The sequence below is a fragment of the Chaetodon trifascialis genome, chromosome 15, assembly GCF_039877785.1.
Source record: "Chaetodon trifascialis isolate fChaTrf1 chromosome 15, fChaTrf1.hap1, whole genome shotgun sequence".
Taxonomy (NCBI): Eukaryota; Metazoa; Chordata; class Actinopteri; order Chaetodontiformes; family Chaetodontidae; genus Chaetodon; species Chaetodon trifascialis.
In genome coordinates, this window is record NC_092070.1 from 20,238,019 (window position 1) to 20,348,435 (window position 110,417).

The 110,417-nt window shown below is 42.9% G+C and overlaps 6 protein-coding genes across 21 annotated transcripts in view; 3 read left to right on the top strand and 3 right to left on the bottom strand.

Moving 5' to 3' along the window:
* The first annotated feature begins 9,978 nt into the window (after window positions 1-9,978).
* Window positions 9,979-28,692, top strand: cntnap1 (contactin associated protein 1). The gene is made up of 24 exons (XM_070980854.1): window positions 9,979-10,216; window positions 14,454-14,555; window positions 14,648-14,841; window positions 15,130-15,283; window positions 15,530-15,733; window positions 15,940-16,124; window positions 16,368-16,517; window positions 16,664-16,925; window positions 17,493-17,642; window positions 17,722-17,896; window positions 18,360-18,466; window positions 18,586-18,708; window positions 19,027-19,230; window positions 19,315-19,471; window positions 19,551-19,678; window positions 19,778-19,951; window positions 20,063-20,281; window positions 20,405-20,644; window positions 20,748-20,987; window positions 21,149-21,276; window positions 21,529-21,622; window positions 21,729-21,959; window positions 22,048-22,092; window positions 25,217-28,692. Exons 1-24 carry the CDS (start codon window positions 10,156-10,158, stop codon window positions 25,414-25,416), a joined length of 3,927 nt encoding a protein of 1,308 aa, XP_070836955.1. The 5' UTR covers window positions 9,979-10,155; the 3' UTR covers window positions 25,417-28,692.
* A 61-nt stretch (window positions 28,693-28,753) lies between these two features.
* Window positions 28,754-42,309, bottom strand: ezh1 (enhancer of zeste 1 polycomb repressive complex 2 subunit). Of its 15 annotated transcripts, none has more exons than XM_070980866.1 (20): window positions 41,361-42,309; window positions 39,554-39,732; window positions 39,317-39,442; window positions 38,615-38,737; window positions 38,167-38,284; window positions 37,824-38,060; window positions 37,109-37,211; window positions 36,665-36,828; window positions 36,348-36,439; window positions 36,078-36,240; window positions 34,666-34,850; window positions 32,890-32,981; window positions 32,595-32,623; window positions 32,355-32,480; window positions 31,070-31,248; window positions 30,866-30,961; window positions 30,675-30,756; window positions 30,509-30,589; window positions 30,319-30,403; window positions 28,754-30,182 (listed from the first exon to the last, which is right to left on the bottom strand). In XM_070980866.1, exons 1-20 carry the CDS (start codon window positions 41,503-41,505, stop codon window positions 30,122-30,124), a joined length of 2,466 nt encoding a protein of 821 aa, XP_070836967.1. In that variant the 5' UTR covers window positions 41,506-42,309; the 3' UTR covers window positions 28,754-30,121. The 15 variants fall into 15 exon arrangements, with proteins under 15 accessions (XP_070836967.1, XP_070836962.1, XP_070836958.1 ...); XM_070980861.1 differs by having other exon boundaries at window positions 30,278-30,403; window positions 41,361-41,594; XM_070980857.1 differs by having other exon boundaries at window positions 30,509-30,592; window positions 41,361-41,594.
* Window positions 42,310-44,720: 2,411 nt separating this feature from the next.
* Window positions 44,721-49,609, top strand: ramp2 (receptor (G protein-coupled) activity modifying protein 2). Its single transcript, XM_070980871.1, has 6 exons — window positions 44,721-45,003; window positions 45,610-45,672; window positions 45,754-45,783; window positions 47,611-47,643; window positions 47,803-47,971; window positions 48,090-49,609. Exons 1-6 carry the CDS (start codon window positions 44,844-44,846, stop codon window positions 48,337-48,339), a joined length of 705 nt encoding a protein of 234 aa, XP_070836972.1. The 5' UTR covers window positions 44,721-44,843; the 3' UTR covers window positions 48,340-49,609.
* Window positions 49,610-57,031: 7,422 nt separating this feature from the next.
* apnl (actinoporin-like protein) lies at window positions 57,032-58,587 on the bottom strand. Of its 2 annotated transcripts, none has more exons than XM_070981731.1 (3): window positions 58,527-58,587; window positions 57,887-58,009; window positions 57,032-57,792 (listed from the first exon to the last, which is right to left on the bottom strand). In XM_070981731.1, the coding sequence occupies exons 2-3, from the start codon at window positions 57,988-57,990 to the stop codon at window positions 57,336-57,338; spliced, it is 561 nt and encodes a 186-aa protein (XP_070837832.1). In that variant the 5' UTR covers window positions 57,991-58,009; window positions 58,527-58,587; the 3' UTR covers window positions 57,032-57,335. The 2 variants fall into 2 exon arrangements, with proteins under 2 accessions (XP_070837832.1, XP_070837831.1); XM_070981730.1 differs by having other exon boundaries at window positions 57,887-58,012.
* Window positions 58,588-59,213: 626 nt separating this feature from the next.
* On the bottom strand, window positions 59,214-61,406 carry LOC139343960 (uncharacterized). The gene is made up of 3 exons (XM_070981822.1): window positions 61,359-61,406; window positions 60,944-61,052; window positions 59,214-59,916 (listed from the first exon to the last, which is right to left on the bottom strand). The coding sequence occupies exons 2-3, from the start codon at window positions 61,045-61,047 to the stop codon at window positions 59,487-59,489; spliced, it is 534 nt and encodes a 177-aa protein (XP_070837923.1). The 5' UTR covers window positions 61,048-61,052; window positions 61,359-61,406; the 3' UTR covers window positions 59,214-59,486.
* Window positions 61,407-97,640: 36,234 nt separating this feature from the next.
* The window catches only part of c1ql1l2 (complement component 1, q subcomponent-like 1-like 2), a 15,035-nt gene continuing 2,258 nt past the window's right edge, over window positions 97,641-110,417 (top strand). Inside the window, exon 1 of the mRNA XM_070981867.1 lies at window positions 97,641-98,831. Within this exon, the coding sequence (XP_070837968.1) occupies window positions 98,223-98,831 (609 nt within the window). The 5' untranslated portion in view covers window positions 97,641-98,222. The remainder of the gene's footprint in view (window positions 98,832-110,417) is intronic.

Sequence of the window (110,417 nt, forward strand, 5' to 3'; positions counted from 1 at the left end):
GAGCAGTGCCCTGTTCCCTGCGTTCTCTCTCTTTCTGTCCTTCCCTCTCCCCCTTTGAGTTTCTGCCTGCAGGATCCTGTTTCACTGTAGCCCGCATCACAGCCAGACTCTTATGTTGGTGAACCAGATTGACTGTCAACAGAAAGGGATGTGAAACCTTGTCTGCCATGGAGCTTCTTCCATGGTTCACAGTTGGGTGGCTGCATGTTATGATTTTCTTTTGAGTGTTCCCTGGGCGATGATTGATCAAATCTTTTGATATGTTTGAGGAGTACTGTGGGATTCCTCCATTTGAGGTTTTATTGAAACTGAGCTCCCAATGTGGTTTGCAGGCGCTTATAGAAATGATTCAATAAGAAGCTCCGCGTCTGCTCAACACAGCTGCTCTGTCTTCTGTGATCTCCATGAGTTTCTCTTCAAAAGGCCGGTCCAAGGTCAGAGTTTATCTGACAACCCCAAACTAAGGATTTAGGATAGGAACTGACCCCCAGTGACCCCTCACCTATGACTCAGACAGGATTTCCTCCCTACTGTGTCCAGCATTGAACTTAACCCTCATCCTGCCATGCCACCACCCCCTCTGCCACCAGCCAAGTGTATTTAGGTCCAGCAGAGATTTAGGCTATGGACTAGTGAACAGAGGGCCGCTGTTTGACGGCTCTTGGCCCATGTAATGGGATAGGGCTGCTGTGGAGCCCTTTGACGACTGCACCACTTGACCCAAAGTTCCCACTGTGAAATATCCAGTTGTGCATGAGGATCGCTTGTGACAGATAGGATTTATGTGCGGAAAATGGGACAAAATGATGGAAGACAGCTAATTAAATGAATGATAAAGAAATTGGAAAGATCTGCATTCAACTGCACACACACACTGCCACAGACAGTCGTGTTGCAGGCGTCACAAAAAAAAGAAAAAGCAGGATTTTAGGCACGCAGCTGAGGTCCCGTTCATGCCATGTCCAGTACCTTATGTCTTCCTGTCCTCTCCTTGCGTGCTTCACAAACAGTGTTTACCAGTATCAGGGGCACCACAGGGAGGGAGGTACTTCTAACCCTGGCTGTGGGTACATCTGTTCGTGGGGACTGTATGGCACACAGGCTTGTGTCAAGGGAAGGCCAGGCTGGGAAAAACATTCCCAGCTTCAACTTCTGACCCTCTCGCCCCATTTAACCCCTCGCATTCTCTCTTTCCCCTCCTTGCCTGGCTTCATTACAGTAACCCTTAGCGCTCCAGAACTCTTGCACACTGGCTCAGCCTGTCAACACATAAACTGCGTGCAAAACTTGTGCAATGGATGAATAACTGTGCTGCAAGGAGGCTTCTCAGGTTTTTAGAGGCTGAGTGATATTTAATACCTGAAGCATCTGTCTTGGGTACCATTAGACTATGGATCCATTATTGAACCTGTATCACAGCAGCTAGTTATTTTTATACAGCAGTCTGAAAAATACACAAGCAGTGAAATAGTCCTTGCTACTGATTTTTTTTAGAATGGTCCCTGTGCTGTGTTTAATACAGCTGTTTCATCTCGTCAACTTGCAACTATTTTCCATCAAAGAAACACATCATGTCATCACTCTTTAGAAAGCATTAGCTATGCCACAGTCATTATTCACACTAGGCATTAAATTCACGTGGTCACCTATTTCAGTTTTTCATTTGCACCACAATCCACCTATAACTGGAATTTGAAGAGCAGACATTCCTCAGTGTGAGGAAAAATGAAAATAAGAGGATTCATAATACCAGAAGCCTTGTTATCTGTAGCCGTCATCAAAAGCCAAGTGAGGAGGAGTTGTACTGCAATCAGAGGGGCAGAGAGAAAGATCGGCGCTTGATAGAGATGGATAGTCACCCAGAGCAGATAAAAAGACGGGAGAGCTGAGACTAAAACCTGGAGAGGAGACACAACAACTGACAACACACACACACGCAGCAGAGATATGCCCTCCTCATTTTCTCTGGTATTTTCACATCAAAGAGGAAAAAAAAAAAAGATTCCCGTAGACACTCAATACATCCTCTTATATAAAAGGCACAGACCAATAAAGTTAGCTCTTGATGTGTTATCACATACTTGAAGACATCCAAATCCAAATAATTTACAATTAACTTGTGGTGTTTGGGACACACTTAATGCAGTTAATAGTCGAGGTACTGTGGGTTTTAAAGTTGAGTGTTATTGCGAGGGAGGAGATAACTTATTGACAGTTAGGGAGGCTGGGCAGAGGGCCAAAGTCCTTCAGCTATTTTTAGGATGCTGACTGTGTGAAAGTACGCTGAATACAGAATTGATGACACATTGCCAAAATCTGAACCTGTTGACCATTAGTTACGACGCACTTGCATTTGTACATGTGCACATGCATAAGTGTGCTTTTGCAGAGACGCACATGTATACATACAATATGCATCCAGTGCAAAGCAAGCAGAAGTGAGTGCGTGCATCTTTGTGTGCAAATTATAGGCAGAGCTTGTTTATTGGTGGTCACTATGGAGAACAAGTGAAAGATGGACATGTCAAAAGGATTTGTAGGAAATGGTCTGCTGTTTGTGAAGGAGTCTAGCCCTGTGCGTCTGTGCTCGGTCTCGCTCTTGTTTCCTGTGTTTAGATATCAGCCTTGAGAGTGGCTCTTAGCAGTACAAGCAGTATAATTACTGAATATGGAAAAAGTGCCCACTGCTTCACCTCAGTCTGGGCTGCAGCCCTTCACAGCGTGACTAAGTAAACTTCTGTTCCTTTTGGTCCATTTTGAGAGTGTGTATCTGGGTGTCTTTGCAGGGAAACCCACCCTAAAACACAACTGCGCACTCCTGTGATCTTCCACACTTATAACATTATTGTAAACAGGAACAACTCTCTAAGCAAGAATTAAAAAAACAAGACTCCACTGACTGAGATAATGAATGGGAAGCTAATCTTGTGGATAATTACTTATGTTGTTGAATTGCTGCATTTTTACACGTTAATTAGTTTGGTTCAAAAGTTCAACAAAGATCCGGCGTTTATATCAGCAGGAAATCATTAAACATAATGCAACACTGCGCACAATGGAAGTCTGCTATTCATAGTTGATAGGTTGGCTTGAGAGACTATAAAGGAGATGGAATCCTTGAGGCATTTTCATCTTTATCAGACAGTGCAAAGCAGAGACAGACAGTATAGATAACAAGAGAGGAGGGTAACATGCAGCAACGATTTTATGCTGGTTTTAACCAGGAGGTTAAGTGAATATTGTGCACTTAACTCTTTTGCATTAGTTGATTTACCAGTGCGATCCCTTTATAAATTAACGTTGCAGTGTTTTTTTTGCATTAACGTGATGAACATTCCTCTATACGGTCCACTAACTGTATGCTGTACAGAGGAATATTACTGTCAAAAAAGACAGAAAAATGTGGTCTGCCCTGTAGATAAGTCAGTGATTTGATCTCAGATAACCACTTCAGTCATGCAGACACATGCACTCCATGAAGTGAAAATGTGTTTCTACACTACTCTGCACGCCATGTCAACATCATATCACGAGGAAAAGTATGCCGACAAAGTTAGCTTAATGTGGGTGTTGTTTAGGAAAATGTATGTTACTATATGAACTGTGTGTGTATGTGGCTGCCTGCCTGTGTGTTGTCTCATGTTTCTTTCAGGACTTGATCCAGGCAGTTGCTAGGTGCTGTGACCTCCAACAGCAATATGCATGGATGCAGAGGGTGAACCCTGCAAGGAGTAAGGCTGTATTTTATTTCTGCACCCTCCCCCAACCCCAAACACACACCCTCACTAACACACTGTATACTACAAACTCCCCATGGGCCAGGCCTGTGGCTAGGCTTGATCATCAATGGTTCATCATTAGGCACAACATCCACTCCCATTACAGCTAATGATCTCTCCCTCTTTTTGACCAGAGGAAGCAGAGGAATTTCTGATTTTCAGAGATAGGATATATCCATAATTTTCCCCTATTAACAAAGGGTTTAGAATGACATCACTGCAAACTGGTCTTAAATATTTGAGAAATAGGTCTCCTTTCCATTGGCTTCACTGATGACTGCCCTCCAGATGCCCCATCCCCCACCCCACCTGCAGGCTGGGAGTGAAATGGGGCCCAGCATTGAGAGGACACGCCGTTCTGTAGCCTGGCTGCCAAAGGTACTTTACTGGAGCTCAACTCCAAGGAACTGAGCTGGGGAAGGGAAGGACACAGTTTGCATGTCTGGCCAGATAACTGTGTGTGTGTGTGTGTGTGTGTGTGTGTGTGTGTGTGTGTGTGTGTGTGTGTGTGTGTGTGTGTGTGTGTGCGTGCATAGCACAGTGCAAAGCAAAAATGGGCCAGCAGAACTACTGACCTTAAAATTGCTTTCGACCTGCTTCCAAATGTGAGAAAACCAAGTTAGTTTGGGCTGCTTCCCAGTGTCCTCTTGTGAGTGTGAAAAGAGCTATTCTGTTGTCACTTTTTGAACACAGAAACATTTCTGTCTATCCAACCTGACCACCTTCATAATTTGTCATTTGGCCTGACCCTTTTCTTCCTCACTCATCATCCTCCCAGCTGCAACTGTCATTTGCTATAGTCAGCAGTTCACTTCAAACAAAGCCCAAGGCAGAGCAACAAAAGAGAGAAGACAGTGGGCAAACAAACTGGGAGGCAGACTAAATAACTGTGGCTTGTCTGCTGCGTGAGGGATACACAGCCCAGTGGTGTGTGTGTGTCACTGGCTGTGGCTCTGCATCTGTGTGTGCTCATGTTGGCAGCAAACATGAGAAACAAAAGTGTCTCAGCTCTATGCATCTCCACTCGGCCGCAGCTGTTGTTGGTATTTAAACTTTATGCAGGTGTCAGTGCTGCTGTTTGTGGAGCTGTCGTTATCTTCTATACCTCCTGCGTCTCCTCTGTGAATACATCAACTTGGAAAATGTATGTAAGCCTGTGTGTGTGTTCATTAGCAAGAGTCTGTATGTGTGTAAAGATGGGTCAGTGACAAGCAGTGTCATGGCTTGTACTTAAACAGACAAGCACTCTGTTGTTTTAACAGAGCAAAGTGGATTCTGATGAGAGCTTAGATGACTTAGGTGTTTTATTGGCCAGACAGACACAAAGGAATCACCTTTCAAACTGGAAGGAGCGCACCGACTGGAATGGAAACATACACCAAATATACACTGACCTTTTATTGCTAGATATTTTATACTTTTTGCCATTAACAAGGCTTTAAATTGGAAATGAAAACAAAGTTGCAACACGCTTGGCAAAGGGAACTGATTCGGCTTGAGACGCTCAGGCAAGAAGATCCAGTGTTGAGACCTCTTGACTGTATGCCTGAGTACATATGCCTGTATTTATGTATTTGAAATACTTAAAGTACATTATTTAATGCATCATCATTTGATGCATCATCAAATGTACAACAAGTAGCGAAAACACAGTCTTTGGCGAAAAACAAGTGCATCACATGACGTGTCCTGTCTGGTCGAGCAACGTGCTCTTCGTCAACTAGAAGTAGCTTTCAGACAGAAGCTGCTAAGATAGAATCAAAACATGATCAGATATGGCATGCTAAGGCAAGTCTCCTGAATGACACTGAAATACAACAGAAGAAGAACAATTACATGCTTGAGAAATGGCAAATGAGCTTTTAGCTGGTACAACATTAGTGTATAACCTTTGGGCTCTGACCTGCCTCTTTAAGAGTCTCTTCACTCCAATGGGACAAGTTTATTAAGCTAGCAGGTAAAACAGGCAGCAAAATAAGGCTCAAACATTTATTATGTACTGTATCTAGTGTTGTAATGTATGGGCATGAATCCAAGCAGTGGTCCATCAGAATGCATTAGTGTAAGAAATGCCTGCTGGGGATGGGGGGAGAGACACCACGCCCTCTCATATGAGAGGAAGTGTATACTAATTCATAGCACTGGTGCAGCTTGCAATGGATGGTTGTTGTTATAGAGCATCTTTCACAGAAATCACCCAGCATGAACTCCTGAACTCATAGCATCCCACCTCCAAGAAATCCTGATTGGCCCCTTCAAATCTGCACTGTGGGAAATTAGGAGAGCTCATCTTTTCAGTGCGAAGGATTAATGTCAGACTCATACTGAGGCTACTAAATGCATAAAATATGATATGAACAAAATGCATTTTCTCATTAGATGAACAAGTATTTTCAATTTGTAACAGGACACTTTTTGATGCTCCTCTGCTTATAAATATGAATCCACCATCAGCAGCTGGTTAGCTTAGCTTAACACAAACACTAGAAACTGAGGAAATAGCCAGGAAATCCAATTACCAGCACTAATTAGCACGTTAGAAATTGTTTTATTTAATCCATACAAAAACAACAGTTTTTAAGAGTTTCTACTGCAGGGACCAGTTGCCAGGAAACTGGAGACCCCAGGTAGTCACATATCCCCAGTAAATCAATTATCTTTATTTTTGGATCAAACAAACCAGATTGTGTTAATTAGTGAGCTTTAGAGGTGCCGGTAGGCAGATTTTGTTTTGTTTGTACTGAGTTATATGAAGCTAAACGTTTCCCTCCATTTCCAGTCCTTGTGCTAAGCTAACCGACTGGTGGGATCAATTTTCCCATCCAATTCTAGGTAAGAAGAAATGTTAACCTATTCCTTTAAGATAAGGTCCTCAGCAGAAGCTAACGTTAGCTGGTTTTGGAACATTCCCTTCACTCCCAGTCTGTGTCCGAGACTGACTTGATTGGTGCGTCCACTCTTAAGTGTGAAAGGTCGAATAAGTTGCAGCAGCTGTCTTGGATACACCAGTTGAGCTAACACTTGGGGGAGATCTTCAGAGGTGGGATCCCAGTCTGTGCATCCCCTGCTGGGCTCACTTTTAGCTGGGATTGGCCCTCACCAGCAGGAGGTCACTGCGGTGTATGGACACCTGAGAGCAGACTGTGTGAATAGCCCTGTTTACAGCAGCTCACCCACCAGTATACAGGGACATTGGGTTCAAGTAGGTGGTGGTCAAAATAAACACCTGTGCTAGAGTCATATACAATCTTGCTGAATTTCCCAGTTTCTGACACACATTTGTCAAACCAGCCATCGTCAGCATTAGTGTTTTGTGTGTGACATATCAGATCCACATAAATAAAGCCAGCGCTCCTCACTCAAAACTTTACAGATTCCTTCATCCATCTTCATGACAAGTGGCACTCAGCCATGATAACAGATCAGCAACACTGTCTCTTGGAAACTGGGCGTGAGTCATGACATGACCTCTGCTTGTGTGTAGGAGCGAGCCTGTGTGCCCATGGCTGTGGCTTTGATGGTGTATGTCTACGTGTGAGAATGTCCGCGCTTCTATGTGTGGTTTCATGCTCATACCCTCACAACGTGTCCCGTGCAGTGTACAGTGGCACCCCTATGGAAAACACACTCAGTACTGATGGGGGCAGACCGAAGTACAATCTGATCCTAAAAAAAGTCCCTGTGAGAAACAAGGCCATCATGGGTCTCCACCTGCAAGTTTGTTTGTTCGTGTGTGTTTTTGAAAGAAGTTAGAGGAAGACAGAGTGTGACCTTTTACCATGTGTGTGATTTTGTGTTTCAATTACTTTTACTTTCTACCTTTCTATGAATAACTGCTCGCAAATGAGGTGGCATATTGTCCTGTCAGACCCATTTTATCAACCCAAATATCATTTGCCCATTCGTTTATAATTCACATACAATTTTAATACATTTTGGCAGCATGAAAGATCATTTAAGACCTGCAGAATAAAGTTAAGTGATGAATAGACTGTAGGACAGAGTTGGACAGCAGCATATCAGTCAAATGGTGCAAGCTGATGTGTGAGAAATCCAAGTCTGAGCTTTATCTGACATCTAGTGGTCAGTTTTGGTTTGACAGAGAAACTGCTGCTGTGCCTGCAAAAATTTAGTTCAAATGCACATGAATGAAAATATTGTGTCATAATGTGCAAAAAAAAAAAAGTTTATTTGTCTTATGATTCATTATGACTTCCTCTTAATTACTACACATTGACTGAGTGTATGTTTATTTTAAAAACTTGGTAATTTAAACAAGCTATTTAAACCTGTATTGACTTGTATGTTACAGATCATTTATACATTTTCCAGAAACAAGTCATTTTTATAGCCTGTATTGATGGTTGAATATAAAGTGATGATTCAGTGTTCTACCTCATTTTAAGACCTTTTTAGATACTTAACTTTTGTCTTATCCTTTGTGCATAAACATGGTGTGAATGAGGTTGAGTGTTGGAAATCCTGAATTATATTTGCTGGGCACGCTGCTTCTGATTGCTCTTGTTAATCGCTTCATCACTTGAGCCTTCGTGTTGTTTTTCCAGATGAGAAGTTTAACCCCAACCAGACCCTATTACGCCTGCTCTGATCTGGTCTCTATGGTTACCGTGAGGTCAAATGTAAAAGGTCAATAAGGAAACAGATGGCAATCCAGCCTAACCACAACCCTCAATCTAAGATAGGTGCAGATGTATGAGGGTGTGCATGTGTTATCTGAAGACAGCTGAATAGCAGGTATCAGAAGATAACATTTGGTTTTGACTCCATTCACTGATGCTGTCAGTCTAACAGAGCTGTCTTACTTTTAATATGATTAAAATAATATATGAAAAACTTTATACAAGCTGTGTTGTGTAGAGGCCTATTGTTATGGCCGTCGAAGTGGATAATGACACATTAAAAAAGCCATTGCATCTTGTTTGAGTAAGTATATCTGTGAAATAATACGCATCACTGCACACTATCAATGAGAAACCTCTCTCAAGTATCCAGAACACTTGAGGAGTATATTGATTTCCACTCTGATTGAGATAAATCACCTCACCAAATTATTTTTGTACCCGTCTCTTCTCAGTTAAATAGATACCTCTGCAGTGCCTGGGCCGCATCTGTGGCCAGTTTCCCCTGCTGATTTGATGTCCTACTTTCCTCTCCCATGTCATTTGCCATTGTCTTCTCCGCAGATATAATTCTATACTCTTATGGTATTTCAGGGGAAAAACCAGCGGCAGGGAGCTTACAAACTGTCAATCTGATTTGATTGAAAACACGGTAAATCCCACGCTGGCCCAGGCATTCACTGACACACGGCCGTCCCATAAACCCACTTCTTAATCCTAAAGCCTTTTTATTTTGTGGTCAATGTGCCATCCATTGCCACAAATCCCCCTCTGCCTCAGTCTCGTCCCTCCCCCACCCCCCTATGTGTGTGTGTGTGTGTGCGTGTGCGCGCGCAGAGATGCGTCTGAGTTCAGGCACAGCTGGCATCATCATCCTGTAACCTGTTCTGCTCTGGGCGTATTTGTGAATGCACTCGGATGGAGTACCTGGACAAGGTCAGACAAACACCAGGCAGAACAGTGCAGCCTGCTGGTCTGCTGTGTTGTCATCACCTTTCTCTGTGGATGTGCCGCTGGTACAGGATATAAAGGACTTCCATCCTATTTTGGGATTCAAGTGCACGTCTGCGTTCCTGGAGAGAAAGACTTCTTAACCATCTACTCACTAGCGCAGTGTACTCTTGGCCAGTTGGCAGCTATGAGAAGTGTGCCAAAGGACGATATGGGATGCCAGGGCAGAAGAGAAGAGGAATAAGCCGTTAGCAAATTGGTGATATGAACCACAGCCAAGATGGAAAGTTGTTGTTTTTGACCAGTTCTGGAAGATTTATTTGGAGGTTTGATTTTTAACTGTTATGGAAAAATACTATCAATCTGCAGCGGACTGAAAAAGTTTTTCCCCCTCCTCCCTTCCAGTCTCCTCTGCATCCAGACTCCTGCGGAAGGGACCAACAGAATCCCTCTCCCATCTGGCCGACAAGCACTCAGCTATGTAAAGCACATTCGCAAATATGTTGAACGATATCACGCAGGAGCCACACCATTACATGACTGTCATGTGAATAAGACATTTTTAAAGGGTATAAAAGAAGAAGTGCGCGCTCTCGGCGAAGCGCAGCATCAGCACCAGCATCCGATGCGCGTCCCCGCTCCGGTAGAGGCTGCCCGAGATCCCGGGAAGAGGAGTTGGAGCTGCGCGAGTTAAAGTTGGGCTAAAAGGGGGTGGAAGGATGCTGCAGATCAATCTACGATCAAATTAACATAGCCTATGCGGAGAAACGTGTCCTAAGTGAAGGATGACTTGCAAAATACTGAGCATATGCCTCTTATTTTTGGGTTTTCAACATTGCTCATCACGTAAGTCTTGTGAAACAGCAATTGTTCATCTATTATTGGCTGCTACAATATATCATTTTTCAAAGTGTATTTACATGCCTTATCTGCATACTGTTTAGCGTCTGATTTGCTTAAGAAAAAGTTGTTACATTCGGTAATAAGAGGAAAATACCACTGGAGGGCCAAATGTAGCCTGGGGTTTTGGAATCTTTGAAGGGCAACACACGTTGCGATAAAACCAGACAGCCTTAAAACACGGACCATTAATTCTCACTGCTTGTCTCGCCTGGTGTAATTTCAGTAAAGCATTGTTTTGTGGCATCACACAAAAAAAAGTGTAGAAGCAAACCGCGTCGGTCCTGCGGAAGGTGCGCGCGGCGATCCCCATCGCGCTGAACTGTCTGCATTGCAGTGCTTTTCAGCACGCAAGTTTCTGCACCGTGTGGGTTCAACTCTCGACTTCTTTGCAAAGCACGATGCTGCGCGAGTGTCTATTGTTGTTTCTGATAAAATCGCCTCCAAATCGCATTGACGGTGTGTGCCGTTCTCGCTGAAAATCCGCTTTTCAAAGTGGCGGTTGAGGGAGCAGGGCTCAGCGTCCTGACCGGGACCAGCCCACTGCAGTACTTTTTTTTTTTTAGGAAGAATGTGTTCCCATCACCTGTCCGTGAAGCCCTGCACACGACGGCCGCGAATTCACCTGGCAGGGAAATCATTACTGCAAGATCACAATGAATCATGTGGTGCGTTTAGCTGGGCAGAGGTGGGGCTGTGTTCGGGGCTAATTTGGTTTGGGGAAAAGGTGCCATCACCCCATCTACGGCAGAGCTTGTATGCATACTAATAAGCTTTATGCGTGATGTCAGTGTCAGGATGACCTCAGAGGGTTTTGACTATTTATTAACCCCATACAGTTGCATTGCATGACTCATTAGTTTTGATGGCAGTGGGCGATCATGGAAGAGTCACGCATTGTCATCTGACTTCTGGATAGATGTGAAATTTGGGAATAGAAGTGACAGCCATCACTGTGGATAATTTGTCTAAACAACATACAGGGGATTGTTTCAGATCACAATTGTATATACTTTCTCTGAATTTTGGTAAAACAAATGCATAATCATGTTTAAAGTATTAGTACCACTTTGGATCCACATAGATATTGCGCACCTTTCTGAGCTCTTTCTGTTCAGTTATTGAAGGGAGACAATATTTCTATCAGGCATTGTGTACTTATTGAAGATATATTAAGTTTTTGGATGAAAAAGGGTTAGTTTATGATGGCATGCTGCTGTTTGATAACTACAAGCTCCACCACATCTATGCTGGTAAGCAAATGGAGCTGTCTTGCTGTAGGGTAATGGAATTAAAAAGTGAATGAGCAGCAAAGCTTGTAAACATCATTGGATCACAGAATGCAAACCAGTAAGCGGGGGCCTGTGGGTTTGCCTTCTGGTAGATCCTGCTGGTACTTTATTGCAGGTCAGGCCAACTTTATATCTGCTGTGTGGAAGCGCACAGTGGAACTATGCCAGATTAAAATGGAACCTCAGATCCCAGAGCACAGTGACACAGCCTCAAGAGGAGCTGAGGCTCACTCTGAAAAGTGTGTTTGTTTGCTTCAGAAGAGCGTGATGCATATGCATAAGGAGCAAGTTTATGCTTTGTGCATTCTGTCATGGTTAGCAGCCCAAGCAGCAGGAGACCGACTGTTTGGTCCATGTGAGGGGAATTGATATCTAGAAAGAGGGGTGTGCTGCTCTGTGCGGAAGCTCAGCTGTTCTGTTCTTTAAGAACAGAAAAATGAAGCTGTTTGAGATCTGAGTTTAAGTCATAATGTGATTCTGATGTGCTGCAGTATTTGTGTTTTTATCCCTGGCACTAGTCAGACACCACCCGCTGTGATGCCTGCCAAGGTATGAATGATTTATTGAAACGCCTTGAACAGAACATGCTATATTTCTCTCCTTCTATGTGCTGTTCCCTTGCAGTGTGTTTTGATATAATATTGATGGACATCTGCATTCAGCTGCACACATACAAGGCTGGTGTCTGAATCCTCAGCCGCCACGCATCACAGGCCAGTGACAGCCAGAGGAGGTGCCTCTCTGCATACTGTATGTAAGCAGCAGTCATGATGTGTCAGCCCGGATAGAGCGGCCTACACTTATAGCAGACTGATGATTCAGCAAGTGTGGTGCAAGAGCCCTACAGAGACACACTGTTTATCACATCCCCTTAATGATAAATGGAGAAAAAGACAACTCTGCGTGGTGCAGAGAAGAGAGGGTGGGGGCGGGAATGCAGGATCATAAGGAGAGGGGTGAAAACCTGGTGACTGGATGCTCTGCGCAGCTTTCAGGTACAGTACACTTTAGCTGCTGCAACATGACAACGCCCACTTGGGGAGGGAGAGAGAGGCAGAGAAGGAAAAAATAGCAAGATGATGATTAGGGAGAGTATGAGGTAATGGGACGCGGTAAGAGCAAGCAAAAGCTTTTCGGAGTTGGAATGCAGACAAAGAGCGAAGAGTGAGAGCGAGGGAAAGGAAGGGAGACGTTGAATAGGTGGGGGGGTAGAGTGCGTGACAGTCTCTCTACCAGGAGGAGCTGAGGAGCTGAGTGGCCTGGGTTAACCTGCTGTAGTCTGAGATGGAGCTGCTCTCCAAATTTAAAGTAAAATTCCTTTCCTTTGACTACTAATTGAGGAATGAAAACAAATCAATAAACACTAAGCCATCAGCAGCAAATGAACTTTGCCCGTGTAACTGCAGCACAAAGCTTCTAAATATTTCTTTTCTTTAAAAGCCATTTGAGCAGTGGATCACTTGCAATGGCTCTCCAGTGTAGTAATGGAGTGATGCACCACAGATCTGTTATTGATCTTCTGTAGCATTGCAAGGATTTCTGTATAATACAGATGACGAGAGAGCCTCTTTGGGAGGCAGACAGAGGCACAAAGTCAAGGTCATGTTTCCCTTGCTCAGCACGTGTCCTCCACCTGAATGTGCAGCGTGTCCTTGTGTGAAAGGTGACAGAACTCATGCTCATGGGACCAGATTAGGCAGAACATGGTGTGAAAGTGCTGTATAATGACTCGTGCATCTTTTATGTCATTTTAAGTAGTGTAAGGCAGTGAAAGCTGTCTACTTCCTAATTTCTGGAGTTTTTGCTTTGATCACTCAGCCCTCTGCTCTCTAACAAAGTTATGTAAAACGAAGATGTGCAGTACCATTCCTCATCTTTCTCCATCTGCTGCCTGCATACTTATTCTGGTAAAGTCTCCTGTTTCCAGCCTACTGCCTTTTCTCCTGTGCTCTATGACCCCTGTGACTGTAAGAACAGGAATTACAATGCCAGAACTCGTGTGTACCAGTAAACATCTCCAAACGTGTGGAGATGATTATACTGATATGGGAGAGGGAAGAGGAAGGTCAGATTGGAGCTGCTTTCATTTACTTACTTCTATGTTAGTTGGTCCTGCTCGTATTCAAATAAAACCCAATTCATCTCTGTTTTGTAGTCTATCTATATTAAATCTATTTGTGGTATTGAAAAGCATACCTTGGCACTTAAAATGAGACAGCTCTTGCAGCTCGAGGTGAGAGCATCGTGCCTTTACCCTCAGCAACGACACAAGCAAGATTAGGTAGAATTATGGTCAGTGTTAAAAGCTGTGGGTTGGGGAGTGAGGCTGAGCAGATGGGTGATGGTCCTATCAGTCGCATAACCACATGCAGAATAGCAACTCAATAAGACAAAGTGACAGTCTCAGCTTGATTTCAACTTTGCTGCCCATGAAACTACATTCATTTTTTCAAGAAATTACAGAAATAAACAGACAGACAGTCACACACACACTAACCCACAAAGACATGCGTGTGATTCTGCATCATTCACTCTGCAACGCTGAACAACACCAGATCAATGCTCTTTTGGGGATTGTGCTTTACTGTGGAGTACTGTATGAATCTGGGACCTCATTATCTTGTATACCTTCAGCAGTAGAAAGACTAAACATGTTTGTCTATGCTTTGAATTTAATTGGATTGATCCAGTTCAAATGGCATTTTATGTCTCATGGAGCATGCACTAGCCTCTAATTAAACTCCAAATGGTCTTTCCTTATCACGCTGTGCAGCTGTGCCAGTCTTTGTTGCCCAGAACTGTATAATTTTGAAGCGATGTGTGAGTGCTGCATTATGAGAAGTCCCTCTTAATAACTCCTGACCTTGGTGTCTTCCTTATTATCACTGCAGGAGAATGTGTTGATCCGCTGGTCTCTGGGCTCTATGCCTCCAACTTCCTGGCCTCCTCCAGATATAACTTTCTTTATTCTGCCAATTTTGCCAAACTGTATGGTGAGTTACTAATTGTAGTGCTTGATTCATCCATGATTTCATCCCTGTATGAATCACCCTAAAGATCTAATGCTCCTCTTTCTTCGCCTCAGGCAGCAGTGGTTGGTCCCCATCTCCCAGGGACAGACAGCCGTGGCTGCAGATAGACCTGGGCAGGAAGTATCGTCTGGTGGCCATAGCCACCCAGGGGACCTTTAACTCATATGACTGGGTCTCCAAGTACACCCTGCTCTACGGAGACCGACCGGACTCCTGGACGCCGTACATCATGAAAGGAGGCAACTCTGTAGGTGTCACTGATGCAGGACGGTTGGGCTGGGATGAGGGCCATAACAGGGATGAGGCGAGGATTAACTAGTCAGACGTAATCTTTACAGCCGATTCTCCAGTCAGTGGGTGTTCTATTAAATTCATTGTCACTGGCACAGAAGCAAAGACGGCACAGCATATTATCTCTCTCAGCACTGACAAAGCTAATCTCATCATCAGTTCATCTCCAGTCTCTTAATAAGGCGTTAACACCATTGCAGTGACTCAATAACTCTCTCCCCGTCTTTCCCGGTGTAATCTGCAGACTTTGCCTGGGAACTGGAATTATTATCAGGTGAAGAGGAATGTCTTCCATTACGCCTTTACTGCTAAACACATTCGTCTGCTTCCTCTGGCGTGGAACACAGAGAATGGAGGGAAGATCGGTGTGAGGCTGGAGCTGTTCGGCTGCTCTTACGGTAAAAATGACCGAAGGACGTTACACAGGGATTTACTCCCTCTGATTCACATCCAGGGGCCTTCTACAATCCCAGTGCTCAATCATACTTGATAATATGTCACCAAATATAAGTGCCAGCTATGCTACAATATGTTCCTTGTTAACAAGCTCAGTATCACCTGATTCATAAATGGCAAATCATCTGAAATGTGTATAACCTTTAAAACCTGTATAAATGCTATAAATGCTGAAATGCCGTCTGCAGATTCCTACGTGCTACAGTACAACGGGGATGACTCGGTGGTCTACATGTACCCAGAAAAGAGGTCCCGCACACTACATGACCATATTGCCATAAACTTCAAGACTCTGGAGCAGGATGGTCTGCTGTTACACAGTGAGGGGATTCAAGGAGACCTTTTCACCGTGGAGCTCAAGAGAGGCCGCCTTTACCTGCACATCAGCCTAGGTACAGACTAAGTTGTTTGTTGGACAGCTGGAGTTGAAAATATTTTGGGCATAGCTTTATTATACAGACAGGGCCACAGGTGTGCCTTGAAGTTGGCATTTATGGATCTTGTTGCAGAATTTTGTGTAAATATATTATTGATTGATGAGATGATTCAAATGTGTTTTCATTGGTACTTCCTCCTGTCCTTACCCTTTGTTTTCTAGGAAGCAGTGTAATACACAAAGTTGATGGTCGTATCGCACTGACCGCTGGCAGCCTTCTTGATAATCTACACTGGCACTATGTCACCATCAAGCGCTATGGTCGCCAGGTGAACTTGACAGTGGACAGTCACACAGTGACAGGCATCTGTAATGGAGAGTTTACACACCTGGATCTGGATTCGCAGGTAGTTAAAGGATAATATGGCTCAGAGAAGTGAAGGAAATCATCAATGAGCTGTATGCTTAACACATTTCCTCAAAGCTTCTTTGGAGGATACTAAAATGGATTTTAATTACTTTTAATTAAGGCAACTTTATTCGTAACAAGCCAGTTAATGAACTAATCTGAATGCTCAAGTCTTACTTTTTGAATTTATTTAAAATGTGACTTTGGTTTGTGACTGAGTGCCTTAATACCTTTCTCCTAGTTATATGTAGGGGGTGTCATAGAGAAAAATTTGCCTCACTTGCCCACCATACCAAATTTCCGGGGATGCCTGGAGAACGTCTTCATCAATGGCATCAACATCATTGACAAAGCTCAGAGACAAGATCCTGACATCCGCATCCCGCAAAAGGTAGAGCTTTATGCAAACCTTTATACAACATCCCAGTAATAATATCACTGCTTCTGATCATCACCATCATAACCATGCTTACAATACAATAACAATCAGTGGAATCACCGTGACTGATGAGGTCTGATTTGTCTTTCTTCCCTCAGAAAGCGATGCACTTTGCCTGCAGAGATATTCTGCTCAAACCAATGACGTTTGCTGGGCCCAACAATTACCTGCAGGTGCCAGGCTTCTTCAGGAGGCCTCGTATGTTTGTCAAGTTTAAGTTCCGCTCATGGGACTACACAGGGCTGCTAATGTTCACGCGATTTGCTGATGACCTGGGTGCCCTTGAGCTGGGCCTAAGCGAGGGACAGATCAATGTCACTATATTCCAGCCTGGCAAGAAGAAACTTCAGTTTGGTGCAGGTGAGCTCATGCAATTTTCAGCCTTGTCAGATGATAAAGGTTTTGGAAATGCAATTGACAATAAGCTTAGCTTCGCCCACTTAGTTGTGGCGAGGCCTGTCAAGCTTCTTTGTTCTGAACAAAAGCTACGCAGGTACATTAGTGATGAAGGTTGGAGATTTACTTTTCGAAATATGCAATCTTTTTTTTTAACAATTGATCCTTGATTACAGACAGTGGCAGACAAAAGCTAACTTCTCACTTCTAGCTGGATGCTGCAGATTTTGTTGGCTGCAGTGAAAACTGCGGCTGATTTTAGCAGGTGTAGCTAGCTTGCTAAGCTAATATTATTGCTATTATTGAAACTCTCTCTCCAGCTGACTGTTTAATCTGTCCAAGCGATTCAATATTGGGTCTTAAACTTGTACTTTATGGCTACATATATGATATCATATATCATTGGACGGTCACTGATTGTGGGTGGGGTTTATTTAACAGTCTTTTCTGGATAAATGCTGTGAATTGTACATCTCTGTACTGAGTCGGCTTGTAGAAACATTGCATGACATTCATTTTCCCAATCTCTAGGATACAGACTAAATGATGGCTACTGGCATACAGTAGATCTGGCAGCCAGAGACAACCTGCTGACCCTCACAATTGATGAGGAGGAAGGGTCTCCACTAAAGATCACCAATCCTTTCACAATTCGGACAGGGGACCGCTACTTCTTTGGAGGTGAGGCGATTACTTTAAACAGTTGTTCACATCTCCTGACATCAACTTCAATTCTATACTTTTGTTTTCCTGCTCCCAGGGTGTCCAAAAACCAATAACACAGTAAGGAAGTGTGAGACCAAGCTGAACCGTTTCCATGGCTGCATGCAACACATCTTCATAGACAATGAACAGCTTGATATCGACATTATTCTGCAGCGACAGTGGGGCCGCTATGCTGAACTGTTGTTGGGCACATGTGGCATCACTGACAGGTAAGAAATATAACCCAGCGTGCATAAAGCATGCACATCTGATAAAACACAGGAAAATTGCATAAGGAAACAGACACATATGGTACTGCAAAAAAATCTTCTCAAGTCATTTGAGTCCATAAAGTTACATAGTCCTATAAAGATACACACATTCGGTTAAGGATTCATTATTTCTATATCGTCTTGGCTCTTTTATGGTGTTGTAAAAGAGCTGCGATCTCATTCAAGATATTTGTGAAGCGTTTGTCTCTGAATTGTGAGTCTTTAGAGTGAGACATATCTGTAGAGCTGATGGCATTTATCACCTTGTGGTAAGTTTTGCCTCATAAAACCTTATCTAACAGCTCTCAAGGAGAAGCAAATGGCACAGAGAAAGTAGGGAATGCCAAAATGAACCAAAAAAATGATGCTTTTCACTTTTGTAAGATCAAATGCTCAGTATAAGCTCATCTTTTGTTCACAGATGCTCCCCAAATCCATGTGAGCATGAAGGCCGATGCATCCAGTCCTGGGATGACTTTATCTGTCTGTGTGAGAACACAGGCTATAAAGGAGAAGTGTGTCACATGTGTAAGTCCTGGCTGCTAGTCTTATCACTATAATAAGTGTTTCTTTACAGTTAATTACACTTGGCCCACGTCGTATTTCTTCTTTATAATAACAAATTGATCATCTCGCCTGTCAAACAGCGGTTTATAAAGAGTCATGCGAGGCATACAGACTCAGTGGCAAATATTGGTCTGGAAACTACACCATCGATCCTGATCTCAGTGGACCGCTGAAACCATTTGAAGTGTACTGCAAAATGAAGTGTAAGTAATCACTGTCACTGATAAAATACAGCTTCATCAGCAGCATGCTCAGTATTAGCTGGATCCTCTGTGGGTTGTTAATGAAAAGTTGGAAAATGAAAAGTCACATTGTCATGTTCCTGTAATGAGAAACGTGTAGTGAAATTTCATGGGAAATAAAAGGTGTTATAAAACAAGAGAGCTACGCCCAGCTGTTTCTGTGTGTGAAAGTGTGCATCTGCTTAACCAGAAGTCTGTGTCATTTTTCTTACATTACTTTTACCTCCCTCCCTCTTTTAATATTTAATCACTATGACCATCCGTCATGCCTCTTCACAGCATACAAAGCTTGGACAGTGATTCTGCATGACAGAGTGGATGGCACCAAGGTGTCCGGGAGTTCAATACATCAGCCGTATATCGGAGATGTCAACTACTGGAACGCTTCCTGGGACGAAGTCACTGCTCTGGCCAACACTTCCATGTACTGTGAGCAGTGGATCGACTACTCCTGCTACAAGTCCCGTCTCCTCAACACCCCCGGTGAGTTGAATCAGTCAGTTTGTTAAGCTGGTAGTGTGCTCATGGAAAACAGGGAAGAATGACAGCATTTTGTTTTTGAAACAGATGGAAGACCTTTTGGTTACTGGGTTGGTCGCAACAATGTGAGTCACTATTACTGGGGCGGAACGTTCAGAGAGGTCCAAAAGTGCGGCTGCTCCGTCAACCAAACCTGCATCGATCCCAAGTTTCAATGCAACTGTGATGCCGACTATAGACAATGGTGAGTGTGGGATGTGTGGAGCAGGTTCAGCTTGTGTCTGTGACACTAAAATCTTAACATCCCCACTGTGGCTCTTCAGGTACTCAGATAAGGGCTACTTGGACTTTAGAGACCATCTGCCTGTGAGGAGGGTGGTAGTAGGGGATACTAACAGGACCGGCTCAGAGGCACACTTCACCGTCGGGCCCCTGCGCTGCCATGGAGACAGTGAGTTTAATATTATGGAGTGCGTGTGCGTAGTGATTCAGTGTTGTTGAAGGGTTCATAGTTGTTAATATACATACATATATTTTATTCTTCCCACAGGAAACATCTGGAACACCATAGCCTTTGTCAAGCCAACCTACATAACCTTTCCCACCTTCACACCCGGCTCTAGTGCTGACATCTCCTTCCACTTCAAAACCTATCGTGACAACTGCGTCTTCCTCGAGAACTCTGATGACCATCTTCGAAACTTCATACGGATAGAGCTGAATAGTGAGTTAACTCATCTGCTTGTGTGGAGCTCTTCTCATATCACTGAGAGGTTTAAGTATTACTATAACTTTTTTATTTTTTCTTTCTATGTCTTCTTCTTTCTTCTTCCAGCCACCCAAGACCTTGCGTTTGTATTCATGGTTGGTGATGGCATCATTAATGTGACGCTACACTCCCCTGTGCCGCTCAATGACAATGAGTGGCACTTTGTTCAAGCTGAGATCAATGTGAAACTGGCCCGGATCAAGGTTGATTATCAGCCTTGGGCTGTTAAACGCTTCCCAGGTCAGACCTTCGTCACCATGAAATTTTCACATCCTCTCCTAGTAGGTAGGTTGCTCGAGGTAACATGGAAATTTGGAATTTAAAACTGCGATGACATGCAGTACATTCAATCAGGCCGAAAGTTTGAATGAACGTGAATAAGCACTGATAAATCCTTCTTTGTATTAGGTGCAGCCAACCGCACCCTGAGACCTTTCTTGGGCTGTCTTCGAGGGTTACGGATGAACGGTGTTCCCCTTGATTTAGAGGGGAAAGTCAATGAAGAACAGGGTATAAGGAGGAACTGTACTGGAGAGTGTCTCAATGCTACTATACCATGTCGAAACAGCGGCCAGTGTATTGAGGGTTATGCTTCCTATACTTGTGACTGTAACAATACAGCTTTTGATGGCTTCTACTGTCATAAAGGTGAGTTTTTGACTTTAGGCTTCTCCTTCACATAGTAACTGACATCGTCTGCAGCAGTACTTTGCAACAGATCTAGATAGCTAATTCCACGATCTTTTCAAAGACATCGGAGCTCACTTTGAGATTGGCTCGTGGCTGAGATACAACATACGAAAGAAGCCTATATCAGACGAAGCAGCCTGGGCCAACTGGATCGACCCGCACTACGACAACTTCAGCCTCGGCTACAATGACACGGCGGATGACATAGAGTTCAGTTTCAGCACCGTTCACACGCCAGCTGTGTTGCTGTACATCAGCTCCTTTGTCCAAGACTACATCGCTGTCATCCTCAAGACTGATGGTAAAAGAAGCCTGTCAGAATAACTTTTATAGGGCAGAAGATTCATTTTATTCACACAGTTAGAGACTCAGACTCTCAAAAAAAGTAGTAGTTGATGTGATGCAGTTATTCAGCAAAATAGTATATGCTGCTGATGTCTTTTTTGTCCTCTCCCCCGACAGGTAGTGTAGATCTGAGGTATAAATTGGGGCTCATAACACACAAGTACCAGCTGACTCACCGAAACCTGGCAGACGGATACCCCCACTATGTTAACATAACCAGACACAACAGAACCATCAAAACCCAGGTTCATGCTCCGACTGCTGTCACTGTGCAAACTCTGATCTGTGGTTTGTCATGTGTTAATTCTGTGGCATAGACTGTATACATAGGAGGATTCTAATTACAAGAAAACTGTGATCCATGATTGATACCAATCTCATATGTGTAGCTGGAGCCAGCAGCCAGTTAGTTTAGCTTAGTACAAAGCCTGGAAACAGGGGAATCAGTTCTCTTCCTGTAAAGATGAGGTGTATAACTGATGTTGCCTTCCCCACAGGTGGATTACATGGAGCCCATTGTGGAAAAAATAACTTTGGTGGAGGACGCTAGGTTTGATTCTCCAAAGTCCATGTTCCTGGGCAGAGTGATGGGTAAATATCTAATTTACTATTGCTGAGAACAAGTGGCCTAATATATTCATCTTACCACCAGTGTTATTAATACACTTTTTGATGTTATTTCTGTCTGCTCTTTCAGAGGTTGGTGACATTGACTATGAAATCCAGAGGCATAATGCTCCAGGCTTCATAGGCTGCATATCTGGGGTGAGATACAACGTTTATGCCCCTTTAAAGGCCTTCTTCCGTCCAAATGAGACAGACCCCCCGGTAACGACACAAGGCTACGTCTCCGAGTCCAACTGTGGTGCTTTCCCTCCTGTTCTGGGTTACGTACCATGGGAGGCAGACCCGTGGTTCACTGGCATAGGTCAGTCTACATGTCCCATAATGCATCAGTACAAAAAGTGAAGACCATTTTGTGTTCATCCACTTATGTGTGTACCTCTCCTTTTCAGAGTATTTTTATATCCATGATGACCTAGGCTTATTTTGGATAACAGGTAAAGGTTTTTCTCTTCTTTAATATTTTAGTAGACAGATACTGCATATCTGCCTTGTTTCTGAATTGCTGCATTCAAAAACAAGACCAGTAATGTGACATTTAGCAGTTCATTTGGTTCATTTTGCAGCACTGCTCCTCTCCCTCATTTCTGTTTTACTCAGTCTTTCACTCCTGTCCCAGATGACACAAATCAGCCGTTTGAAATTCTCTTTCCTTTTTTCCTAAAATCCTCTAATCCTAAATTAGAGCAGGGTTGTCAGATTCCAGTGTGGGCTTTTGAGTGTTTATTCAAGCGTCTGACCGCAGGCTCAAATTTATTACATGTGGGACAAATCTGAAAAAGAAAACGCAACAACTTATAGAAAAATAAACAGTCAGACATTTCTAATGCATAATTATAATATTAAAGATTGTGTTTGATCCCATGCAGTGGGGTCAGATATGAAATGAAAGCAAGTGAAATTACAGTCGTGCATTAAGGCCATCACTATGAAAACAGTTCCCCAAATCATATTGCAATGACAATAGACAAATCATGTAAAAGCAACAAGCAATGGAAAAGAAGGAGATTAAGATCGAAGGACAGATAAAAACAATAGAACAATCATAACAAAACTGACACGAATGAGTAGTTATGTCTCCCAACACAGAAATGATGTGCTGCAAAAGCTTGAAGCCGAGGCTGAAATATGACAAATGTGTTTTTCTCTGTCCATCTATGAATTCCTGGAAAGCATCAATATTTAATATATTTCTTCAGCTATTTAATCCCCCTGATAACTCGCACTTTATTACAAGAGGACGTGCAGGGTGTTGAGTCCAGACCACCGATTTGCAGCACAGCATTATGGATGACGGAATGAATTAGAGCTGGTCTCCCTGATGAGCAGGAGAGGCTGGAGTCTCTGGATTAAACTGCAGCACAGAGGCTCTCTGCTCTATCCCTGTCTGAGACCTTTACCGGATCAGATATATTTAGTATGCACGGGCCCAGCGTACAGTTCATCGTTGATAGATGCTTCAGCTTAATAGATCATTCAGATTCAGATGTATTATGCTAATGCAGGATATTAGTGTGTCATTTAAGATTGGTGCACCATTCAGGCATTCCAACAATTGTGCCCCCAGGTTATCAGACATCATCCTTGTCTGATGTACTGCTCAGGATAAAATGGTTATGACTGAGAAATTACAGCACTTATTTCAAATGTAGCTGATAAAACATAATGGTCAATTCTACTGGTGAGCAAATTCTGGCCAGCGTTATTGAAGACATATGTTTTCTTCACTTTAAATAACATTTTTTGCCTCCTTGCTGCTCCAAGCTCTGTGTTAGGTGCAGTATATCTTTGCAACAGCATCAGCGGCACTGACCCATTCTCTGTGCCTATTTATTGAAAGTGTGAACCTGAGGGGGCTGAGGCCCTTCCCAGCATGCACTGGCAGAGGGAAACACCAACATTTCACCAGTCTATTACACACACTGACTGACAAACAAACACCCACAGGCAATTTAGTGTCTCCAGTTCACCTGACCTGCATTCGTTGGACTGTGACAGGAAATCTAAGCAAAAGCTAAGAGTTGCTTTAGTTGTGGAGCAACAGCTTGAACGACTGAGCAGTAATTCTGCTTGTAGCAGCCAAGGATCACAGGCAGCTGGTCTGTGAATACTCACAGTCATGGTCTTATAAAACCTGTGACCACGTGACAAATCTGACTTAACCTTTAAAAATCACATTACGTTTCACCAGCCGAGAAGTTTTCCAGTCTCATGCTAAAAGCTCATGCCCTTCATGAGTCCGGATTACTGTAATTCCCTCTTCATAGAACTTGATCTGAAACCTCTTGTAGAGTGAAGCTAATTAAAGCTAATTTAAAAACTAAGCAGGACAAAAACATCAGAACACATCACCCTCATCTTCAGAACATCCATTGCCTTTCTAAGTTCCTGCTCCTGGTGTATAAAGCCTGGCCCCACAGTATATATCAGATTATGCTTTCAATTTACAAACCCAGCAGACCTCTCCGGCCGCCAGGCACTCATTTCCATCATGTCCTGGGAGCCTACTGTAAGTCTGGCCAGGCTGCATTCAGTATTTATAAACCAAAAATATGGAATAGCTAATCTGGCATTCTGGCACCAGCACTCACGCTGAGTTCATTTATAATCAACCTCAGAACATTTTTATTCAGTTTAGCATGCTCATAGTTTCTTTTCCAGCATGTTATCATACTTATGATGATGCTGTGTGTATATTTTTCTTGTGCTCTTCTTCTTTTCTCTCTGTCCCACTGATATTTGCCCCCCACCAAAAGCACTTTGAACTGCATTTGTATGAAAAGGTGCTGTACGAATCAACTTGAACAAAAAGAATAAACAGAAAAGGAACTTTGACTGACTTGGATGTTGGAGGAACATGGGTCTGGCATTTGTCTTATCTAATATCAGACTTAGATTTGCCAGTTTGGCTGAAATAATGGTATAAAAGTTCAATTTAAACAAGGCCTGTTCCTCATCGGTCTCTGTAAGAGCACCTAATTGTGTTTTGCTGCATGTATGCTCTTCTGTCTCCTTTTATTTACGTCCCATTGATATATACCTCACTTTGTTTGACCCAAAAAGCATTTTGAAACTTGCATGAAAATGTGCTGTACAAAAAAACTTGACCAAAAATATTTAAAAAAGAAAAGGAAGTGTTCATACTTTGATGGATCAGACAGATGAAAATAACCTTTACCAGAATTCGGCCTTCGTAAACAGAAAAACAAAAGAAAAATAGTGCATAGTGCTGGCCAGCATGCGTCAACGACATAAAGCACGTAGCACCAAAGGTGTTACAGAAATATAAATTGCAGTATTCACTCATGATAGACATTGCTAATGTGGCTATACTGTGCGCAGTTTTTGAGAAAACAGACTGCATGTTAGAGGAGCATGGGTCTGGCATTTGACTTATCTAATTGTCAAAGATAACATCAGACCTAAACTCACCGGTTTGGCTGATATAATGGAATAAAAATTCAATTTAAGCAGTGTCTGTTCCCTGTCAGTATCTGTAAGAGCACCTCTTTCCTCATTTTGCTGCAGATTAACTCTAGCTGTGCTATTTTTATCCTTCAGTCATTGTCATCCTGGCACTGCTGCTGCTCTTTGGAGGCCTGTACAGCATCTATGTATATGCGTATCAGCAGAAGGGCAGCTACCGCACCAATGAACCCAAAAACCTGGAGTCCCCCAGCAGCTCCAGGCCGCTGACCGAGACCCTGAGGAGGGAAAAAAAGAACCTCCCAGAAATTGAGGAGGAGTTCAGGAGCGACTAGCATCACAGGACCTTTGGGACAGTGTGGGAGTGGGACAGGGTTTGACTGAGGGTTGGGCAGCGGGAAATAGCACTTACAACAACCACAGATACCTGAATTAAGTTTTCTAATTCTTTTGTTCTCTTTTTTTTCATATTTTGGTTTGCGTTTCTTTCTCCAGTCGAGTGGGATCTGATGCCTGGTGCTCTACATAGTACGTATTTTAGTAAGGGATAAAAGTTCACATCGAGCCCCATGTTGCGTGAGTAGCCAACAAGTCTCACACTGTATTGCAGGGTGAATTACTGAAGTGCCTCATCTGAGCAAGCTTGATCTGAATTAACCATAACAGCTTATTCAGATAGGGTTTAGATTAGACACTGTGGGAAGAGGATTTTAAAGGGATGTTTAATTATAGTCGGAACATCAGTTTAGAGTATTCAGGCTTTTCTTTCCAGCCATCTTTGAGACCAATTAAAGCTACTAATATCTTACTGTATAGATTTATCGACATCTAAAATATACCTTTTGGTGACAATCTCTCACGGAGCCATTTTTGACATCATAGCTCATAATCCGTCTTGGGTTTGAGCAGCGAGTGCATCCGAGAGCCGGTGAACGAAAACCAGTATAACCAAAATCCACATCACTGAAACAGAACTGGTGTTCACTGATAAAAACAACCAACCGAAGACAGAACGTACCGACAAGCATGGAGCTGCGAGATCTTAAGCTTTGAGATGATACATATAAAGATTGTTAAAGGTATATACGCTTATATTTGTTGTATTGCAGCCTGTAACAGTGCATTACCTATACAGAATGGCACATGTAAGTGGTTGAGATTTGCCATAGTGTCAGTAGATAGCAGCTTTGCCGATCACAGTATGCTCAGATTCCTACCACATCCTCAGCCATGGAGGAAATGACAGTGTGATGATACATATGTACCTCTAAGTGTGAGAGCGAACAGGCTGTCGGTGTGCTGCAGAATCCAAACAAAAGTTGAGGTGATGAAACCCGCCGGGGACAGAGTGACCTAAATATCCAAGTTCTCATTCATTCTGTCTTACTTCTGGTTGCTTATATTATGGTCAAGCTGCCAATAGCGCGGTGCTACAGAGTGTTTGACCTGGCAGACATCTCTAACGACGTCAATACAAAAGAATCGGTCTTCTCACAATCCTTTCACCCCCAATAATAAGCATCTTTCAGGAAACAGCTGCTTCCAATGGCCATGTGGAGAAGAGTACATGTAAACACACATGCACACACACAATAACATATGTACAGAGGACCACAAGAGTGTAAATGCTAATCTTTTACTTCTAACTCATACTGCTTGAATATTTTTGCATAATGCTGTAGGACAGTAGCCAAACACGCTGTCATCACTGCTGCTGCTTCTTTAGCCGCTTTTCAGTGGAAAATATGAAAACTCATAGTCCAATGAAATTTCCTCCTCTGGTAAGATGAAATTTTGTTTGATGTGTGGTGCAACCAAAGCTTAGGGCTACCATCACTCACTGCAGCTCTCCTTGATACTAAAGCACTATCGTGTATGTGGAAAAAAATGGGGAAAAAAGAAAAACAATTGTAACATATTAGCTATGCATTTGTAGAGCATGACGGCACTTTGCAGTAAGATGCAATAATATGAGCTTCTATCAGCCACCAATGATGTTAATGTCTCAGTTTAATTTGCAGATGCACAATAGCAAGTAGGATGTAATGAGTGTATACGTGAATATATGAATAATGTGTTAAGCGACTTTTTTATTCCTATGGTTTATATGAAACAACTTCAAAACAGTTCAATGGAGTACTTTGAATGTAAATCCTCTGACTCTGTAATGTATGAGCACACCCTACAGTGAAGACTGATATTTTCACTGTAGGCTGCTTAGCATTGAAAGTAAAATTACTCATGGTAGCTTTTAAGACTGCTCAGGATTAAGAAAGTACAGTCCTTGTTCTCTGTAGCACTAATACGCCTCCAAAACTCAACATAGTTGGTTTCTTCCATTACAGATGGGCAAAACTGTGCGAAATTGTACAGTGAAAGGGTGTACAGTAGATGTAAAAACTGCAAATACTAAGAAGAACTGGCATTTAAAGGCTATATTTTTAAGAATACTGTCGTGACATGAGTGATAATGAAAGCAAGCAAACTGAGTGAAGCTGTTAGTTTGTGATCGACGCATAGAATGGTTTGTGTTTTTGTGAAATGGACAATCACCACTCAAAGTTCATATTAGGCGCAAGCCAACAAACTTGGGTCGAATATGCTTTGATGCCTATTAGGAAAGAGTCGACTTATGTATTATATAAATGTATACACCTCACTGTACTCATTGGTAAACAGACTATAACTATTCAGCCTAGCGGTGTCACTTCATTGCCACTCACTAGTTAATCATGCGTGGTCCCTGGAGCGTGTGTGTGTGACTGACCGGTTGTTCAGATGTTTGTGTGTTCATAGTTTGTCCACCAATATACAACCTACAGATGTTCAATAATGACTCTTATTAAAAAACCAAACATGTGCACTGATGCCAACTATCCAACTCACTTATTGTAGTGCACCAACAGTAGTACAGTGAGACAGAAACAAGGCCTGGATGTAGCTCAGAGTAGCTCCTCCATGTTCAAGTATCAGGTGTCTGTGAGGTACATTACCAGCACAGTGAATCTGTGCTGAACTATTCCTCAAGTCTCCATCCTGCATCTCAATGATGAAAGCAGGGGTGTGAATAAAAGGGACTAAGACAAAACGGCCAGTAGAGGGAGTAGGTCAGCAGGATGTTGTTGGCTCAGACAGGGTATCTGCTGATTTCACAAAATGTGAGAAAGTGCTGCATAATGCTTCCTGGAGTTAAACCGAAGAAGAACATATTCAAAGGAGCATAAAGTTGAATTGGGGTTCGTTAAGTCATGTGCATGCAATGCTGCTCTGAGTTTATGAGCAGCTATTATAGAGATTTTAATACTTTTGAAGACTTTTTCATACTTTATATGAGACCACAGATACCCTGTCAACGATGGTATCATACATGAAATCAGATCATAAAGCACCAGAGTGAGAAGCAGGCAGGTTAGACTTCTCTGCACCGTCAAACTGAATCCTTCTGCAACAGGTACCAGAAATGATCATTACAGTTGTGTTTGTGATCACACTGAAATCTCTCTGTTCTTCAGTACATGCGATTTTCTTTTGTAATACGTTCACTGTAAATGACCATTACTGTGTAAATCAAGGCCAAACTGTCACAATAAAAGAAGCTTGAGGAAAACGTAAGCTGTGTGTTGGTGTCATTGCACGGTGATGGTTAACACACTCAAGGACCACAACTGCATGTTCTAATGTATAAAGTTAAACTTTTATTTTTATAGGCATACACTGTACATAGCAGTAAACTCCATTTTGTTCATCTCTATTGAGAAAGATCTCATTTCAAAGTGGGCTTCAATGTTTTATAAATGAAAAACAGAGTGAATAACAAATCTGGACATATAAAAAAATTAAGAAAAGATGATAAATGATATTTTACATTCACATATGGGGGACTTGAATATTTGGTCAAACACTGATCATTTTGCTTTTTCCATGGTCACAACCCTGCAAAGGTTACCTTTAACACACTTCTGTTAATTATGCAGCACATCCACACTGTTTCAGCCTTTTTCTGTGTGGAGTCTTTTGGCACTTATATGATTTGAAAGGAAGACATTTACTGTGTGACTAGTGAAATTATTTATCATTTCCCTCACAAAGCGTGAAGGCCTCACGATCATGTAAACATGATGAAACGTCTGATGTGCATGTACGTTGCCCAGAGTACCAAAAGAATGGGTGAATGTGTAAAATGAAAAGAGGGATGAGATCTCTTCACCATCATCTACAGGTTACATTCAGTCAGTCGGTTTCTCGTCTGGTTGCCTATTTTTGCAGAACAATGATATCAATGCACAATAACTTGTTTCACCATAAAGATGTGGCGGTGATGCTAGCGGCTGTCAAGGTTCATCAAAGAACATACCAAGCTGTCAAACCGGCCCGCTCTTCAAAAGCTCTTCTGAAGAGCAGGCATTGGGTAACATCACACTACAACACTGAGTGACTGCACAGAGCAGCATCTGACTGAAGCTAATGCTGTGGCTAACATGTTTAATGGTTTGTTTATCCAAGAGACAGCACATGCATTTCACTGATCATCATTAAGTACGAGGAAAAAGTCTGCATTATGTACTGAGGGGTCAAACAAAAGCCGGTCTATAAGTACAGTAACATAACTGCTGAGAGAGTAACACACTGCATGATGGGTAATCCTGGCCTCCTCGCTTTGACAAGATGGAACAAAAAGAAAAAAAACACGTGATCCTCTTGGTGCAGTAAGCGATAGGGATTAATAGTATTTCCACTTTAAATAGTTTAGTTTCATAAGCTTGGCGGATACAGTCTTGCAGGTAGGTGGTTGGGTTTGGGCAGATGAGAGGGGGAGCCGACGGCTGTCACTGAAGGAGGTGGTGTGCTGTCTGCAGAGCAGGAGCACCTGCAAACAGCAAGGGGGGGGCTTTCTATTTTTGGAAGTGCAGCAGAGAGGGTAGAGACAGCAACTGTTTGTAGAAATTCGCCAGCTAGATATGACGCTGCAGAGAGGGACAGAAGCATTAGTGGGGGGCTGAGGAGTTCGGGGCAGGTTATGGAGGTAGGCTGCAGGTGTAGCTAAGTCATGTCTACCTCCCTCTCAATCCCCACATATTTGAGGGCATCGGCTTGGCTGTATCTGCGGAAGGAAGCAAAGAGTTTTAGTTGGTATACAGTATCTGTAGAAACCAGTAAATCCATCACAATGTACAGTGGCATTGTTTTTTATTTTACTTTGAAGCGATGGAGAGTCACAAAAAGGCCTGTGACTCTACCTGTAGTCAAAGAATAGTTCCTCTCCTTGCAGAATTGCTCTTTTGGCAAAGATTCCAATGCGGTGGTCTCCGTTCACCATTACCACTGAAAAGGCACACAACATCAGCTAACAAAAGCCTGCTTTCATCCCACAACAACGCCCTGAATTCACATTTCACTTCACAGCAAAACAAACTGACTCAGTCTTACCTTTTGCGTAACAGTTGGGATTAACTGAATGATTTGCGAAGCGGATTTTGTTCCCCTTTCGTGTGGCATCCACAACAAAGTCTACTGAGAGACAGAGAGTGTATTAAAGATTACTTAACACGCTGTAACAGCGGTATGGCTGTGACCAGGAGTGGGGAATACTTGCCATTGTTCAAGTTGAAAAGGAAGCTAGACATGTATTTGTCATAGATCCTTCCACGTCGGTCTGCCTCATCCTGGGAGATCAACTGCTCAGGCACACACAGGAATAATAAACACTCTTGGTACAACAACTTCAATCAAGCTGAGAGCTTATAAATAAAAATGTTCAGATCTGACTAAACTGCAAGGACTTGCCTCTCCGCAGTATTCAGAGATGAACTCATTCTTCTGAACTGGTTCTTTGATGAAGGTGCCCCATCCGGCAACATCTGATGGAGCCAAAAGTAGGTGCTGAGAGAAATCAGACGCAAGTTAGGACACCACGAGACATATGAGTGATCGAAGCAAAATGTCTCCAGAATGACAGAATATCAGATTTTGACATTTGTCATTATGTACCTTCTTCAGGCCCCTCTGGATGCTGCAGTTCTTGCAGGAGACCCCTTTGCTGTCCCAGTGATCTGCAGCGCCGCAGGTCATGCACAGATCTGGGTCGCACTCCCTCACGGCCAGGTAGCAGGGACACTGTTTAGTGTTGCACTGTGTCTTACACCTGCAGCCCGGGAAGCGGTTCTGGCCTGCAAAACATTTAGACACAAAGCTGCTCTGAAAGGGGACGTGCTGAGAACATTTATGAGCTAACTGCATGCAGCCAAGAAAGATAATACTTTATATGACTTGGCAGAACACAATATGATTATGATAAATAATTCCATTTGAAAATGCAGTTGTGGCACAGAGGCTCAGCGAATGCCGAGGAGCTCATCTGTCAGGGACCTCTGCTGGCAGATATGCTGAAATACAATTTTGCAGGGTGTAACATAACACCCTCCGGGCAGATGAACGAAAGGATCAGGCAAGAATAACCGAAATGTCTTTCCAGCAGCCGCTGCTTGGGGAAAACTGTCCATAACAAGAGCTCCAGGCAGCATTTGTCTCCTCTGTCGTGCCATTTTAACCTCCCATTCCCAGCCTGTGTGGGTTTTATGCGTCTGTATCATCAAGCATTGTTTAGCTGGAGCTGCCTGACTCATACTGATGTTGGAGATGATGTTGTATATCAGGCACAGAGCCTGTCACATCCCTTTGATTCCTCTCCAAGTCTTTAGAGCACACACATGTGTAACCGGGGGCTGCTTCCTGTTTGGCCCCGCTCTCCTCTGCTACGGGAAAAGGCGAGGTAACAGTCGGGTGAGGAGGAGGAGGGGAGAGAAGGTGACTGAACCACAACAGATGAACAAATGAGGCAAAACCATCTTGTCCAAACCATAACAAAATGTTTACTTCGTCTTTTCTCTTTCTCTGTTGTAAACTCTCCAGAGGGAAAATACAAAAGGCATTCCTCCACCATGTGGCCATTTCAGAAAACACAGCTCTGGGTCATTGCTGCTGCAGCAAATGCTTCACTGTGAATGCAGCTCTGTATTAAACAGACACCCACCTATTCTCGCCAGAGGACAGTCTCTCCTCTGACCGCCGCCAGAATACTGCAGAATCGTTTTACATTCTGCTGCCCTGCTCTATTGTGGCCTGGCAAAATGGCTTTGAAGCTACAGAGAGCTTTCAGTGGAATGAAAAACAATTTTATTTAACATCACAAGGCAAAGCTTGCTTCTCCTTGTGTGTTTATGTAAGAATGGGGCGTACAGCACACAGGAGCGCAGGTGAATAAGGTGACACTCACACTCGTGCTCGCACTGGCAGAACTTCTCACAGAAATTCTGGGTCATCACACACGGGCAGGAGCTGTCGCATGGATGGTCGGGGTGATCACATGGCTGGTAGTTGTACACCTGATTGGACGAGTTATCTGGAGCAACAGAGGACAAAGCACTCAGACTGGCACAGTGAGCTGCGTTGTATTTCAGAGGGCACAGCGTAGTAATAGTCATGCTGTGACCTTTAAATTTTGAGACGAACATACCTTTCTTTAGCTGAATCTTTGCCCATAACCTGCCACATTGAACAAACACAACAAGTTTTACTCTAACGCCTCTCACTTGTTCCACACAAGTTCAGTTAATACACTTTTCATGTCCTGTAAGTATAAACACATGTGCAGTTTTAATACTAACGCAACTCTGCAGAGCACAGTTAACTTCTGCAGGACTCCTTTATGTATTCAAGTTTCACTAAGTGTCAAGATCCCTTTTGTAAGAGCTCATATTATGATCATGTTTCCATCGCTCAGCAAAGGAAAATAGCTGGCGGTATCATGCCTGTGTTTCCTTTTCTTCTTTTGAGGCGAGATGCCGCCATCTACCAAAGGGACACGATGGATCAGGACCTCCTTCACTGCAAACTCGTACACCTGCGGGAAATGAAAATGACATGAGCAACAGCAACACAAGCTGCTAATTTAGAACAAATGTACACTACTGTGAAGAAATTCTGTTCCCTTCATCGTAATTATGTTGTGTAATGTAGTGCCACTCAAGCTGAAAAGCACATCACCGCAATTACGAAACAGAACATCCTGCCCCCTCCATCCTATCAAAACTCCACTGCAGGGTCCAAACACACACATGCATGTGTGCACGCACACACTCACACACAACCACTTCTGGCTGCCAAAACCCAGATTTGGCTTCTTCCCTAGGACACAGACATACATAATGATGCAGCTGGTTTCAGCATTTCCACTCAGTTAAGCAGTGGGCGTGGCCCTCTGAACGCCAGCAGAGCCGTGACAGACAGTCCAATGCAGACTGGACCGGTCTGGCTGTGAGACAAGAGGCGATACAAGGGCTGGATGTGACCACGCAAGGCTGCTTCAACGTGTCTTAAATTTTCTATCAAGATTTGTTTATTGAGTTCAAAAGTAAAAAACTGTGAAATCTAATTTAGATGAAGTCATTTCTTCTCCACAAGCCTCCTTATGTAAAGCCCACATGACACTCAGCTGACATAAGTCTGGGAATGTCTGAAGGCTGAACGACTGCATCATGAGAGGGCGTGAGCGACGTCACATCTGGTAAGCATCCCCGTTTATGGTGCCACATGCCATTCTCTCTGTAGTCAGCTCAATTACCCACACCATAAAACCACAGGCACAGGATGCATGTGTTATTACCCTTGTACTGATGCAAATGCAACAGAAATCAGCAACGCAAGTATGTCGTCTACATTGTTTCAAAACGACCATAAATCAGTTTTAGAAAGCATTAGTCAGAGTTCATTGTTTAGTACATTTCATAGCTAATATAGCAACACATGAGACAGGGGACGACTCACAATCGCTGTAGTTTTAGTGCTGTTTCTCTAAAATTAAGACCTCATTTCTCATAAACTGTCTTGCTTCCATTTCCTATTTGTCACCATTCCCTTGTTTTATGTGTGTTCCTTCTCTTTTATGGCCTGCTGAAGCATCCTGAATTATTACATCTTTTCATTTCCATCTTTTTCCTCATCCCACCATCTGGCTTTTTAAAGGGGAACTCAACTGATTTTACACATCAAAATCTGTTTACAGGTCTTGGGGATTATTGCTGCATACGTGAAAAAGGTTCTGTGAAGCCCTTTGCGGCTCCAGAGGCAACATTGTTTGAAGATGAAGACTACAAGTTTGAAAATTAAAAAACATAAAACCTGGGAGAAAGAAATGAGCTTATCAGACCTCTGCAGCCTGCTTGAGCTAGTAGCTAGCAGCTCGTACCTACAGTACAATGGAATAAATAGCATAACCCACTGAGACTGAACTGATGGCGACCCATTTGCATTGTGGGTAATGTAGGCACCAGACTTTGACAAAAAAAAAACATATCTATGGTTATAACAATGTTATAGGAGTGCAATGCTAATTCAGTGGAGGACTCTTCATCTTATTTGCAGCAACGTGTTTAGATCAAATCCAATTTCTTATGAATTAGTCACTGAGAGAACATTCAATTTTTAATGGTGAATGAATACAGCCAAGTTTGCGCAGCATTTCTGCGTACGGTGCCAAAGGAAACATGCTGAGTTAGGAAAACTGTTAACGTGTGCGAACACTTCACCTCCTTGCAGTTCTTTGTACCGATGAGGCGAGCGATGGAGCAGAAGTTGTTGAAGTATGTGCCGTGCAGCACCCTGAACAGTGACTCCTCTGCCCCGCTCCACTGGACCACACAGCACGCCTGCTGCGCCCCGTCATCATCCCCTGGACGTAGCTTGGTGGGAGTCTGGCACCGTGAATTCCCCTCTGTTACACACACACACACACACACACACACACACACACACACACACACAGACGAACACTTAAAGCACTAACTACTCTTGGCAGAAAGTTCTGTTCATATTTTTTGAATCTGCACACATGCAGCTGCACACACAAACATTTTTTTAATTACTTGGTCTTGGCAAAAAGGTTTTTGACAGCTTTTGAGCTGCGCGCACACAGATAAGCCGTTCTGATTCGACCCTGCGTCGACGCACGTCTTGCTATTTCTGGGTGCCATTTTTGTGCATCTGCATGTACACACACGCTCAAACACACACATACACAGGGGACCACGGGCTTTGATTTCGCTTTTTGGATATTCAAGACCGAGGCTCGTACACCCACAGCTCGAGGCAGAGAGCCGAATGTTGCTTGGCAACAGGCTGAATGCAGCATTGCTGTAGCCACATGCTCCAGCACTGAGTATCTTTATTAATGTGCTTAACAATCTGCTTTTTCCACATTATCCCAACACGTGCGAGAGAGTCTGCTGAGTCACTGGCTGAGCATGGGCGGTTTCCAAAACTAACAGAGACTTCCAGCGAGGCACTGATGGAGACGAACAACAACCTGAGAGCTCGAGGGGAGGAGAGGACCACAAAGAGCTGGTGGAGAAAGGTCTTATTTCTCTTCCGCTGCTCTCCACATGAAGATGTCAACAGAAAGGGAAGAAAAAAACAAGAAGAAAAAAAAACATTGTAGGAGGAGGGGGAGAGGGAACAAAGTGTTTATGTTGGGGCTGAAGCATGCAAAACTAATGGCTGGTTTATTTTGCTTGGCAAGAGAGAGCTGATATTGAGAGGAGATGGAAGAAGGGAAACAGAGAATAGAGCAGGATATGACTTGAAAGCTATCATCTTCAGCCAAATTTCACTTTTCTAAGGGGCCTTCCAGAAAGGGAGGGATTTGGAGGAGGTTATGGTAAATGATGCATCCACTCAGTCATACAGTGACTCAGAAACACATTAAAACAACTATGTGTATACACTGTGAAGCCTCAAAGCAGCCAGTCATTACCAGGTTACATTAGAGTGGCTGAGAAAATGGAAATCTCAAAAGAAGAGGGTGCATATATCAACAAAAAATAAAAACTACATCATTGTAAACTTCAAGATCTCGCCTAGTCATCCTGTCTTGAGTAGAAGAAAGCACCTGGTGGTTGTAAAAGCAGCTCCAAATCCAGTTCCTGTGAAATCAGACTCCCACCTGAGGAGGAGGTGGTTTCATGGTCACTGTCGCCCTGTTTATCTTCCTCAGCAGACCCAGACGGCCCAGGGCAGCTGGAGGTGGTGGGACGCTGCTGCCTTCGGCGCCTCCGAGACCTCTGTGAGCGTAACATATACTGATCCACAAACTCTTTCGCCCCTTTCTTCAGAAGAGCACAACAGCACAACAGAACAGAGAGTAAACAACAAGAGCACATGCTACAAAATGCATGAATACGTTAATTAAATAACAATAATGAGCCTGGCATACCTGTAACAGGAAGCAGTCTACGCCACATGGTTCAGTCTCCATGTGGATCTCCTTACTCTTCCTCTTGTAAACATTGGGTGTAGCATGGAAAGCTTTAAGAACACAAACAAACATATTCTCATTCTCCATTGTACATCAGGTTATTAGTAGTTAGCAAATGTATGCGAATAAGTAAATAAAACACATAGACACACAAAGAAAGCTGGGGAGTCATAATCATAATGCACTCATCACAACCGCACTGGAAATCCAAAAAAAAAAAAACAACTAAAAATGGACACAGGAAGACTAATAATAAACATAAATCAAGGCATTACGGTGGAGGAAGCAGTCGTATTTGAAGCAACGTCTGCAGAAGAGCGTGTGGAAGGAGTGTAACGACTGCTCCCGCTGCACAGACTTAGCAAAAGGTCCGTCCAGGTTGGGGGTGCAGAGGGGGGGCAGCTTCACCGGGCTGGGAGGCTCCAGGAGGTCCTTGTACCTGTGGAGGCGACGGGGCGAGTTTTAGTACCAATACATCTCCTGGTCTCTTTTGCCACAGTAGTTTTTATTTTAGCTTGAAGTGGGTGATTGTGGATGTATCTGTCGAAGTAAAACTCTTTCAGATGCTGATGCGACTGCTCCTTTGAGTCAGAGAGCCTGAGAGGGAGCCACCATTATTACTTCCCTCCCTGACAGCTTGCGTCTCCATGGTGAACACTAAGCAACGGCCTGTTCGGCATTGTGCACGTAGATCCCCCGTTTCACTGCACTTTTCTTACTTTTCCTTCAGCTCCTCCATGGTGCCCTTGTAAGGGAACATTGAGGCGATGGCTGTAAATATCTTATCGTTGGGGACCTTCTTGCTGCTGGACAAGTCCCTCGCTTTGGGAGAAAACAGAGAAACAGAGGTGGTTATACAAATAACCCAGTTTAGTCCACACATCGGGCTTTGATAGAGATTCACAAATAAAGCTTATGTAATATGTTCTGTTAAACATTTTGCAATGGTACAGAAGTTTTCCCAGCGCTCAAGGCCAGTTAGCAATAACATGTTCTGAAAACAATTCTCAGGGAAAATAATTGCAGTCACAGTGAAGTTTTCTTTTTTCAGTATCTTTCTTTTCATCCGTGGATGTGTTTGTGTACCAGTAGCTGAATGACTACGTAGCCAGGTGTGTTTCCATTGCAAAGTGCGCATACAGCCTAGTTTCCCATAAAGCCGAGCACAAGGGGTCATTAAGTTCTGTAATTAGAGCCAGGCCATATCAGTGTCATGGACAAACAGGTTCCCTCACACACAGAGCCCATGCAGGGACACAGAGACAGCTTCAAAGTAAACAATGCCTGTGCAAGAGCTGCTGTGGCAGGGCGACCTTGTGGCAGCTGTACAGTGTAATGAGAGGAACACTACCATTCTTGTTCGTGCTGAAGCCCTCTTGTTCTCTCGCACAACAAAGTCTGAACGCACAAACGCACAGCTGAAGACTTGCTCACCCTCAGTAGTGCTCCTCCTCTTCCTCCTGATGAATGCAACAGTACCAGATTTGGTCTCCTCTGAACCCTCCACTGAGCTCCTCCTCATCACTCTCTCGTCCTCCTTCTTCCCCGACACCTCTGCCGCTGCCACCGCTCCTGCTGGGGTTTCCTCCTCTTCCTCCTCCTCGTGGTCAGAGTACTGGCTCAAAGCCTCCACCAGCTCCTTAAAGATCTCATCGCTGATAAACCCCCCGTCTGGGACACAATTTAACATGTCAGAGCCCAACAAGTTTCCAGAAATGCTAAAGAGCTGCATCATCAGCGTATAATAATTATGGGATTTGCGCATCTCAACACACACCTCTGTCACCATGGACACCATCGTAGTTGTCAATAAGTTCCTCCAGGAAGGCCTCGTCCTGCTCCAGCACCTCGTCACCCATGTATGGGATGTTGTGAAGGAACGTCTCATCCTCCACCTAACAAACAAAAACTCCCATTAAGACCAGTATGGAACCAGATCGTACCTCATGTCACAACACCACCTGTGATGCTTCTGCTAACTTGTTAATAGCAAATAGCTTGTCAAATGTTCCCATGGTCCTTCCTCTGGACATTTCACAGTCCAACAAATGTACAAATATAAGAAATGTAAACCAAAAGAGCAGTTAGCTTGATGTTCCATAATTCCACAGCTGGACTGGTCCATTTCCACTGAACATATGGAAATCTTTTTCAAAAAGAGTTCTCTGCGCCTGTAATAACACTGTAGCTGCATCACCCACGACACAGCATGCTTTATTTCATACCATGAAGTTGTGCTGCAGCGGCGACCAGGAGTACATGAAGGGGATTCCTGCCACTGTCGACAGTGGTCTCATGGCAATGGCTTGAGCTTTGAATGCTGGGAAGCCAAACTCCACCGTACACATCTGTAAGAGAACAAGGGGTGGATTAGGCTTGACGAAACAATAGAACAGTCCTCAGCATTATTGGACAATTTTATAACCGTATAATCGGATACACATGCTGCTCGACCCCCAACAGGGAAAACAAACCCAGGAAACACAATGAGGAGGACCCTGACAGCATGTGGGAAGAGAAAGCTGCTGTTATGCTAGCTCCCACAGGGCCAGAGACCACCTTTAAGCTGCCATATGATCCATTTCTAGCATACATGGTTGTCCTGAGATATTTCAGTAAAACCTGACAGCCAGGTGGGAATCAGAGCAGAACACTGATGCTGGTAAGGAGGACTCAACATGATGACATGACGTTTCTCAGACCACATTCACACAATAATAACACTTTACTAGTTAGTTAAGCACTAGTTAAGCAGGAATATGATGGCAGAGCTGGACATTATAGGCAGGATGTATGTACACACACACACACACACACACACACAGACACACAGACACACACGCACGCACGCACGCATGCACACACACACACACACACACACACACACACACACACACACACACACACACACACACACACACACACACCTTCTTGCTGGGCAGAGCTCCACTAGAAGTTGACAGAGGGATGGACTGAATCCTGAGCCTGGACCACTCTGCATTCAGGAGGTTCGTCTGCTGCTCAATCTTTTGCCTGTTGGACATGAACAGGGTCTAGAAACAAACAGAACAAAGAGCAGGTCACGCATACTATAAGTGCTGCACGACATGCATGCATGCAGCACAAAACTCTTTCAGAAGCAGAGCTGTCGATAATTGACCCACCTTGACCTCCTCTGCTTTTTTAAGGCGTTTTAACTGGCGAAGCCGCATATACTCAGACTTGACCCTCCGTCTCCACTCCAGCAGGCTGCGGGAGGGTGCAAAGGAAGGCTGAGGTCTTGGGGTTTGTGGGGCAGCACCTGTGCCAGGGGCCGGAGCTGGAGCAGCTGTTTCCTCCATGACTATTTAAAAAGACAGAGACAGTACGTGGTCAAAAAGTCCACAGCAATGGGATGCATTGTGGACACTAAATGGGCAAGACTCTGTCAATTTAAGCCTTAAAATCCCAGAAAGGTGAACCGTGCATGAGAAGAATGACTGTATTTGGGGCAAAAACTTAGTAATTTCCTGTAATATTCCTACAAGACTACAAGTGTGCAACTCACTAGTCAGTGTATAGTGAATTTATTGCTCAAACACATTAATTCTGAATAATATAACTAAATATTTTGTTAATTGCTTGCAGTCTTTATCTATGATGTGTTGCCAAATTACTATATAAGTCTTACTATCCACACTAAGTACTTCAAACTCTCCCTCTGCCTCTCACAGACATGAAACTTCCCCATTCACCATCACAGGACGTCTATTTGAAAGAGAGCCCCCTGCTGGTGGCAAAACAAAACTGCCATTAAATGTCAAAAATGCCTTCCACACGGGTGCTTTAAACTGCTTAGGGTAAGACTGCCCTTGGCTCTTGTTCAGTGGCGGATGGCGGCGACTGGGCAAACAATGAACAAACAGAGCCACGATGTGCACACAAACAAGTGCCTTAAAGTCTCCGTTCATGTGAAAAACACGGGGCATCCACGGTGCTCAGGAGTGGGCGTGCCTCTTCAGAAAAGCAATATGAAGCGGAGCAGAAAAGTGCGTAGTTCAGTTTTTCCGTGTTTCATAATCACATTAGTGAACATCAACTTCCATGTCTGCGCTAAAACAGAATCAAAAATCGGTACAAAGCCAAATCTGAGCTCGGGAAACTGCAACAGTGCATTTTTTTTTCTGGACTACGAGTCGTGCACACGTTTCAGCCACAGCTATGAAGTGCGCTACGTCCTGTAGCTGCAGCCCCAGTTCAGACGGCGCTACACAGTATCCATTTAAATGTGGTATACTTTAAAGACGTGCGCAGCGAGCACCACAATGACAGCACGCTATGCAAGCGCACGCGTGTGCACGTCTACCTCTACAGCCAGTGTCGCAGTTATTAAATACCTTCAAATCCACGGCTTGCGTCCTATTTGTTGCGACAGGAGCCCGCAACGCGATCGAGTCCCTGACTGTTTTTTATAGCCTAGTAGAGATATCCGGAGCAATTAAAGGCTGTCTCTGCTATGGATCTGACGCAGATATCGTCTCCTCACGGCGAGGGGATCTCGGAGAAATCCCTACGTTATCCACGAGCATGGTGCTGGAGGTTGTTGTTGTTGTAGCTTACAAATAGCTGCGCACTTGGCTTGGTTGAGCCAACCCGAGCAGGAGGGTGACGTCTTTATTATGATCACAGCCTTTCCTAGCAGAGGAGGATTTATGACTATTCTGCGTCCTGGGAATAAAAAGTAGCGTGGAGCAGCCACAGCTCAGCCATTTACACGCACGCACAGGAACTGATGCAACTGTCCGGAGGGCTCGATCGCCGTCTTAATGCGTGAGGGCACAGCACTCATATGGGTTTTAATCGGCGTGTTGGTGTTTGCAGTGAATAAATGAAGCAATCTCACAAGAATGTCTTGGTGATATTTGAAAGAGCAAAAACAAATGGACGGCAGGTAAAACCAGAAAAACACATTCACGTAATCGGGCTACTTACGCGCAGATTGTGTAGATAAACTGAAATGTTTAAGAATTGAAAATGAGCAATAGTTGGAAACTCCTGCAGTGGAGTTCTGTCGGATGGAAAACAGTTCAGCTGTTGTTCTGCACTCCTCCTCCAGGGAGAGCTCAACGCGTTTCATCCTCCGTTTAAAGGGGGAGAAGCAGGGTGGGATGAAGGTCCTCGGGTCACTGATGCCGTCAAGTGCTCCACGTTCAACCCGCACCTGGACCACTTGAAGCTAAAAACGTCACGAAAGCAGCACAGTCACCCCTTTGGTTTATGGAAAACTGATGAGCAGTCACGTCAGTTTTAATCATGGCAAAGGTTACCTCAGGGCACTTCTCAGGGCTGATCTTTATAATATTAGTAAAAGTTGAGTTGAAGGGGCTGCGTTGTTTAAAGCCATAATTTATGACGCAATCCTCAAAGTATATAAAACAGGTTTTCTTTAAATGTTTTCATAGATGCTGGAGAAAAATGTGAAAGTTAACGTCACATCCTTTAACAAACCGCATGTAAACTGGCGGTACAGTTATCAGATCCATCGCTTCTTATCTACTTACTCATCTGATCTTCAAGCCTGATTGGACATCATTAACAAGAAACGATGGTAACTGCGATGTGCATTCATTATTAATTAAGTCAAAATATGCATACACAAGATCACCACTTTTGCATTTTGTGATTATTAATGATTTAACGCACGAGTTATTTCCTTTATCCACTTTTTGCGTGGCTCAGCTACTTAAACTGACTGTGATGCAAAGATGTTTGAGCAGAAAATCCTTTACTCTGTATAATTAACAGCAGATGTAATTTTGTCTGCGGTGAGTGAAACACAGCACCTGCTGCATGCTGCCTCCCATTCAGATGAGGTCCATTTTCTTACCTTGACTTGTTAGTTCAGCGGAGCTTTGTAAACCTTACCTTGGCTTTAAGAAATGAACAGATCAGCAGTTTCATTTGCAGTCTTTGGATCAGCTTCATATTTAAAGTGACAGTGTGAAAAACAACAGGAAGTGCCAATGTTTGAAGCGTAAGGTGCAACAAGCACTCAACCAAAGCGACTTCCAGAAAATAAATGTCCATGAGAACTTTGAAGTGGTGTGGCTGACGAACATGCATGTTTTCACTCTTCAAAGCAGATATTCAAACACAAAGTTCACTGATACTGAAACTCAGGAGATTAGAGAAAGCTGATATCTGATATTTAGATTTATACCCCAAACAGAAAAACGACATATTTTAAGTGTGTTTGAGATATCACTCCACATTATTTTTCACCCTATTAGACTAAAAAGAATCTGAATGCATATATCTGCTTCAAAGGGTACGCACCAAGCTCCTCGTCTTTAATGGGTTTCCGCTCAGAAACAGGGACTTAATTCAAAATGAAGCCCCTGAGGACACAGAACCACGGAACCATGTCTCTCTTTCAGTAAGAATAATTTTGATGTTGTGTCAAATATCAGTTAAATGATAAATGAAAGCTATACTGTAAAATGTCACATCTCACAAGCTATACAGTTATGGATTCTTATTATTCTGCTAATATTTACAACAGTTTATTTTCAAGTACATTTCTTCAAAATAAACCCTGAATCGATGAGAGGAAGCTGCAGGAAAATTACTTATCTGGCACACAAGATGGCACTGTTCAGCCAATTTTCACCTCATGACACAACATGTGCTCATGCAGTACATATGTGTATATCCAGTTTGGGTAAAGAAACCTGGCTCGGCATGGTTTGGTCTGATAAGCTGTACCAACATGTTTCTTTCAGAACACCGTGCTGCTGTTGATCCTTTCTGCTGTCTTGGTCCGCTGTTTATGCTGTGCATTCCTGCTTAATTATGCATTCAGTGAATATCTCAGATGATACAGCATGTTTGGCACGTCTACAATGGTTTTTGAAGCAGCCCGTGCCATATTGGTACTGAACTCTCGAACAAAAGCAAATACACGGGGGAAGAAAAGCTTGGGGAGCGGGGCTGTTATCAGCAGGAAGTTTTTGATTCTTTATCGAGTAAACTGTGTGTTGGTCTTGGCGCTTGTGATTGCAGGGCTCGTATCTTCAAATATGGTGTACTGTACCTTTTATGATCTGTGACAAAGGCCTGGAGATGAGCAGCTTTTGTAGTTGCTTTTAAAGTTGTTCAAAATATTAACTGTAACTGATGAAGGCAGCAGTTATTCATGGAAGAGAGCTGTGCCAAGTTAAAAAAAAAGTGGCCCCTTTATTTGAAATGTGGAAGCAATTTTGGCCCTGAGCTACCTGGCTGTCGCTGACGTCCAGCAGCCGAGAAAGAGCACTCATCCTTCAGTGACTGGAGATCCCTGCTGCCTCCTCTTGCCACAGAAGCTCAGAGTGACGTCAGATCCAGAGTTGATGGGAAGGGGGTGCTTGTCATCAGCACCGATGATGTAACACAGCACAGATACAAAAACATACATCAGTGATGCAGAGTTTAGTAAATCTCATGCTTTTGACACCCAAAATCTGGAAAAAGTAGTCTCCAGTGACCGCAAATTAAAGTGGAACTGCACCAGTTTTACTCATTAAAGTCTGTTAAGTAATACTGCATATGCGAATAAAGTTGTGTAAAGCCTTTTGTGGTTTCAAGGGGAGCTGCACGTAATCTAATAAACTGCCTCAAGTGATGTCACTTGAGTCAGTGCTGGTTTGGGCTGAAGACTACAAGCTGAAAAAATCTGGAGGTGACGAGGTACAAAGAAGTTCGCTAACCAGACTTCTGTAGCTCCTCATCCATGCTCAAAGCTACGTTAACCACCTCTAGCTTAACTCACCAGACTCTCATACTGGGTGCAGTAGTTGAATTGTGGGTAATGTAGGAGCCAAGTTTTAACAAGGAAGGTAAATGCAACAACATAGGAGTGCAATGCTAACTCAGTCGAGCACTATTTTAAGATGTTGTACAACATTTTTTGTGCTTTAATTAACTGCTACTTTTGGATAAAAACCAAATATCTCAAATTAATAGTACGAAGCCTTTGGATTGTGATTAACAACCTGCTGTGAGTTGGCTTTATGTCTGCTAGTGATAAAATGTATTCGCACAATATTAACGTTCCAAGTTTCCACTCAAGCGAATCATGCAAAACATTAAAAAAAGCATTTGTCAGATATTCTGATAGCAGCATGAATTATTTAGTAGTCCAAGAGCGCCCACAGGCAATTAGTCCACTTGCTGTGTGCGGTCATTATTAACAACTAAATATTGCTTGTACTGATAAAAGTATTAATCACATGCAAAGGTAGAGACGGAGGGAGGGAGGGAGGGAGAGAGAAAAGGAGAGGGTGGGGCTCTCCCCAGCTTCTCTCTGTCTGTCTCAAAACAGGGTGGGATGAGAGACAATAAAGAGAGAGAGTGATGGTGGTGCACCGGTGGACCACAGTAGTTCTAACCTTATCAGAGGCTCTCTGTCCCTTTTTGTGAATACGCCCATCCAAGGAAATGAGTGCTTCCTGTTGTTTTATAGAGCCTTCCTGCGAAAAGGTTGAGATATGTAATCTCTACCCACCAGGGAAGACGGACATAGCATTGTCAGGCAAAATGACAGCCGCTAGTTGCTCACTTATGTTTTCTGGGTGTTTTGTGACTCTTCTCATCTGGGGTAAGTAGAGGATTTACACTGTCCATTTCTTATGATATAACTTCTTTACTTGCCCTCTGTCTCACCTCTCAAGAGGAATGCTTGGGGGCTTTCTGTGACTGAGTGGCTTTTGGAAAGGAGCTTAGCGAGTCTCATGATTGAGTTTTATACTTAAACTGTTTGCTTTAAGGGTCAGAGAGTGATTTTGATCAAAGTGAGACAACAAATTTGTTTTAAAGGAAGAATTTTATGGTACAGGTGTTGTTGAGAATGAAACCACAAGATTTAACAGTTGATTTATGATTGATGCTGTAGTTATTGTTTGCTCCGATTTATTATTAAATTAGATCTTTTATTCTTGTGGGAGAGGAATGTGTTAAAGTTTAAATGCTCTTCGGTTGAATATATTAAGATTTCCATGAGTCAGTGGCAGACAAAGGGAGGATGCATTGACCTGTTCACTCCCCACAGCTTGCTCCTTGTTTTTTCCTCTGCCTCTTCTGCTTTCACAAGATCTGAACTCTGTACACACAGGATTATCTATCATAATTTAGCTTAAAATTTGAGGGTTTTTACTTTTCTATTCCAATACTCAGCCCTCCCATTATTTTATTTCTCTTGTAACAGGATGCACAACAGTGGTTTGTCTGGTTGATGAAAAGTTGGAGGTGCAACCCGCCACAACAATCGGTATGTGTGTTATAAGAAAAAAAAGTACATGTCATGCACGATCAAAAATACTTTGACTAACCAGCCCTCCTCTGTCTGCAGGGTATCACTCAACAGAGATGACGATCGCGAGTAAGTTCTTTTTCTGACACATTATCGTAGGGAGACACGAATGTTCATGTTCTGATTCAGTCTTACTTTGATAATCTAGCAGAATTACATGAATACATTTTACAGTTACAAATAGTGATTATGCATTTGTGTCCACTGGAGGATTGTTCTGGATCAGTTCCTTGAACTCATTTGGCGGGCTGGAACTGACAAACACAGAAAGCAGAGCTCAGAGATCCTGGTTTCTGCCAAGATCTCCTTGTGTGTATTATCATGAGAATCCAAGACAAACTCCTGGGGAGGTCTCTACTAGTGAGGGGTCAACAGCAGTAGACACACGGCCCATAATGGTTTAGGGTTAAAGGTTAACTTGAACCTCATTATGAGCAGCCCCCACCTGGCTCAACTTCCTGAATTTGTTCGTCATTCACCCCATGCAACGTCTGTGATCAACGCATGAACTCCGAGTTGTGAAACAACTGGAACTTTGGAGCAGCGCCCCTTTCACTGTTCCTCATCCTGTGCCTTCCTTTTTTTTTTTCTTTCCCCTGACTGTCCCCCTCCTTCCCCTGCCAACTCCCCCCAACTCTGAGCTCCTCCTTTGCTGAAAAGACACATTTCCTGATGTCATTACTAAATCAAAATGCTGCTCTGCAAACAGATGTTGTGAGAGGCCCAACATGTGGATTCGGTGACATAAATTAACAAGTTGGTCGTGAGAAAACATGAACCATACATTTCATTTTTCACTCAATCAATGAAACCACCTCTCTCACTCTGCTCTTTAAAGTGGTGAGTGGTGACAGTGAGAAACTACCTTACAGATGCAGCACACATATGAGCTCCTCATGACATGAAAAACATAAGTTTCCCACGCTTGCGGTGGAAAATTGTTCTTTACAAGTACATGTGCGTAGAGATACTTTGCCTTTTAAACAGCTGGTCAGCTCTGACTAATAACTTCTTCCAGGTTTGGCCACATTAACCTAAATATGAAATCATGACTGTCTGCACAGCACACCCTGCAGAGTCACGATTACATCTACCCCAAAACGCTAAGCCCTAAATGTTTACTTATGTTTCCTATTTGGCAGAGGCAGCCCAAAAGGCAAATAAATCACATGCTGTGAGCTGGCCAGGCCTTCGACTGTGAGAAACTGAGACTAAAAAGCAGAACAAGAGTTAAAGAGTAAAGGGTTTTCAGATGTGAGTCCAGCCCAGCTTGGGTGTGCTCCCTTTTATTTGGGAGAATGGAGAGGACAATCTCTGTTGCCTCCACCCCTTTAAAAAGGGAAGAAAATCTAAAAGAAACGTGTGTTGGAGAGGGGAAGAGCTGCTGCCAAGGCGCTGGGCCGTCAGACAGATCTTCGAAGAACATCTGCTAACCGCGGGTAACACTGTTTGGACATCTGGTAACCGAAGGTTACACTGCGTCTCTTCCATCCTGTCGGGTTTCCTGTTATGCCTCGCTGTACACAGTCTGAGAAGTTTAGGTTTATTACACATGGTCATCAGCTGGGGAAAACGCACCTTTATTCATTTTTTCTGACATGAAGGGAGCGCTTGGTTTCATTGGGGTATTCCTCTCCTTTCTCTCCGGTGAGTGTGTGGTCTCCCTTCTACAGCTGCAAATGCCTGCCTCAGTGTTAGACATGTGAAGGAACTCATGAGCTACAGCAGACGAAAACGCTCTTTTCATTGATTTTTGCAAGGATGCATGTGTTTGAACTTATTTCATGATCTGATTTAGAAGAGCTTGACATGGCAGATTTGAAGCGGGTTAGTGTTAAATGCCAACAGTCTGCTTTACTGGTGGAAGGTTTTAAATCTTGCTTTTCTTTGTTTTAGATGCCACTTATGGAGACTCTATCATGCCAATTGGTAGGTGACACAACTTTATAGTCATAGAAACTTATATCATTCTGTGAGCAAATAATTCATATGAGATCATTTGAAGATGTCCTACGTATCTTTTCAACCTTTTCTAAGCTGCCTCAATGTCTCCCTCTTTCTTTTTGACTCTTTCTGCATTTCACGCAGTTTGTGGGAATAATTCTCACAATTGTATGGACTTTTGCACTTTCTGTTTTGGTGCACCAACAATGGAGTGCCTTTCCCAGCTGCTTCACCATCTATGTCTCTCCAATTATGAGATTGAAATGGCATCAGTAAACAGCTCTGACTGGTGCGTTTGGGGCAACGTGAGCGGGTAAGTTGTGCGTGTTTGCATGTATTTGCAGTCCATTATTTTTAACATTAAAAAATAGTGTCAAATATTTGCCAGTGTCTGAATAATCTTCCACACACTTCCTGTTTCCACACTGCAGTTTTTATAGCAACCTAAGCCTTTGCACAGAGATGATATCTGACTGCCTTCTGATCCCATGGCCCAACCCTCTGGTGGAACAGACCTTTGTGGACATTCACTCCAGGTTTTTCAAAGACTGTCCCACAGAGGAGCTCAGCGACCCACCGCCAGTCATTGTCTTTGCCCTGGTGATCACTCCCATCTGCCTGATCCCTGTCATGGTTAGCCTAGTGGTGCTCAAGACCAAGAATGGGGATGGCAGCTCTTGAAAATCCTGAATCTCTGCTCACCGTCATCAAGAGTATCATATTTTTGACCTACACTCCCCCAACCTGAGGACTTTAGCTTGTTTCTACATACACCACTGCTGTGCTTTCCTCTCACCAGTGACTTTGCGCAGGACTTCTGTACCTGTGCTTCACAACTCATCTTTGAGATATCAGCCACGGAGGAAACCTATTGAGAAAATGACACTGATGTAGAGTGAATGTCATGATCTGTGGCATCACAATTATTGCGGCTGCTCAATAACAACCTTCCCGTCGGAGACTCGCTGCAACAAAATCTATCTTATTAGAAATTCCTGCAATGTGGTGTGCCAATTTTAAACCAGATATGAACATATCGGTCACGTCCAATTTGTGCACACTATTCAGGAAACAGAGTTTGATTTCTACAGGGGAGCCGAGTATTCGGGGTTACGATAACAAAAGCTCTGGAGCTTGCGAACATAAAGGCAAAGCATATTTGTGTTGACGCTCATTATGTTGATCAGACAAAGTAATTTTTATTGTTGAATTCTTCTTATGCCATGTTCTTTGCTGCCGTTCACACTTAACTCTGCTTTGATCCACTAATTAGACAATACGCAGTATGCATGCTGAGGACATATGTGACCCAAACTGCTTTTAAGTCTGAATTGGATACAGGTACGTGTCCATGTATGATCTATGAAAAGGGTCCTCTATATGTGTAAAGGGAGGACAGGAAAAAGACTATAATCTGATGTATGGATCTGGTTATGTGAGTCATGATGTTTGTAAGGTTTGGGGTCAGAGGTTACAGATGGGACACAATGAGTGGGTACGCCCAGCAAAGGAGCTCTCTTTCCTGGTATTGTCTATTTTTGAACAGCAAATCCTTCAGCACTTTCCTCCGTCCAACAGCGACAATACTCATGATCATATGATGAGCTAATTGAAACTCACCTCCACCCAGTTCAGACAAGAAGACATTTGAAGTGTCTGTGCAGTTTAACGATAAACACTGAGCGACGACAGGAAGATTAAAGCTATCTTTTGCCTGAATCATGATAATGTCATTATGTCTTGTTCAGTCTTGACGATAAAGCCGTTGCAAGTGCTTTAAGATTTGGATCAAAGTGTGTATTTATATACTGTGTAATATTTCTGCCATTGTCAGGAATTACTGGACTTACTGTACAGTCTGAGAGAACACTGCCTGCTCTCACACCATGTACTGTATGTATTTTTATATACTTTTTTTATAGTTTATACAATTAAATCTACTAGTTGTATTACTGGCTGTTGTTCATTTTAACTCATCTGGACTGTCAGGTAAATGAAAACCATCAGTTTTTTTTTAGCCGACCATAATGAGGCTGTGTTCAGTTCAGCTCATGTTCACAAGGATACATTAACAGAGTTGCGGCATCATTCTGGCAGAAGTACCCTATAACCTTTGTCAGTATTTGATTAAACACCCCTTTCCCTTGAGTGCAGCGCAGATGGCACTGCTTTGTGCCTCAGGTAGTATTTCACTGTATCTTCAGTGAGCAGCACAATATATTGTGGTGCAGTTGCTATGCTGTGCAAGTGCTGATGTAGTGAAGGAAGCAGTGACAGCAGTCATGTATCACACCCTCATCTGGCAAACACAACACTGCAGGGTGGGCCTGTGTTTGTGTGTGTGTGTGTGTGTGTGTGTGTGTGTGTCTGGCAGGGCTGAGTGGGAAAGTGTGTTTGGTGACCTTCTTCCTCTCTAGATGTCGGGTCATCCTCCTCCCCACTCCCCACTGATCTCATCCAATTCTGTGTTACTCCTTATTCTAAGACTAAGCCAAAAACCATTTCTGATGCCATTATGCAAGATCTGATTGTGAAAACAGTATTAATCGTCTGTTTTACCTCACATTACATCAATTATTTCACAAAACAATATGTGCATGCATTCAGTGCACAAGTCAAATAGTCAAGGTCAATATACAGTTTGTTTTCAGTCAGGAAACCTTGCCCTCTAGTGGTTTCATGTGATAAAACCTGCTTCATGATTCAGTGGCAAGTTTTCAGATAAGGCAGAATGGAAAACAAGTGAAGAGACTTAAGAATTAATTTTCCTGTATTTCCATAACGTTATTTTTAACATTCGGTTCAGGAAGTGTAATGTTGTCATGCAGAGAGCAACTTAGCTGTGGGCTACAACTTCCGGCCCCCCTTTTTAGTCTATAATTGTTTATAATTTGGCACAGGCACCATTAAAAGTATGCCGAATTTGCTATTAGCAGTTCATGTTTGCAGTGTATCTGTGGACGTACAGGCAGCTTTTACTGGATTTCTTTGATACAGAAGGAAACTTAAAAACGTGATAATTCTCAGGCAAGTTCTGCAGTTGCAGAGCATTTTTTTGTATGATCTGTAAGAAGATGTGTGGATGTTTATTTGCAATAGAATATTTCTAAAATGCCAAAAAATCCATGTAGTTTTGAGGTAAGTGAGAGCACAATAATATCAGTTAATGTCAGAGCATCTCTTTGCAACAGTACTGCAAAGTATGGTATCATCAGAAATCCTTCAAAGCATATATGAAGTCAACAGGTTGTTTTTCAACCCCTCAGCAATGCCACAACACAATTACATAACATAACATTTTGAGATGCCTCAACTTGTATATGCTTCAGCTAAAAAGATCTGTGCTGACACAGACGTGGGCTGACATGATGCTGTGGGGCTGGAATTACTCTCTGTGATGGACCCGTCCTCCAGATACATTCTGTTATGATAAATCTGTCAGAGATAGTTTTGACTGACAAATTAGGAAAATTAGGGAAAAAGGAATCAGGCATACCTTTGAACTTTTGATTTTGTTGACATCAAACTCATTGAGTAGATTTAAAGTATTAGATACTGAACCTGTGATTGGTAAAGATAATGATTATGAAACATATTTAAACTGAGCTAAATAAAGTATGCATTTAAACACTGACACAACAACATAAGCAATGCTAATTAAAGTCAAAATATGTTTTGTCCTATTGTAAAAAATTTGTTGTACATTGCAAAAGCATTGCAGTCACACACCTATTTTATGATAACTTGAAAAATCATTGTTGTAAATAGTTTTATTACTTCATTCATTCATTTGGGGGTCTCTGTTGCGGCGGCGCTCCCTGTGGCCACGGCCGGTGATCCTTCGCAGTGCAGATGAGCTCCCCGTAGGTGGTTTTCTTTTCCTTTTTCCTCTCATGATGCCTCAGTGCCCTGCCATTTTCGTTGGGGTGGGTGTGTGTGGGTATGTGTATGTGTGTGGTTGTGTGCGGGTGGGTGTGTGCATGATGTATGTCTGCAGGTGTGTTGGGAGGGGTAGTTGCTTTTATATTGCTATGTTATGTTTTTAACTTTTGTTAAGCACCTTGTGCTGCATTTTTATGTATGAAAGGTGCTATAGAAATAAAGTTTGATTGATTGATTGATTGTCTTTTCTCCACTGGAAGCACGGAAATTAGACATTTTCTAATCTTAAACATAGTTACTTTAATTAAGCTCAGATACAAGAAAATACATTATATATTACACCCTGGAATATGTGAGTATACTGCATATTTGTAGAACTGAGACTGCATTTTCATAAGATTTGCAGACCTTCCTCTCTGCAGCAGTGATCACACTTGCGAGTTGCAGCTGCGTCTCCAGTTGCAGGGTGGTGGGTTTTGGCTCTGGATACTTTGTTGGACCTCTGGGTCTTCCACCTTGGGAGCTGGTGACTGTTATGTCCCAGAGATCTGGCAGCGTTGTTGGAAGGACGGTGTGTAAGGGCATCTGTACATCAACTGCTGGTTCCTTTGGCAGACTTCGTAGTGTGTCTGGGGACTTTGGCTGTGGAAATAATTGAAGTAGCTGACAGTGTCAGCTTCACTGCTTCATATGAAGGAGCATTCAGCAGCATCAATGACATCTGGTCAACCTCCACAGCTGGCCAGATAAGGTCAGCTTCTTGGAATCTATGCTAAGTTATTGATGACTTATTGATATCTCATTGCATTTACAGATGTCTTTATTTATAAAAATCAGTTTGCATTGCATGTTTTTCTCACCGACTAGTTTATTGGTGGCTGCAGACTGGAGTTTTGCCAGACTTGATGAAAATTAAAAGATTGCACCCATTGATGCGAGTCATTGAGTGTGACATGAGTAATTACTTTGTTGTGCGAGATCCAGGCAGCTGGCACTGTGCTATGTCAGAGCTGACCCTTCAGCTGGATGATACGGAGCTGGCAGCAGACTGACTGTACGTTCAAGTAGGTTTGACATCAAAACTGCTGCTCAATCAGTCAGAATAAACTCAACAAATACATAGAATGAAGAACCATGTTGCACTGCCAGCTGAAAATCTGAGAGACAAGAGGCAGAAATACGAAGGAGCAGGGCCTGCACCAACCCATGAAAGTTAATATTACTGGTTTGATGATGATCCTTAGAGATTTGTGCCTGGAAAAAACAAGATTTGGAGCTGCAGCTGCACAACTTGAAGGTAGAGTTGGTCTAAGTGCATTGACATGCATTGCCGACTGAATTGTCACATGCAAGTGGATACCACTGGCTGCCAGAGAACAAGATAAGCAGCAAAATAAACATGTACTGTGAATATGCAGAATTGGCAATGCAAGTGAAACATTAAATTACACTTTAGTAGTTTACCTCCGTATCTGGAATAGTTTGCAAATGACAAAACAGGAGCAGATGTGGGTCTGTAGGTTCATCTTAGGCAAAGAGGATGCAACAGATGATGAGTAAATAAGGATGTGCAGTCCTGATGTAAGGGCTCAACGAGGTTCACAACACATCACCAGTGCAGACTCTCTCGAAGCATTATGGTAAACCTTTAGAAAGTTTTCAATTGTAGGTAATATAAATGTGCAATAACAAACTTTGTTGCCTCTTGGGAGCAGTGAAAACAAACTGTGAATGAATGTAAATCCAATATTGACTATCTTTTAGCTCTGTTTTTGTTATCTGCAAACTCCTTGGCCGCTAAATTCTAGTTGCTAACTTTGTCCTCCTGCTGTTTGGTGCTGGGGGTACAGCAGTCAGGCGATATATCTCTGCGGGTTCATCACTGTGGATCACACTGTGATCCAATATTAGAGTAAAAATATTGATATTGAGATTGTGTGGGTGTCTGCATGGTCTGCTGCATTATCATCGTGTGTCTTCAAGACAAAAACAAAACAAGGCAAAACAAATGATAATCACCACTCATGTACTGCAGTTTACATACAGTAAGACAGTGTGAGCCCAAATTCTGCCAACATTTATCACAAGATTGACCATCTCAAGAAAGAAGCAACATGGCAGGTCAGTTTCCTGTAATAATGTGAGTACTGTTGAGAACATCTTCCCTCAAGTTATCGTATTGTAAGACGATACACATCTGTGTCATTCTAAATGATAAGAAGTTCCAAAATAACAAGATAACACGACAAGACAATTTCCAAGGGGTAACGTAACCTTTAACCCTCATGTCTCCTCTAAAGAAATTATGAACAGTCTGTGAAATATGACCCAGAGAAATGTGAAACAAAACAAAACAAAGCTGCAGAACAATGCAGCTCCAGTTAACTTAAAAGCATCTGACTTTATTGTTGTACCCTTACAGACTCTCTGGAGGGGAACCTGGCTGAGATTGAGGCCTGTAATTGAGCTCTGGTGACGGGGCTGCAGGCGCCTGTTGCCACTCTGACACACAGCTGAACTGTTCAAGAGTGCCAGGCCCTGCTGGATGTCAGGACCTGTTTGGAGCCAGAAATAGCTGGAGAAGACAGGGAGAGCCACAATAATACCACTGTCTGCTAACAGTGATGAGGTCTCTGTAGCACCACCACAGCTTAAAATTGTGTAATTATGTATACATTACTGTTCATGTAGTATCCATGTAGAGCCTAGAAGATATCTGAACAGGAAAATTCCCTTTTTTAAAGACTTACCTGGATTGCTTTGAGCATTTGAGCTGTAAATTGTGACTATGCTTGATACCAGAAGTGACCTCTAGATGGCAGTCTTTGAGAGCATATTTAGTAGTTGAAAAATTGCACCTTTTAGGTATACTTCTGTTCACATTGAGGGGATGAATATGTATTATATTACTGGTTGCGTCTTTGGTCATGGGTTCACACTCAAACCTCAGGTCGTTGAAATCAAAATATTTTATGCTTCTGTTTGAGTCAATATACAGTTAATTTCTCATGTCCTGTAGGCTCAGTTTCAAAGCAAATAGAATGACTGATACGCAAACAAAGTTGGAAGCTGAAGCTTTAATGAAAACACATTTAATGATCTGACTCTCCCAGCTAATGCTCTGCGCGCCTTGTGTTGATTGTTCGGCTTCATTGAGAGTGAGAAAAATTAAAATGTGTCAATAATTTTCATGCCCTGAAGAGACTCAGCCACTGTACGGTCTTGATAACAGCTGGTGATGATAACATATGCACACTGCTGTGTTTACTACACTATCTGAATTTTTTTGAATTCATAGGATGAAAACTACAGTACCAGTTCAACTAAGTAAATTAACTAACAATTAAATATTCCTTTGTGTTGTCAAAATACAGAAATACTGACTGGAAGTTCTTGCATATTTAAAAAGTCTGTAACAGGCAGTAAGAATTGGTAAAATCATTGCTCCAGGTTTTCAGTTTTTTTCTCAGTCATCTTTTTATCATGTGAAAAGCCACAGCGATGTGTTAACTTTGGTGGCGCACCTGCAATCATGCACCTCCCTTTCCTCTTACCATCCTGGAATTATTTTGACAGGAGCTTTTACCATGACAAACAGCTAGATTCACTCCTGTTTAGTGGTGAATAGCATCGCTTTCAATCCACAAAGGCTGAGCTTCTTAAGTTTATCTGCACAGGAAAATAAATGTTTCACATATCTTTTTGTTTCCTGTTTAAGACGTCTAATCCCGCACAATTCTTGAGAGATTTTTTTCAGACTTGCTTAATACAAATCACACAATGCACAAATGAATGCATTTGATATGAAATATCCATCTCTGCATGTGCAGGTGCATGTGCACCTACGCTCAGAGATGCTCGTCACAAAAGCGTCCCAGCACATTTACTGTACGTAAAAACGCAGACACAAACACAAAGGCACTCACTCACAAACAGACACAGTGGACAATGTAATACAAAACATAAAAGAAGCCTTATATGCAGGTGTAGTAAACACAGAGCAGCGACTGAAAGGAAAAATATGAAAGGAATGTGCGGGAACTTATCCCCATTTTAAAGCCATGACAAACAAAAGTTTGTGCTTAGTGTTCCCATCTGTTTATAGGGACTGTGTCATTTCTCTAATACAGTACTTTACAATGCTTCAGGGATTGAGCATAAACAGGCCTAGTTTATGCCTCTATATTATGAATTGCATTTATGCAAATGCGATGGTGACAGTGAGCAAAAACCTTTGATCCGGGCTTCTTTGTGGCTGGAACAGTTAGTGCAGTGAAAGCATCATGAATCTAGAGGGGAAATGCTGTGTTGAGATTGAATTGGGGGAACCTGATACCTGAAACTTCGCCTGCCATGTAAATTAAGAGCTGATACACTGTTTCTTGCCTTAGAACCTCCTATTCTCCTAAGGTTAATGACTGTGGCTACACAAAATTGGCTGTGGCGTTACTACAAGACAAGTTGTTTGAGGACGAGATTAAGATTGTCATTTCCCCAATTAAAGAATTATGAAGCTTTTAGTCAGTGTAATGAGCTGCTCAGCAGTCATAATAATAAGGTTTTCATGTTAATCTATTCCTGTTTCTTTCACCACTACTGTACCTCATAGTCCCTGCCAAGATCATTATTGCAAAATGCAAATGTACCTGTTCGTTTTTTCCTTGAGTTTACTAGTCCATAAAAATGAACCGGTGAATGTGTTTTCAGCATAACTGAAAATGTTTTAGTGTTCCCTCTGGTACTCCTCACAAAGCAGGCATTTAAAACCGTCTTTATTGCAAAAATCATGCCACAAATACTGTTCTACTGAGTCTCTTAAAAACAGATTTTTATTTAGCCAAGAATTGACTATTAATTTTCAGTTAGGTGTTCATGGAGACATTATTTTGAATATTTTTGCAGCTAAAATTGCTTTGTGGTCAGTTTCTGGGCAGTTTCTCCCATGCTAATTAGTTGCTCTGATTTTTCACAATATTGTGTAATTTAGCAGACAATAATGGGATATCTTAGAAATCCATCACATTTACAGACCACAGAAAAGATGCATTTTACTAACTTTAAAGAATAACTATGATGCATGTCAACCAAACGTCTGTAAAAGGTGGTTAGAGTCTTACAGTACATGTTCACATGATGTTTGGTGTGCTTTAAATACTCTGTGATTCATGCATTGACGCTACCTGAGACTGGGTGTGTCCCTGTGTTGCTCTCATACAGCCCCTATGGAAAAAAACCACACCCTTTGATTCTGTACAAATCTAAATTTCACTTCAAAACGATCCTCCTGAATCCACTGCAAACACGCTTTGGATGGCATGCGTGCATAAGAAACCCAATTTTGTATTCAAAAATTTCAATCTCATTTCTTCTTGAGCACTTTTGCGCCTTTCTGAACTCAATCAACAGACATACGCAAATAGCTTCAGCAAAAAGGTTTATTTTATTCCTCAGACTACAGTGTCAAGGTAAACACAGACAAGCTCTCGGTGTGTTTTATTAAGCTATGTGCCCTCGTACTCCGGTGAGTCATCCTTTGATTTTCATTTCTAAAGATGCCATTTTAAAACCGGATGCTTTTCAAACAGACAGAGGCTTCGGCTATAAAGAGGGGTTATTGCTGCCTGGATTTATAAACAAACTAAACGCTGATCTTAAGAAGATTTACTGAAGGGTAATACCCAGGTATACAGACACATGTCAGCAACAATACATCTGTTAAATCATGCGTGTTGACTGTAGAAACAGTGCACCAGGTAGAAGCTTGAGATTGAGGGATGACTTCTGCTTTGGAGTTTTTAGTACGCCTGCTGGCATATGGGTGTGAAAACCTTATCCCACACCTCCACCTTCATGATGGATTTGCCCACTGGACACATAGTGGCCCTGATATCTAGAGCGTTGCCCACGTAATTGATTCCTGACCCAGTGGCTTCCTCCCTTACAAACCCATGCTCTTGCTGTTTCTTCTCATAGTACATTTCTTTGAACAGATCCTTATCGCAGTTACGGCCCTTTTTATAGATGCCCACTGCAAACCAGTTCTTGTACAGGTTGTAGTCCCAGGGAACTGAAAACATGATGGCCAGCGTCTCAGCGTAGTCATTATGTTCCCTCGCGAAAAGGTCGTATGTCAGGACGCCGATGCAGCCGGTGGCTTTGCCGCTTGACTTGGTGAAAGTGCAGACCTCTGTCTTTAGAGGGCGCACTGTGGGTTGAGGTGGGTTGTACATCTCCCCATTGTCAAGATACACCCTAACCAGCACACAAAAAGAAACATATATTACACATGGATCTTTATAATAAGTTTCAGACAAGCCTGAAAATATCCAACGCAGTCAGAGCTTACTTGGGGTTGATGAGGCAGTAGTTGTTAGTGATATTTGAGATTTCAATGGTAGCACTTCTCCGGCTGGTCACATCGGCTGCGACAGCTTCAGCTGACTCTGTCATGTTGGAATGGCTGTGAGATCTGCTTGAAAGACAAATGTAATTTAGATGCTGAACTGAACAACGTAACAGCTGTGACTAGCACTTCCATCCACTGCAAAACACACCGGGAATCATGAAATATCTTACAACACTAAACATCCTCCTGACTGCTGCTCCGCTGACATGCCGTGTTGACACTACGCTGACCTTCAAAATTGCACAAAGACTGGAACTTGGCACGAATGATGCATTTCGGAGGCTAATGAGATTTCAAACCAGTTGCGAACAATCAGAGAATAGCTGCAGACTCTCTTTGCCTCATTAGAGAGTGTACCTCTTCAATTACAGCACTAAGTAGCACTAGAGAAAATGATCACCACTCTTATCAACAGATACAAGATACAAATCAAACAAATGCCCCATCAGGCTTCTGTATGCCTCTACAAATTGCTTTTTTCTTTTGGAGCCATGAGGTAATGAGCCATTCTATGTACTGCCTCTTACTAAATTATTTCATTATTAAAAGTCTTTTTCACCAAATGTTCCAAGCGACTTACCTGCTGAGAAACTATGTTGGTGCTCCGAAGTCCCAAAAAGTTACCTGAAAGGGAGGTGCTGGTAGTTTTTTGCCATCACCCGGGAAACCCTCCCTCTTACAACACAACCCCAGTTGGACAGTTCCACACACACCCTCTTTCAACACACATTTACCCCCCCCCCACAAAAAACAATTTGACGAAACAGACTTTTGACTATGACTATATGTTTTTCCCTGTGGTATGAAACTGCCACACCCTTGTCTTGTGCAGACTTGAACGGTTTCCAGCATTTTCCTGTTGGATCCCAACCTATAGGTTCATTCTGCACATTCCTGCAGGACTGTGAGACGTCTGACTGACGCGGTTTAGGAATCTCGCCGATGTAGTCTTGCGCCACAGAGGAAAAAAGCAAACTGAGCAAGTTGAGACAGACATGTCTGCAGGAACCTTGACCTCTTGCATTCACAAAACTAGCCAAAAACCAAACACTTCAGACCAAGATGGAGTGTCTCACAGCCAGCGAAGACCAATTGTTTCCATGCAGATTAAAAAAACATCTATGCAGATATTCCATCTGTTGCTACTCATTAGAATTGGATGGATCCAGCTAAGAGATTAAAAAATGATTACTGTTCATCAGTAATAATGAAAGCATACTGAGTGAAAACATATCCCACACAAAGCCACAAGCTTTGGGTCTGAATATTTTATTGCCTTAATCAAAGAAAAAAAGGGGTGTAGAATATACACGAGACCAAGAAATAAGCTAATGGAGAATCAATGAGCTGGCTGTCAGATATTGATATCTTTCAGCGGACACAAAATACAGATGACAGCAGAATCAGTCTTCCTCTCCTCTGGATGTTTCTGGATGACAACATGCATCAGTAGTCAAATCAAATGATTTTGAATGGTTTATTTATTCAGTTCAGTACAAAAGCAACAAAGTACAGAGAGGCAGAGCAACACTTTTCAACACTAGCGACCCATTTTATCATAAAGCTCCACTTTAACAATGGCCTTGCCTGTACTAGACATTGTAGCCCTCACATCAACATATGTAGCTTTATATAACAGCCCAGTGCCGCTTTCCTCAGAGCGGACGATGTTACTGAGGTCTTCCCCATCATACATCTGGCTGTACAGATGTTTGTCGCAGGCCCGGGAATGCTCAACCACACCCACGGTCAGCCGGTTCTTGTAGAGGTTGCGATCAAAGGGCACAGAAAACATGACAGCCATGCGCTCGGAGCAGACCCTGCTCTGCATATGGAACAGGTCGTAGGTCAGCAGGCCGACACTGCCCGTGGCAGTGTGGTCGTCCTTGATGAAGGAGCACACTTCGGTCTTGGTGGTACGAATCGTAGGCTGAGGAGGGTGTAGACAGAAGCCACTTTTCATGTAAACCCTGTACAGGAGAGAAGGAGACAAATCCTTACCATCACTACCAATCAGTCGGTAACTTCTACGTGACACATCCCAGACTTGTGATGAAAAAATAGTTTTGTAAGTTTGGTCGAGATTGTCAGTGTACTTTTTGAGTGTTGGGCTTTCCAAGGTACCTGAAATACCTTATGCTGATGGATGGAGTGTGACTGTACAAGTACTGCTGTGGACTTCTAAGCAACAGTGAGTGTACCTGCATACGATGTGCAATGAGGCAGTGTGTGTCACTGCATGATGGATAGGTGGATGTTCTCAGCAAAGTGATGTCACACATGAAAACCACCCATCCAAGATACGGTCTGTCCTGCCACAGCTAGATAAATGTTGAAGCATGGTAGAAATTCCAATAGACGTGGGTTATTTTTATTTATTTATAGCATTTTGCTTTATTCATTTTCCCTTTTTAAGCAAAAGTGGAAGAAACAGAGTGCTCGTTGAGAAGTAGGCACAACCAAGTCTAATCACTTAAATACGTTACGTTACGTCACGTTAAATAGGTGGTACACTCACATTTCATTTGCAATATAATTAAGCGTTACTTAGAATTAAATACGGTGTAATCACATTGAATTAACATAGACTTTTCATGCTGGAAAACTCAATGGACAAGTTGTAGAATATTAATTTTTCTGAAGGGATTGCATGCCAGTGGTATCAAGATGCTGCAGAAAGGCAGCGCAGTCTCAAAGCACAGCAATGCATTAAGCCTTTGTCAAACATGAGCTCACACACATGCCACGCATAATGTTGATACAGGTAGACTTATCTAACTTCCACTGACCTCCAATTAGAGATGTGTTTACACTTTCATGACAGTTTTTCCATAAATAACCATTTCCATCACATTATCTCTATGAGGCCATTAATTAATTTGTATTTCTTTCAGTTAACATTTTTGTTTTTTCCTCCGTTCCTGTGTGAGCTCAATTTTTATGTTCATTCAATCACTTTAATATGTATTAAATTGGTAAACACATTTACAGACTTACTTGGGGTTGATGAGGCAGAAGCTCCCGCTGACGTTGGTTATTTCTATGGTGCAGTTTCTGTTGGTGGTGAGAGTGGCTGACACAGCTTCTGCTGTTTCTGGCATCTTGGCTGCAAGAGGAACAGGAACGAAGAACAGTGCATGTTGTGCAGTAAACAGATAATTTTCTTTTATATAATAGACATAAAGAAAAGACCCGAGTACTTAAAGTGTTGCTAAACAAAATTACCCTTTTAGTCAAACCAAGCTGACTTTAAAACTCTTGAAGAGCGTACACATCTACAGTATGTGCATATAAAATGTGAATACAGCTTAAATATATGAGAACTGCTCTTATCTGAGAGTGCTGAGGAAGAAAAACACATAGATCACAGCTAAGTTATAATCTTGCCATAAGTAGGAGTATTTATATTCACCTTTTGGAGTTAGACACCCGAGATGTGCTAGACAGCAGCTTCAAGGTGGAGACAGTCTCTCTTGTGTGATTGCACCTCGACAGTCCATGTTCCAGCACAAGCACGGGCGTGTCTACTGAGAGTTCACCGTTCCTTGTGGAACAACCTACAACACCTGGAAAATAAGCACTCAGGCCACCTAATATCCCAGGATCACGATATATAGTGAACATTCTCAATAATTAAAACAATGAAGTAATTCATGTATTAATTAGACAACAGGTCTGTGTCAGCATTTTTGCCTTCACATCAGACGTGGATGGTATTGATCTCACTTCTGCATCCTGAAGTTTTAAGGACTTTCGGTGATTTTAAGACAATTATCTGACTTCATGAAGTTTATGCAGCACATTGTTGTGACATCTAATCACACTGCCTGTGCTGTCGTTGAAACTTTATTTAACCTGTTTTGTTTTCCCGCAGTTATTTTATTAGTTTAATTGATTTCATTTCATCATGCCTTTCATTTCATGTACCGGCTCGCTCAGAATACTCTCGCAGGCATTGCTTAACTGATTGTTTGTTGTTACAGGTGATGGCTGGTGACAGATTCCTGTGGGAACCTCCCTACATCAGTCACAAATTTCAACACACCGTCTGACTCTTATTTCACAAATTCTCCTCCTGCCGACTCTGCTCCCGCTGGAGTGTGGAGCAGAAGAGGAGACACTCCCTTTTTCCACATAACTCACAGAAAACAGTACATTATGTAACACAGCATGGTACACTGCAGTGTTATATTCACACAGGGCCTTCCCAATTAAGTATATTTTGCAAACTTTGTGCATTTTGAGATGTGTTCATTATTCCACCAACCAATTCAAGTTATATTATGGCAGCTGTTCCATACATCAGGCGCCTGGAACTTGATTTAAATCCTTTAACTCTGATGTGCTTGAAGTCACCAGATGGCACCAAACATGCATTTGTAAAAATACATTTGCACTACACAGACTTTGTGAGTTAATGTTTGCTATCTGATGGTTGGCCAGTGACCATGGCAGAATATCTCTGACTACTCAGCATTCCCTTCATTATGTCCTGTGAAAAGGGCACGCTGCAGCCCATAACTTTCCTATTCCACAAGAAATGGGCAACCTCTGTCCTGCAACACATAATCAGCCGTTTAGTAGCATCATCAGCTGATTTACGTATACCAGAGGTAGATTCAAATTTCCTCCTTATTTTATTAAGCAGCAGGTCTGTTAAATTTAATCACGCTGTGGAGTTAGCGTCGCAGTTTCTGAGAGCAGTAAGAGGCAATTAAGAAGGTGACAGGATAAGGAAAAGGACAGAATGTCAGTAATCTCTATTCATAGGTAGCTAAGGCTTTTAAAGTGGTATGATGACAAAGATAAATGTACACTAAAGATGAAGCCGTATTTAATTACAGTGGCTGTGGTATCAGTATCTTTGCCTTTTTAGCCTGTTAGACACCTTTACTTTACCTCAGGCCTACATCCCTGTTTAGAAGAATGAGAGTCAGGCTAATGGTTTGTTGAATCTAAAATGATTAATTACTCTTTGTCAGTATCATATCTCAGATTTTAGCTGCCATCATTAACACCAAATCTGAGTTAAAGCCAAACAAACATGATCTTCAATGAATAAACACTCGGTTTCCAGATCGCTTGTTTACTTGTTGATTTGGCCCTGATTAAACGGTAAAGTGAAATGTTATGTCAGCGCGTTGTCACTAGTGAAAGCTTTACTGCACTGAAAATAGCTGAGCCGTGGACTGCAGGTTGTTTTTGTTTGCTTTATAGCCTCAATGTGTGATAAATACAGTACACCTCTGCAACAAGCAGCTGGCAAACAGTTAACCCGCTAGCTGGCCGGGCCGAGCGACTGCCAGAGTCAGTCACAATTGTTTCCGGGCTAGAATGCCATAATCAGTGTAAAATAAGATGGAGAATAAAATAGTAAAATAAAAGAATAAAAATAAGAACAAAAGTACAAAAATGAGAAAACATAATACATCATTTAGTTAGCAAAATTCGTTAGCTTATCTCAAGCTATTGGGACAATGCATTTGTCATTATATTCAGGAGGTATATTTGTACAGTGCCATTGACTTTTGTCTTATAACTGTCTGAAAACCATTTCTCTATTTCATTCTGAGAGACAAGCTAACAGAGGAATGAATAAGCTGAGGTCGCTTCCAACACTTTGGACTCTCCTGCTCTCTGTCGCCCCCAAAGGTCAGTGCTGGCATGACAGCTTGCTTGCGAATTTGTGTTTCAAGTTTCCTCAAAGTTGAGCTCTGCAGACTTTGATTTGAAGGATGAAGACATTGATGGGACAATGTAATGGAAAACACCCTCTGCGGTCCTGCCACAGAGTTTAGGAGGCAGGGATTCATGTGTACGCAAAACATTTGTGCATTTTCTGCATCATTTGCAAATAAATAAATATTTACGTGAAAATAAAGTTTCAGTGATTCTTGGTGTGAAGGCTTTTAAGAGGAAACTGATGCATATCTAACAGGCAGTGAGAAGCAGGTGTGCAGGCAGGTCACGTGTCAGGTGACAGACTGGGGACACCTGGTGGGCAGGTGTGGAATTTCATATCTGAAACACCAGGAGAGGATAGCAAAAACCAAAATGAATCACTCTGTAAAATGTGATAAAGTGGAGCAGGGATGGGGAAGATGGAGCAGCTGTTGCCATGACAACACCGGTAAATCATTCACGAATAATTCTGATAGGATGTAATAATACGTGCCGAAACATGCTCCTGCCACAGGCTTTCTAATCTGGTTAAAGATATTTGTCCTAAGATCAGGTGCAGTTGTCAGAAATTTTAACGATTGATTTCCAGCACAAAGAAGAAGCCTCAACAAAAACATGGCGGCAGATTCCTGTGCTCGTTTACATCACAGACGTTGATATTGTGATGCGCCGATGCCACTGAAGAAGCAGCATCAGTATTTTAATACCCAAAGGTGATAATTTGCACTCACAGATTCTTAGTAGGAGATCATTATTATTATTTTATCATCCTCAATTTTCACTTTACATGCTTACAATTTGATGCTGTGGCTGCTATCAGAGCATTCAGAAATTATTATAATGACATTATAAAAACTGACAGGTTTCCATGTATGTTACCTCCAATATGTACATTTGTTTTTCATGCCGATGCCACCCGGCTCTTGTGGCCATTATCAGACACACAATCAAACCCTGTCATCAAATGCTTGATGTCTGATTTTGTTCTGACCTTTTCCCAGAATCACTCTTTCACTCCCAAATATGACATTGACATTATGGAGCTCTGGGGTGCCGCATTCGCCACTTAGGATGTGTGAACCCTCCATGATCGTAAATTGCTCCTCCTGTGCGAACTGAAGCAGATGTGCCAAACTGATTTTGGATTGAAATGACTTTGTACTCAGCAAAATACAGCAAGCACCGGTCCTAACATTTTTACTGCTCTTTGATTGTGTGGAGACACAGTGACCATTCGTTAGATTCAATATTTAAATATATTGCTATTAAAGAGTGATAACAGACAGTTTTTCTGTAGTTAAACACTAATGTCTTATGATTTGATCCTATTCAAACCTTTTTCAGCACTACACAGCAAGTCAAACACTGTGCAGCTCTAATGATGTGTAACGTTAGTGACATCTCTCTCAGTCTCGAGGGCACGCTGTTGTAATCTCCTTATTTCTGCTGTTATAATACCTGAGGATAATAGCTTTGCTGATGCAGTGCTTCTTAATTGTCACTTTTTATCATTTCATAAAACACTGTCCATCCCGAGCTGCCATCTTATATCTTTTATTCATTATTTTTTAATGTTTATGTAACATTTTAAGTTATGCCCAATATAGAATCATGGAAAACACATCATGACGTACGTACAAACTTCCACTCTGCTCTTGTTCAGAATAATGTTTACTGATTTGGAAATATTTTCATACAATTTGCATAAAGAGTACATTTTGGAGACAGGATGCATGTTTTTTTTTTGTTTTTTTTTTCTTTTGGCTTGCTCTAAATTCTAATGCTACAAGTGCACGGAAATGCAAATCCATGTACCTGATGGAAGCAAATGAAAAGGGCAAATCACTGTTTTGTTTCAAGAATGCCCTATTATTATTTTATACCTGTGTTTCGAAGCTCTGTCTGACATAATGCACTCAGTCACTATTAGAATATGTCATATTGTGTGATGTTTTTTTTAATAATAGCACTACCTTGTAAAGGTTAATCAGTATGAAATTGAGGTTAACCCATTAGCTTATCTTGGCTGACAACTGTAATAGCAAGAAGATAATATGGTAAGACTTCATGTTTAGTTCACCTGTTTAACATCAGAACATATCTAAACATTTAATAAAGACTTTATAGAACATATAATGTACATAATGTTGTATGTAGGTTTAAGTAGGTTAATTGTCAACAATTATAACTTCTATGAAGACACATTTCCTATTATTAGAACTGAGTTTTACTTTATTGTGAATTGTTACAATGATGTGTGTGTTTTTTCTTTGTGTTTTTGTTCAAAGGTTTTTCACCTATTCATGACCTACTATAACCCAAACTAACTACTGCCAAACTAAACTGCCAACTGCAAAATAAAAGAAGGAAAAACTCAGCAACTGTTTGGTCACTGAGTGGAACCCTGTTCAACCTCGCCTAGACGAATCAATCCCCTTCAAGTGGGGAAGCTGCAAACTTCAGACTCCAAGAAGTTAAAGATAACTTGACATTGGGACCTAGATACAACAATTTTTTTTTTAATCAAATTTCATTTTGATACTCAATGCCTCGTATGTGTGAATGTGTGTCCTGTGTTGCACTTCAAGACTAGAAATGTCATTTATAGTTTTATCTATGCACAATAAACAGAGCTTCACATCTGATTCTTTGGAAGTATTGTTGATGTTGTTGTCATCACATCATTTCTGTTTGCTGCTATCGACTGTGTTTGTGTTTGGGGGAGACAAATCTGTTCTGGTTAAACAGACGAAAGCTGTGGAATTAAAATGTGTTAGAATTCACAGGATCTGTGTTTTATTTCAATAAGCCCATTATATTTTATTAGCCAGGCTTTTATTTGTGTGATTTATCTGGAAAGAATACTTTGTTTCAGTAGCCTGGTGTAAAACAAGGCAATGCCTCTGTCTGTCTCTGTCCATTAGACGTTATAAGCTCATATATGTGGTTTAGCGGAGCCTTGCATTGATTTACAGAAGATTCATGAGGAAATCGTGTAAAGGTTTTAATGTAAACTATTAAGTTTCATCAGGGAACTGAGTATTTTGGTGGAGGGTGGTGGAATAGCCTTCAACTGGAAATTAAAAAAGTTTAACCAATGCGCAAGCAGCAATTATCTCATTTGTAATAGTCATGCAATCAAATTTGTGTAAAGCAAAGAAGCAGACGAAAAGACCAAATAATTTGTGCAGAGCAGCTGCACATTTTCCCATGTCACCCTTTCATTTCTGCAGGTTCTTTTGAGTTTGAACAGGTATTAATCAGAAGAAGAGACATTCACGGTCACCAGAGTTGGATTCTTCATTTATTTCCTATAAACACAAGATAACCACTTCAGATCGTCTGATGAAACCCTGTGTGCTTAGGCAGACTCTCTCACTGCAATGGTTCAAGGCAGCGTTGTTCCGGATCTTATAATGTAGAGCCACGCGCAGTTTCTCAAAAGTAGAAATGTAAAATTGCAGACAATCAGTTAAGCTAGAGATCCAATCACTGAATATAAATACCCCCTCCCTTTAATACATCATATTACCACTGCATAAAGTCTTACAATTTCATCAGTGTTGAGAATGGGAGATTCTGATTAATCCCTTCAGTCATCAAAATGGTCTTCAAAGGTAAAGGTTCTCAAACGTGGGGTAATGGGTGGGGGGAAGCGGTGGGGGATTATGCAAACTTCACAGTGATTAATTTTGGCCTGAGACGTATCTCCACTGATGGTAGCCGAGAGAGGAGCATATTGATTGATTGCAGCAGGGGGCGCGAGGTTCTGCACATTTACTTTTTGATGAATAGGCTGTCAGGGCCACGAACAACCAAATATGGCTCCGTAAATGAATGTTTAAGCGATTATGGTATAAGTGTAAATATTACACATCCATTAAGGAGGATTACATTTGGTGCCACTTTGAAGAGGGGAGGAAATAAAAGGGACAAGCCCGCAGAATATCCCACAGCAGAGTAGGTGCATGAAGAAATGTGGTTTTAATCTGCATGTATAATGTTTTAGAATTCTAAATAGGAAAGTCCTTGACATTAATCTGTGTGCGCCTGAGTGTCCGCGCCTGCCTGCCTGCATGCATGCATGCGCTCAAGTGTGTATGTTTATGTAGGTTTGCTGTGTGTTTTCAAGAGGGCAGGGACTGAAGATGGGGGCTTTAAGTTGACAGAGCATGCCAGTGCATCCACCCGCTTAAATTACCACACGATAAAACGCATCCGTGGTGTTGCTCTGGAGGTGAGAGTGGGAATAAACGCCTGCTTCAAAGATGATTTGTGCTCAGTGCGGATTAATTCTCCCACCTAAGAAAAATCAATAGCGCTGCGTGCAATAGGAATACATTTGTGTCACCTCATGGGGACAAGGAAGTGAAAACACAGCTCTGAAGCAGGTTTAGACAATACACATCAAAATGACTAAAACTCAGCCAATAACCGAACTGGTTAGAAGGCTCATTTTGGAGAGCTGCCAGTAATTAAGGACTCTGTTGCTTTGTCTCTCTGTATCTGTCTCCATCTCACAACTCAGTGTGAATTAAATGCATTTTTCCAAAATAGCGCTTGTATAATCTTTAACTTTTGAAGCCGCGGCATTTGATCAGTGAAAATATGCAAATATATTCACCGTATTCATCAGTCATTGTTCAAGAAAGCACTTTCCGTCACATTTTTTGTCATGCGATGCCTTACATTCGCCCCTTGTATCATCTACTTAGATGGGAGAAGGACTATTCAGCTTGATTTATAATTATTGGAGAGCATACTTTATGTACATGAACTCACACACTGATGCATGTAAACACAAGCCGCTGTTGAGGAGCTATCCACACATACTCAGAGAAAACATACACACCATGAGCAGCACAAAGAGATTCAGATTTCAAACACAAACAGAAATTCTACTGGGAGAAACCAAATGTGCTTTTTTTTTTTTTTTTTTTCTTAGCAGCATGTCAAACAGCTTAAGTGAAAACAAATCTGTTATCCTCATTTTGGGCTCATTCTGCCACAGTTCTGCTAATTAACAATTGTGAATACGTTCTGCTTTTTCCGTCCTTTAGCAGCTTGCTGTGTTTTCTGAAAAACATCTTGACTTGCCCTCTGTGGCCACGTTATTTTTCAAAGACATTTTGGTACAGTATCTTCATCATGCAAACATGCTGTTTTGCAGAATTTGCTGTGCATTTCCATATCCCCAGACAGAACGTCCTCATCCTCACATTGACTGCACGATAAACACCAGGGCCTCTGTTTGCCACTGATCTTCTGAAGAGAAGACGGACAGGAGATCAATAAGCTCCGCACCCTCCATCCCATCTGTAGGCATTGGCTTTTCTTCTGTTCAAACCCCCCAACCCCTCTCTTTCCCCAAATTGTCACTCTGTCATTACATCCTCCAGCGGCCCTCGTGCAGCCTCTGCGACGGCTCGATCCCCTGTCTTTCACTCACACACCCACAGCCCTGTGCCGCCCTTCCCGCTGCCCCCACCTTCCTCTGCTCTGTCCTGCTTTATAAGAAATATAATCCCATTGATCCAAAACCCGATGGGAAGCGTTGATCTGTAAACAGACGAGTGCTCAATAAGAGCTGTCCAGTCCTCTAGAGAGGTGATGGAGGGATGGTAGGTGTTGTGGAGGGTGGGGGTATGTTCTAGGTGCAGCTGGTACTGGAGAGGTGTGCAATGAGAGGAGAGAAGGTGGTGGTGGGGTCTTAGTATCTGTGTGTCTTGGCATCATTTATCAGATTTATTGCTTTCTTGTCTTATTGCTGGGTGCCTTCGCCCCTCACCTGGCCCTCCTGCTGCCAGTAAACCTCGCTGCCGTCCCTGCTGCAGCCTCACTTTGATAAAACTATGTTCTACCAATGCAATTAAAAGTCCACAGCTCGGGGTGAACAGATGAAAGGTGTGACATTTTGCCTTTGACTGACGATGAATTCGGAGTGACGGGCCGGACAGACGCATCCAGGCACAGATATGGATTTATTTATTTTTCCCCTTATGTTCCCACAGTCTCCACACAACCCCTCCTGCGCGCCCTCCTCCTGCCTTCCCTGCTGTCTTATTTTACCTCTTTCCGATGCGAAGGTGCCTAGCTGTAAGGGAGTGTGCCCCAGACCCCACCTCATCCTAAATCATTACTTGACAGTTTAAAAGGGCACAAAGCAATGGATGTTTTTTTTTCTCCGTGTTTCCATGGTTATTTTCTTTCTCTTAACCCTTTCCCTTTTGTGTCTTTGATGAAGTGAGTGGGACTATCTGTACTCACGCCTTTTCTGTGTCAAGGTCATTTGTCACTGAGACAGTGAGGCACAGGCTCTCGAGCCAGATGGAGGGTCCGATGGCTGATGTGCGAGAGTTACGAAATTAAGATTTTTGGCTGTTAAATTCTTAGTTACAACTGTAACTGTGTCATTTCTGTCCCACCGCACTCCAATACAGGATTTACCTCTTCCGCCTTAACTGAACTAGCCATCTTCAGCCACAGGTGGAGCATGCCTATGCTGTAATGGCTTTTTGTGGTCAGTGGATTGATCTAGAACATCCCTAGCTTTGGAGGAAGCTGCAAAGTATTACTTGCATGTTCAGAGTAAAAAAACTGAAGAGAATGACAGACATCCAAATGAATCACACCTTAAAAAAATGCACAGAACGCACACAATGAACTGCAAACTAACTACACATTAACACAAAATGTATTTATAGTCACAATCTGCTGTCATGACACGGTGGCCATTGTCAGATTGCAAACATAAATTCAACGCATGTTCTTTTTTTTTTCGCTAGTCATCAGACATATAGCACCTTGTTTACCTTGATAACACTTTTCTAATGAAGACTGAGATGATGTTACAGCCAAGGCTGAAATGCATACTGTGCATTTAGGGCAGAGGGGCAACAACGGTACTGTGAACACACTACTTTGATAAACAATCTAGAACATTTATTTTTGATTAATTTGACTCTGTAAAAGCAGCAGTGGGAAAAGTGCTGGCCGACAACATTGATCTATACTCAAACATTCATGAACACGCCCACAGTATTGATTGGAACAGTCCAGAGACCCAACAGGGGCCTTAAGGTTAAAGGCGCCTTCTTGCTAATGACCTGTGAAGTAAACGGTACAGTTAAAAGGTGACATCGATACTGACACCTTGACCTCTCCTAACACAGGTCCCTAACAGAGCTTGTCAATGAGAAAACTCTACAACTCTTCATACAGGTTGAAAACACCCTCATCGTAATGATAGGAGGAGACAAGCTACGCGGGAGAAGCTCTGTTCTTCGGTATGTCTGCACCCTCTACATCAGCTGGACTCGAGTGTGATCAGCTGGACTTTGACGAGCGACACTGAGGCAAGCATGTACATGCATTTTTGCTCTAAGCACACCTTGCACCACCAGCCAATCCACAAATTCCTCCTCCTACTAGTCAAACCTACCTCCTAAAAACATCACTAACACTCCAAACACGTGAGATCAGCAGGTCTCATTCTGCTCTGCCAGCGGTGGTCCAAGGTGTGTGCAGCACACACGGAGATGCTATTTCTAGTTTGACCTTTGACCCAACACGCAGTGGGCAAGAAGAAGTGATTCTCAATTAAGCAGAGATGAAAACAGGGTCCCTTGGCATACACGTGACATACACAAAATGTAAGCTGCATGCACGAGACAAGAATAGTTTTCTGACTATTGAGTTAATGGACAAATCACAAGTGACGAACCATCCATCAAACACCAACGGGATCAGTCAGGACTATTGATCCAGCAATTTTCCCAGTCAGCAATAATCAGGTGGCTCTCAAGCATCTCGAGCTCCAGATCCAAACACAGCGTCCCACTTTCTGAGGGTAACAGAAATTAATTTCCATATGGGCAGAGAATAGCGGAAAAATATTCTTTAGCACAGGCAAAGGTTGAAGATACAGTAGATCATTCCAAGAAGCTTCTGGCAAAAAACAAACGTGAATCATCGCACAAATGTGCAGTACTATTATTGCATAATTAGAACAAGAACAAATGATCATTTAATGTGAGAGGTTTATCAAACATGTGTTTTGTTTGCTTTGAAAATTACGAGAGTTTTGCTAAACTTGTAAGTTGTCCAGAAAAGATTACCTCACATAAGAGGAGAAGAAGAAAAAAAAAATAATCGACAGATTTTCTCCCAAATCTGAGCTCAGATTGGATAATTCATTATTATGGGTGTTGAGCCAGCTGTAACCTGCCTTTATTGCTATTCTATTGTGCTGTCTTAGATTATATTGTTTCTCTGCTATTCTAAAATATGAAATATTGCTGTCTCTTGCATTTTTTTTGATAATTTCTCACTGGCTGTAACACATTTGATGTGTTGAAATCAGTCCATATATCTTTTATCTTGTGGTTTATTTGGTGAGCATCAGCCCTTTTCCCTTTCTTTCTCTCAAATATACACAATGGGAAAGCAACCTAGTAGTGCCATCCTCATTTGAGTCTGGCTGTATTGCTGACAGGATTCGGTTGTGCAGACTTTGAGCTGAAAATGTTTACGTCATTATCCCCCACAGCATGTATTATCTGTGGGTGTTAAGGTCTGAGATTAATGGCTGAACTCCAAGTGCAGAACACAGACAAAGGAGTATGTGAATGGTAAAAGGAATTTATTATAACAAAGTTTGGATAATGATCACAGGTAGATGATCTAGGTTGATCCAGGTGAGGTGCGGGCAGGTGGGTGAAGTGACTCAGTGGTTTCTTCAGGTGGTGGACTGGAGCCGGGCAGAGGCAGCAGATTCGAGAGGAAATGATCCTGCAGCACAGAGAAAACTGTCTTAGTCATACAGACAAGACAAACTTAGAAGCAGCAAAAAGCACAAGGGCTAGCAAAAGCGGCCGAGACTCATTACCAGGCTAGTGACTACAACAATGTGACCGGTGAGGAGATGTGGGTTTTTATCCAGTGGTAGACGATTGTGGATTGGCTGCAGCTGTGGTGGCTGATTGTCGCTGAGAGCAGGTGTAGGTGAACCCACCTACTTTCTGCCATGTTGTAACTTGAAATATTATGCTTTATGTTATTTTCTTGTTCCTGCACCAAAAACACAATATTAATTAATGCCAAACCATGTGTATCAGAACTGAAACAAATAAAAAATAACAATTCACCCTTAAAAATTGAGGGAGAACTCCTTCATTCTTGATCTCTTTGGTTGTGTAATCACCTCATTAGTTATCAGCAAATAGCTGCAATGGCCAGACAGACCCCAGAGTCAGCTGAAGTATACAGATGGCTGAGACAGAAAAATCATAGTTGTCATATTAAATGATGGATGTGTGGTTTGAACTGGATATGTGTGTTAATATTTTCAATCAACAATGTAATGGCACTGCCACTGGGATGTGTCTCAGCTCATTTCTGTATTTGTGCATTTCTCTCCAAGACCTGCAGGATAAAGCTGTTGCAGGCATGGCAAGATACCCAATTTGAATCTGGACCAGTCTAGTACACTGGCTGTGTTCCCACAGAAAAAAATCTTATTTTGGAACTTGTGCATCAGATTCTCTACTTTCCTGTAACTTCAGACATTTTTCACTTGGGTATTACTGCAAGAGATTCCAGCTAGGTGAAGGAAAAAGGACCAAATGCAGTAACAGGGAGACAAAAAGGAAGAGGAAACCATTGCTGTTATTCGTGATCAATTGGCTATAGATGACAGTAGATATTTACACAGCCCTTTTCCAGCAAACTGTTTATGAACCAAAAATGATCCTGAAACTTAAGTCTGAAAAACTTCTGCCATGGGAAGAATAAAGTCTGTGCAACAATGCTTTTACTGACGATTGATTGTGAGAAGTTTCACTGGTCTTTAGCCTCTATTAACAGCTTGTGATTCTGCTGGAGAACAAAGGTGCTCAACAAAGAACATGAGGGGATCCCTCAGAGGTAACCTCAACACAAACGCCCGAGGCTAGAGAATAAATATGCGCTGCCTTTTTACTCGCTTACCTTCTGATTTCTTTGATTGTCCTCAGTCTCCACTACACCTCCCTACAGGCGCCTGAGCTTTAACTGAAAGACTTTGATGCTGCAGGCTTTACTTAATTGTTTTGTTCACTTCAGAAAAATCATTAAGTGTTTGCGTGTGTGTCTATGTGCGTGTGCGTGTGTGTGTGTGCATGAAGGGCCATCTTTTCAGTCAAAGGAACCTGGGGAATAATCCCAGATTGATCTATAGACATCCAGTAGAACTCCCAGGCTGTTTTGGCACCTGTGCAGATGGCAGACCTTAAAATATCAGTTTCCTCTCAGAGGTGAGAGCTTGAGAAAGTGAAGCTCCAGGCTCCATAATAAAACTCACACCAACACGTTGTCATTGGAGGGCGAGAACAATGTGCAATGTGGTGCCCTTGTACTGTAAGGCATGACATTGTTGGAGATGTTTTATTGTGCAGACTAAGTATACAGAAAATGATGCAGAATTCTTGGAAAATAAAAAAATAGATATATGAATAAGGACAATCCTCATTGAAAATACTCATTTTATCAAAGGCACTTCACTCTGTATCGTCTGTTGTTTTTATGTTAGAAACAACTGACTGTGTGTCCTTCGCTGAGAAAAACCCCCCATCAAGCTACTGTATGTACATGTTTTACTATGTTCAAGCTACCATATGAAAAGAAATGTTCAAAGCAGTTCTGTTGCAATATTTATACAAAGAGAGAAGTGTGACAAGACAAGTGTTCCAGAGCAGAAACATAACAGAAAGAGTGGGTTTGAAGGAAACTCACATGTAACAGAAATGTGAAGCAGCAGATGTAATATGTAACTATGTTCTACAGCATGTAATATTATTCTGTGTTCCCAAGCACAGATCAGTCCTTTACCACCCACATTAGTCATCTACTGTTGCTATGGTTGTTTACAATGATAATGGTGGTAAAATTTGTGCTAACTTTTGAACAATGGGCTTGATTCTTCATCTTCACACAGAAGCAGGCCTGAACAAAAATACAACTCTTTTGTGTATTTTGTCTGCTCCAAAGACGACGGTCACCGGCTCATTTTAGCAGCTTCATAAGGTGGTTGAAAACTCAGTCTCTGCTTGACTTTTTAACATTTCCAGTTGATTTGTTTTATGATGAGAGCCCTATAAAATGTTTAATGTTGAGTTAGATATGCACTTGATGGCAACATGCTGCACAAGATGAAATGCGAAAAGATGGAGGCTAACAAAGCTACGCATAGGGATTGGGAATCATGGAGCATTCTGGGGCTAAAAAAAAGTCTCATTTTAACCACATAGCTATCTCCCTACTTATGTAAAAGTGTCAAGTGACATTTGCATTACCTATTACAGGCAAACCAGTAAGCTTCCTCACCAGCTTACAGCAGAACTGTTTGTGTCTTGCTGAGTACAGCTAGTTAGCCTGGATAGGCTATTATAAAACAGTGTTATGCATGAAGTAACATATGGTATGCAAAAATGTCAGTAGTTACTGAGGAATGAATGAGGGAGGAATGAGGAATCTAAAAATTAATGAATAATTAATGAGTGGCCTAGTTCCTGAATAACTCTGATCCAAAGACCAGCCTGCTTAGTAGATAATGATGAGTTACATTCCCTTCATGATAATTAAAAAGGCTAAGTGATGGTAACATAATCACAAGGTAATGAGGGACCACTTAGTAACTACTTGTTATGATGTATCACTTCACTTGAGGGGGGACAAAGAGAGTAACTAATGATTAAGTATGGCTAATTAGTAGTGAATGTGTCGTTCACTGGCTGATGCACAGGTTAATTAGGAACAGCTGCTGAAGAAAGTAGTTCTTTTGATTCACAGGTGCTTATGAACTAATGATTAAGTAATGATCCATTCATCACTATTCATTAATAGGCAAGGTATTTCTTACCTTACCTTTAGGGGGAGCTGTATTACGGACTATTGCCTCTTGAGGTACAAAGTGGTATTACAAGACAGAATGGGCTGCAGCTAGCTGGTTAGCATGCTAACTTCGTGTCGATGATGTTCTGAACATTTTAAAGTGAAATTCTGCTCATATCTTACGCATTGCACCTTTAAACTGTAGTTACTAGTGTTTAAATTTCCCCAAACCAAATAAAGTTTGGGTCATAATCTGAATGTCTTGCATGTACAGTAAGTTGTCATCACATTTAGGCAGTATTTTAATTTTAAGAATAAATGTACATGTCAGCGAGGTCCATTCCCTGACTGTCCTCAGCTGTGGTGTAGTTGGAGGAGAGGACGGTGCTGCAGACTCTGGCCTGTACTTGACAACAGAGATACATTGGTGTGAACTGTCCTCTGCCATCAGCCTCAGACACCTTACTTGGCTCCAACTCTGTCTTTCCTATTCAGGTATAATAGGCAATCTGTCTGCCCCTACCATCCTCACCCTTGTGATGGGCAACTAATTAATCACAATTGTGCAGGGCTGTTTTTTTTTTTTTTTTTAACTCCTTCCACCTTCCATCCCTTTGTCCATGTGTTGTCTTTTTAGCAGTGGAAGCAATGTCGTTCCATCAGTCTGTTGGTCCAACACTTTGGTGCAGAGTGAAATATCTCGATAACCATTTGATAGATTGCCATGAAATGTGGTGCAGTCATTCATGGTTCCAAGAGAAGAATCCCACCAACAGATCGAAATTTATACTGATTTACCTCATATCTCACACCTAATTTTGGTCTCTCTTTTAAAACATAGTACTTCCTATTTTCCATCCATCAAGCTGTTTTGTGTTTGGTGTGTCATGAGCATTGGCCTCTATCCTTCTGTACTATAATTACACTGCAGTCTTGAGACAAGGGCATGACAAATTATTATGAAGTAGCGCAGATTTACACATTCTTGTGTGTATGTGAGTGTGAATATGTCAGCAAATGATTATTACCTTGCACTCTTCATGAGTGCAAGATGCATGTGTGATTTAGGTCTGCAGAGATAATGGTGTTTTGAGTGTTGAGGTAATTTCTGTCTGACAGGATTTTCTTAAAAAGTCTGAACTGAGAATCGACAGCATGATGTTTGCGATTTAAATTAAAGTGACACAGGACAGACAGTCTGGCAGCCTGTGCGAAGGAGAAAGGAGAGGCAGAGGATGCCAAAAACAGAAAGTGAGAGAGAAAGTGGGAGGCAGGTGGAGGCAGGGAAGAAAAAGATGGGCAGATGAAATTACACCTGCAGGTCTGTTAGCTTTAGCAGCCGGAGTCTAGCAGTGTGATGTCCCATAACATACCCCATGGGTCCGTAAGGAATAAAGAGTGAGTAAACCTCACATATCAAAGTTTCTTTTCTCTCACACTCCTGTTATTGCTCCTGTGCCTCTCCTTGACAGCCCCGTGATTCATTTCCTCCTGCCTGAAAGACGGGAAATGAATAGAAAGCTTGGATATTGTCAGGCGCTAAATGGGAAAGCAGTTGCTCTGGAGACACAATGCAGGTGCAGGTAAGAATGGTGAGTTCAGTTTAAAATGCCACTCAGTCCCACTACACAGCACACAGCAGCACCTGTCTCACAAGGCTGAGGGAGAAAGGAGGGGCAGTTGATTGGGTGTATAACATTCACACATCAGCGTGGTTTATGTTTGAGTGGGATATTCATCTCTTTGCTGTCAGACTGCAGGATCCTGACACTTTGTTACGCACCTGCACCTCGGAATGACAGGGGCTTTTTCACATTTGCATTTAACAATAAGAATGCAGCTGACCTCACAGTTTAGCCTCTTTTGGTAAAAAAAACCCAACCTGGCAGCTGGTCAAGTCTGCGCATTCAGAGGCGAATCTGTTGAGATTTTCACAAGTGCATGTGGGTTGAGCATACCCACGACACCTTTGATGTTTCCTTAGCACCTGCTTCGATGAGCTCAGCGCTGAATCAAAAACACGTATTTGCCTACATGCTGACACTCTCATGTAGCCATTTCTTACAGCTTGGGGAATGAATGCCACATGAATGAGGTTCAAAACTGAAATGTGCATAAGAGGGTTGAAAAGTCAGGTGAGTTATTTCAGGGGGCCCAGAACCTGGTCCGGGTTCTGAACTGTTCATTTTCTGCATGACTGCTGTTAGATGACTGAAACCTCAAAGGCATGGACAGGCTTGAAACCCAGTTGTACAAGTTCAAGTGATGAAGCCCTCTAGTGTTCACACGAATTAACACAAGAGCAAAGTAGGAAGTAAGGCCACGTTATTATAGAGATTGAACAAGAAAACAATTCCGTTTTACTTATTTGTTTCATTTAAAATTGGAGGACTTATTGTTGAAATTAATTCACTTTTGGCTTGTGGGATCCTGTTTTGTTCCCAGATTTCTGAATTTGCCACAGCCTCTGACTGGATTCTGCTCCATATAAATGGCAGCTGAGGCTGATAGCCATCATAATGCTCTGAGCCATCTGCCATACCTTTTTATGTTGAGAGATACCGAGGCAATCATGTAAATAAAATTCTGAAATGATAACTTACTGTGAGGAAAAGGTGTTTATTGTATGAGAAGAATGAAAGGTCAACATCTCGGTGAGGCTTAAAGCTGCAATGACTCAGTGTCAACATCTCAAGGCTGCCTCTACACTTCAGTATACTGAGCCATACTTGAAGTCATTGAGCCTTGAGATGAGCCTGAGTAGAGCTTTAATCCAAGCAGCTTCCCTGAAGTACATCTAAAATAATCAGGATTAACATATCAAATTCAGGGAAAACACTGCTTATGAGTACGGAAGAGATATGGATGCATGCTTTCAAGCCTTGTAAGAATAATACATTTCATGTGACTTAAAATGTCTCCATACATTTTCATTAGGGTGAGCGAAAGGCCACACTGTGCGAGGATGACAGTAATATACCCCGACAGGCACGGAGCGACCAGAGGACGTCCAGAATCTGAACCAGGGGCAGCTCTACACGATGTGGTCCCTGACAGGGTGGATGATGCTGTTTGTGTTGGCTGGTTCAGCACGGTCTGTGACCTTCTCTCCACATGTGTGCTCCATGGGGCCTCATTCTTTGTTTGTGATGGTATTGGTCTTGGAGGGGCATGCTGCTCAGCATGTCTGTGCCTGAGGTGACTCCCTGCTGGGATTTGGACTCTTCCAGATGTGAGGGGTGAAATGAATGTTTGTTAAGCTAAAAAGAACTTGCATTGTGTCTTCTCCTTCATAGTCTGGTTCAGCACTGAAATATGAGATTATCTATGAATATTGCACTATTTTGTTCCTTTGCATGTCTATCCATACATATGTTTGTGCAGAGTGGTCATAAATAGAGTTTGGCTCTTGACTATATTTTGAAATCAGTGTGAAGGTGGGGAATGTGATTAGATCAGAGATACAAGGCATATTTCCTGTATTAAAAACAATCCACTTGAAAATTCTGATTAAAAACTCTAATAATGTGCATGTAGAAAGTACAATGCTCATGCAGCAATTAATTAACAAAAATCTATTTTAATGAAACTGACTATTAGCCCAGCTTAGAAAGGTTTGAGGTTAAAAATGGTCATGCCTAATTCCTGGCATCATCGTGGCTGGATGGATGTTTTCCACTGATTTGGAGCAGTACAAGTTTTGGCATCTCCCATCTCATTCGATATTCCTTCATTTTTCTCTCTGCTGTCCTTAATTGGCTCAAGGTTGCAAAAAACAAAGTTATTTTGTTGTGACAGCTACTGTTCAAATCTGGCTCTGCTCCGAGTAAAGCTGCCACATTTTAGGGTGTTGAAATACATGGACCGTACAGTGTCAATTAAGGCTTTCATGGTCACCACAACCAGTTTTCCAAGACTGAAATGAATTATTAAATCAGAAACCAGTACACCATAAACTTGCAGGGGTTTTGTTTGCGATTGTTGTGTCTCCAAATTTACTTTATTTGCAAAGGCTTTCAAAAGCAAAAACTGGTCTGATGTTAGCCTTTTTCATCTTGAGTCAGTGTTCGATTTGTCCATTCTGGGCAATTGTAGAAACATGGCGGTGCGATATGGCGGACTTCGTGGAAGACACTCTCCCATTTCTGCTGTATTCTGCCAAAAGATCCACTTAAATCTCACATACTGGATCTTTCTTGACATAAATCAATGAAACGCTGGTAATCATTTCAACTGTAACATCAATGATACCTGGATGGGTTGTTAAATGACTCTTGGCTTTGATGAAGACAGAGAAATTGGTAAAAGAGGATTTGAGTTGGCTGATTCATTGAAATGGTTGCTTCGCTGAGAGTGAGCAGCAGTAGTAATTCAGAGGGAAAAGAACATCCCGCGTCCAATCTCTGTTCAAGACAATAGACCGAGAGATGGAAACCAGAGGAAGAGCACGCAGGGAATGGATGCTGCAAGCATGACAAAAGGCTTGTGTAATGATGTCATTCTCAATTACTAACCTCTGTCCCCCTTGGGTGTCGTGGATGAATTTTCACCCCGAACAAAAAGTGTAGCATGGGCGAGATCAGTCAGGGAGATGCGTTTCAATGCTGCTGTGCTGCTGTGTTATTTGCTTGTTGAATTTTTAATTACATGAAATGTGTAATAACTACAGTATAATGGAGTGAGCATTGCTACATCTACGATACTTTCAAAGTACTGTACCGCACTGGGGGAGAGAGCATGCATTACTGTTTGCAACACTAGGGATTACAAGTAAGTTTTGTCAGTGCCAGAGCCTGCTGCTGCAGATCCGTGCCGACACTAGATTTAAAAGTCTTCATGCCGGGATGTTGAATTAAACATTGCATGCATGCCATCCTCAATCTGTGTCCCTTCAAACATTCCAAGAGTGTGTAATTAGTCACACGGTGCTGTCTTCTCCTTTGGAGACGTGACACACTGAACACACACGAGGCTAAAGTCGGGATTACTGCATATGGACAAAGTGTCCCACAAAGAGGAAGGACAATTATGACAGCTTAAATCCCACAGCATGTCCCCATGGCCGCCATCACTTGTCCAGGGTGCTTTCTCTCCGAATTCTTTGCTGCTGCTGCTGCTTTTTGACAGTCGAGCCACCTGTCAATTACTGTAAAACACTCACAGGGAGATGACAGAGTACCCGTGGAGACACTGCAAAAAAAAAAAGTTATTCTCTTTTAACCAGGATGCATGTGTTGTGGATTCACAACAACTCTCTGAAGAAGAGAGATCAAGATCTGTGCTTCTGGTGCCACAGAGTCAGAAGAGTCAAGTAGCCCCCTGTAGACAAGCCATATGGCCTAAGAAGAGTTTCATGGGTGAATATGTGTGGCAGCAAGCACCATGCCAGTCCCTCTGCTGATTTCTCATTATCGAGGAATAAATAGAACAAGACAACAAAACAGTGGCCCTGTTGTGTCATACTCATTCTGACTTCGGTGTGAGACAGATGGTACAAACTAAATGGCAAGATTTGAATAGTTGGGAAACTGGGCAGAAGTGCTAAGCACAACAAACAGCAAACTGTGATGAAGAGAGCACTCTGTCCTGCCCCTTTTCTCCTCTTTTTGTGAATAACACCGTAATATTCTTTCTTTGTCGTCTGTTTTGTGCTGCATAACCAAGTGTCACTTTTAACAGCAATCGCAATGACCGCGTCTGCACCAGTCTCCTTGCTTTATTGCCTGTGCTAGCAGAGTGTGTGTTTGTGGCAGTGGCAGTGGCGTGGGAGGCTGTAGGGGAGTCACAGGGAACAGCAGATGCCAGGTCTTCGCCAAGGTGGCTGATGGGCGGGCAGGCAAGGCAGACAAGCACAGGATGCAAAAAGCTGAGGCAGAAAGGCAACCTGTAAATATAGCACAGCAGCTCAGAAGCTTCGGTTTCCATTAAATAGCCATGTATTTCCCAGCTCCTGGCTTTATTGCACCGCTGCTCCGGGAGTGGGAGCCCAGGAGGCTCTTCAACATTATTAGCAGCTCACAGTACATAATCCCACAGCAGATTCTCGTCTATCTTCAGACCAGACTGAGATATATAGAGAGAGATGAGGAGCGAGGATGAGGGGGGGTTGGAGAGCGGGAGAGGAGGGAGGGCTGGTGGCAGTTGCCAGTCTTTGTGAGTCCAAGTCATTGATGCAAAGAGACAGAAAAAGAGGCAGACATACATTGTAAAGCCTCTGTGTTTCTCATCATGGTGTCAAGCTAATTCAACGACAGACACCAGATGGTGGCCTGTCTCCAGAGGTCCCACGTGTCTCACTAAGTCATGAGGCCAGACACAGCGCCAGTGCCCTCCTCTGCCATTCCTTTAGAACGGGTTGAAGCCACCACACCACCTCCCCGATGTCTCGGCCTGGTTCCACTTCTGATGCCTAGTGGACCTTCAGGTGCTGTTTGGTAGCAAAGAATGCGAGAGGGGGTGAGAGGGGGCATATATCCAACTTTTATAGACAAAATGTCACTGCCTGTTCAGAAGGGAAAAAAAAACATAGCTTGAACACCGCTGAAATCTCCATGTCGGAAAAACAGAAGGTTTTAAGCCCTCACGTTCAAGGGTTGCACAGTGAATCTGGCCTCGCAGACCAAACACTGACTCATCATCATTTATGCACTATAGGAGAAACACACTTACCTGTTTCACCGCTGGAAAGATAAAACCGGGCTATGGACCAAAAAGACGCAAATATTTTTTTTAAATTGGTACCACATGATCAGAGGAAACAGAGAAAAAGGGTGCTGTTATTCCCTTTCGCGAGCTGAGCGGTGTTCGGTTTTGGCTCGTCTGGTTTCAAACAATGGCAGCCTGCCCACAAACCTTGTGTGTTACAGCTAAACAGTTCACTAAAACATGTTTCTGAAAACATTCACAGTGACAAATAGGCAAAACAGTGACAGAAATCTGAGTCGCACTTGATCAAAATTGGAAAATTTTCCTTTAATGCAAAAACATGAATGGCTATCCCTGTTCAGTTTGTCATCTGCAGACATTCAGTTATTTTCTGTTGATTACTAGAGGACAAATAGCCTACGCTGTATGTAAGTTCATTAACAAGTTGATGAGTAATTCATCGACCAACCTCAGAGATGCAAACTGCAAACAAACTGTCCCCTTAACAGTAACTGTTATATGTAAAGATGCTGCAGTCACAAAGAAGAGTTACAGCTATTTTAGTCCATATGTGTTGTGACCACACAGCTCAAACTGTGTGCGGTATATTGTTTTCTAAATCTTTGTTGTCATCTGATGCGGGCCTCGCACAGCTGTATGCATGTCTTTCACAGGAGCTACAAAGCCTTTTATATACAGGTGTTGTATTATCTGAGTGTAAAGAAACTAGATGAAAAAGAAGGAGAGGAAAACAACATGACAGTCACATGAGTACGTGATATGTTCTTCAAATAGATGAGCCATCAGGATGCTGGCATGCCACAATTAGACACTGAACACACCAGCCCATCACACACTGTGTCGCTGACATCCTGTGTCACAAGGTGAGGATACTATCTTAATATCCTACAGCAAAAAGTCTCATTAACATCGTTAACGTAAGTGGTAGTCACGATGCGTGGCACCAGCCTGTCATGAGACAATCACTAGATTAGAAGTGGTGAGGGGTAAGACATCTGAGAGCAAACATGGCCTCACCACATCCCTCGCAGCAGAGGCCTTTCTGCTGCGTCGCGTGAAGAGAAATGTGTTGCTATGGCACAAAGAAACACCTCCTCAGCCTGTCTGTGCACTCTGTGATTAAAGGCCATTGATGGCACTAATAAACTGTGTCAAACCATCAAATGCCCCACTTGCCTGACCGTTTGTTCTCCTTTTAGCGTGTCATGTAGAACCTGTAATCTTGCTCACATGGGCCTGTGCTATTAAAGTGATCTGGATTTAAGCAGCCAGACATTTGTGGTAGTAAGAGGAAGGAAATAACTTTGATCTATTTTACGTCGTCACCACTTTTGAAAGCAGTGTTTCAAATGGGTACGCAGGTCAGAAAGGATCGTGCACAACAGCAAACATTTATTTGTGATGTAATCTGTGCGAGAGGGAAGAAGCAGCAGAAAACAACATCATTTTAAAGAGTCTGCACTGACTTTTATCCAATCATATGATTATATCTGTAAATAAAAAAACAAAAAACAAGCAGAAACTGCACATCTTACCCCTGAAAATAATCACTTTATCCTACTGTTATTATAGAGAGGCATTATTTTTGAAAGTCTAAGTGTTTACGTACACATTGGATAAATGACACCGGTGGTCCTCCTCAGGGGAGGCGCATTAAGCCTTCTGTATGTGCATGTCAGTGCTTCACATGTGCTTCACCTCCTATCTCCCCCGTGGCAAAAGCCCTGACTGCCTCGGCCTGGCTGCTCTGCGCTTCTGCTTGGCACGATCATTATCACCACTCACCACTTAGCATCTGTCCAGCAGCATCTCAGCAACATTTCACGTCTTCCCCACTTATCCAGTTTCTCCCCCCCTCCCCGCCCTCCCCTTGCTCTCCCTTCTCATTTTACCCGCCCCTCCGCTCACCCCTCTCCTGCACTCTGCAGCGGCCTCTCTGCTGGCTGGTGTGACATTTGCCATTTAGACGAGGGAGGAGGGACGAACCCTTATCCAATCTCTGACCTTTCCCCCTCCTCTCCCTCTCTGGTATCACTGACGCTTTCACTGCCAATTTCACTGACAATGAAATTCAGAGACTAAAAATAGAATTCGAGATAACTGTTGTATAAATTGCATGTAATTTGCTTGTGTTTCGGGTTTGTTTGAGCTGGGTTTCTCTATCCAATGATCTGATAACCTGTCGGAGCACAGTACCTAACTGCTTCACCATTCAGGTAACTGCAGCAGCAACAGTAAAGGTTAATGAATGCTCATCGAATGCCACATGCCATGGGCCGCTTTGGGGCATTATGTATTCAGCTTATTCAATGGTTGGCTTATTGTACAGTTTTGTACACAGTACAGCTACTGGAAATATCCTCTTGAGACGGTATAAATATCTCATTATGTCCGGACTGCATGAGAAGGACAAGTGCTTAAAGTTTAAACCCCCATCTAGTCTCTGCTGTGTTCTAACAACAAGTTTACCACCAGAGCAGTTAAAGCGGCGTTATAATCAGGCAGACTGTCGCTACACAACAGCTTACTACTAATTTAAGAGGTAGAGGAGCTCAAGAGTTCAGATGTTTTTGCCAAGATAAGGCTTACCTGACATGTCAAAGCAAGTGCCATCCAACAATCACCTTGTCAAAGCTGTGATCTCCCCTTCCTCCCCTCCAGCAGCAGCAGCAGCGGCGGCAGCAGCAGGGCGCTGGTGACACATATGGCCAATTATAGGTGGAAGTGGAGAAGATGATGTGAGCTGAAAGCTTGTTCACACGTGGCGGGTGTCCAGACGGCCAGCGGCTGCACGGTGGACGGCCGTAGGAGAGAGAAACTCATCAATAGCTGAGCTCTCCTTTCCTCTTTTCTCCTCTCCTCTCCTCCATTCATCCGCAGGTCTGTGGCAAATCAAAGACTACTTTTAGGCCGATCAATACTGCCCCTTAACTTCCCTTTATTACTCCACAGCCAGAATAAGGGTTAGAGAGGGAGATGCAATATTCAGTTCATAAATCATGCAGTAAAAAAATGTCAGGGGGGTAATTGTGGTTTTCTAACACCCTTTAAAGGGAGGCAGATTTTATTAGTGGGTTAACGTCGCCGGGCGACCCTCATTCCTTCTCATTATGGGCTCAAGGAGGCATCATCAAACCTTAAGCGTTACTACGTTCCTCAGCGGACCCCGGCCTCATTTCTCAAATACATCTCTCTACTGAGCATGCAGATACACGAACAAAGTGAGTGACACTAAACATGATGTACTCACACAAGAAAGCCTTTGTTTGTTTGGATACATGACAGGGCTGTCTCGGTCAAACTCATTGTCTGGGCTTTTTTATTCTTAATCATTGATTTGTTTCGTGCATTACTTTCTACACTGCTAGCTTCCTGAACAAATAAAAAACCTCCTTTCTATGAACACATAGCTCAAATAACTGGAATGATGGCCTCATTAAGGTGCAACAGAGTATGGTTTTCTATAAGTCTCACTCCCATCTCTCTGTTTCTCTTCCCTCCCTATCCAATGAATTTCAATTGGCCAATAATTTTCCACCATATCCCTGAGTTACGGCGTATTTGTCACATCTTTTAGTGATTAAATGGATCGATTTCTGTTCTCTGTGGGTGATTAATCCCACGGGGTTAGAGAGATTACAGAGAGGGAGCCACAGGGAAGCCTTCTTAATGGATTCACACAGAGAGACTTCCATTCATAGAGCTAATAAGATTGGATTACAGGACCGGCGCTTCAGAGAGGAGAGGGAAAACTCACAAGAGGAAACTCGTGCCCAGTGAGATAAAATTCAGGAAAAAAGAAAAGGGGTTTGATGTTAAGAACCACACGCGAAGAATGACCTCGCCGGTGTCTGTCCGACTCACCCCTGTTGCCGTTTTTCTGCAGGATCAGAAAAAACCAACACCTGCTTGGCTGGTGGGGGTTCGTACCTCAGCGCTTATCTCGTGTGATATTCTTGCAGTGAAGTCTCACATATGATTGATCATAGTCATTATTAGTCAGTGGGATGGGTGAGCAGTGCAAGGGATCATTTCAGCGAGCCACTGCGGCCGCTACAGTAATTTGGGTGTCCCACATAGCCCAGCTGCAGCGAGGGCGTCTGGATGCTGGTGACAGTGGGTGGGGCCTTAAAGTCAGACGCTCATATCTGCCCTCCACAGCTGGACACAGAAGCAAGACAAGAAGCTGTGACTCTTGTGGACCAGAGGACTGGAACCCTCCCTCAGCCTGGCGATCTGTGTCACGGCCCAGAGCTTCAAACCTCCTCTAAAGCTCTGTCAGATCCCAACAGGAGAATGCGTCCCTCTAAGCAATGCAGTGCAGGAGGGAGGGGGTGGAGAGACCAGAGGGGAAGGTGGAGGGAGGAAAGCATGTCGTGTTTTAATACACATGTGTGACCCACAGGGGGGATCAAAAGCCCCAATCACAACCGGAGGTCATCCGTGTTACTGGGAGGGAACAAGCTGGCTGGAGCTGGTTCCTCCAGGTCAGCGCACAGGCGATAGCCCCATTTCATCTGGAGTGAATAGACCAAATGCCTACAGAGAGTGACAGATTACAGAGCGGAAAAGCACTCTTTAATCTTTCTCTGGTCTCTCAATGGATCCGTGGGTCTGACAAAATGGCGTGTGAGTATCTGTATATGGCATTTACTGGGTTTTTCATAATGACTGGATTTTTGCTTTTCACCACGCTTTGCTCCTGAACGACTGTGTGTTAGCAGAAGGAAGGTATCGCTCCACAGTGAACAATAAGCGGAAGGAAGCTGTTTATCACATAGAAATGAGGAATTAATATTTGGTAGCAAAAGGCCATAAATAAATCAAATCCCAAAGTTTGTATGTGCGGTTAATATTTAATACTGTTGGAAAAGTGAAAGAAATACATTTCAGACACACACACAGACACACAGACACACACATGCACACACACACAGTACAAGCACTGCATTTCCACAAGGAGAGATAATTTTCTATTTGTGTACATGAGCTCTGTCTGGACAGATCATTGGGCAAATTTATTCGGTAACACTTCGTTGAATGTTTTATATCGGTCATAACGCTGTGCTCAAATAACTAGTGACTGGTCATGAGGGGGCAATGAAGAAGCAAACGGGACCCTGAGGTAACATGTCTCATCGCAGAGCAAAGGGCGTTGCTGACAGGAAACTGTGAACCAACTAAAAGCAGACAAGCGACCGGGTGCCCTCAGCAAGGAGTCACAAACTGTCCCCGGCCCACCCTGTCGGCTGCAGCCTGGTCAGGATACCCCTGACATCGATGGTGGGGGACATCACTGTATGCTCAGTGCGCTTCAGAGGCAAACTGCGACACGCACATCCCCTGTGGGGTGGGGGGGCAATTTGCATCAAAATCCATTCTTCTACTAGGAGTCAAAACCTGTTAAATGGGAACACACATACGTGATGCACTCGTTTTCAGATTCAGAGTTTCACATTCAGAGCTCAGCTGATCTGCTTTCTCCGGACGGCGTGGGTGTGGTTTGATCATGTTTGACTGACAGTGACCAAATAACCCACCAACTGTCATCAGCTTCAACTGTTGGCGTAGAAGTAGCTGACATCATTGTTCTCCATCTGGCCCCGCCCACTTTAAACCAGCAAGAAGAGTACAGTGAAAGACAGATATCTCTCCCGAAACTGTTTCAGCTTTGGCACAAAAGAGTCGAAACAAAAATTACGTTTTCAGCGCCTTTAAACACACTCATCAGGTCATCGTGTTCTTGCTGTTCATAGTTTATTTATTGACATGAACAGGCAGGGGCTTCAACAATATGGGTCATGGTGGCATTAAATGAGAGGAAAATGAGACTGTGACTCTATCTGCAGCGTTTTACAGAGTGCTAGACTAAATAACCCACAGTTTAGCTTTCCTTGAAAAAGTCATTTTTGAATATTGCTGCAAAAACACACACACACACACACACACACACACACACACACACACACACACACACACACACACACAGAAAACATTTGCTGTGAAATAACCAGAAACAAACTTTGAAAAATCCCAGAGGTAACGCAGTACCACTCAGACATTTACAGAAGCTTTTATGACTCACATGAGTCACAAATCTGGGTGAGCTGTACTTGTGCGCTAACCCAGGGTGATTTTTTTTGGAATCCAGTCCAAGGTTAGTTTTGTGTCACACACCTCTGACGTCAGACGGTTGCAGTTATGAGGGCTAATTATGGAGCAGCGCAGGGGGATATTTCTGCCTCCAGTGAAAGTTGCGCACGTGGAGGGGTTAGTCGTGCTGCTGACTCTTTCAAAAACTGTCTGTCTGGATGAAGCATACGCATATATATACACACACACACACACACACACACACACACACACACACACACACACACACACACACACACAAGCCAAGTGTAGCCTATATTTTTTGCAGTGCAGAATGTCTCCAGGTAGAGAGGTGAGAGTTTTCCCTCAGTTGCAGAAGCCATTAGTCAGAATGGAGGTGATTTATGGGTTGTCTCCTTGCAGAATTTAAATTAACTGCCATGCTGTATGGAGGGAGGAGGGAGGGCACCACTGCTTTTTGGGCCGCTCCCCTTTGCACTCCACCTCTCATTCTCTCTCTCTTTCTCTCTCTCTCTCTCTCTCTCTCTCTCTCTCTCTCTCTCGGGAGAAATTTGGACCGTTTTTTGGATCCAGGTGTGTTGTCAGGTGGTCAGCTCACTCATGGAAAGATTTCACTGGAAAATATGCTCAGCCAAGCCAAATGATTTTTCTTTTTTCTTCGAGGAAAAAAAGATTAAGCAGAAATCTGAATCATAAAAAGACACATACAAGGTCAAGGTCAGCATTCACTGTGCAGAAGGTGCTGTCTTTTACAAACCAGCATATAGCAGTGATACAGCTCTCCAGAGACGTCTAATATTTTAACGTAAATATACATAATGTGTCCTACACTTATTTTGAAATGATTAATAATAAATGTGTGCTCAAATGTGGGGATGCAGCTTTACTAATCATGGGTTTCTCATTATTTCAGGATGTGCTCTCCCTGCTCCCAGATCCATATTAATGATTTTCATATTAATGATGTTTTGTACTCTACTATCTCCTCCCTGATGGCTATATGATATATAACTGAGCTGGGAGTCAGGCCTGCAGTGTGACACGGGAGCTTCAGGGACAGGAACTTCATCAGAGTTCAGAAATTCCCCCCACGTTGCAGACGACTCATCGAGAAGACTTCATATACATAAATACATACTTATTGCATAATAATTAATGCTGTGCGGATGGTTCCTGCCGCGAGGTGGAAGCTGCAGGGTGGGGTGTGAAGCTGGCTGGGGTTGGAGGTTGGGGGCCCACAGGTGAGTAGCAGAAAGAGTTTTACATGACATATTGTTGTGAATGTGGATTCATACCCTTTTTGTTGTCAGTTTATTTTATTGGTAGACTACCTTACATTAGTCCCTCTTTGCTGATGGGAAGATGCTTCACCAGCAGCTTTATTGTTTCTATTCCCAAAGCGCACATGCACTCGCGCACACTGAACCTACACACACACACACACACACACACACACACACACACACACACACACACACACACACACACACACCTTTCCTTTTCGATGGGCTCACAGTGAAATATGTGGTGATTTCATTATGCATCTGCTTCCTCTGGATAGAGCTTTGACCTTTAGTGCACTTGTGCAATTTTGTTGCTGCTGAGCTAAAAGAGGGATGCAATTATTATCTTATAAGTTATTGGTTTTGATATTAAGATTAAGTACAAGGAAATACATTAATCATTTTGCATAATTACAGTAAATTCAGGTTGACTGTGTTCTACTTAAGGATGATATTTAAGGATGGGGGCAACACAGCACCACAAAACAAACGGAATGAAAACTATTAGAGCATAAGAGCCTGAACTTGTGGGAAAGTTAAATATATAAATACATTTTATGATCAAATTTGTCAATAAGGTCAGAATAAATCATAAAACCAAAGTATTGTTTCCATCATAATAAGTGATGTTTTGGTCATACAAGGGAAAATGCATCAATCAATGTGTATATACTGGTAATTACAGGAGGAAAAGCATTGGGAAATAGGCTAAAATAAGCTTTTTTGTGGAGATTTGAGAGGACTGATCCACTCTAATGTCAGTATGCCATCATATGAAGCTATCACCAGCTAATTTAAGTCAGCATGATGGGTGGAAACAAAAGGAAACTAGCCGGTATCCTCCCTGAAAGCTCAACAATTAACGTGTTTATTTCATTTTAATCTGTACAAAAACCAATGGAAAGTTTAAAAATGATCATTCCCTGCTGTTTACAAGGCAACTGGTGCTGGCCAGGAAATTGCTTGGTGCATAACCTCAAGTAAAATGGAGAACTGGCATTTTTTTATACAGATTAAATAAAAAGAGATAATGTGTTAATTAATGAGATTTAGAGGTGTTGGTAGGCAGATTTTGTTTCCTTCCTGCAGAGCCAGGCTAACTGTTTCCCCCTTCCTCCAGTCTTTGTGCTAAGCTAAGCTAAGATAAGATAAGATAAGATAAGATAAGATAAGATAAGATAAGATAAGATAAGCAGCTGCTGGCTGTAGCTTCATATTTACTATATAAATCTTACTATATATAAGATTAAGAGTTGTATTAATCTTTTCATGTAACTTGTGTATTTTGCAGAAATGTCCAAGTATTCCTTTAAAGATCCCCTGCAGACGTATAAAGCACTTGTGTCTGGCATGTTTTCTCTACACAAAAAGTTCAATTATTTTGTTAAAGCCCTTAAAATGACATTTCTCCCTCATTTAAAAATCAACGATCTATAAATATGTCATTATTTTTCATTTCCAGAGTTTAACTTTTGGGCACAAGCTGTCTCCGACTTCACTGAACAGTCGATTCTCAGTGTACATACACTGGAGGCTTCAAGTTTCCACATCACACTGCTGTAATATTGGACTCGGACTCGCTTCCACACTGCTTGTGAAGTCACAAATCATGCTCGTACGCTTGCCCCTTGAAATCGGATTTTCATGGGCACAGAGAAACTTTCCACTTCCAGCAGATGAAAGTGGAAACAGCCTTCTAGTGTCAGACTCTGCATCATTCTGCACAGTGAAGCTCAAACAGTCACCTGCAGGAACAAGAAGAAAAATGCATTTCTGGGCAGAGGGGGACTTTGAGCTTATGATGATCAGATTGTTGATATCATCATTTCAGTTACCGCAGTGCTCCTGATGCACTTCACCGAACCTTTTCCTGCACGTACCTTCTTAAACACCAGATACTGTATAAGCCATTTTTGTGATACATGCATAGAACACAGGAGACTTGACATCTCACTCCTACCACTCTTCATCTCCTCCCTTCATGTCCTCTTTGGGGAAGTTATCTATTCCACAGGAGCTTGATCCTCTTCCCCAGGACAGAATATTCCTCTGTGGTTTCTCTGCTGCAGCTCTGCCACGCTGGGAGCAAGAGCAGGCCACAGAGAGCCTTCGCTGGAGTCCAGCTGAGGCTTTGACAGGATCTGGTCTTCAATGCCTGGATGAAGGAAACCACCCTGGGACGTCCCCTGGGTCAGACAAGAAGACGGAGAGGAGGAGAACAAACATGCACATAAAAAAATCCTCACTTTTCTACACCAAATATTTCTCAAACAAAGGAACGTTCATATCGCAATCCTGTAGTGTTGTGTCTGTTCACTATCAAATATTTACCAAAGCTGTTTATTCGTAGCTTATCAGAGGGATCATAAAGTGTTGAATTAACTCTGATGAGTGAGGCGATACAAAAACACTCACTTTCACACTCTCAGGGCTAAAGTAACAGTACTGCTTTTTCGTGTGTGGTTACTACATTTCACACTCATAATTGAAACAATTTACCTTCACAACTAAAATCAAAGCACTAGTAACACCTGACAGATGTTAGCTCCTGACAGACTTTGCACCACCTAGATCAAGATAAGACCAACACTCATCACTCATCAACAGACAACCCACACAAAGATACACAGAAATATTGAATTTCATGAGCCTGAAGCACTATGAAGGATCTGGGCACAGAAGAATGGAAAAGCTTATTTTCAGCTTTTGACACATAGCTACTCTTTTTTTAAAGTCCTTAGAAATTACAACAAAAAAAGTCTGACTGAAACATCCTGAACTCTAGAGACGAAAATCACGCTTTCATTGAGTCATTCCTCTGCATATTGTGCCAGAAACCATACATTCATTTACACTCCATAGTTGCTTGTTCTTCTGTTAAAGGATGAGCTGAACCCTGTTATCAAGAGGAAAGTACTGTGAGAGTAAAATTAAACCCCCGAATATCTTCCACCGCTAATGACAAGAGGTAATGGTTGTGTATGGCGCTTCAGAACCCAAAGTAGGCAATAAATATTGCAAATATGATGTATCCCAAGAATATAGGATTCTGACCTTTCTCTCAAAGCACGACTCAAATCAGATGCAAGTGGAGGAGGAAGGAAGGCAGAGCGGAGAGCGATGAGGAGTGTTTAGCGAGGAGATGAGTTTTCAGCTCATGCTGTGAGTGACACTGCAGTCCTGGCCGAGGTGGAAAGGTCAGCCCATCATTCGGGAGCCTGAAGGGAGAGAAGTCAAGACCGAGTGAAGCCACAACCAGCTCGCTGCAGGCGAGGCAGACTGAGGGAATGCACACATAAATCACGCTCACACACACACACATAACACAGCACATGATCACATTCATTATGATATTAGCCGGCCCTGCAGCACGCAAGTGCAACAGCAAGCCTGTGATTTCTCACTTCTCTTTATTCTGCACATTGGAGGACAAAGAGTTAAACCAGAATTTCCCTGGAGCTCTGCTGCTCAGCCAAGGAAGAAAAACAAAAAAGACTATGTGTAAACAGAGACTAAAGATCAAGCCACGTTCATGGGTGACAAAATTCAGCTACCCTGAACATCTAACAACTAAGCAACTAAATTGTCTGTACAGTATCCTGCTCTTGGCTGATAAGCATATCTGTGTAATCAACTAGTAAATATCTCATAATCTTGCACGCAGAATGTGCAACTGTTATCAGCTCATCGCACATGCAATAAGGCTGATTTGACTGCACATGTGACATAACATGCGTCGTAATCACCTTGGTATCAGGAACAGCCCCTCAGACACGGAGCTGTGAACATGAGGGAACACCAGGCTGACTCACCTTTAAGTGGAGGAGCTCTGGCCAGCAAAGTCAGAGTTATTATATCTTGTAAAAATGCAGTGCTGTCACATGCTTTAGTAAACAGGGAAGATGTCAGGCCTGATAGAAGCACGGCTGCTGTAGTGAGGAGGAACACATGCCCTCAGGATAACCTGTGTGTGTGTGTTGCTCGTTTCCTCTGGAGTCATGTCCTTCACTGTTTCTGCATCCACCTGGATATTCTGTGCATTATAGTGCGCGTCAGCAAGAACTCACTGAGGCAGAGCAGGCTTAAAGCAAATACATATTAATTTTCTCAGCACATATATAAAGCAACTCCTCCCCAGACTCGAAGATTGCCCCGCGCTCCGTTCTCTGCCTCTCTCTCCATCATGAACAAAAACACACACGTTCGCACACTTTCATTCCACAGACACTTTGCAGGAGCTGTGGGCAATTCCCCTCCGAACTCAACCTTTTTCCTTCCCCATTTTCCTTTAAATGCACAAATGCACCATCTCCCCTTCGCTCACCATCTTCAATTTTGACTTCCTCTGCCTTGCCGTCTTTGTTTTGAAGCCCCCCTCCATCCCCGCCCTCCCCCATCCCCTTCCCATCTCCAAACCACCTCAGTGGGTGCCAAGCAGTCACAGCAGTGGCTTGATCCTGGCACTTATGAAAGGAGCTCTTTGATAAGCCTCGGCCAGGAGCAACACAAGGGAAGCAATCAGAGACACAAACTCAACTAAAGATGAGGCATCTACTGTGTTTGCTTGTGTGTTTGTGATGTTGTTTTGTTTCTTTGACCTGTTAAACTTTCCTCTTGAAAAAAAAGAATGAAATCCTTGAAAGTCTTTTTTTTTTCACTCTTCCATGTTTTGTGGTTTTCCCTTGTGCACTTCTGAAACTCTTGCCTCCCCATTTCTCTGTAACCAGGGAGAACAACAAAGTGATTAAAGGCGTTTGAGGTGTGTTTGGATGTGGCTGATGCCTGGACACGGCGCTACTGAGGTTGTAGTTTCCTGTTCTTGCCTTGTCCTCTCATCCGCTCACTTATTGTATTTCAAAAGCCTCTGGCTCATCACAGTACAGCCCGCTGTGCTGGACAGAACCTGTCTGAGCTCTCTTTTAATAACAAATGCAACTGGAGTTAAAGTTAAATGATGAAAAAAAGCAGGTCTCACTTTGTAGTATTGGCCATCATTTCTATTGGCAGTGATGATATTTAAGTCACAAACAGCTGCTTCTGTGTGCAACTTTTCAAATCATTTATGCTGCATATACGTCTGAGTGCTCAGCTACAGCCTAGCTTCTCTAAACAAGGTGTGAACAGATGGATTTTAGAGCCTGACGTGTGCTCCAATAAGGCGTTCTCTTCATGATTGAGTTTGAGTGAAGATAGTTCAAATGGGATTGACACAAAGGCAGGAGGGGACTGAACGAGGTTTACTTCTTCGCATGAAATGTGATTTTTCTATGAGAGGAGTGCTTACTGAACTTTTAGGATATTTTGTTGGATTAAAAGTATAGAAATACTTTAAAGTAGCTGTAGTATTTCTCTGTTAACAATGGATCACATGAGTACTTTTAAGTGAAAGGGGTTTGATTTGGATGAGCTCACGGTCTTACCCTTTGTTGATGACTTCTTGTGATCATTACTCACTCCTATATATTTCCCAGATATTTTCATGCCAACACGCACTCGCCATGTTGGCATGAAAATTTGTTTTTCCAGGATGGTGAAGTCACGACCCGCCCTACTCCGCCTCTGATGAGCACGATCACAACCAGTAGGAGTCACTAGTACAGCGACAAGGCTGGGAACCTTTCCCTGGTTTCCCGCCTGCCAGCAAATTCCCGAATGTGTTTGCTGGAACGCATCACATCCAACGTACCATGACTGGGAAGCAGACCGTGGAAGCGGACAGGAACGTTAACTCTGCACCACTCATGCGACCCTCTAACTGTTTTATAAATCTGGCATCTGCAAAAAAAAAAAAAAAAAAATGCAACTCAGATCTTGAAAATCTGTCTCTGCCATGTGCAGCAATTCAGGCTTCAAAACATGCCACTGCCATTAAAACACGTTTTACCATTACGACCGCTGACACTGATGGATTCTCTCCCTATATGCTCCAACAAACCAGCTCCATGCTCTGATATAAAGCTCAGCTGTCACAGCAGTTAACTCCCTCTCCATGCTGTACCTCTTGCTCTCCTTCTGCCTCTCAATTGCTCGTCTTCCCATCTTTCTCATCTCTCTTTCATCACTATCATACTCTGTTTGTCCTCTCTGGTGTGCATTGATCTCTGTGGTTCAGAGATTTAGAGATTTGGGGCGCACTGATCTAACTGGCACTTAGAGCCGGCAGGTGTGAAGAACAAACAATGGCCCCCTAAATAAACCCCAAAACCAATTTAGGGCCTGTGTGCTTCCTCATATAGGCAAACTCCATGTCTATTATGAGGAATAAAACAAAACAGGCAAATATGCATTGCAAGAACACCTGGTGTGCCAGTTATTTGGGTCTGTCTCACAGACTCGGCTCTATGATAAATTAGACAACAAACTGGTGAAGCCATAAGTTTGCAACTGAAGTTTAATGATGATGAAGAGAGAGAAATGCAGCAAAATAACTGGTGATATGTCAAGTGTAGTGGTGACAAATAGTCAGGCATCCTGCTCATTGATCCATCTCAATCCGTCACAAGAGCCCAGTCCAGCTCAGGCACAGACAGTCCCATCCGAGCCAAGAATAGTCAACCATGTGGCGTGGAAAGCCAAGATTCTGCAGATTTTTATTCCAACCAGTGACTACACCAGCTGATTTCACTGATTAGCACAAGTTTAAACAGAGAGGGGGAAGCGATGAGCCAAAACACCCGGCGAACTAAAAACCTGTACCCTGAAAAGACGACGCTTCAAAGCATCCACATGTTGGCAGCAGCTGCACCTAAAGCAGCATCAGATATGTCCTTTTCAGATGTGATTCTAACACACTGAATAACTGATGAGTTAGATTTTTGCGACCTTGAACCGCACATCAATGCATTGCGTGTGGTATTGAGCTGTATTAGCTTCAGTTTTGCAAAACAAAGCCCGCCTCTGCTGTTTGTACCAATGCCTCTGTGAGACTGACACGAGCACCTTTTTCCCACATCTGCAGTTCATCTTGTCCTGGACCTGCCATATTCTCTCCATCTAACTTGATTTATTTGTCCATTTTGTCTTCTGAACTGACCTCTTTGCAAACAAAACACGTACTTCGCATGATGACCACGTCTGTTTGCCATCTACAGACTTCGTCGTTTGCTTTCTCACTTCACCATTCATCACTCCGAGCGATGAAAATGTCAAACAAATGACATCACTGCTGCATATAGATTTTTTTTTTCTCCCAACCAGGACCCTTAATTTGATAAAAACCATGAAATCAATACCTAAAAAAAGACACCAATAAGAAATGGTGTCAGAGCATTCAGGTAGAGAAACAGGGTTATTGACACGCGGAAAAAGCAAAGAGGGGAATACAATAGGACAGAAGAGCGTCATTGTCTGTGCCCCTAACGGAAGGATAGATTGGCTGTTTTTACCCTTAAAAAGTGGTCCCATGCGACGTGCCACCGGGATCATTTTAAAAGTTTTCACGGAGTTCTCCTACATGTGAGGTGGCATTTGTGGTTTATTTGGTATCATACTGCTCAAGCTGTTGGCTCATGAGTTCAATCTTGGCATTAACTTTCATAATTAGCACCTTTTTTATTTGAGAATCGTGCTGCTAGCGTTTCCTGGCATCGCAGATTTAAGTGTTGTCTTGTGTCTGTGCACATATATGCATGAATCTCTAGAACCCACCTCCAGGAAAAGGAAAAAAAAAAAGTCTTTCCACAGCTCTATCTTTATTTTTAGAGTCTGGATGCTGATAAGAGAGAGGAGAAAGCAAAGGAGTGAGAAATGGCATCAAAAGTGGGGGAAAAGGAAGGAGGGTGAGGAGAGAGGAAAAGAGAGGGATGAAAGAGGGGGAGCGAGATGGTCAGGGGGGGTTGCGTTGGTTCCTCGGCGGTTCGGGAGAGTGGTAGAAAGAAACGCAGTGTGATGAGGGTCCTTCCTCTGAGTGAGTCGGAGAGGGAGAGAGAGAGAGAGAGAGAGAGAGAGAGAGAGAGAGAGAGAGAGAGAGAGAGAGAGGGACGAAACCACACCAACCTCTCGCTTGATGGGGGAGCAGAGGGGAGGGGTGGGGGGGGCTCCGCTGCTACCGCCGTATAAAAAGCCAAGCCTGAGAATCCGGCACCACAAACTCACCACACACACACATACACACACACATACACACACACACACACACTGATCCAGTGGCTGCTCTGTATCTCTCACACTCACCCACTCTCTTCATTTTCTCTCTCTCTCCCTCCCTCTCTCTCTCTCTCTCTCTCTCTCTCTCTCTCTCTCTCTCTCTCTCTCTCTCTATGTCTCGCTCCCTCTGTCTCTCACTCCATTCCTCTGGGCTCTGCATCCTTGTTGCTTATTCTCACAAGTCAGATTGTGTTTGTAAGTACGTGCTGAATGTCTCCTTGTGTATGCCTGGGTTTCCTTAGGTCTTTATGTATGTGTGAATGACTGGTTGCCTACTTTAGTGTGACTGAGCAGAGCAGAGAGGAGAATCAAGTGTATGTGGGTCTCTGTCTCACCCTCACACACTTGCCGGTCCTCTTGCAACTCTTCTCGGGATCTCCGGGTTCCTTTCCTCGGTGACAGGCTCCCCACACCAAGCAGTCACCATTTCCGCCCCCGGGAGACCCACGCTGGCAGCGCAGCCCCTTCCCCGACTCAGCATCGGGAGGAAGACCCTGGTGGCGGCTGCCGTAGGGGTTATGCTGGTCCTGGTGCTGGTGGTCCTCATCCCCGTGCTCGTCAGCTCTGTGGGTACAGATGCCAGCCACTATGAGATGCTGGGCACCTGTCGTATGGTGTGCGACCCCTACTTGAACAAGGGCACTCCGGCCAGCAGCACCAGCTCCACCGGTCTCCAGGCTGAGGCAGAGGCGTTGAGCGACCACAGCAACGTGCTTCCACCCTCCACCTTACTGCAGGGCCCACAGGGGAAGCCTGGCAGGCCAGGCAAGCCGGGACCACCCGGACCGCCTGGAGAACCGGGACCACCAGGACCAGCTGGTCCTCCTGGTGACAGAGGGGATCAAGGAAGGACTGGGATTTTGGGTCTGGGGGGGAACGGAGCTATCAGCACAGCCACCTACAGCACGGTACCTCGGGTGGCCTTCTATGCAGGGCTTAAGAACCCCCACGAAGGTTACGAGATCCTCAAGTTTGACGACGTGGTCACCAACCTTGGCAACAACTATGATGGCATTTCGGGCAAATTCATCTGCAGCATACCGGGCACCTACTTCTTCATCTACCATGTGCTGATGAGAGGAGGGGACGGCACCAGCATGTGGGCAGACCTCTGCAAAAATGGTCAGGTTAGTGCTTTGAAACTTTTTCTGACTTTCCTCTCCCCCGTGTAAGCATACCTGGCTCCTCTGATACTCTCCTCCTCCCCCTCGCCGCCTCCTCTATGCTCTCTCTTAAAAATCCACATTATGGGAAGCTGACTTTTCACAAAGCCAGCGAACAAAAAGTGACATTGCGAGGGAAGCGTGCGCATCTGCCGTGCGCCTCCAAAGCCCAGAGCGCACAGCTGTGGCACCAAGCGCGCCTGGAGATAAAGATGTGTTGACTGGTTGCAACCCGCGTCCCCTCTTCGCATGATGCGTCCTGACATTGCCGCGTCCCGTGATCCAAAGGACGGTCACAGGTTGAGCTGAACGGGCGGAGCGCGCCGATGTTTTGGAAAATTTGGAAATCCGGCGTCCCGTTTTTTTTTTTTTTTTTTTTTTTCCCTGAAATAAGATTAATGTCCAGAGGAATTTATTGGCAGTTTGTGCCGGAGGGTTGGCATTTACAGCGTTTTAGAGTAAACGGTAGTGATAAATGTTTGATGTGGCATCTTATCCTTAAGTGTTCAGCTTATTTTTTGTGTGATTACAGCCGACTGTATTTCGAGTTATGCAATTGCCAAGCCTTTATTATTATTAGTATTATTATTTTTTATTATTATTGAAGCCGATGTGTGTATCCAGTTTCTGTCTCATACAACTTTTAGACTAAAGCGGCTTGTCTGCGCTGTAAGTGTAAAGAGAAGAGGGGACATAATAGAAATTTCTCTTCCAATATTTGGACCGTACCTGTCTGCACGAGCACACCGGATGACACCGCCTGTCCGCGGCTGCATCCATCTATCTTTGCATCGTGTTAAACACATTAGGACGTCGACGTGATCTATTCTCGGCTTCTTTGATGCATCATTTTAATGGGGCTCTAATTTTATTTAGCGCCCCGGAGGGTCTTCTCAGGTTGGTAATGTGTGCCAGTGTGGTTTGCAGCCTTCCGATCAGCCGTCAGATCTCTTATCTTCAAAGTGGCTGCAAAATGCGTTTCGCCTGTAAAAAGATGGGTGTTAAACTACACTTAATGCGAATACTGTTCGCTGAGGCTGCAACTGTGTCTCTATCTAATATCATAACAAACATGAATGAGGCAAAAGTATTTTTTTAAAAATCAGATAAGAAGCCACCTGTTATTTAAAAAAAAAGGCTTTGTGCTACAGAAAGCAGCTTTCACATCTCTTGCAAAACTAATTTCAGTGACGTGCAAAGTCTCAATACTTTATAAATACTATGAGTTCAGTTCTGTGTTAAAATGTATTATATGAATAAAATATCATGAGAAAGTTCAGGGGTTATAGGCATTGCTTTTCACTCTGATGTTTCTCTAATGTATATCTGCATGCATCAGAGGCTCAGCTGTACCTTATTGCTTGCCACCATAATGTTTATACTCAAAGTCAATTGTACACATGGAGACACCGCTCTGTGCTGCTGGTGACAGACGTCTTTTTTTGTACATGAGAAGTGAGCTCACACTTTACTCATCTTACTTCACACAGGTCACAGGAAATGCATTATTTCAAGTCTATTTCATGGACATTTTGAGATTCTCATTCACCGTCATCAGCTCGTTCTACAGTCAGAAACACAGCCCCGCAATAAGGTGAAATAAATAAGAAATATAAGCTGAAATCCACCAAATCTGATTCTCCAACTGTCATTTCACACCATCACCCCACAGCCTCTCCAACCTGTTTCACACGTGCTGGCAGCAAAATCATTTTACTTTTTGCTTGATTTGAATTTTCTGTTTTTTAATACGCTCTCGCCGACTGCAATTTAAAACAAAACCATGTCAATTGATGAAGACAGAGTTAGGCAAAAGCAGAAAGCTGCTGGGGTCTTGGGGAAGTGCTGATGTGTGAGAGAAGAGAGAAAATGAACCTGCTGTCTCACCAAGGCAGCTAGAGGTTAATTCCTTTACCCTCGCCAAGTTCACACCCGGCAAGAAAAAGAGAGTTCCAGCAATCACCTTCTATATATAATGTCTCACTCAACAGTAATGTTTATGGGTGGGTGTAAAAGCATTGATATATAATAGGGGAAGGAGAACATATGTTCCTATAAAACGCCTTCTGTTCCCGCTTCATTGTGCTCCCAAGAGGAGGTACTTAAGTTAGACGCACAGTGTGCATCTCCAGAGACCTGAGTAATGTTTATAAAGTGGTAACTGCCTCTCTTTCTCTGTCTTCCTCCATCCTATGCACAGCTTATACATAAACTCAGTCCTCTTGCTGTGGTGTTTATTTGCTTGTGTGCTTGGCTGCTGGAAAAGGCCCCAGAGCCTTAGTCTGCATAAATGACTGTGAATGGTTATAAATGCTGGGCCAAGTTATGCTACATCATTGATGAAGCACCCAGAGTCAAACTGGAGCTCCTGCAGTCACAGTGTTGCTTTCCTCAGCTCATTAAGGCTGCAAAAAGCTACATTGTGAGCTGGGACAGGGGAGGCCAGGGAATTGCGGACAATACGAGTATTTTATCATCTTTTGGCTTCAGTCGAGCGGCTGGTTTCCAGGCCCTGCAGTGCTGCTTCACTCCAGCATGTGCTCCTCCCACTCCAGGGGTTCTTACAAGCTGTGTCTAACATCAACATCCATTTCTTCTCCTCTTCCTCCACTTCCCCTTTTTCACTTGGCAGAGTGCAACACAAGGATCCCAACACTGTCCCCAGAACTTTGACACTTTTCAAGCTAGACCAAAAAGTGAGCCTCCTGGTAAACAAGCAAATAGGAAATCTATTTTCAGCACAGCACATTTTATCTGCTTTCCAAGTTCCTCTCCACACACTCTTTTGGCTTCTTCATCGCCTGTTCTTCTACTTGCATGCCAAATATTTCAACCAATCCTAAACTCTCTCCAGTAAATCAGTGTTTTGCTATAACCTGTCTTGGACTGAGAGATACAGAAGTGACAGTGAAGACAAATTGATTGGCCGCAGCAGAAAGGAGAGGACAGAAAAGACATAGTTATTGTGCTATTGGGCCATCGAGTCTATTTAATTGTAATTAAAAAGCTTGAACCAGATCCAGGATGTGTTTGCGCTTCTCCTCTCCATTCCCTTCTTAATATTGTTATTAATCCGCAAAACCGTTTCAGAGTTAATTAAAAGCAATGACTTCAGCGTCAGTCTCTCAAGAGGACCATAGTGAATAATCACTCTGTCTCCTCCTTTAATAAGCTTCAGCGTCCTTCGTGCACATGGCTCTTCCCTAGCAATTACTGCTGCAGTCTCCTCCTCACATACACACACATCCACACATGCTCACACACGCGCATATACGAGCACGCTCACCCCCCCCCCCACCCTACCCTCCTAACCCACTGCCTCAACCCACCCCAACTGTGCACTGCCCTCCATCTCTCCTCTATGGCAGGTCTACAGGAGCTCACTTTTCTGCAGGAGCAAAAAGTTTTCATCTTAAAAAAGGAAAAGTTTTACTTTTTTTTTTTTTTTAGAAAGCTGCAAAACAGCATCCAGATTGCGCTATCACAGAATCGATTTGCTAAAACACAATGCCATCAATATTCTTCATTGCTCTCAAGTGATGCATTGCGCTATAACAGAATAAGTTAGAGCCTCCCATCCTTTTCTTAGATTTTGTTTTGCGCTTCGAAGAGACTCTTTTTTCACCCTGAAGTGCTCCAGCTCGTGTGTCATTTCCCTGTCAAACCATTCGCCGTCATAGACTCCACGGGAGCATCCAGCTCTGTTGCACATGAGCAAAAGACTGTTCATCCTGTTGCTCTGTGTGCAGGTGAAACCCACGCATTGTGTTTAGCATGTGGTATGCATCCCAACATTAAACATAGGAGATGAGCCATCTGGATGAGGGTCTGCTCTGTTTGATTCGGTTAGTGACATATGCTCTAAAGATGGGCGTGAATAACACAAAGAGATCGCATTCAACAGTTTACCACTCAGGTTGGGCTGTTGTCTTCATGGATTTTCACGAGGTACAGGCGACAGATTTTTAGTCTAAAAATGAATGACCTTTGCGAGCACTAAACACACACACACACACGTTATCTACACACAGATACAGCAATACTTCGACTTGATTGATTTTAACATTCTGGTAATGTTCAGACCTGCTATTCTTCATCGTGGTCTGACTTCAGCACTGAGAGGCCTCTGTGCGTCTGCCCGGTGTAACAGAGAGACTCTGTCTGAAACAGACAGACTGGGTTTGAGAGAGCCACCCTCAGTCCCTCAGCCTCTCTGCCTGTGGTATTGATCCCCTTATGTGTATGTGTGCATGCGTGTGCGTGCATGTATGTGTCTCTTTCCTTTTCCTGACAGACCATTTCTTTCTGTGTGATGTATACTGTGGCATTTCTTCTATAATCAGCCAGAGAGGTAGTGGAGGCGGACCTTTGGCCTTGATCTGCTGTGTAATTGGACATTGGATTTGACACTCTGCCGAGTGGAACATTAGAGCTGGCCTAATTAGGTGCGAGGGCTATCAAATGAAGATTGGCCCATGTTGTTAGGAAATACCACACAGATTGGAAATGTCAAGATGACATCGGGCTGTCATCTGCAAGCAGAGGGAAGAAAATCTATCATTTATTAGTGAAGTTTCAAAACTTGCTTGAAAGCTGCCCACCACTTGTCTACAATAATTCTATTACTTTTAAACATTTGAGCTCCTCAGATAGAGAGCCATTAGCGCCCAGGAGTGCACACACTCCCTGCGCTGGCATCTCAGATTAAGTAGCTCATGAAATACTGCCATAACATCTTGTGTATTGTGAGAGCAAAAACATACGATCTAAAATAGGCTATGGATTGTCTCCTGTGGCTGGCTGACTCAAGGATGCTATGGTGTTGACTCACAAGGCTTCTTCATTATAATGAGGGCCATATGGGAGGTAGACAAGTGCCCCTGGCCCTCTTATGCAAACATCTCTCTCTGCGTCTCTCCCCACACCCCTGACATTTAGCCGTCCCCTGAATTCAGTTCTCAGTGATACCCACAATTATCCTGTCCCTCTTCACAGGAAAGCAGCGAGTCAATGGCTTCAAATGACTCACAGTCAGCTACATAACTCAATGCGTTTAACACCTACTGCCCCCCCCCCCCCCCCCCCCCTTAAATTGAATATGGGCAAGACATAAACAATCACCCCAGTTAGGGAGGATGAATCGGCTATTGTGTGAAAAATGCTTGTCATAGCAAAGCTGTCTGCCTCTCTCCAACACTTAAAGAGAAAGTCACTTTGCCTCCTTTTAACGGAATCTTTTTTATTCTGGAAAAAAAAAAAGAAAATGGCAGTGCCTGAGGGTTACTAGGAAGCACACTGGAAAAATAGGCTTAGTGTGAGCAAAGGTTGAAAATTTTGCAGCAGAAGTCTCCTCTCAGATAATGCTGCGAGCGGTGATTGCGGTTTTGGCGCTGGAGGCAGACAGTGCTGTGTGCCTCAGTAATTGACTGAGCGTGATGAGTCAGACACAAGAAAGAAAGAAGTGGCTGGATTGCAGGTCAAAGTTGATGATTCTTTTTTTTTCCACCGCTGTTTTCCTCTTTCAGCGACTCTTTCAGGAGGAGTGGGTTTGATTTCATCCTCTTTGTTGCCACTGTTGAATTGCGATGCCATTATTTTGCCCTCTTGATGGTGTCTGCAGTATTTGGAGCAAGTATCGGTGGTACGTGATAAACGAATGCCCGGCACCAGACTCACTTTTAGCATTAATGTAAGCAATTTCATAAACAGCAATAGGTTTGTGCAGTAAAGTCATTCTGTTTCAGAGGAGGCTTAGCAGGTACAAAGAGAACAGCTGGTGAAATTAATTCAGGAAGCCTTTTTCTACACTCCTCTGACAGATGGCAAATCTCCTGTTACCATTTCATTCCTCTTATCATGTTTTCATTTAGGTTCCTCCGACAAATAAACCTGCAACACATGGGAGACCCGACGCTTTCTGACACAACAATTCTCCCGCAGCCCACCGTAGTTTCCTGTTCTCATTATTTCCCTAAAATTGCATCTTGTGCGTATGTGTGTGCGCAAAAATGCATGTGGACGTGTGTGTATGTGTGGTGCAGTGAAACGCTGGACCAGGCTCAAGCTATCTAAGCTGCTATTAAGCATGCAGTTCACGGCTGGGATGTTCAAACACAATTAGAATGCAGTACACTTTGATTTAAGGGGGACCAATAGACTCGTTGATCCAAAATGGAGGCTCAACATCAAGTCAACAAATCCTTGTTGGAGAAGCCGCGAGACATGTCCTTGTCACAGTGACAAAGCCTCTTGTAAGATCTCTGTCCCACTGGGACATTACAGGCTCCTCCCGCACCAGACTCAACAGATAAAACATCAAATTGTCGTGATTTTCATAAGAAGCATTCTAAGAAAGGTTTACGATAGAATGAAAACAATCTAAAATGCCTTTTCAGTGGAGGCTGATTGGAAAAGAAATGGCAGTCATTGAGGAGCTGTGATCGAGCAGCATTTTAAAATGATCTCTTTTCGTCACATAAACACCGTCGCTATTGATGACTGTGCTGCTCATTGACGGTTGTAAAGTGCAGAAGCTGAGAATCCACACTTGACTCTTCCAGGCACGTGACATCTATTAAGTCCAAGTGCATCCTTGAATTTTCTGTGTCTCCACTCTGAATATTGTTCAATCAAAGCCATCACGTTGACGATGTGATGGATGCAAACATGCACGAGCAGCCACAAGGAAGACAACATCGCATGACACCTCATTTAGCATCGCTGGATCCGGCGCTCAAAGCCTCATGCTTTGTTTGTCTTGTCAAAGTTCCTCTACATATTCTGAATCAAGGTCACGCACTGCCAGTCGGCTGCTTGTCCTGCTCGTCTCCCGCTATACATCGCCGTAGCCTGGATTTGAACCTCTGGATTCATATCCCTAACAAGTTCCTTGTGTGCACTGGAGACAAAAAAAAAAAAGAAAAATAGCTCCAATAGGAGCTCCCTGATCATTATTTCAAAAACAGTGAGAGGTTTTATTCATGCGTGTTTATCACTGAAAGCAAACGAAGGAGGCCTAGACTGCGGCAGTTAAGTCTCAGAAGGGGATAAAAACCATTAGAGCAGAGAAACAAAACAAAGCAAAAATATCATCGTGGAAGAACTGGAAGGATTTCAGGGAAGGATGCTTTCACCAGGGCTTTCCTTATTCTGCGTCTGCTAAAGAAAAATGTTATAATTGTCTTGTCTCCCTCCTCCTCCCAAACAACATCAATCGTGCACTTGAAGACGTTCTAAATTTAGCTCTTTAAAGAGCAAATGAAGAGAATAATTTAAGCTATATTACGCATCTGAGACATTGCCTGAGGTTCTGAGGTTCTGTGTGAACACCTGGAAAGCAAATATTTTGATAAAGTTTCATTAAAATCCCAACAATCCTCCTGAGCCATCATCACCCGCTCCCCCACCAACCCAAAGCGGTAACCCTCTAATAGGATGGTGTTGACTTTGCGCGCTCAGGGCTCATCATCTGATATTAATATGCACTGGACGCCGGCATCTCAGAGTCAGAGCAGGAGGCTTTGTTTGCACATCGATATGAGCTGTGCTAGATTTAATCAGGAGGATAAACAATAAAAAAAAAATGTACAATATTCCATATATTACTCCTGCATCTTAAAACCTCTCCTTAGAATTTCATTATCCAGATTAGCCTTTATAGCACTCGTGCGTTTCAATGTGACTTTCACTGTCTGTGGTTAGAAAGTTTTAAACACCCTTCAAATCTTCCCTTTTTTAAACATAGAGAAGGTGATTTGGAAGATACAGTAAAGTTTGTCTCGCTGTCTATGCAAATATTGCTGTAAGAGCTGTGCCCATGCTTGATGTTCTTTTAAATTCATCTGGCTCACAACAAACGTTTTGTTTTGCCATTTTCTTATTCATTTCACCTTCTATTACTAAATTGAGCTCTTTTTTAAAGAAAAATCACTGACAATAAGGCTGTTCAGAGGGCTGAAGAGGTGTCAGCCTTGCTCCTCTCTGCTCTATGATTCAATGCATGAGCTGAAGGCAACGCAAAGAACAGCTCCCTCTTTGAAAATCATTCAGAGAACTGAATGTTTGCAAGAGGAGTTCACAAGCAATCCAGCAGAATATTGGCCCTAAAAGCACAAACAGAGCACAGATAGCAGCACGTAATTAAAATTCAGCATTTTTTTATTGTGGTGACACTTTTGAGAAATGTCTTGCAGTCCTTGCTGGCTTTCTGTAGTTTCGAGCATTGAATCATAGAAAATCAGCGGTAATAGCGGCCATAAATAAGCCGAATAGTTGTTCTTCTCCCCCGAGCGATGCGGAGAAACACTGTGGCAGCACGCACAGTGTTGATTTCTGGGGGGATATCTGCAGAAATGTTGTCTCACCGAAGATGAAGTGTTGCGGAGGGATCTGTAATGCAACGTCACACATGCTTTAGCACACAGCTTGGTTTGTCCAGGTTCAAAACAGGGTGTCACAGATAAAGCACCTCACCACTTAAATGTTTCTTATAGCCGTGGTAGAAAAGGCTCACTCCAGCCTCCAGCGTGAGTCTGTGTGGCATTGTGCCACTCAGGAGGAAAGCACTTTTGACTCTTGCATGTCTTTCTTAAGGAATGTTCTAGTTTCTATCACAGGCTTTTAATTCTTGTACCATTTACAGCTTGCAAACATCCAGATTTTAAAAATAATTTGCTGAATATGACTAACTGTTTCTCGAGCCGATCATGCGCTGTACCAGTGATTCAAACTACTGAATACCCAGTTCAAAAGCTTTACATTTGCTATTTTAATACGCCTCTGCACATCCTCTGCACACTTTTATGTTCCCAACAGCAGGTTGTTAAAAATCAACAGAAGATGAGGTTTAGCGTGATCAGTGATAGCTACTGTGGCAGAAAAGACAACAGGAAGAACATCCTTAATATAACTTAGCTTCATTAACAGAAAAAAACTAAGCACAGATACTCACTGAGGACTCGTATCTGGGAAAAGCAGAGTAGAAACACTACAATAATAGGCAGCAAAATGGAGAAAAAATAGAAAACAAACAAACAAAAATCCCCAGTGGATTCTTTCAAGAAATCTTTATATCGATGATTTAAATTATGAAAAATATATACTTTACAATTGCCTGTTCCAGGCTGCCTGTTAGGTTTGGAAAGAGATCTCTGTCAGTAGCTGGCCTCTCCTCACATTTGTCAATATGCCTGTTGTGTGTGCTCCTTAAATAGGCCAGCTAATTATTGGGAATCCTCTATGACGCCTGTTGGGCCAGTTTGTCGACACCCGCTCGAAAAGCCCCGATTTAAAGCTGTGTGGACAAACACGGAGCCAAGGCGAGGGCCAGGAAGGACTTTGGAGACCTGATAATGAGCCACAAGGAAACACTTGAAATGCACGTACAAAAATTGATTTTGATTCAACCTCACTGACCAGACTAAGTGACTAATTGGCTTATTTAACCAGTGGCTACTTCAAAGGATGTACAGTACATTCCCTTCCCACCTCAAGAGAAAATAATGATCTTATTGTTCGATTCTCTTCTATTTAAGTTACGACTAACACAGTTCCCCTTGTTAGCAGAAGGAAAGCATTTTCTATTGTTTCGCTGTGTACCCCGACCAGCACAATGGACTTTAAATGAAACAATGCCTTTTAGGTTCAAGCAGCACCCCTCAGTTTAAATTCAGCATCCATGTTGGGTCAACAGTTTCGGAATCATAAAACTCTTTTTACAGTGATCAAAGTTACCTGATAGATTAACATGAATGTAATGAGGGCAGAATAACCAATTGAAATCTTATCAAAACTGCAGTATGACCAAATGCAATATCCAAGTTTCAGGAGCTGCAACATTTTGACAAAGGTAAAATGTGTCAGAACATATGATTGAAAATGAAGCACTGTGGTGCTGCAGAGATGCCCCAGCCTACAAATCATAATCTTCAGATGTAAGGGAACCATCATCACCGTCATTTTTAGATATTTTTCAGAGAAAATGAAAGCAAAAATTACCATTTCCACTAAAATTGTTATTCATATTGCAATTACAATATTTTTTTGCACATTGTTTGGCCCTGAATGTAACAGCAGTTGTTGACCCACAGACCTGGTGACGCTCTGCTCGGCCTTCTTGCTTGTCTTTGCATTCAGTCTGGTCTTTGGCAGTTGATGCAGATGCTAAGTTGCTTTGACATGAAGCGACTGACTTGACAAATAAAGAACAGTGGCTATAAAACCTCCTTGGTTGTTTGCACGTTTCGGGACATCGTCCTGCAGCATGGTCTTTAAATTTGCAGGGGCTAAAAAGTCCTATACTGTTCACCCGATGTGAACGTGGACACCTCCTTAGAGGTTCATAGTCTTTGTTAAAAGGTCTGGGGGAATAAAGTGACACAGGAAAGAAGTATAAAGCCCTTTGTGGCTCCATAGGCAGCTGCACAAAGGCGACCTTGCCAGCCCTCTGTAGCCTGTTTGCTACATTAGCCGCTAGCAGCACGAAACCCTCAAATCTGCGACCGAACGGTTGCTGGTTGCATTGTCGGTAACGTAGGCGTCAGGCTTTGACAGGAAGGAACATGGTGGAGTACATCTCAAACTTAATGTGCTGGAATTTAGAGCCAAAACAACAGAAAATGCCATGTGTCACTGTCCAAATAATTAACAGACTGCACAGCACAGAATAAGCTTTAAGTTTACGACTGTTGTGGAGGAATATATTTACTTAGGGCTGTTGGCTCAGCAGACAAAGGCACACGCTGTACGCTGGCAACATGCAGTCTGTGACCTTCATTGGATGTCACTGATTTCTCAAACTTTCTACTCATTTTGCACAGATTTTATTCATATTGTACTTGGCAAAGAGAGGCTTCCTGTACAAACAGTTACACGTCTTAAAGATTGCAGCTTCAGAGACAGGATTTTGTAGTAGTAATTCCTACTGATAATATGCACAATTAGTCTCTTTGCCACACACACACACACGCGCGCGCGCTCGTGGTTGAAAACACAGCTATTGTTCCAGCGCCCATTTGGCACTGCAGCTACACCTTCCTCCCCAGAGAGAGAGAGCATGTTTGTGGTGGAGGTCTTAATTAGGCGGGACAGGTTATTTAGAAATGGTTCCAAATGTCCTGTAGCCAGACTGGCAGAATATGCGTGCTCACACATGCACACGCACACACAGACAAACACAGCTATAAAAAAAAAATCCTTGAATGAGTTTACGTGATATAAAAAAGAGAAATCATGCAGTCCAATGATTCATGTCGCTGCTCGCTATGAGTTATCAGATATTTCTGTTTGTATTCGGTGGGCGTCCTCGGTGTACTTTTTAATTGTATTTCCTCCGCAATGAGAAGCCCTCACAGCCTGCCCTGTTGTTAAGTTTCTGAGACTTTCTCTTTCTGTGGACCTTTTGTTCCGAGGTTGAATGTTAGGTCTTCTAAGACCGCTGGCTTGATTGAAACCATAAATCTGTTTGACAGAAAGGCACGAGGTGACTGACCCTCTGCCTGCTCCTGTAGGTTTAATATCAATATGAAGAACTGTTTGTGCCATTGTTGTGTC

Excerpts from the sequence above, each read along its gene's own strand:
- cntnap1 (XM_070980854.1), top strand. The coding sequence starts at position 10,156 with ATGACTTGCAAAATACTGAGCATATGCCTCTTATTTTTGGGTTTTCAA. Across the intron at positions 15,734-15,939 it reads TTACCTGCACATCAGCCTAG|GAAGCAGTGTAATACACAAA; the intron begins GTACAGACTAAG and ends TTTGTTTTCTAG. Across the intron at positions 16,926-17,492 it reads GAAACTTCAGTTTGGTGCAG|GATACAGACTAAATGATGGC; the intron begins GTGAGCTCATGC and ends CCCAATCTCTAG.
- ezh1 (XM_070980855.1), bottom strand. The coding sequence starts at position 41,505 with ATGAAACGCGTTGAGCTCTCCCTGGAGGAGGAGTGCAGAACAACAGCT. Across the intron at positions 32,982-34,665 it reads GTACAAAGAACTGCAAGGAG|GTGTACGAGTTTGCAGTGAA; the intron begins GTGAAGTGTTCG and ends CATTTCCCGCAG. Across the intron at positions 30,404-30,508 it reads TCCCAACTGTTACGCAAAAG|TGGTAATGGTGAACGGAGAC; the intron begins GTAAGACTGAGT and ends GTGCCTTTTCAG.
- ramp2 (XM_070980871.1), top strand. The coding sequence starts at position 44,844 with ATGAGTGCTTCCTGTTGTTTTATAGAGCCTTCCTGCGAAAAGGTTGAG. Across the intron at positions 47,644-47,802 it reads AGACTCTATCATGCCAATTG|TTTGTGGGAATAATTCTCAC; the intron begins GTAGGTGACACA and ends CATTTCACGCAG. Across the intron at positions 47,972-48,089 it reads GTTTGGGGCAACGTGAGCGG|TTTTTATAGCAACCTAAGCC; the intron begins GTAAGTTGTGCG and ends TCCACACTGCAG.
- apnl (XM_070981731.1), bottom strand. The coding sequence starts at position 57,990 with ATGACAGAGTCAGCTGAAGCTGTCGCAGCCGATGTGACCAGCCGGAGA. Across the intron at positions 57,793-57,886 it reads TACTGCCTCATCAACCCCAA|GGTGTATCTTGACAATGGGG; the intron begins GTAAGCTCTGAC and ends TGTGCTGGTTAG.
- LOC139343960 (XM_070981822.1), bottom strand. The coding sequence starts at position 61,047 with ATGCCAGAAACAGCAGAAGCTGTGTCAGCCACTCTCACCACCAACAGA. Across the intron at positions 59,917-60,943 it reads TTCTGCCTCATCAACCCCAA|GGTTTACATGAAAAGTGGCT; the intron begins GTAAGTCTGTAA and ends TCTCCTGTACAG.